The sequence below is a fragment of the Lathyrus oleraceus genome, chromosome 6, assembly GCF_024323335.1.
Source record: "Lathyrus oleraceus cultivar Zhongwan6 chromosome 6, CAAS_Psat_ZW6_1.0, whole genome shotgun sequence".
Classification (NCBI taxonomy): Eukaryota; Viridiplantae; Streptophyta; class Magnoliopsida; order Fabales; family Fabaceae; genus Lathyrus; species Lathyrus oleraceus.
This window is the reverse complement of record NC_066584.1, coordinates 81,172,279-81,316,457: the sequence shown is the minus strand read 5'-3', so window position 1 is coordinate 81,316,457 and position 144,179 is coordinate 81,172,279. Positions and strand designations below refer to the sequence as shown.

Sequence of the window (144,179 nt, the reverse complement as noted above, 5' to 3'; positions counted from 1 at the left end):
AAGAAGGCAATCGATATGAAGTGGATATACAAGGTGAAGTTGAATCCCAAAGGAGAAGTGACTCGATACAAGGCGAGACTTATGGCAAAAGGATTTCTTCAGAAAGAAGCAATCGACTTCGATGAAGTTTTTGCACCTGTTGCTAGGATTGAAACAATCAGGTTGATTGTTGGTCTAGCAAACATGAACAACTGACAGATGTGTCAGATGAATGTGAAATGTGCATTCCTTAATGGTCCCTTAGAAGAAGAAGTTTATGTTGCACAACCAACTAAGTTTGTGAAACATGACGAAGAAAGAAAAGTGTACATGCTGTATAAAGTCCTGTACGGACTTAAAGAAGCTCCAAGAGCTTGGAACAAGAAGATAAATGGTTTTCTAAGGGAGAAGGAATTTGTGAAGTTCAAATCTAAACATGGAGTATATGTAAGAAGAAGCAAGAGTGAATTGCTTATACTATGCCTCTATGTCGATGACTTGTTAATAACAGGTAGCTGCAAGAAGGAGATCAAAGACTTCAAAGGTGATTTCAACAAGGAATTCGAAATGTCAGATCTGGGTGACATTTCATATTTTCTCGGCATCGAATTCTACAAGAGTGGTAGAGGTTTGATGATGCATCAAAGAAGGTTTGTAGGTCGAAGTGTTCAAAAGACTAAGAGCTATGATGAATGTCGATAGCTTAGACACAATGAATTAGGTGGTGTGTTGAATTGTAATTCCTTGTGTCGAAGCAGGTTTCTCGATAGAACAATGAAGTGTCATACCACCTAGTGTGATTGAGTTATGTTAGTGTCGAAGTGTCGAAGCATGTTGCTTCACATAGGATTTCGACTTAGGCCTATTTTAATAGTGTTAGCTATTTTGGACTTTTATAGTTTTGGGTTTTGGCTTGAGGTCCAAGTTAACCTAAATCTATAAATAGAGGGAGTAACCCTTATTTTTGTAAAGAAGTGAATAAAACATTCATAACATTTTCTTTACACTCTTTCTTTCTCCATTGTTCTTCTCTTTTCATTGCTATTGTGTGGGTAATAACAATCTTGTTCATCAAGATTGATTGAAATTCTCCATAGACTTTGAGGGATTTCCAACAAATGAATTAAGGAGTGTATCCAAATTACTTTTATATAAGTTTTTGTAAAATAAAAGTACAAAATAATTCAAGATGGGAAAAGATTAAGACACGGCGACCCTTGTCACCATTATTATTTTTGATCACGACTAAAGACCTAAACATTGTCCTCAATGCTTTCCGTTAACACCTTTATTTTTAAAAGTCATAGAATCGACACAAATCTAGAATTTAGAATCCCACACAAAGATTTTGTGTGAGATGAGTAGGAAAATTATTAGATATTTAAAGATTTTGATTATATTTGAAATGATGTCAGGATTGAAGTTTTAATTTCACAATAGCTTCACAATAGCTTGATGGACAGAGTTAATGTTGTGGATTCATGGAGGGTTCAATGGTGTTAAATTATAAAATAGGTCATACCCTGCTTCTTTGCTTTGGGCTATCAATTAGAAGGTACTCGCTTCTTTGCCTTGGTGTTAAGTTTGAAGGAGTGGTATTATTTAATATTGGATCTTATAGTCTGTTCTAGTTTTTTATTAAACAAGAAAGTGTAGGTCTATGCTATTGGACGGTGAAAAAGGCATACATAAGCATAGAAAAACAATTAAGTTGTAGGAGGAAAATAGAATATACAAGTTTTTTCATTTCACAAATATTTTGAAGGACATATTATACAAAAGAGAGGCAGGTTCTTGATCATGATAAAATATGGGTCAATTTTGGTTTTATTAAGAATTTTACTCGAATTATAAATTGAATTCATCATTTTTCTCTTAGAATTCTTTACAAATATAAGATTGGTGAGAGATTCGAATAGTATCCTTATAGTCATGATTTCTAAAATTTATAATTCTAAAATATTGTCTAATTTTTGGCCGATTCTTTTGATAGAGCATATGTAGAAGGTTTTATCAAATGTATTGGCTATTCGTTCGAATCAGTTATAAATGATGTTATTTTTGAGATTCAGTTTGCTTTTGTGAAGAATCGTCAAATTTTAAACAATATTGTTGTAGAAAATTAATTGGCTAATAATCCTAAGAAATGAAAAAAAAATGAGTGTGTTTAAAATGAATTCTGAGATGTATGATTCTTTTAAATGATGATATTTAGAGGATATTATGAGAAAGATGAGGTTAATTTGGAGCGATGGAATAAATTGATTAAGGAATGTATCCAAGATAGACTCATTTGAATTATAACTTTCGAAGAAATATATTTTAATCACATTAAATCATACAGCTTGAAAAAAAAACCATAAAATTCCTTTAAAAACTTTGCACTATAATACCCGATTTAAATGTGATACATTGAATTTGCTTAGCACGAGTTGAGATATTGTCTCCCATATCTTTTTCTTTTTTCTTTTATTCTGTTTTCCTTTTCTTCCATGTTTCTTTTTGCTGTTTTGATAAATAATAAATTGAAAGATAAGGTGCAATGATATTGATGAAGAATCCGAAAGTCAACCAATAGGAATAACTAATTTATTTATGTGAATATTTTCTAGAAATGGAAAAGTTTGTTGATTTGTTCTCTCTATCTTTTTTGTCGAATAGAAATTAAATATAAAAAATTGAAAAGATAGAAGAAGGTTATGGAAGAAAGAGTGAACATATCCAACACCACGAAATGTGGGTAATGGGACCATTGAACTAAGTGAACTCGTGCACCGACCAGCCCATATTACTACTACTAGATTCAATTATTCATATTGGTTGAACATAAAACAGGACCATTTATCTAGTACGGATGTAGAAGATATACACACATCCAATAGTGTTGATTAACCAATTAGTTGGTAGAATTGTGTACAAAATAAAGTCAAGTCATTTATCTTTCAACTAGCATCTTTGTTTTATTTATTAATCTTTTAATACAATTTCATATTTAACCGCAACAAAATAAATATGAAAAGGAGCACTGATACGAGTGATTACACTTAATTTTACAACAATAATAGTACCAATTGAACTAACATCTTTATATAATATTCTCAATCCAATTAGTGATAGGATGCACGCTTGTATTGTGCTTTTTTTTTTCATAAAAAAATTATATAAGAAATTAAATAATAAATATTAATATTTAATTTAAGTTATTTTATGTATGAAAATAAAATTAACAGTAAGGAGGACCTAGTTAGTCATGTCATTGTCCAAGGCACATCGGGGATTTGGGATTTGTTGACGCATGCGTCATAAACTCAACTACGGCAGCGTGTCATTTCATACACAAGATTTTGTCGAAATGCAAGAATTTCTTAAAATAATTAGTGATGATGAGATTTTTGAGACCTCGAATCCTCAAACACCTATGACGCATCAACATGAGTTAGAGTAGCTATGAAGTGTGGAATTGATGGTCGGTATGACCAGCTCGATCATCCTCATTAGTATTAACTACCCTCATTAGTATTAACTTTATTTTCGTATGTAAAAATAATTTAAATTAAATATTAATATTTATTATTTAATTTTTTATATAAAATATTTTATACAAAAATTCAATATACACTAACGTCAATTAAGTTGGTCTTACTATTTAAATCTTATTAATTGGACTGACGATATTATGTGCAGACGTCAGTCAATCTAATTGTCACTACCATTATAAAATCAAATACAATGACAATTAGTCTAGTACCTTACTCTATTACAATTTATTTTTAATTTTAAAAATGGAAGAGATTGAAAATTTATTTGAAACGTTAATTATTTTGAAAATATTTTTTAAAAATTGGATCATGTGGATGAAAAAAATCGTGATTTGTTCATCAAACTAATAACCAATGTGTTACTCCTTCATTTAGAAAATTAGGTTTCATAGAAATTGATCAAAATCATACCATTTTTAGTCATTGATTTTGAAAGTGACCGTGCTTTTTAGCTTTTAGAAAATAAATTTTTTCTTTGTATTTTAAAAAAAATATTCTAAAACCGTAAAACTGTTTTTTAAAATATTATAAATTTTATATTTTTTTTTAAATTAATAAACTAATTTTAACATCCTATAATATAAATATATATTATTGAAAATTAAAACATGGTCGAAATTATAATTTTTAAAAAATATTGTATCTCAAAATTGATTTTTATGAAATGTTATTTGAAATATCTTCCAAATTAAATCTTATTGAAATCTTGATATTCATAATCTTTTTTAATAAAATCATAAAATATTTAAAATAATATTTTAAAAATATTATTTAAACTAAATTTTTATTAATAAAAAATTGTATTTTTTTTAATATAAAATTATATTATACTATAAAAATCACTTAAAAAAACCAAAATAACGGGCATAAGTGATCTTCGAAGACTAATTTGTATTATTATCATAAATGTATGAGATCTTCTTTTCTAATGAAGAGACTTACAACAACTCAATCAAGCAAAGACCAATTATAATTGACACAATGAAGACGGTCAGGCCAAACATCTCATAAGAGAAATGAAAGCTGTTGGTGGTGCGATTCAAAAATAGGAAATTGTTGCCACCAGATATGTTTACATTCTGACAATGTAACAAGAAAGTTAGATAAAGTAAAAAATACATGTTTCTTTCCATGAAATGAACGAATTGAACATGATAAAGCTATTTGACATATCCAAAGATAGGTTTAGATAGAGGTGTTCTCACTATGTGGTCTTTTTAAAAAAATGTGTGAAGAGTATAGAGAAAATTGCATTCATACTTAAAAAATACACCACGTTCTTAGAGTTCAATAATTTTATATTGAATTGAAATTATTTATTAATAATAATAAGATATTTGTTTGTTATATTTGTTTTTCTAAAATAATAAAGTCATTAAAATAGTTAATGATCACATTAAATCATTGAGACTATTATATGACTAGATTAATGATCACATGTTATAAATTATTGATAAAGAGTATTTAAGTCTTCACATAAATATGATATTATAAGTAATATTTATTCTGGATTGTCTCACCGTGATGTTATGTAAGTGTCATAAGTTATTTTCAAGATGATAGTGATGTATATCACTATTCAATCTGAAATCACTATGGACCTTAGATGTGGAATCGAATACTTTATTTTCAATCAAGTATTGTCCGTAACAGAATGATCATAAAGATGGTTGATAGGTATTTTATAAATCATGTTGAGAGACATGAGTGACATAGATGAATTTTTTCCACCATACGTAATAGGATATATGTTTAGGCCCAATTTTGAAATGGACAAGGGTGACAGAGTCTATGCCTTGTGTTCGATATAGACATGAGAGCAAAATGATGATTATGGACATAAACATTATCACATAAAGATTTTGTCAGATCACATGACATTTTCGTGACTTGGATATAAATTATGTATTGTTAGATATCACTCAGTATTTATTATATTAAATATATGATTTGATATGTTTATTAAGGTCGTGAGAATGTACAAGGTCACAACATAAGTACAAATCAATGAGAGATAAAATAAATAACTGAAGACAATTTAATTATGTGATCTTGTAAAGTACTAATATTGATTAGAGAAATGTCGTACACCGTAAGGTCTGATGACCTAAAGTGAATTACTGCACATTGTATGGTACACTGAATTTTAGTGGAACATGAAACATCGTAAGAAAACTTTAGTACAAAGGTTATAAAGGTTATGTTTATAAAAAATTTCAATCTGCACAAGTAGTTCTATAAATATAACCTTTGAACTAAATTTTTAAGTAGACTTGTTTGTGAAATCCTATCCATATTCTCTCTCTCTCTCTCTCTCTCTCACACACACACACACACACACACACACACACACACACACACACTCAAAATCTTCATTCATAACAGCTAGCACTGAGATTCAATGCATTTTGTTTATGTGGACCGAGTATAGGATTGATTGTTCATCGTTCATGATCATTCATCTGACTCTTCATCAATAGTTAATCGCCACAAGAGGTAACCAATCTATCACTAATCATATTTTTTCATAAGGATCAGCTAAAGGAAACATTTTGTTTCCGCTACATTTTATATCACAATTTCCCTTCAATAAAATACTAAAAGGTTAGCTTTTGGAATAGAAGAAATAAGAGGAATTATATGACTTTTGCGCTATAAATCCTCAAGTGTTGGCATAACATCATCCTAAAAACCCATGGGAGCATAGGATTTGACAACTTGAAATGTATAATTATTGAAAGCCATTATAGGTTCACGAAGAAGAGGGGGAAATGGATGAAAGATAATACAAATCAAAGAGGCATAAGAAAATTCATAGCAAATGAGAAAAGAAATTTGAGGTCATATATGAAGTTTTTAAATGAAAAATCAGACAACTAGTCTCATATTTTCAAAATGTAGGTAATTATGGATTTACACTTAGTAACATATCACTATACAAAAGGATTTACGAATCAACGTGTAATTTACAAATTTTGGTATTTCTATTAAAAGTTATTGAGAAGATCCCAAGTCTCACATTAGTTGGAGATAGAGTTTCAAAAGAGTTTATATAGAGTGACACCCTTTATCTAACAAATCGATTTTGTAAGGATGGGTTAGGCCAAATCAAATATGGTACCAGGGCATATTTATCAAATTTTAGACCACCCACTCTTTAAATCCATGCACCAAACTCAAACGAGTGATAACCGTGAGGGTGTGTGTTAAAAAGATCCCAAATCCCATAGTGGTCGAGATAAAGTCTTGAAAGAGTTTACATAGAGTGACATTTCTCACCTTACAATCCGATTTTGTAAGGATGAATAATGTCAAACTATAATAGAAGGAAGTCACAAAAACCTGGGAGACTTCTATTAATATTAAAATTTAAAATTGTACATTGATAATGAATTTGCAAATATTTTTCTTGTATCAATTTAAAAGAAATTTAAATAAGGCCTATAGATAAGGAATACATATAAAGGTTGGCACTATGCAACGTCCTAAGAGGTTTGATACGATAATAAATCTAAGAAAGGTTAACACATGGAAGAAAAGAGTACTAGCTGAGAATGTTAAAACTTGGACCCATAAGATTGGTGAATAATGGAGAAATTAGAGTGTGGATAGGGAGAGAGGAATAAAGAGAAAGAGATAATTGAGGTGTTAAAGAATGCAATATTTTTGCTACAACTACGTTGTCAAATCTTGGCGTTAAAGAACGCAAGATTTTTGCGACAACATACTGCTCTGTGTTTGTTTCTCCATCTACCTTCACTTGATTCACTAACCGAGTGATTCTCGTTATAAAAATTTTGATCGTCTATTTTCCCTCCATTTGAATCAATTCAAGTTGACGTTTGTGAGCTTGTAACCTCAAAACCTTCGCCTTGTCATCCCATGCGTATGTATTCTCTAAGATTTCTCACGCTTGTTTTGACGATTCACAATCACCAACTTTCTCAAAGTTGTCATCATCCACACATTGATGGATAAAAAACAGCGTCTAGAAATCTTTCTTCTTATCTTCCTTATGTGTTTCTCGTTGTGCATCTGTTACACCTTCGATAAAGGGATTCACCTCATACTTGATCACTCCAAGAACATCTTGGTAACCAAATAACACTTTCATTTGTTTGCATCTTTGTCGTCATTCTTCGGATCAAGCATGTGTAGGTTTGCAAGATTTCTTTCATTGGAGACATGATTCATGCTACATAATAGGTGTTTGTGGATCAAAATCAGGCTCTTGATGCCAAATGTTAGAACTTGGAACCCCAAGATTAGTGAATAATGGAGAAATTAGAGTGTGAAGAGGGAGAGATGAATATAGAGAGATGATTGAGGGTGATAATATTTTTTCATTAACATTGATGAGAATTCCTACAAGACATTTATACAAACATTACATGATGATTGAGATACATATCACATAAGCAAATAACTGAAAAAAAACTGAAAAATCGTACCTGTAATCGGTTACACTAAACCTGTAACCAGTTACAACTGCTACAAGAAATAATTTTCTTTTAGTGGTAACCGGTTATGTGATCATGTTAATCGGTTACATCCATGAAGCTTTCCCTATTTCTTCAATTTAGAAGTGACTTTTACCTTAATGTAACCAATTACATCCTATATTAACTGGTTGCAACACTTGAATTATCAAAAGTACTTTTAAGATACAAAACATCAAACAAAATAAAAAATAGTTTTAAGAGAATATAATTGATAAAAATCCATTAAAGTTTACGAGCAAGAATCAATAACCATGCAATATTAATAATGTCGATTGGTTCCCAACAGATGTTCACAGTTTTTGGCTAATCAATTTCAAAAGCCACTTAATTTAGGAAGAATATTATAATCATGTAAAATAAAACTACTTACTTTATTACAGAAAGACACTTTGTGAAGTTATTCTTTCAATAAATTATTAATATTAGTGATGACTAAGGATTAACCAGAATTCTTTAACGCGATTAATGTAGATGGGTCCATGAAGAATGTCAAAATAACCATTCAACTTTTGTTTGTGAATAGTTTTTCTTAGATCAAAATCTTTGTCTTCCAAATCACCAAAATCAACAAACTTTTCATTGATAACGAACATAAGATTATCATCTAAGGTTGTTGAAGAAATTTTTGAAGAAAAGAAAAGACTTTGAAACTATGTTTGTTTTTTAGAAATAGAAATCACATATTACTTATGTTTTAAACAAATACGAGGGGACAATCAACTTATTATCTCGGTTATTCAAAAACTCCGAGGGGAAAAACGATTCAGGATTTTTTTTTAATTATTATAATTTTTTTGTAAACTAAATTGTATATCATGTCGGTTTCCTTAATAAACAATGGATACGATAAGTATCATTTTATTATAAAAACAGTCGTTAAACAAATTTTATCCTAATCTTAACTTATATGTAGCTGCCCCAAACTCGAACGCATCATTCTTTTGGGATCCATCTCACAAAATGTTGTTGTTGTTGTTATTGTTGTATTTAGAAGCTTGTAAAAGTTCTCTATGATGGATTGCAAGTGAAGAAAAACATTTTTCAATAGTTGGAACAAATAATTCCTTTAGAAGTTTGAAGCATTCAATGGTTGAACCAGATAACTTCTTACACCAAATTTTTGGTTTTGTTGTATTATTGTTTTTCAAAATTTTGTGTAAATAATTAAATTTTAAAAAAAAAATCATGTTCACCCCGATTTTTAACAAAACTGAGGGGATAACTTAGCGTGAAACCTAAACAAATCTTTGTCGTTCATTTCATGATTATCAACGCTCAAGACACTACCATTAATGATCCGTGTGAAACCTAAAAAACTTCCATTATAAAGACTTTCTGATATCTATAATTGATCAAGAAACGTCATGAAGCGCTTGAAACTATCTACATCCTCCACTTTAAATTTTTCCATTAGGAGATGATGGATTGCAACTGCAGAAAATTATTTGGGTTTAAGGTTTGTGTTTCTAAATATTCATTTGAGCAGAAAATAATTTATTTTTGTATCCATTTTTTTCTAACCCTTTTTTATTTTGTTTATACCATAAACAAATACTAGCAAGGTGAATCATTTGACCTTGCCCAAATATCAAGTAGTCGAAGATCCAATATATGATCTTTAGGGATAAATTATTTTTTTTTAATTATTCTGTGTAATCAATATATGATCTTTAGGGATAAATTATTATTTTTTAATTATTCTGTGTAATCAATATAATATCATGGGTAAAATTTTAGTTTGTAAACAAATTATTTTTATTTATTTGTTGTGTAAGCAATCTAACGAATTTCAATTAAAAAAACAATTTATCTTACCTCTCGGTTTTATTGTAAATCGAGATGTATGAAGCGTTATTTGTAAATAATAAAAATGCAGATGCTGGATTCGAATCCATGTGCAAATTAATTTATCCATCAGTGTTTAAATAACTGAGGTGATAACATGTTAATTTTCATGATGCCCTTCATTACCTCGCTACTGTAGCCGAGGTAAAATGCATTTTGCGTTCGACGTTAAAAGCAATTTTTATAGTAGTGACAAATACATTTTGGATCACTTAAAGCCTTTTCCATTTTAACATGTTCGGATTCGACCATAGGTGAAAAATGGACGAAATCACCATCATAATTGACTTTGTTGTAACAACTCACAATCTTGGAGTCTTTGAAACAAACCTCTTTGCCTTGTTGATCTTCTCACAGTCTCTTCAATTAGGGAACCGACAATAGGAGTTTATGTACTTCCCATATATGCAGAATCTTAATTTTCAAAACTGTAACCAGTTACAACTTTTATGTAACCGATTACAGGTTGTTGGAGTGGCTTCATCTCGTCGAAAACAATGTCTCGGCTGATCATAACCCTCATATTTGCTGCATCAAACAACTTGTAACCACCAATAGAGTAATACCCTACAAGTATCATCATCTCCCCCTTATCATCCAACTTCTTTCTAAGCTTCCTGGGAACATGTCGATATGCTACAAAACCAAAAACTCTTAAATGGTTCAGATTCAGTTTGAATCCCGACCATGCTTCATACGGTGTTACCTCCCAAGCTTCTTTATTGGATACCTATTCAGAAAATAGGAAGTTGTGGATACCACCTCTCCTCATAACTCTTTCGACAAGTTCTTCCCATTTAACATGCTTTTAACCATGTTCATGATCAATCGATTATTCCTTTCAGCAACACCATTTTTTTGTGGTGTATAAGGTGTTACAACTTAATGTTCTATCCCTTCTTGATCACAAAACCTCTCAAAGTATTTTGAGACATATTCACCTCCACCATCTGTTTTAAGCACTTTGAGCTTGTGGCCACTTTGCCTCTCAACCATGGACTTGAACTTCTTAAACATTTCAAATACCTCACCATTTCTCTTGATTAGGTATGTTCATTTCTTTTAACTATGATCGTCGATGAATGTGATAAAATATCTATTTCCACCAATGGAATCTACTTACATTGGTCCACACACATCCGAAGACACCACCTCAAGGCGATTCTTGGTTTTGCAACCTCCATCCTTGCTGAATTTACACTTATGTTGCTTCGCTTGCACATATTCTTCACAAATATCAGCTAGTATGTTGATCAATGGCAACCCCGTTACCATTCCATTCTTTTATAAGTCTTTGAGATCTCGAAAATTGAGATGTACAACACAATAGTGCCATATACACTATTCTAGACTTGTTGTTGTAGCAATACATCTATGCTCCATAGCCTTCAGCTCAACCTTGAAAGTTTTATTGACATCCATATAAGCTTTAAGGATCAAAATCTTATTTGCATCCATAACACGCAACCTCTTGTTTTTCATGTAAATCTTGTAACCCTTCTCAAGCAATTAGCCAATACTTAGAAGGTTACATTTAGTTCCAAGAATGTACAATACATCTTTGATCAAGGAATTTCCACCATCCTTTCTCATGATCAAAACATCATTGATCCCATCAACTGCTAGAGAGGTGTCATCCGCAAAATTCACTTTGTTCTTCATGGCACGACTAATTTTAACAAACCAACCTTTCATCTCCGTCATATGCGTACAACATCCCGGATCCACATATTATTCTTCAATGCACTTGAATCCTTCTCTCACATTCACCATGACATTTTATTTTACATGTAATCAGTTAACTCTTTCATGTAACCGATTACAACCTGCTTTTGCAGCATTTCCAAAATTGTTGATGCCGTTATCCCGCAGTTTGTTACCGCTGCATTCGTCTTCTTTGATCATGACCAAAAGTGTATTCTCCTAATCAAACTCATGTATTGCAACTTCGGCTTCATCTCCTTGAGGTTCCTTCTTGTTATCATTGCACTCTCTTGCAAAATGACCGAACTTTTGACACTTAAAACACTACTCCTTGCTTTTGTCAAACCTCTTCTTTTCATCTCTAAAGTTGTCTTGGCCACCATTTTTTTACAACTACTCTCACCCTTTTGGCAAGTCGAATTCTTGAAACTTTAGGACTCTCTTCCACTAAAATTATGAAAATTCTATGTATTCTTCATGGGTCATTTTCCTTTCGACCTCTTGTCCTTCTCGTCCAAACGAGCTTGCAAAGCAATCTCGGCCTTTGTGTTATCATTATTTCTCTCCTTCATTCTTTGCTCATAAGCCTCAAGAGAGATTTATAACTCCTCTTTTCTCATCGTCGCAAGATTTTTCGATTCCTCAATCGCTACAACTACTTGTCAAATCTTGGTGTTAAAGAACACAAGATTTTCGCGACAACATAATGGTTTGTGGCTGTTTCTCCATCTGTCTTCACTTGATTCACTAACCGAGTGATTCTCATTGTGAAATTGTTGATCGTCTCCTTTTCCTCCATTTCAATCAATTCAAGTTGACGTTTGTAAGTTTGTAACCTCACCACCTTCGCCTTGCCAGCCCACGCGTATGCCTTCTCTAAGATTTCCTACGCTTATTTTGACGAGAATGTGTATGTTGCAGAGATTATTTCACCTTTGTATTCATTGGCATTCTTCACATCAAGGATGTGTATGTTGCAGAGATTATTTCATTGGAGACATAATTCATGTTGCACAATAGGTGTTTGTGCATCAGAACCAGACTCTTGATGGCAAATGTTAGAACTTGGAACCACATGATTGGTGAATAATTGACAAATTAGAGTGTGGATAGGGAGAGAGGGATAAAGAGAAATAATTGAGAGTGAGAATATTTTTTTCATTAACATTGATGAGAATGTCTCCAAGACATTTATACAAACATTACACAATGATTGAGATAAAAGTCACATAAGCAAATAATTGGAAAAAACTGAAAAATTGTACCTGTAATCAGTTATACTAAACTTGTAACCGGTTACAACTACTACAAGAAATATTTTTCTTTTAGTGGTAATCGATTGCGTGATTACGTTAATCGGTTACACCTGTAAAACTTTCTCTGTTTTTTCAATTTATAAATGACGTTTATCTTACTGTAACCGATTACACTCGTATTAACCCGTTATAACATTTGAATTACAAAAAGAAAAATACTTTTTAAGAGATAACTCATCAAATTCATGAAACAGAAAAAAAAAATATAGTTTGAAGAAAATATAATTGATAAAAAGTCATTAAAATTTACGAGCAAGAATCAATAACCATGCAATATTAATAATGTCTCTCGGTTGCCTACATATATCCACAGTTCTTGGCTAATCAATTTCAAAATCCACTTAATTTAGGAAAAATATTATAATTATGTAAAATAATACAGCTTAATACAACTTACTTTATTACTATCGAAGGATACTTTGTGAAGGTATTCTTTCAAAAAAGTATTATTTACCTAATACTCACTTCATTTTTTATTATAAATTATTTTTAGTTTTTCACATATCTTAAAAAATTGTAATAATTATCATATGAGAAAGAGAAATTACGAAGGTTTTATAAAATTGTCCTTCATTAATGGTATTGAAAAGATAAATTAACATACTTAAAAGAAAAAAGTTAATAAATATTTAAAAATATAATAAAAAAAAATTAATGAATCATTGAATTATAAAACGACTTATATTGTTGTACAAAATATTTTTTCAAAGCGACTTATAATAAAAAAAAACAAAAATAGTACTATTCAAGAAGTATTTAAATTCAAAAACTAGATGGCTATAGTCTCATATTATTTATTTTTCATATTATGAATAACGACTGATTAAATAAATTAGCAATTTATATTTTTTCTTTAAAATACACCATTAAATAAACTCTTTAATAAAGTAGCAATTTATAAATTTTGTTTTTCTTACGCCACTAAATATTTTTTAACTTATTATTTATATGAAATTAAATGGCCACAAAATAATGAGCCGGACAAAATAAAGGGGTCTACATCTATACTTGAGTTGACTTATCTTCATTATTGATTGACTTTTCTGTGTTACATTATTCAACGAATTAATCAACATATAAACAGTGAATTTCCAATATACTACTGTACTATATATTCTTATAGAGTACTAGAGTAATCTAGGTACACAAACTTGGGTGGATACATGAACAGAAACCTATACTTATGCAGTTGAGATATATACAATGTGCACTTTGGTTATGACTTAGAATTTAGAATAGATAAAAAGTCTTTTGATCAAGTTCTAACCATATAAAAATAAGTAAGTAACTATGATTACTAGTATGTATTTGAGTAAATGTATTAATGTCCATACCATGTATTCTGTTAAAGAAGTGAGGGAATTTGTCAGAAATAGTAGATTTAAACATACAAAAATTGTTGAAGGCATCAATCCAGATAAACTAGAGAGTGAATGGACAGATGAAGAAATTAAGAAAGTCTAATATGATTTGTAGGCATGCAATATTCTTATTTACATATTTAGTGTGAATGAATATTTTAGCAATTTCGCATTGTGAGAGTACCTAACACAAGAGTATGAATTAGTGTTGAATAGTCAAAGAGTAACAATCTAACACAAGAGTATGAATTATTTTGGATAGAGCGAGAGGAAACCATTGTATCTATGGAGATGGGATTTACTCGTTAATAAATTAGAAAATCTTGGTAAAGCAAGCATAAACTAAGATTGTGTTAATAAAATTTTAAGATCTATAAACAAGGACTAATAACATAATGCATTTATGGAGTCTCAAGACTCTAATACTCTAGATGTCACCCAAAATAGAATTATTCTCATTTTGGAAGGCAAGGTGTCCAAATTTAAAAGATGCTATAAAATCTTTAAAAAGTGGGCATGAAACCCTTATAAGTCAGAAATATGAAACTCCTAAGAAGGAAAATAAAAATGATGAGTTTTGTCTTGAAGGAGATTAGATCTCTAAACGGTTAACTAGTACAAGTTTCTAGAGTTCCAATTGTTAAAAACTCTTTTTAAAACCCTATAAAAACTATCTCTATATTAAAGAAAGAAGTAGTAAACTCAATATATCCAATGAGAGATGCCATAAGAAATGTTAAAGTTCCTAAGCAATATATAATAAGAGGGCCTAAACTTATCATGCATGTCACTAACCTCTGAGGCACAATTTAAGTTGGGGATCTAAATTACCTTCTTGGTTGTAATGTTGTCTGAAACCACAGAGAGGAAAAAGGTTACTGGATAATGGTTGTTTAAGACATATGACATGTGTTGCTTCAATACTGATTGATTTTTACAAGAAATAGTTGTGGTTACGTCACCTTGATGATAATAAAAAAGGTATCATACTAGGCGAGTTTGTTGTGGAATACCTCCACAACAACCATTGGCGGAGCTATGCTCGTTAAAAGGCTTAACCACAGTCTCCTTATAATAGGTTAATTATGCGACAAGAAAATGACTACACAATCATTTTTACCATTTTTCGATGTGTAATTGAGCATAATATAGATGATAAAAGAACGTTTAAGGTTATTACGCCGATGTATATATGTTGGATCTTGATGATGTATCAAATAATAGAATCAAATGTCTTGTCTCTAAGAATGAAGTTTCATGACTTTGACCTTGATGTTTGGGTAATGTCAACTTGTATTTGTTGAATAAAGTTGTGTCAACCCAAACTTAAATTTTTTAAAGACAAAAAATGTGTGATCCTTATCAAATGGGAAAGCATATTAGAGTTTCTTTTCAATCTAAAAAAATTGTTTCAATACATTGTTGTATTCCAAATTGTGACCACCTTCTCCTAATCTAGGATTTAAATCACTAACATGTCCAAAGACCATATAAGTCATCTGGCCAAATCCCAATGACCTAAAGAGTCAAAGGAGAACCATTTTGATTTTTTTCCCTAATCCCATTTTGATTAACTGCTGATTTAAGTAGATTAATATTATCAGGTGATTGATTACTTAAATATTGTTTATATAATGATTATTTAACATAAGGTTAATTAGATTAATTAAATATTGATTAATATTAGGGATAAAATTAATTGATTTTTTTCATGTAATTAATAAAATATTGATTAATTTGTGTTATTAAATTAATTAGTTTTTTATTGAATTCTAATTAAGTTATTAGATTAGATTAATAGGTTAATTAGATTATTTTAGTTTATATTATTTAAGCTAATTGAATTTTATTTAAATTAATTGAGTGATTAATTAATTAAATTAATGTTTAATAATAAAAATGGGTTAAGTTGTGTCTATTTGTTTGAAACTGGTCCAGACCCATTCCAATTGGGTCAAGCGAGTAACCCAGGTCCCCAAGTTCTAACTGAGTAAGGTAAGACCCATGTCCATCATCTGAACGGGGTCAAACCCTTGACCTAGGTCCATCCTCAGCAACCCTAGTCCATCCCCTTCTTCCCCAAATCAAACCCTAGTTTGCGCCAAATTTTAAATCAAAGCAAACCAAAAACTTACAATTTTCAATTCAATCCAAACTTTCCATTTACATTCAAATCACGAAATACAAATCAAATCCAGACCAGGTACACCACAATAATCTGTTACATTTAAATCCCTAATTCTAAATCTAAACGAAATCAAAATTATAATCAATCTGGTACAAATCAAATTAAAAACTTCCTAAAACTACAAATCGAATTAAAACCTAAAACCTAAATTAATCTATAAATACATAAAAATCAAATGAACAAAGGACGAAAGAAAAACCCTAAAAAAGATACTTTTGATGCTGCAAATCCAACCCTCTCCAAAGCTCCCATTAAAAATAAATTAGGGTTTCGCATTGAAACCCTAATTCTTTTGAGCTAAGCCACAACACAACTTGTACCTCGCATCAAACAAGGGAAAGAAAAAGAAGAAGTTAAATAAGGAAGAAGAGACAACCGGATCAAAAAGAAGAGAAAAAGAATCGAATTTTACCTTTACCGAAGAACTCCTCTTCTCCGCAGGTTAGACCTCCGTTCCATATGTTATTGATGCACTTAATTATTTGGCTGCTTGCATGATTTGAGTGGGTTAGGGGTAGAACATAGGGATTTTAGGGTTTGTTTTGAATTTTGAATTTGTAGTTTGATTCCGTGTTTTGAATGATTTATTATTGCTTGGAAGGTTTGGATATATAGGTTGTTGCGATTTACATTACGTTTAGGTTTGACTTGAGGGGTTTCTGGGAAAAATGTACGGTTAGGGTTCATCAGATGAACCCTGGGGTTCATCTGGAGGGTTAGGGTTTTTAGTGGGGTTAAGGTTCTTTGTAGGGTTGAAGGATTTCTGGGGATTGTTTGAATTTTTCGGTTGAATATCAATTGGAAATCTGGATAGGGGTGGTGGTTGGCACAGTGGCCTTCATAGGATGGGGTGGCCGGATGGGGGTTTGTTTTAGAGAGAGGTCAGAGAGCAGAGAGAGGTATTAAGAGACAGAGAGAAGTAGAGAGAGAAAGTAAGGGGGAAAATGAAAGTTTGTGAAGGGAATTTGTTTATGTACCCCCTCAGTTGTTCCCTAAATATGTGCCAAGTGGCGCCCCAAAGAAACTCGGATCAGTTGACCACCTTGGTAAATTGAGGATCCCGTGCATGCCCGTCTATCATGGTCCCCTGTTAACCTTAAATCTGAACCCCTTATCTCGCGTAATTTGACCGGTCCACCCGATCAAAGGCTGATATCACGAATTACAAGATCCTTTGGATCTTGATCAAGAGATCCAAGGAGAGTCAGCAGTTGACTCCCCCCTTCCCTGGATTTCCCTCATGCGTGGGCCTCAAGCCTTTGGACTCTCTCTCTCTCTCTCTCTCTCTCTCTCTCTCTCTCTCTCTCTCTCTCTCTCTCTTCTCTCTCTCTCTCTCTCTCTCTCTCTCTCTCTCTCTCTCTCTCTCTCTCTCTCTCTCTCTCTCTCTCTCTCTCTCTCTCTCTCTCTCTCTCTCTCTCTCTCTCTCTCTCTCTCTCTCTCTCTCTCTCTCAATGGTATTCACACCCCCATTTTCAAGTCCATTACTAATTCAATTAAAAATACACCCCCTATTTTTTTTAGTTAATTAATTACTTAATTAACTATTAACTAGGATTTATAAATTTATTTAATATTTAGTATTAATTCAATTAAACTAATAATTAGTTCTTTTGTATAATTCTAATTTATTTATTCATGATAATTTATTTTTATGACTATTTAATTGGGATTTATTTATAAATATTTAGGATTAATTCAATTAAACTAGTAATTAGAGCTTTCTAATTGTAATTTAGTTTGATTTTTATTTTATAATTTATTTATTTGTGGGTTGATTAATTAAATTAGTTTTAATTTGATTCATTAATTATAATATTCATACTTAATTAATTAGAGATTTATATTGTTAAAATTGAGATTAATTAAATCAAGAAACATGGGATAAAATTATGGATGATTTCTAAGATTTTAAGGGATAAAAATTAGGGATAAAATTGGGTTAAGGGATATATCATATTGAGTCTTATTTAATTTATTTTCTTAATCAAAATTAAATTATATATTTGCAATCAAATGGGATAATAATCAATGTGATAAGTATATGGGATAAAACATGGGATAAAATTCCAGGGCTTCAAGAGATAAAATCAGGGATAAGGGTTATATCTGCATTAATTTATTTTCTTAACTATAATCCCTCTACCCTAGTGTATTGAGGCATTTTCTTAAAATCAATCATTTCTTCGCCCCTAATGCGTGAGAAATTTTAAGGGATAAAAATAATCAATAAACAAATTTTTTATACATGAACTACGGTACTCTGATCTCTCACCTAATGCGAAGGTACGTAGGCATGGAGTATAAGAACTGAGAGAAAAGAATTGTGTAAAGAATTCATGCTTTACTCATTAGTTACTGTCATGCATATATACAAACTAAGTAAACCTAAATGGAGTGAGTCAGGCTAATAACTTTCCCACAAACTCTCCACTAACTCGGTGAGTGAATAATGGGTCAATATTAGATTTACAAATCATAATAATTAAAGAAAATCAAATTCTAGTTATTATTATTGATATCCTCCCGCAAGTTGTATGGTCTAAAAGAGAGATGTAACTTGGATAGTAAGTAATCGAATCAAGGACGAAGTAGGGGTTTGGTTAGAATATCAACAAGTTGATAATCGGTAGAAACAAAGGATACATGAAGCTTGCCATGTTGAACATTTTCTCGGAAAAAGTGATAGGCTAAGGCTATATGTTTCATCCCAGAGTGAAATACAAGATAATCACTAAGATGGGTAGCACTGAGATTATCACAATAGATGATTGGATTGGCTGTTGGAGTGTGGCCAAATTTGGTGAGTACGGAAAGGACCCATAACAGCTCACTCGCCGTGTCAGCCAAGGCTTTATATTCTGCTTCTGTGGACGATCGAGAAACAAAATGTTGTTTTTGAGAGCTCCAAGAGATGGGTGTGCTGCCAAGATATAATAGGTAACCAATGGTAGAAATATAATCATCCATGTCGCCCGCCTAGTCCGCATCCGAGTATGCATGGAAATTTAGTGAGGCGGTCGCCGAGATGAAGACGTGTTTGTCACATGAACCCGCCAAGTATCTGAGCACTCTTTTGAGTGCAGTCCAATGCGCCGTTTTGGGGTTCTGCATATTTGGGATAGTTTGTTGGTGCTGAAGGTAATGTTTGGGCGAGTAAGGCTCAAGTATTGGAGGTTGCCAACGAGCGTTCGATGCTCGGTTGGGGAGGGTAGGAGATCGCTTGAATCCTTGAGTAACTTATATGTGGCAGACATTGGAGTGGATGTTTGTTTCGTATCTGCAATGCCTGATTTATGTAGTAGATCAATGATATATTTCCTTTGTGAAAGGAATATACCCGTAGTAGAGGGAATCACTTCGACCCCTAAGAAATAGTTAAGACATCCAAGATCTTTCAAAGAAAAGCGAGTGGCGAGGGTGTCGATGAGTGTGGAGACCTCTGCAGGAGAACAACCAATGATAATGATATCATTAACATATGCTAATAAGTATAGTGTAACTTCTGGTTTGTGGTGGATGAATAAAGATGCATCAACAATGGAGTTGACAAAGCCAAGGGATAGTAGGAATACGCGGAGCTTCGTGTACCAGGCACTGGGTGCTTGCTTTAGCCCATAAAGTTCCTTTTTGAGGCGACATATATGATCAGGGAAGTTTTTTGTTGATAAATCCAGGTGACTGTAACATGAACACTTCCTCCTTGAGCGTCCCTTGGAGGAACATATTTTTGATGTCAAGCTGACGAAGGGACCATCCTTGGTGAACTGCAAGTGTGAGGATAATTCGAATAGTCACCGGTTTAACAACTGGACTGAATATTTCTGTGTAGTCACAACCAGGGCATTGATGAAACCCTTGGCGACTAGCCGTGCCTTGTAACGATCAATGGAGCCATCCAGATTCCGTTTGATTCGAAAAACCCATTTATACCCAACCAAATTCTAAGCAGAAGACCGACTAACAAGATCCCAAGTGTTATTGTTGTGTAAGGCATCAAATTCAGCTTGCATAATTGAGCGCCAATCAGGGTCACGAAGGGCTTGAGTGATATTGCTAGGTTCGATGGTACATAAGGGGTGAACATGAAGGTTAAGCTTTTTGATGGGCTTACCAATGTTGTTTTGAGAATGAGTGATGATCCTACCGCCGTTGGTCGACTGATTTTTGTGTGGGCGAGTAGTGGATGGGGGCGGTGGGGGAGGCTTTGGCGATGTAGTGATGTGGGCGAGTTCATTGGATATTGGGGACGGGGGAAAGGAAATTTGAATGTTTTGAGCGAGCTCATTAGAGTTTGGTGAAGAGGCGAATACGCTTGAGTGGGTTCGGCGAGCTCACTAGAAGTTTGTGAAAAGGGCGACTGTTGTTGAATGGTGCGGGTGAGGTCATTAGGGATTGGTGATGAGGGCGTAGACGGGTGAGTGATATGGGTGATTTCATTTGTGATTGGAGTTGCAGGCTTTTGAATGATTTGGGTGAGCTTGTTTTGGTTTGGTGAAGTGAGCGTCGAGTCTGGAGCAAGTTCCTGTGTTTGAGTGGCAAGGGAGCTAAATGGAAATTCAGATTCAACAAACTTTACATGGCGAGAGGTGTAAATTTTTCCCGTTGAGGATCGAGACACAAGTATGCATGTTGATCTGCCGAGTAACCTACAAAAACACACATAGTAGACTTTGGTGAAAGTTTATGGTTAGCATATGGTTTAATCCAGGGAAAACACAAACATCCAAAATATTTTAATTTATGATAGTCTGGGCTAATGTTGTGAAATTTGAAATAGGGTGAGTGGTACCCAAGAATGGGAGTGGGAAGGCAATTTATGAGGTAGGCTGCAGTAGTCATGGCGTGAGGCCAATAGGTGAGGGGTAGGCCTGAGTGATGGAGAAGGGCGAGACCAGTCTCGACAATGTGGTGATTCTGGAATTCTGAAATCCCATTATGTTCAAGTGTGTGGGGTGGAGTGGTGTGATGACTTATACCATGATTGCTTATAAAAGGACGAAGACCAATGTATTCACCACCATTATCTGTGTACATGATTTTTATTTGTTGTTTATGGAAATTTTCAATAAGTGATTTAAATTTGGGAAATATGACTTGTACATCAGATTTGTGTTTCATTGGATAGAGCCAAATATAACGAGTGAAGTGATCAACAAACATGCAATAGTAGCGGAGACCATCAATAGATAAAGTGGGCAAAGTTCATACATCTGAAAAAATTATTTCTAATGGATAAGACGATATAAGAATGGATTCATGGAAAGGAAGTTTGTGACTTTTACTAAGTTGACATGAGTTACAATCAGATTGTTGGAATTTATGTGTGCCTAAAGAAAAATGCTGGGAAATAAATTTAAAAATAGAGGATAAGGGGTGTCCAAGCCTATGATGCCATGATGTGGGTGAGTCCTTGCGAACAGTGTGAATAAAGGGTGCGGGGGCGGGCCAACGATAGAGTCCATCGACACATGAGCCTTTATGGGTTGTTTGACCAGTCTTTAAGTCAATCACATAAAAAGAATATGGCGAAAAGAGAACAGATGAGTTAGTTTATTTGGTAAGTTGGGAGACAAAAATGATTTGTTGTTTCATAGAGGGAACCCACAGAATATTAGAGAAGGATAAATCATTAATTAAAAGTGTTCCAGAGTGAGAGATGTTTAAACCTGAATCGTTGCCCATAAGTAGTGAGTCAGGACCGGTGTAGGGATGATGGATTGCCATATTTGCAAGGTCATTTGTTATGTGATGTGTTGATCCACTATCAACCAAATAATCAGTTTGTGGGAGAGCAGCAGTAGCAGTGTTGACTTGGTGCAAGTCCCGAGGAGGTGGCGGGATACTAGGATGCTGTTGTCTGAAGGTGCGACACTGGGATAGAACATGTCCTTTGACATTACACCACTGACATTTACCGAGGAAGGGTTTTCAATTTACAGGGCATTAATTTGGTTGTGCGAGGAGCTAGGCACCGTGCACTTTGTTGTTATAGTAATTGGGTCTCACCTGAGCATTCAAGGCGGTGAGTGGGGCATGGGTCTGTTGCTGAACAACAACGATTGAGAGTTCCTGGATGAGAAGCTTATAAAGAAGGTCATCAAAGGTAATTGGGTTATCCCTTGCATTCACTCCATCAATGACAGCGCCATAGCCGTCGTCGAGGTCACGCGGGATATAATCAGTCATATCTTCAATGGAGACAGATGATCCAAGCGAGGCAAGGAGATCACCTATTTGCTTCAGGGAGTGCATATAGGTGGTGATGGATTGAGTACTTTTGGATGTTATCTGAAGACGCTCCTTTAGTTGCTTGAGATGGTTGCGGGAAGCCTTGGCATATGTGTTTTTGAGGAGGGTTCAAAGATCGTATGAGGTCTTTGTCTGGGACACCAGGGAGGCGACCTCATTTGAGAGGGTGGTAAGGAGGGCACCATAGATGAGGCGATCATGACGTCGCCATGTTTGATAGTAGGGATTGGTTGTTGTCACTGGAGTTGTGGCAGTGGTGGTGGTCGTTTTGGGCGGCGCCGGTAACGATCCATCTGGGTATTGGAGGAGATCATAACCATCAAGAAAAGCTTCAACCTGGAGTTTCCAATTAAGGTAATTGGTAGGGAGAAGTTTGGTTACACTGCCAAGGGTGATGCAGGCTAGTGGTTTGGATGGTTCCTAGAGGTTGGTGATTGAGGTATAGTTGTCGCTGGCCATGGTGGCGATGGTGGCAGTTGGATTTACGAACATCGTCCTGATTTAGAGGGGAGGGGGCTGGACCATTTCAGCTCTGATACCATATAAGAACTGAGAGAAAAGAATTGTGTAAAGAATTCATGCTTTACTCATTAGTTATTGTCATGTATATATACAAACTAAGTAAACCTAAATGGAGAGTTTCTGTTCCTACACACTCTCCACTAATTCAGTGAGTGAATAATGGGTCAATATCAGATTTACAAATCATAATAATTAAAATAAATTAAATTCTAATTATTATTATTGATATAGAGTTGTAAACTCTAGCAAGTACGACAATAAAACAATATTTTTGGTCTTCCGTCTATTTTTATTAAAATACTTTCTCTATAAATATAGTAAATAATTAACAATTAATCGATAATCAAACAAATATCTATAAACCCACACTAACCCTAAAATTAGAGTAGGATCCTATTGAGTACAACGGAGGTAAGGGGTGCCTAGTACCTTCCCCTTATCTAACCGACTCCCGAACCTAGCATTTCACCCTTAGTCTAGTTTTATCATTATTTTCCTATTTCTTAGGAACAAATAAAGGATGGTGGCAACTCTGTCCTTTTTCTAGGCGTGACATACACAATTACTAGAACCTCTCCACCTATATCTTCTTGGCCCTTTGAAGACAAAGGACTCGATAGAAAATTATATGGGTTTTTCATTATTGACAACTATACTAGATTTACTTGGACACTATTTTTATCTAACAAATAAAGCCATTATTATTTTTCTCTAAGCTTATCCAAAATCAAGTGAACTTGAAAATGATTTTTTTTATGACACGACCATGGTGGTGATTTCATCAATTGCTACTTTAAATTTTTTTATAATGATAATGGAATATATCACACCTTATATTGTCCAAGAACTCCACAAAATTATGGCGTTTTTTAGAGGAAGTTTTGTTTGTTTTAGAATGATGATAAGAAAGTCAGACCTTCCTAAATATTTTTATACAAACACAATTAATATTGTGTTTCATGTCTTAAGTAGGTTAGAAATTAGACCTATCATAGAGAAGAAACCTTGTGAATTACTTATGTGACCTAACCTAAACACATTTTATTTTCGTGTATTTAGTCGTAAATCTTTTATTTTAATTTGTGGTAAGGAAAAAAATAGATAAATTTGATGTCAAGACTAACAAAGAAATCTTTTTGGGATATTCACCGTCTAGTAAGGTGTATATGATATTAAATAATCAAACTTTTATAGTATATTAATTAGTTCATGTTGCATTTAACGAATCTTACCCTCAAAAGTATGGAAAAAAATAGTTTTGTTTATGATGTTACAAATGTATTGATGGAAGAGATAGTCAACAATGGTGCTCCTAAAGGTGATACTCCTAAAGATGATGATAATACGAATGAAATGAGGAGTACGGACAAGAGAATATTAAATAAGAAACCTCATTAGAGTTTCCTCATGATTTGATGATTACAAAAGACTATATATGGATAACTTATTCATCAACATTAGAAATAAAGTAAGTATTAGGTCATTTTGTATAGTCAACGAAGTTTGGCTCCATACTATGTAACAAGAACTCAAACCATTATATATATATATATATATATATATATATATATATATATATATATATATATATATATATATATATATATATATATATATATATATATATATATATATATATATATATATATATATATATATATATATATATATATTGGATTCAATAATGAAGTTTTTTATCGAGTATTTTCTAGTGTGATGCAAGGGGAGTTTGAGATATCCCTCATGAGGGAACTCAATTTCTTCCAAATAATGCAAATCGAGAAAGGCACCTTCATTAGGAAGACAAGATACTGCTTGGATTTGTTAAAGAAATTCAACATGCAAGACGTTAAGTCCATCTCAATGACAATGGAATCAAACATAATATTTCACATGGATGAACCAAACACCGAAGTTAAGGCAAAAAGTATAGATATATGATCGAGTCATAACTCTATTTGATTGAGTTTTACAAACACCATGTTGAGTGTCTGTATATGTGTTTGGTACCATTCTCCCCTTCAGGGATTCCACTTTAAAACTATAAAACATGTTTTATTATACCTTAATTGTACACTTAAGAACTATTTTTTGTTGCCCAAAGGAAGAACCCGTAGTTTAATGGGATATTCTAACTCTGATTTTATAGGATGCAAGTCAGATAGGAAGATCACTAGTGGTACATTTTATATTTTTGGTAACTTCTTAGTCTCTTGGAATAGAAATAAATAACACATATTTTTGTTATCTATTGGCAAGGCTGACTATATAGCAGTCATTAGTTATTGTGTGCAAATCATTTGGATCAATTAGAAACTAATTGATTTCAACTTAAAGCTCAATTACTTACCAATTAAGCATGATAACACATGTGTGTTGAATCTCACTAGAAAACTCGTGCTTGATTCACACTCTTTCTAGATATCAAACTCCAATTCCTTAAGGATCATTTCGAAAAGCGTGACATATTGTTTGGATACATTTACACTAAAAGTAAGATCATTGGCATTTTTACAAAACCATTATCTTTTTAACTTTTACAAAATACATGAGAGCAAGGTATATATTATTGGATACCACTGGCTTATAATAGTAAAAACCTTCTACGTTAATATTATTTTATCAAGCTAACACTTGTATTTAAAGATTTTAAATAGTCCCTCTTTAAGTTAGTATCTCTTTATTGCTAAGGATTTCTCATCTTAATATATTTGTCTTGTTTGTTGTCATTTAAGTAAGTTGGGTTTAATTAAACAATTTCCATATTTTTTTTAGTTTAGTTACCGTGATCTTAGCTTATTTCTTTTAATATGTCAATATGTGCCATATTCTTTTGTTTATAATTTTTCGCTTTTGGATCATTCATTTGATTTTAAATTCTTTGTGCAATCATTATTGTACTTAACCTTGTTGTTGATGTTTGTGGTGAATTATTGATTTAATTGGTATGTTTTTATCATAGGGTAAATGTTCCATGCATATTTTTATTTATTTGTAATTCAACTTTACTGGTAGTATAATTTTATGGCAAGTGATTGACTTGCAACACAAGTAAAATGTCACAACTTAAAAGTTTAAAAATTCGGTTGGTTAGTTGAATTTTTAAATATATATACTCTCTCTGATCTTTGTAACCATTTTAGATGAACGGAATAAACCCTCTTTTCAATCTAACTTAATTATAACCTTATCTAATTACATTTATCCTTCTATATGTTTGTTGCCTTGTGTTACATAACAATTTGGTATTTCATCCAAGCTTCCATCAATGAATAATAGAAGTATAACCACTAATAAATCCCTTGCAAATATACATATGTTCAAAGGGGGAATATTATGATAGATGATTCACACAGATGAAGACCATATTCATATTTCAAGATGTGCTTGAAATCATGAATGTTGACTTGCCTCCTTTGGAAGTCAATGAAATAGAGGCAAAAAAAGAGGTTCATTGTGAATTAAGCAAGAAAGATGAAAAATGCCTATTCTTGATCCATAAATATATGGATCCAAACATTTTGAAAAGATTATAGAGGAAGAAATAACCAAGGGTATGTGGAATACAACTTTGTATTAAGGTGGTGATAAATCGAAGAAGGTTAAATTAAAATATTTGAGGAAGTAAGAGGAGAACACACAAATGAATGATGTTGAGGAAGTTGTAGATTTATTCTTAAAACTGGTGTTGCTAACTAATAAGATGAAGTTGCATCGTGAGAATATAATTAAATTATAAAATTTTGAGAAAATGTCTCGATAGCCCTAACTGCAAAATTTGACCATATTTTCGTGGAAAATGAAGAATAAAAAGACCCGATTTTGATGAAGTTTGAAGAGTTGTAAGAATCCTTGGAGACTCATGATTTAAGTTTAAAGTCGAGGATTTCTAATAAGGTCACCAAACAAGCTTTACAAGTCAAGTTCTTCAAGAAGATGGGAGAATATTCCTCAAAGACCGAGAAAGGGAAATAAAAGTGGAAGAAGAAAAAGTGGAATAATCAAGGTGCTGAAAGGAACTTAAATATTCAGAGAGAGGCAATAAAGAATTGTGTATATTGTAAGACCCTAATTTTGACCCTAAGTTTCCTCATGTTATCTCATCATATGCATTGACTTTGGGATCACACCCTGACATCCTCCTTACCCCTCATTTATTGGGTTTGAATTAGGAGAGGTCACCAAGCACATTTGATTGTATCATACTTTGTTTTTCATTATTTACTAACAAAAATACCAAAAATATGTCTATGAATAGTTTGTTGCTTTTGTAGGTAGTGTGTGTGCACCCATGCTCCACCAAGCTCATATCTAGGGCTTAAGACCCTCAATGCAAGGAGAACAATCAAGAGATGGTTTACATTGACTCTAGACATCATGTATGGATCCCCGTGATCTTCACTTATCATTTTGATCAAGAATTCATTAAGAGTTTGAAGCTTGTTTGCCTTGGAAGCCCTAATTCATCTGGGTATCTTGTGTGACTTCCTCAACAAGTTTCTTCTAAATTTGATCAAATATTTCAAGAAATAATTCATATTACACACATATGGTCCTTCATAAGTTCCAAAGATCAAGAGAATGTCAAGTTAGCAAGTTGGTTCATGGTGGTTGACCAGAGAAAGTCAACTGGTCAGAACTGGGGTTCCATAGACCCTATCTCTTACAATATTTTGTCATATGAAAATTATTCCAAGAGAAACGTTACTCATAATGACTTTCCAAACAACTTTCTTATTTAAGTCAAGAGTTATTTTTTCTTGGAAAGTCATTTTTTTATGGTGAAATATTATATGTCATTTTGTCCGAACCCCAGTTAGGAGGTCAAGTTCCAAAGACCATAACATGCTAAATCTTTATTAGCTGAAAGCCATTCAAGTTCCATGATCAAATTCAAGATGTCCTCTCTAAGTTTGATGTTTGGAATAAGTTCAAATTCAACTTTCAAATTCATGTTCCAAGAGGAAACATTATATGTTATTTTGGGCCATCACCATTAAACAAGTGATTTTCCTTAACGTCTAAAATGCATAACTCCTTCATGCCAAATCAAAATGAGGCCAAATTAGTGACCAAATTGAAAAGCTTTAAAAGGGATATAACTTTTATGAAGGAACTTTTTCCATTTGAAGTTCATAGCAAAAGTTATTCAAGGTGGAAGAAGTGAGCATTTGAATTGGTACTTAGAAAATTTTCAAATATGTTTGATTTTCCAAACTTCCACCTCAAAATACATCATGATCCAAGCTTCAAATGGAAAATTATTCAACATGATAGTTGTTCGCCTTGATCTCACCTTTCTTAAAAGTCCAAGATCATCTCATTTGGATACAAAATGAGGGGCTTACGCATGATTCCATTGTGGGGTTGGTTTTGGCAAGTTTTGGATTCAAGTGATCATTCTTCTTTGCATGCTTCATTATAATGACTTCAGCATCAATTGCACACAAATTAGAGATGGATTGCATCATTCATTAGGCCCAAATCATAGCCCATGCATCCATGCAAGTTGGTTTCCAATTTTGGCAAAATTTCAAGTGGTGAAAAAATTAATTCCCTCGTCTATTTAAACAAGCTCATGGCTTCAGAAAAGGGATCAACACCTTGCCCAAGCTTTGCCAAGAGAACTCAGACCCTCACACCATAGAATTTTTTAGGATTTCATTGAAATCAAGTTTGAACTTCACCTTCTATTTTGAAGTTCAAACTCCAAGAATTCATCGCCCTTTCCATCTCAAATGATCACTACAAGCAAGAGTAGGAAGAATCAAGAAAATCCAGATCAAGATCAAGCTGAATTGAAGCTACTCGAAGGTGAAATTTCAGAAACTTCATCTCTTTGATTCTCTCTCAATTCTTCACTATTCTTTGTGATTTTTGGTTGGCTGAAGTACTATCAATGTAGGCAACAAGATTGAGTTGCTTTGAGGTCAAATCGAAGCAACTCAGTTCATGATCCTCAAAATTCAAATCCCTGTATCTTTTTATATACTTGGAATTAGAGAAAATTGAGGTCAGATTCGTGATCCTGAGCATTTTCTCTTCAAAATAGTGTCCTTGTTTTTCATTTTTCATGAAGTTTAGGTTGGACAAGTCCAGTGATCATCACCGAAGAAGATGACCGGAGCTAGGGCTCTGGTGGTGAGTTGGCTTCATCTCATCCATCTGATCTTGGTCCAGCGTTCTGATCTTGGCCCTTGGTTTTGATTACCATACGTGTGGCACTTTGACTCAGGTCCACCATGGATAGCGCGCGCGTGGCCATCACATCTACCACTTCAATTAATGAAGGAGATCTAATGGTCCTTGTTTTTTAGTATTTTCTAATTTTTCATTTTATTGCTTAATTTTGTTTAATTCATAAAAATTTCATTTTTAATCCAAAAAATATGGGACCTTCACCAAAAATCTTTAAATATTTTTCTCTTTCGTTTTCTGAATTAAATTTTTTTTTTGGATTACTTTTGATATTTTTCATGAATTAAATATTTTTGTGCATATTTTTAATTGTGTAAAAATACTTCTGACTTTTCAAAAATGATGAAATATTTTGTCTAAGGTCCTGTGACCTTGTTTGACCTAGGATAAATCTCTTAGCCATTTATTATGTGTTTTGAAGAGGTTTTAGGTTTTGACCAAATTAAATTGAATTTTAATGCATTTTTAATTTGATTTTTAATTGATTAATTGTGTGAAAATTATGTTGAGTCATTTTTATGGTCTTGTGATGTTTGGCTATTTGTTTGAGCCTTGGTCAAGGTTGATTTGACTTTTGTTATATTAAAATCATATCATTGGATTTAGGGGATTGATGAAATGTAAATTTCATCTCCCAAAATGAATGAATGATTTTAATTTGATAAAATTCCTCCCATGACCAATTTGTGTTTCTCTCATTCCCCTCCCCCTTCATCTTGATCCCTATTCTTTCTCATTCATTTCATTGATCAATGAAATCTCAAATATCCTAAGGCTAATTGGTTCATCAATGACCTTGTGTTAGAGGAACCAATACAAGTATGGATGAGATAGGTCCATCCCTTTTGATATTTTCTTTTTGTGTGTGGTTAGTTTTAGGAGTTTGGTTAATCATACCAAGTCTCTAACATGCATTAACACCAAAATTTTTATTGCCCGACCTCAGATAGTTGTGACTTATACATAAGTCAAATTACGATCACTTAACATAGAGCTAAACTTGACCCTAAAGGCATAACATTCTAGTAAGTGAGATTGTAAGTCTCCCATATTTCATGGTATTGTGTGGAAACTTGGCTTTTTTTTCTTCCTATGGAAGATGTCTTGGTTCAAGGAACCATGCTTGTGAACAGAGGGTTAAGTGTTCTCCAAAGAATGACTTAATCAATTAAAAAGTAAAACACTACTAACATTCAATTAACTTTGACTAACATTTGACTAACTCTTATTAATATTTCTTTACTTTCAAGTCATTTATCTTATTCAATTTAATTTCTAGTCATTTATCATTCATTTCCATTTACATTTAATTTAACTTGTTTATATTTATGCCATTATCACTTTGCTCATTTGAGCCATATATTGTGATTGTATATATTTTGTTTGTGTATCTTGTTTGTGTTTATGGTCTTAGGATCTTAAAATACTTAATAAACAACAAAAACCCTAAAAAAGTGTTTGGTGGACTGTTGATCTTGATCTGAACTACTGGGCTTAAGATTAGGCAACATTCTCTATGCAAAAAGGACTTGGCCAATGCCAACATTCTGAAATCAAGTTATTATGAACTGGGTCTTCATCTGATGCAAGTCTTGGGATCTATTTGAATTCATCTATTACATTGTCTTGATGCAAATTATTATTTTGATCTTGTGTCTAATGCTTTATTTTGAGTTAATCAAAGAGTATTTCATCTGATACATGGGAAGACAAAGAAGATTGTTAGCTATGGGATTTTCTTGCTTGGATGTGGCTATCTTTATTTAATGCCTTGATCTTCATGGTGTCTGATGTTGCTAATTGCCTGATTGATTATTGCTTGATTCAAAGTCTAAAGGGAAAGTGGATTTTCTATATGACATTCTTGTCTGTTGGATTGCATCCCATTGGTCAGATATTTTCAACTCTTAAGTTTTAATTTTATGCTTAGGATTAGTCTCTTCATCTCGTCCCACTTCTTAAATTTCAAATCTCTCCCCCTTTTCAAAAAATGTTTTCTTTGCTTGTGATTTTAAACTTAGACCTTATTTCAAGTAGAAACTTTGGCCTTATGCCATTGAATTTTGAACTTTCTTTTTTCTTAAATCAAACTTGTAAATAAATCTATCATATTGACTTAAAATTTCAAAAGACATAAAAAACTAACAACTTCATTTAAACTTTTGGGCCTTTCTTATTAACCTTTTATTAAAAGCAACTCACTCATTTTGAAATTGATACCACGAACTACGAGGTTTTGATCCCTCATTTTTATGTTGGTACGTAGGCACAAGTCTGAAGGTCTTGTCAAACACAAAAATATAATCAATGAATTCTTTTCTCATCCCCACACTCTATTTTTCTCAAACATCTTTTATACCAAAAACACATACACACATAAAAAAATGGCTCCCTATGAGTACCTAGGACACTTTGGGTGCTAACACCTTCCCTCTGTGTAACCAACCCCCTTACCTGTAATCTCTGGCATTTTATTAGTTTTGATTTGAAAACTTCTTATCTTTGGGTTTTGTTCGTACTTTTCCCTTTTCCTTTGGAAACAATAAAAGCGCGGTGGCTGTCGCACCTCAAAAAATGATAATGCGATCCCTCGCGATGGAACGCGGAAAAATGTTAGTTCGAAACAGAGTCGCCACCGAACTTTATTCATTCCAATGAAGGAATAGGAAAATATCGAGAAAACCTTTAGAAATAAGAATAATGGTCATCGCAACCATATTCGGGTTCGGGAGTCGATTACGCAAGGGGAAGGTATTAGCACCCCTCACGTCCGTTGTACTCAACGGGAACCTTTTAGTCTGATTTTGCTATTTTATTATTAATTGACTGTTTATCTGCTTGATTCGAGTGATTAGAATTGATGATAGATATGGATGAAGACCTCAGAAGGGGGAAATGGGAGGTTTTTTATTAGTGTGCTCGCGAAGATACAGCAATCTCCTGCCTACGTATCCTTATAGTGCAATAAGGAAATCAGAGCATTCGTAGTTCGGGCTACTACGAATATTTGGTGTGTTTTGTTTTGATGAACGACTGTGTAGGTCGGCGTTCTAACGGCTAAACGCTGGCATGTCTACTCTCGGGGGAGGCTCTAGCACTGGTTTGTTGTGCGCATTAGAAAGGATTGACAGTGTTCTTTTGAAGAGGTTTTGGTCACGCAGGGATGACAAGTTGATTTGATGTGTTTGGGTGTTTTGGTTTGGTTTCGATCGCGCGGGGGCGAGAAGTTAGTTTGATTTGTTTTGAGATGTTTTGAAGAACGACGAAAGGTTGAGCAATGTGGTGTACACCAATCGTCCAATTCTTTTGAGGAATAATAAGGCGAACGCCTTCTACTCCCTTTTCGTTCGAATTATTTTGAAAGTTTGTTTGTGGATGTTGAATATGCACGGTAGTGAGGCGTACGCCTCCTACTTGCTTATTCAAAGAATAATGAGGCGTGCGCCACCTATTCCCTTATCCAAGTTTATTTAGCGTGTTTTAGTCGGAAGTCGATAATTTGTGCAATATGGCGTACGCCAATTATTCAAATAATCGAGAGAGGGTGAGGCGTACGCCTCCCCTCTTTTATCATCCGAAGTTTAAATTGTAAAAAGAAATTCCCTTAGATGTCGTACTTTATTTGTGAAAATAGTTCGTATTTGAATTGGTAGGTTTGATCGAAAGATGATTTGAGCAATGTGGCGTACGCCAATTATTCAAATAATCAAGGAATGGTGAGGCGTACGCCTTCCATTCTCTATCGAAGTTTGAGTGAAAGTTTATTTTGTGAAATTGGATTTGATCTGAAATGTGATTTGAGCTTGTATGATTATTAGGGTTTTATTTGAATGACGAAAATCCGAGCAATATGGCGTACGCCAATTATTCGAATAATCGAGAGATAATGAAGCGGATGCTCACTATTCTCCTTTTCATTCAAAGATTAATAGAGCTTTTAGAATTTTATAATTAATTGGGGGAGTGATTTTAATTTTATGGAGTTTTAGGGTTTTAAATGAATGACGAAAATCCGAGCAATATGGCGTACGCCAATTGTTCGAATAGTCGAGAGATAGTGAAGCGGAAGCTTACTATTCTCCTTTTCATCCCAATGTTTATGTTTAAAAGAGAAAATTCTTTTGAAATTGAATGGTTTGGAAGAGGATTGAATGAAATGAATTTTATTTAGTGTATTATTTCATCTACTCGATTAATCAATAACCAAGTAGGTTTCATTGTAAGAAAGCCCAAGAGTAAGCTATGTGAGGTTGATGGCGATGCTAAGAGCAATCGACTTACAAGGGTGTTTAAAAATGGACTCGATGCTTGAATCGAGAATTGTGGTTTGTGCTTTTTGAAATTGGTTTGAATTCGTGGTGAATTGGGATGAAATAAAATTGAAAGTGATTATGAAATGATGATAACATGAAATAGTTCTTTTTGTTTGAAATAATGTGAAGTTGTGAGAGTGGGAGGAATCAATCAATTTCTTTTTAACAAAATTAATTTATTAAAACTTGGTTAAATCGATTAATTGAATTAATTAAAATTAATTATCAAAATTATTTAATTAAATCAAATAATTAAGTTAATTAAAATTGATTAGTAGAAATTAAACTAATTAAAGTTTTTAATCAATTAATTAAGTCAAAAGAGAAAGAAAATGGGTATCAACATTGATTTAGTCACTAGGTGTTGAGGAAAATGTTCTCGGAACCGGTTTGAGCATAAGGACAATATGATTGATGTCATATGCGAGGTTGTAACGCGGTGAAAATGTACACATTAATATATTAGAACTTGGGTGGCATAACGACATCGAATTACCGAATCCACAGATTTAATTTGACTAAAAATGCAATGAATTTGAACCATAACAAATCGATATTGTTCATGAGTTACACTATTACAAATTATCATATCAACCAAATGCAGGTTACTCATCGCATCATGAAAAGGAAAAAACAACTTGTGGTATATTGGCTTATAATGTCCATTCTGCAAGCCAAACCCAGTTTCAAAGATTCAAAAACAACAGCTCACCAATTATTTCTACAATATCACAGAAAAACAAAGCTAAACAAACAAATTTTCAACCTGCAACAGAATAATATAGCAGCAAACCAAACACCACTGTAATATAAACACATCAAACTGGATTATAACTACGAACAATAACGAATGAAAAACCAAACTCATAATATTTACCCAGCAAACTAGTACGCTGTTAATTAACTCAAAACCCAAACAAATGACAGCAATCCCTTGTACTTTTTTTAAATAATGAACCCAGACAAATTCCCAATAATATTCGTTCCTCACATTGAAATAGTGGTGTACGAGAGGAAAATGTTTCGAAGCGTTACCGTCGTCGTGCTGATGTTGTTTGGAGGACGGCGGATATGATTTTGATCCTCGATTGATTGCTTCAATCTTCTTGGCACCACTCTTCAAATGAGCAACAACTTTGTCTTTTCCGAAAGAACAACAGTAGGCTCATCCGTACCCAGATATGCTCCGGGATCTCTTCTGGGTTCCTGTATGTGATTTATCATGAAATCCATGGTACAAGGATCGTTAACTGCAACGAATTCAACATCTTCCAAGTATTTCAGATCCGTTGATGAGTTGAGAGCCGGTGATTGTTTTGAAGCTGGAGGAGGTTGAGTAAATCGCGGACGGAGGTTTTGGGTTGGAGCGGTGGTGAGTTGTTGTTGTGGTGCGCCGACGGAGAGTTTTGATGGTGACGAGAGATGGTGCGGAAGCTGGAAAGGAAAATGGAGGGTTTGTGCGTTTGTGAGTTGAGCGACGGAAAGGGTTTGTGGTGGTTTCGCACGACGGTTTGGTGATGTTGAAGTCGAAATGGGTCGTTGAGGGTTTGTGAAGGTGAAAGAGGTTGAAGACGGATGGTGTCTGTTGGGGGTTCTGGTGGAGCGCCGAGGGTTTGTTGGTGTTTGTGCGGTTTGGATGAGGAAGGTGGTGGATGTTTTGAAGTGTGACGGTTGAGAGAAACGGCGGTGATTGAAGGATTTAGGTGAAGAAGATGATGGCGTGGCGAGTGTGACGGAAGATGAAGGGTTTATGTGAAGGTTATGGTAAAGAAGAAGAAGGTTTGTGAGGATTTGAGAGTGAGAGAATGAAGGTGAGTTGTCAGCACTGAGAGGGTAGGCATAAGGTATTTGTGAATGAGTGTTGAGAGGGTGAGGTGGTGTCTGGTAGCTGAGTGGAGAAATGTGTGAAGATTTTGTGTGTTTGTACTGAATGGAGAGAGAGGAGAGAATGAGTGGTGCGTGTGGGATTTCCCGAGATTTGAGAGAGAGTGAGGTAGTTATGAGTGATAGATATGGGAGGGACGCGTGGAATGAGAAAAGTGGGAGGGAATCCAATGCACATAAATTTTTTATAATTATTATTTACTTAAAAAGAAAAAGAATCATAAAAACAAATTCTAATTAATATTCTACTTAAATAAATTTTAATTGTTTTAATTAAATAACTAAACCAGAGATTATTGATCAATTAGAAATAGAAACCCAATGTAAATTTGCTCGGAAAATTGAATCGACCATGCTAAAATTGTCAGGACAAAATATACTTATTAAAAAATACAGTCTTTCCTCAAATTTTGAAATAATTTTTTTTGCACCGGTTAAAAGGCTCAGACGGGTCGAAATGCAACCGAAACAGCCGCTGATGATTTTGCCTATTCTTGAGAAATGATTCAATTGATTGGTCTGTATTTTCAATAAATTCCTTCTGACTGACATTTCAGGTATTATTCATGATGGAATGTATGTCATGCTATGCATATGATGCGGAAATAAATATGAATTCAATCCTATGAAAATTAAAATATGCCCGGACAAAATTGGGGTATGACAGTGGCGACTCTGGTTTTATTGACGTCAAGTTTATCCATAGCTTGATGGTCATGAATTTACCACTACATATATCACAATAAGAAATTAAAGAAGAAGGTGGAAATGAAGAAAGTGAAATGCTAATGTTGCAAGTTTTGACATTACGCAAGATTTTTCAACTTCAATAAAGAGTCCAATGTTAGTTACAATGAAGAAACACAGTTTGCACATGCAGGAAATAATGATTTTGATGAGGTCACAATAATGGAAACACACATTTGACACTATATAAAGCCAATGTATGGTATCTTGACACAATTTTCACTAATCACGTGACAAGTAACAAAGTCTGGTTTATCAAGCACGATAAATCACTAAGAATGGACATTAAGTTTGTAGTTAATATTATAGTGATGTATGAGAGTATGGGAAACATTCTTGTGAATAAGAAGGATGGGGGAAAATCAATCATAATTGATGTGTTATATGTTCCTTAAATGACAAGTAACTCTTTGACATATGACTTTACATATAAGAGGGATAGGGAGTGTTATATGTTCATTACTGTTTTCATTTTCAGAGCTCAAAAACATTTTAGATAAAAAGCGTTTGAATATCAGAACTGGAAAATAAATATGCAGAAACTAAAGAGATAAGGGAAAGAGATGACATTGGAAATTATAGAGGTTCAGTCTAAAAGAAGTGACTTAATCCTCTCCCTAGGACTTGATCTTGAGAGTCCAGTAATTCTTATAAGCTTTTAGTAGGTTGAGCTTATGAACCTCCTTATACAAGGAAAATGAAGTTTCAGGTTGACTTCCAAGAAAATAGTGAACAACAGAGAGATTCAGTTAGTCTTCCTTCCAAACACAAACTTGAAAAGGTTATTCCCCAAGTTAAACTTATATTTTCTACGGACTTATCTAGAACCAAAGGTGGAGTTTTGAACATTTTATCCTCTCAAAAGAACCTGGATTTTATACGGGCTAACCTCAAACCAAATTTATATTTTACATTAGGCTAATCTCGAACCAATGTGAAACTTTTACACTGGCTGAGTTGATGAACCAAGTTAAGATTTTACACCAAGCTAATCTTGAACCAAGTGGAGTTTTTACATGGGTTGAGCTCTTGAACTAAACTGGTGACTTAAATACTAAATCCCAAAACAAAGCTTTTTATGGGTTTAGCTTTGAACCTAAACAAACACTCCCTTATGAGAAATTATTCAACAAAGATAAAAATATTTCTTTGTGAATTTACAGTATTACCCTTTTCTAGAATACAAAACCTCACTAAAGGCAAAGATTTTCTCGAAGCGTAATGGCTAAATTATAATGAGAGAAAATGGAAAATATTTTTGGATATATATATATATATATATATATATATATATATATATATATATATATATATATATATATATATATTATATATATATATATATATATATATATATATATATATATATATTAGAGAGAGAGAGAGAGAGAGAGAGAGAGAGAGAGAGAGAGAGAGAGAGAGAGAGAGAGAGAGAGAGAGAGAGAGAGAAATCTCATATTTTTGGATGATGATGTGAAGACTGAGGCATATATATTGGCTAGAGTTTGGCACAAAAAAGGAAAAAAAATCATGTGCCAAATTAATGAGCCAATCAATTGGGATCGTATGCCAATTGATTGGGAACCTTAAATAATCATTTGCAATGGCTCGATTTGTAAAGAACTTATACAAAGACGTTGTCTTTCATTAACATATTGTCATAATCATTTATGGACAAAATTTGTGCTAACCCAATCGTTTGGACAATTTTAAAACTTTTTCTGAAACTATTATGACGTTTCTTGATTCATTTGGCACGATTTCAAAACATTTTAGGTTGTTTTATTGGAGAAATAAAGGTTTTAAAACATGTTTTTTTTGTGTATGTGTGTGCGCGCGTGTGCGTGTGTGTGTATGTGTATGTGTGTGCGTGTGTGATTTATACATATAACTTCACGAGAATGCCTTTGTATTTTTATAAAACACCGTTCACTCAGACAAGACTGGACGAGCTTTCACACTTCCTCTCTTTCATATTCTAAAGCTTCAAGACTTTCTGATTAAACCATTCATATAAGCATTTGTTTGAGTCTTATTGGATATGAAGGTTAAGATATCTTCAAGTTGAATACCATCATCAGAGGATAGAGATCGTCAAAGAACCCTAGTTCATTTGCTTGATTCGGAGGAAGAGCTTTGAACAAAACCGTCTTGTACATATTTGACCATTTCACATAAAAGGTTGCATCTTCACTAGTTGTCATTAACGAAACTAAGACCAAGTTGTCATAATCAAAAGCATATCATAAAAAACAAACCATGATAGTCATCTTTAGCTTTGCTCACCAACAAAACATGGTTCCGCAATAACTAGATAAGCTTGGGCCAATTATTTGAGAATAACCATACCATGAGGTTAAAAGTTAAAGAGTTGAAGGTGTTTGATCAAATTCCAAACTAATTTAGAAGGCACCTCTATCTAACAACATAAACTTAAAAATCATGATCAACATGTTTGACCATCAATGTCTTACATCGACCATAATAGAGGACCAAAATTGGATTTGGCATTAGAGATATGACCATTTGAACTTAAAAAGTATGATCCTAATGCACATGAGGAAAATGTTAGAACAAGATTTTAGTTCTACAATTTATCTCTAAGTTTTGATGATAACAAAGGATGAAATATTTTGGTACCCTAATAAAATTATCTAAGTGTGAAGGACTCTAATGAAAAATGAATCTGATGAAACAATATCTGACATCACAATAATCAAGAACAGTTGACTTAGAGTCAAGGTATTCAATCTGACATCTAAAGACTCTGAAACTCTGCATCTGAAGGATCCCACACATGTATACTCTGATGATCCTTACATCTGAAGAATGCCTGATTACAGATCAGTCAAGAACTTCTGAAGAAAACACACCAGACAACTATCTGAAGAATAAAAGATCTAAGAGAAGAATCTGAATTCCGCACACTCTGATTCATGCCCAATAGATCAAAACAAGACTTAACAATGAAGTATTCTAAATATGGTATGAATCTCTATATGGAGAAAATTTAATACTCCCTTAAACTACTATGGAAAGGACAATATTGTTAATGTCATTTAAGTCCCATTATTAGAAAGATATCAACTTCAATGCTCCATTCAACGACATCATCTCCAAGCACTATAAAAAGACCCAACTATCATCATTCAAAAACACGAAGTTATTGCACAAGAATTTTGCACATCAAAATCAAGTAATACACTAAATTCTTGTCTCACGTTATCACACAGGTTGTTGCTCTAAGTGTGATCTTGATCTTTGTTCTTACTGTGTTCACATTGCTTATCTAGAAGCATTAAACACCTTGTAATTCTAAAATAGTTGTTGTAAATTTCCTCAAGTGACTTGTGAAGTTTGTAGACTTGAGAGGGCTAAGAGATCAGTGAACTCTTAGACGTTTTTTATAATCTTTCTAGATTATTGGATTAAGTCCTTATTAAAGGCGAAATCACCTTGGCTGGGTGAAGTAGAGTAGCTTTGAATTTCAAGTGAACATGGGTAAACTTCTGCGTTGTTTGTTTTGATTTTTGTGTGTGTGGTGTTTCCAAAAGATTTTATTGTTAGTGAAAATAATTCAAACCCACATTTCTTGTTTTTATCTACCTTTAATTGGTATCAGACCTTCGACTTTGTTATTGATTTTTGAATCAAACACTTAATAGTGTAGAGAGATCCAGTGTGATAAAAACATCATGGCCAACATAAATGAATGAGATAGCTACAATGTTAAACCTCTAGTATTCGATGGAGAAAAATTTGATTATTGGAAGGACATAATTGAAAGATTCTTCATAGGCTATGATGCTGACCTATGGGACATCGTTACAAATGGTTATGAACCACCTGTATCTGATGCTGGTATTGTCATTACCAGAAGTAAAATGACCGATGATCAGAAGCGTGACTTCAAGAATCACCACAAACCCAAAACTATTCTGTTAAATGCTATATCCTACAATGAATACGAAAAAATCACCAACAGGGAAACAACAAAATAGATCCTTGATTCCTTAAAGATGACTCACGAAGGCAATAATCAAGTCAAAGAGACTAAGGCTTTGGCCTTAATCCAAAATTAAGAAGCCTTTAGAATGGAGGATGATGAAGCTATAGAGGTAATGTTTTCTAGATTCCAAACTTTAGTTGCAGGACTCAAGGTTCTGGAAAAAGGATACACAACTGCATATCATGTCAAAAAGATAATAAGAAGTTTTCCAAAGAAATGGAGACCTATGGTTATTGCCTTAAAACTATCAAAGGAACTGAATAACATAAGCTTGGAAGAACTAATCAGCTCCTTCAGGAGTCACAAGATAGAGCTAGAGGAAGATGAACCTCAAAATAAAAGTAAATCAGTGGCTCTGAAGTCCAGATCAGAAAGACGAAAGCCAAAAAGGAACAAAATCTTTCAAGCTGAAGAAGAAGACGATGATGATTCTGAAAAGGATGATTCTGATGATGAAGAAGAGTTATCTCTTCTAACCATAAGAGTTAAACAACTCTGGAGAAAAAGGAACAACAACTTCAAAAGACCCAGACAGAAGGGAGATCGTTCAGAGTCAACTTCCAGAAGCAAACCAAATAAAGAGGTAACCTGCTATGAGTGTAAAGAACTAGGACACTACATAAATAAATGCCCAAAGCTCAAGAAATATAGTTCTAGAAAAGAAGGATTCAAGAAAAACTCCTTCAAAACTAAGAAGGGGCTCATGGAAACCTGGGATGACTTTGAATCCGACGCCTCAGAATCAGACTCTGAAGAGGAACGAGAAAATGCTGCATTCATGGCTACCACATCTGGAAGTTCATCCGAAAGAGAATTTGACTCTGAAGGGGTATTTTCTGACCTCTCTCGCTATGATATGGAAGCTTGTTTAATAGAATCTCTAAGCTCTTATCAGAAGCTTCGATAGAAATTCAAGATCCTAAAAAGGGTCCATGAAGAAACCGTTGAAGAGTGTGATAAGCTTGAGAAAGAAGTTTCTGAACTTAAAGGAAACATTTTTGTCCTTGAAAAAGAAAATGAATTTTCAACCAAAAAATGCTTAAAACTTGAAGAAACTCTTTCGAAAGCTCCACACCAACTTTTGACCCCATCATATATAAATATGAAAAAGCTTTTCAGAAATTTATGAAAAATGGGCTTGAAAGAAGTCAAATAGATTTTATGATTTATGGTGTTAGTCACAATAAGAAAAGAGGAATTGGATATGACCCTGATGAAGATAAGCAAATACCTTCTGCAGAGGACAATCCTAAATCTCCTTTTTCTTATCATTACACACATGCATAAACACAAAGATTTAATAATGCTAGAAAACCCAAAGTTTCCAGAAACTCTGGGAAGAACTAGTCGTAAAGGACCTAAAAGATTCTGGGTACCAAAAGATAAAATAGTATATGTTGCAGATATCTTGTGCAGTAGAGTTAAGACACCAATCATGGTACCTGGACTCTGGATGCTCGCGACATATGATGGGAAGAAAGCATATGTTTCAAAGCCTGGAACTTAATGACATTGGCTTCGTAGGCTTTGGAGGAAATCATAAAGGAAGAATCAGAGGATCTGGAACGATTGGTAATGGATGTCTTCCATCTACTTCTGATGTTCTTTATGTAGAAGGATTAATGCATAACTTGTTATCCATAAGTCAATTAAGTGATAATGGTTATGATATAATATTCAATCAAAAAACTTGCAAAGCTATTAATAAGAAAAATGTGACAGTTCTTTTCACTGGTAAGAGGAAGAACAACATTTACAAAATTAATCTTTCAGATCTAAAAGATCAAAATGTAAAATGTTTAATGTCTGTAAAAGAAGAGAAATGAGTGTGGCATAGACGCTTGGGTCACATTAGCCTGAGAAGGATTTCTCAGCTAAATAAACTTGAATTAGTCAGAGGCCTACCTAAGCTGAAGTTTTCTTCAGATGCTCTTTGTGAGGCATGCCAGAAAGGAAAAGTCTCTAAAACAACTTTCAAAAATAAAATTGTTGTTTCTACCTCTAAGCCTCTGGAACTTCTTCACATTGACTTGTTTGGACCTGTTAAGACAGTGTTAGTCAATGGTAAAAAGTATGGACTTGTCATTGTTGATGATTATAGTCGCTGGACATGGGTAAAATTTCTAAGGCACAATAATGAGTCACACTTTGTGTTTACTAGTTTTTGTTCAAAAGTGCAAAATGAATTTGACTCTAAAATCATCAGAGTCAGAAGTGATCATGGTGGTGAATTTGAAAACAAACTTTTTGAAGAGCTTTTTGATTCTAATGGAATATCCCATGATTTCTTCTGTCCTATAACTCCACAACAAAATGGAGTTGTAGAAAGGAAGAATAGGACTCTCCAAGAAATGGCCAGAACCATGATCAATGAAACAAATGTAGCTAAACACTTCTAGGCTAAAGCAGTGAATACAACATGTTATATTCAGAATAGAATCTCTATTAAACCTATTCTGGAGAAGACTCCTTATGAATTGTGTAAGGGAAGAAAACCCAACATTTCCTATTTTTCATCCTTTTGGATGTTCTTGTTTTATCCTAAATACTAAAGATAATCTGAACAAGTTTGATCCTAAAGCACAAAAATGTATTATGTTGGGATACTCAGAACGCTCTAAAGGCTATAGAGTATATAGTACAGAAACATTAATTGTGGAAGAATCAATACATGTCAAATTTGATGATAAGCTTGACTCTGAAAAGTCAAAGCTAGTTGAGAACTTTGCAGATTTTGAGATAACACTTGCAGGTTCTGACGAAAAGACTAAAGAATCTGAAAAAGAAAAAAAGGAAATGTCAGATGCACCTGAAGTCAAAATCAATCAGAAAAGATCAAGAAATAGAAAAAATGTTTCTGAAGAATTGATTCTAGGAAACAAGAACGAACCTGTCAGAACAAGATCAACATTTAAAGTTTCTGAAGAAACACTTTTGGGACTAGTATCTCTGATAGAGCCAGCATCCTATGAAGAAGCACTTCAAGACAAAGAATGGGTTCTGGAAATTAAAGAAGAACTTGATCAATTTGCAAAGAACGACGTATGGGATCTTGTACCAAAACCCAAGGGAACTTATGTGATCGGAACCAAATGGGTGTACAGAAACAAACTCAATGAAAATGGTGAACTGGTCAGAAACAGAGCACGACTGGTGGCACAAGGTTATAGTCAACAAGAAGGTATTGACTACAATGAAACCTTTGCTCCTGTCGCCAGGTTAGAATATATCCGTCTACTTATATCTTTTGTTGTAAACTACTCCATCAAACTATATCAGATGGATGTCAAAAGTGCGCTTCTGAATGGATATATTTCTGAAGAAGTGTATGTTCATCAGCCTCCTGGTTTTGAAAACTCAAAATGTCCAGAACACATTTTTAAAATGAAAAAATCTCTTTATGGTCTAAAACAAGATCCAAGAGCTTGGTATGAAAGACTGAGTTCTTTTCTTCTGGAAAACAATTTTATCAGAGGCAAAGTCAACTCTACACTCTTCTGTAAAAACATCATAAATGACCTTGTGATCTGTCAGATATATGTTGATGACATAATATTAAGATCTGCTAACCCCTTTGTCTATCATGAATTTTTTAAACTAGTGCAGGCCAAATTCGGAATGAGTCTGATGCAAGAGCTAAAGTTATTTCTGGAAATTCAAATCAATCAAACATCAAATGCTACTTATATATATCAAAGAAAATACGTAAAAGACATTCTGAAGAAGTTTGAAATGTCAAAAAGCAAACCAACAAAGACTCATATGCACCCCACTTGCATTCTGGAGAAAGAATAGGTAAGTCAAAAGGTTTGTCAGAAACTCTATCGTGGTATGATAGGTTCTCTTCTCTATCTAACTGCTATACATCCAGATATATTATTTAGCGTCTGTCTCTATGCTAGATTCCAGTCAGATCCAAGGGAATTTCACCTAACCGTTGTTAAGAAAATCATAAGGTATCTGAAAGGAACACCTAACTTGGGCCTGATGTGTAAGAAAACATCAAAGTATATACTTTTGGGGACTGTGATGCAGATTATGCTGGAGACAGATTGGAACGCAAAAGCACATCTAGAAACTATCAGTTTCTGGGAGGAAACCTCATCTCATGGGCTAGCAAAATACAATTAACCATTGCACTCTCAACTGCAGAAGCAGAATACATTTCAACTTCTTTATGCAGCACTCAAATGCTCTGGATGAAGAATCAGCTAGAGGATTTTCAGATATATGAGAGTAACATCCCTATCTTTTGTGACAATACTGCTTCCATATGTTTAAGTAAGAATTCTATTTTGCATTCCAGAGCAAAGCACATAGAAATTAAACATCATTTTATCAAAGACTATGTTCAGAAAGGTGTAATAATTTTAAAATTCATTAATACAGACCATGAATGGGTTTACATCTTCACAAAACCCTTAGCTGAAGATAGTTTCTCTTTCATTCTGAAACATTTAAACATGGCAGATTACCTAGAGTGATTATGAACTTGTGTTTCTTCTCTAACGTGTTAAAATAGGCTCTGACTTAAATCTTTTGTTGACATCTTGTTCTGGTTCTGATACTTCTACCAGTTAGATGTAATCTGAATTAGAAATCCTCTGAATCAAAATCTTTTGGTATTCTTGATGTTAGAAACATCAAGACGTGGCCTCTCTAGCGTCTACCCTTGGATCTTCTAGACAACTGTCTAGCACAGAACTCAAGAGCCAAACTGTTGAGATCTCCTCGAGCAGTGGTCATATTTTTGGGATTAGACATCCATCATTAGCTGCAATTAATTCTCCCCAAGCGAGTCAACTCAGATTTCGGAACCAATTAATTTTGTTGATTCCTATTCTCTATTAACATTGTCGTTCATATTACATGTTGTGTATATATATTTGTCACAATTCTCACTTTCACACTTTTCATTCACAAACCTACAAAAAAAAAACCCTTGTGCTCAAACTCTCTCCAAGTTCTTCAACAATCTTCAAGGTCATTAACTTTCTTCAAATCTTCATCAACATTCAACAACATCTTCATCTTCTCCAAATGGTTTCTCAACAACAACAGGTCTACAACTACTCTCAACAAATGGAAGCAAATGAACATCCTGCTGAAGCTCCACAACAAATCTCTATTGAAACTGCTACAACATCAACCACTGTTTACAAGGAAGTTCTCCTCATATCAACCTTGCAACTCCATTTGAGAAACTGGAAGTTCTATGTGAATCTCTGGTAGATTTTGAAAATATAAAGCGCAATGTAATCGATCTTACTGAAGATCTGCAGAAGCAAGGCTGGGGAAATTATTTTCAGAGGCTCTATGGTCCCATCTACACCTTCCTCGTCAAAGAGTTCTGGAGATTCGCAGATTGCGATGACCATTGCATAGCCTCATATGTTCTGGGAGTTAAGATGGTCATCACTAAGAAGTCAATTGCAAAACTCCTGAATATGGAGAAAACCATGGGAAGAAGAATCTACAACATAAACTCTAGGGCAAGATACATGTCCCAGGAGATTGTTCCAACCATCTTCAAACAGAACTCTGAAGTAAAATCATCCAAGAACAAGGAACTTCACCAAAATCTGAGGGTATGGTTGAAGATCATTTTGGGTACCATCCACCACTGCCCATCCTCAAACTCTTCTGACTACATCAACACAAATCAGAAGTGTATCTTGTATTGCCTCTACAAAGGACTCAAGCTGAATCTACCAGTGTTGCTATTCAAGTATCTGAGGAATTCAGTCAGGGATAAAAGAAACCACATGAAGCCCAGAAACTACATTCCTCTGGGGAGGCTCATCTCTGATGTTCTGATTGAAAGCGGGCTGGTGGACCATTTGATATCCTACAACCTGATGGAAGATGTAACTGTAGATTTTGGCAAGCCTCTGAATGCTAGAAATCAAAAGAGCACGGGGATCATCGAGAGAGTCTTAGTCAAGCCAACTCTGGACACTTCCTAGGAAGCTATGAAGGATCAGAGAAAGACACCTAATAGTCTTTATCTTTTCTCCAAGATAGAACCTCCATAGGTCATTTCCCATTACCTCCAGAACCTGGCATCTCAAGGGTTAGATATCTAAGAGTTCTCAATGGACTAGCTTCAAGAGCAGCCACCTAACTTCATGAAAAGGATGAGAGAGCCTTCTGAGAAGTCCAAGAAGTTGAAGACTCTGAAGATGGGAGAACCGCCAGCAACCAGATCGCCTGCACCTCTGGACTCTTATACTTCAAGTAAGTCATACCCCTCTGAAACTCCTTCTAATTCAAATTTAAAGCAACTATCTTCCTCTCTACCTCACCCATCTTCTACCTATACCCCCTCTGAACCCACCATATCCATTCCATCTACCTCTGAACCTCACAACTCTAACCCTTCCTCACCCCCCCTACAACAAATCAACCTCACTACCACAACACTTCCCATATCTGAAACTTCACCTCTGAATGAACCCCTCTCACCCCTCTCCTCAACTCATTCTTCACCACCATATTACGACATATCCTCTGAATCCGAACAGCCAGAAATCCCCGACCCTTCATCTCCAACATTGGCCCAACTCCAAGCCATAGAACTATCTAAACAACCTCCATCTATCCCAGACACCTCTGTGCCTACTTCTTCTAAACCTCAAATAGAACCACCCTCTGAACCTTAAACAGAACCACCTTCGGAACCCTTATTTGAACCCCAAATTGAACAACCAACTGAACCTCCCATTGAAACCACCCACACTTCATCAGAACCCATTAATCCATCATCTGAACCTGAACTAACCCTCCTTACCCTGGAAGAGTCAGTTGCTTTATTTTCAGAATCCTTAGTTGTGAAGTTTAGAACGCTGTCTGAAGAATCCAGCCTAAGTGATAATCCCTCTGAAGTGAGGAATCACTGGAATGGATTTCTCAAATGGATGACATATGAGGTCTTCAAGCTGAAAGGTCTCTCTAAATAAGTCAGAAATGACTACATCAGAGAAGCTTAGGAGAGCTAGAGCCTCGTTTGGCCAGAGAAGCTGAAGAGAAAGCTTGCCAGGAAGCTGAAGAGAAGGCTAGACTGGAAGCTGAAGAGCAAGCAAGAAAAGAAGCCGAAGAAAAGGCCTCTACTGAGGCTGCTGTTGAAGCTGAAGCCAAAGCAAGGTTGACACTGAAGAAGCAGCACACATTGCTGCGGAGGAAGTTGCTAAGGAAAAGGAAGTTTCTCTGACTTAGGGTGAGACCTCAAACTCTGATCTTGCTCCGCTGGTGCTCAAGACGCTAGAAGAGCTCCAGAAGGAATAACATCTTGTGAGAGCCAGACTAGATCAACAGGACTTTGTTAACTCCAGTATTCAAACTCTCCTAACTCAGCTGCTTCAGAGGATGCCGCCTCCTTCAAACCCTTAGGCACCTTAGGCTTTGTGTTTTGTGTTTTTTTCTTTGTTTTCTATTAAGTGTTTTTGGCTTCTATGGTTCTCTTTCTCTGTAGCTCTTTTCCATTATCTAATGAAATTATGTTTTGCACTATCTATTTTTCTCGGTTGTCTTTTTGAGTCTAACAAAAAGGGGGAGAAATAATTAAACATCCTTCTGATGAAATCAATACCTGAGTCTCATAATACTCTACTTACATTATAAAAATCTAAATATTTTGTGCAGTCTAAGCTTTCTTGCAGGAAGTATCTGAGAAACAAGATAAGCAACATAAGAGGCTCTGGTAAGAAACTCTAAACCTTCTAAGTATCAAATTTAGGGGGAGCTTGCTTATCTCAGGGAGAGTCATAGTACATTTGACTCTAAAATTATCTTCCTTTAATTATTATGAAGTATCATTATTTCATCAATAGTCTGAAGTTTTGTCATCATCAAAAAGGGGGAGATTGTTAGAACAAGATTTTGGTTCTGCAATTTATCTCTAAGTTTTGATGCTAACAAAGGATGAAACATTTTGGCACCCTAATAAAATTCTCTAAGTGTGAAGGACTCTAATGAAAAATGAATCTGATGAAACAACACCTGACATCACAATAATCAAGAACAACTGACTTAGAGTCAAAGGTATTCGATTTGACATCTAAAGACTCTGAAACTCTGCATCTGAAGGATCCCACACATGTATACTCCGATGATCCTTACATCTAAAGAATTTCTGATTAGAGACCAGTCAAGAACTTCTGAAGAAAACACATCAAATAACTATCTTAAGAATATAAGATCTAAGAGAAGAATCTGAATTTCGTGCACTCTGATTGACGCCCAACATATCAGATCAAGACTTAGCAATGAAGTTTTCCAAATATGGTATAAATCTCTATGTGGAGAAAATTGAATACTCCCTTAAACTGCTATGTAAAGGACAATAATGTTAATGTCATTTAAGTCCCATTATTGGCAATATATCAGCTTCAATGCTCCATTCAACGACAAGAATTCAAAAACACGAAGCTATTACACAAGAATTTTGCACATCAAAATCAAGTCATACACTACATTCTTGTCTCACGTTATCACACGAGTTGTTGCTCTAAGTGTGATCTTTATCTTTTTTCTTACTATGTTCACATTTCTTATCTAGAAGCACTAAACACCTTATAGTTCTAATATAGTTGTTGTAAATTTCGTCAAGTGACTTGTGAAGTCAATAGACTTGAGAGGGCTAGCAGATCAATGTACTCTTAGACATTTGTTGTAATATTTATAGATTATTGGATGGACTGGAGTAACTTTGAATTTCAAGCGAACCAGGATAAACTTCTGCGTTGTTTGTTTTGATTTTTGTGTGTGTGGTGTTTCCAAAAGTTTTTATTGTCAGTGAGAGCAATTCAAACCCCCCTTTCTTGTTTTTCTCTACCTTCAGAAAATTGTACACGGACTTCCTCATATAAAAATGCCAAAGCAGTTATGTGAAGAGTGTTGTGAAGCCAAACACACAATGAGTTATTCAAGAATGACTTTCCTATGAAGTCAAAGTAGAAGTTGGAGATTGTACACTCATATGTTTGTGGTCCATTCGAAGTAAAGTTAATGAGAGGTAACCATAATTTCTGACATGCATATATGAATTCACCGAGTACATGCTAATTTACTTGACGTATTCAATCAACTCATGAAGTTTAAGCTGTTAGTTGAAAAACATGATCAATGTCACATCAAGATATTGAAAACTGGTGTATGTCGTGAATAAACTTCAATTTGATTTTGAAAAATTTTGTGAGAAAGAAGGAATTCAGCATGAGATAATAACTTCTTACACACCTCAACACAATGACATTTCAGAAAGGAAGAGCATAAGCATATTGAACATGGCAAGAGGCATGCTCAAGGAAAGACAATTTCTAAAGCATTTCTAGGGAGAGGATGAAGGTAATAAAAATACACAATAAGGGGGATTAAATTGTGTATGTTAATTCTTTTTGCCTTATGAAAATAAAAACTTTAGAATCTGAAAAAGTTTAGAATTTGATCTCAGAGTTGTTAGCAGGGGAATGATAATATTCAGAACCAAGAAGTAAAGAAACACACAGAGTTATATTGGTTCCTCTCTTTAATTGAGAGTAATTCAGTACAATTTTCCAACAAGAGATTTTCACTGTAATTAAATTGATTACACTTTGCTCAAGCAAACTAGCAAGAGACTTTAAATGCTCAATCACACTAGAAATAGACTTCTTCTTAAGCAAACCAGCAAGAGACTTCTTCTCAAGAACATAAGCAAGAGGCTTCAACTAATCAAGCAACTAGCAAGAGACTTCAACTACTCAATCACACTAGAAAGAGACTTTTGATCAAGCAACCCAGCAAGAGACTTCTGCTCATGCACACACGCAAAAGGCTTCCACTGCTCAAGCAAACTAGCAAGATACTTCCACTACTTAAGAAAACCAACTAGAGACTTCTTATACTCCAAATAAATAGTTTAGGAGAATAGGTAATAACTATATTTTATGTAAAATCAGAGGTACATAAGTGATACAACACACACAAGATTGTTAAACACTTAATATTTTCTAAGATATAAAAAGATAAGAAATCTTAAGAACTTGTGTAGTAAACAAATAAAAACTTTAGCTCAAAGTTGTGCTCAATGTTGTTCTTCTTTTGATGGTTTGTTCGTTATTCGTTAGTCGGTTAATTTTCCTCCAAATCTTCAACTCTTTTAATAGAGGCAGAAAAAGAGTCATTGGAAGGTGACTTGCACAAGTGTTCTTAGTTGAGAAGCATTTCTAAGAGAGATGTTGGAAGATGAATCTAATAAATATGTGCATCCATTGTGTAATGACTTAGTCCACTAGGTCTTTTTCATAGTTAGTATCTACCAAGATATTAGGGAAAACTTAAGAGGTCATATCAACTTTCCTTGAGCCTTGCACTAAGAAACTCTAGTTGACTTTTTCAAAAGTCTGGCATTGATAAGATTGGTCTGCTTTGGAGATAGAGTACTGATTAGAAGCTGATAGTCTTTAGCTGAGGTATTCAGAGCCTGAGCTATCACCAGAAGCTGAGATGTCACGTTCAGAGTCATTAGATTTTGATCCTTCTGAATCTGATTGTTTTAACTTCACTACATATGCTTTCATCAGGGTCAGTTCTTAGTTGAATTTTAAGCTTATGATCCTGCATACTTGAACATATGTTAGTATACCAAATAGTTCTTCAAGGAATATGAATAATTTTGTTCCAACAATCTCCTCTTTTTTGCTAATGACAAACAAAGTTATTTAAGAATAATGGTTGGTCAGTTTTACTAACATGATAACATCAAAGTCTGAGGTTTGTAAGCCCCCACTGAGTCTAATAGTTCAAAGGTTGAGTTTTGTAAGCTCCCTATAAGTCATATATAAGTTAATTAAACTTATCTTGATAGCATAAGAAAATAATATTCATATAAAACCAATAATAATATGGGTTTAGGTGTATATAAAAGGATTGAAAATGCTTTTATGCTCTTTAAATACTCCTACGATTTTCTCCCCTTTTTGTCATCAACGAAAATTTAATTAAAACATGATAGCATAGAGAGAGGGAGAGAGAGAGAGAGAGAGAGAGAGGATACTGAAAAAAAGAAAAAAAATTACGGGACAATATAAATTAGATAAGAATAAATAAAAAATCCCAATATGTATAGCTCATTGTTTAAAACACATAAGAAAATAAAACTGAAAGCATAAAATATATAATTTCAAGTAAAAAAGAATTTTATCATCAAATAAAATCAGTTAAGAGGATTGATGAGCCATAGGCATGTCTGTCGGATTATGACTGCAAGCGCACAACCTATCGTGTAGTTTTCAAGATTATCGAACCCACAAGGACTAATGGTCAAACTAATGCTATCGATTGTTGTAGTGCAAAGCTAAGGCTAAAGATTATAAGGGTAGGAACGAAAACGAAAATACTAATTTCTAACCGTTTAAAAGTTATGATAACAAACGAGTCCGGAATATGGATTCCGCGTACCTAAGGGATTAGGTAGAATTGGGCACTAAATATGATTCTATTGCATTATATAGAAAATACCAACTTAAAGATCCAATCTCACACTCTCGCGCTATCGACAAAGATCACACCTCATAACCATATGATTTTTCTCTCGATCTTCCGTTCTAATTAGAAAGTGTATTTTAAAAGTAAATGAGATCCTAAACGATGCCTAAAATGCTCTCGCTGTTTTTAGGATTCATGCCTAGTTTCCACCATCTGGTTTATTCCTCACACTCTTGTGCTATCAGATTGAACCTTAACTTGTCTCACACTCTCGTGCCAAAACAGTAAAACATACAATTGGAAACTAAAGTTATAACATAGTTAAATCATAAATTTGCGCACCTATTATTTCTACTGAGTCCCTTCGGTAACGACGGTCCTTATACGCCAGACTCAGAATAAATTATCAAGACATGATATTATTTGGGAACATCATAACATTCAAAATTAAGAGCAACATGACATACAAGTAATTGAAACAGTAAAACATGCAAATATCAAAAGCAGTAAAAAGAACCTGAAATTACTTAAAATAAAACTAGAATTAACTTGAACTTGAACTTGAATTAACTTGAAAACAAAGTAACGGAAGGCTTGTTCTTTGATCCAAGAGTACAATGAAGATGAAAACAGAGTAAAACTAGAACAGGTGTGACAATCCCTCGATGTGAGTTATTGTCATATTTACAGATAATTTATGATTAATTCTAAAAACTCGACTCGGAAAAGCTTCTGCACAACTTGGATACCTTCCAAAGTCTCCCACAATCCTATTTATAGAGGTTTTGAAACCTGATAACTACCTTGGACCGTGCATGGAGAGTGGAGGGAAAATAGAGGATAAAAAACGGTCCATAACTGGCCACTAGCGCAGTTCTATTACTGCGTGATAATGGCGAACGCCATTAGGGGAATGGCGGATGCCATTCCTTCCATATTTTAAATTACGTGGCAACAAAGTGAATGGCGAACGCCCTCTTCTGGATGGCAAACGCCGTTCAGATAGAATGCATAAAATTGGCTCTTTTGCTCCTTTTTAAGTCCTATTTCGCTCCTTTGTCGCGAGGCATCCAAAACTTCAATGATATTGGATAACAACTGCAAAACAAATAAAATGGAAGTAAAAGACGATAAAATGCATAAAAACATAAACGGATATCATGTGAAATGAGCCTAAAAACACGATACGATTTCTTGTTATCAAATTCCCCCACACTTAGACCGTTGTTTGTCCTCAAGCAATCACCCAAAGCAGATGATAAACAACTTAAACACAATGTCTGAAACATAGGCACGACGATACTCTAAGTAGTACGAGACTGCTAGGCTAATGTTATATAAATAGGTACTAGATACCAAAAATAAGGATATCGTAGTGACACACATCCGCATTTCGCGGACAAAAACTCCCCCTATGCAAAACCAATTCGAATCATGCCATTATAACTCGACCTACATTCTTTGTTCTTTTTTCAACCTCTTTTTTATTCTAGCGTAATCACATTAAGCCCGTTATCCATACACATTCAAGGTAGGTGAACCTGTTAGTGACTATGATCTCGATTTCAATTTTATCGCACTTACTTAGCAAATTTTTGCTTAAGTATCAACTGATTTTTTTTAAGAGTTTGTACCGTTGGGCTAAATGATCGGGTGAGGATCACCTAACCTAGAAGGGCCAAATCCTATCACAGATTTTATTCATTATATTTTTCATTTTTGTGTTTTTGCTTGAGATCATATACTTATTTGCATCGACTTCCTTGCTCATGTGTGTTTTAGGATGGTGTTGACTGCTAATATAAACTACTCAAGGGGTTACTTAAAGAAACTTAGAATTAAGGTCTTAACATAATGGTTATTCAAATCAATATTGCATACTTAGGGAATTTAGGGTGTTAGGATGGTACCGATATTATCGACACTTTCCCAAGTCTATCTACCAAAGCCTAAAAAGTAGAAACAAACTATACTAAAGGTGTGTCATACCATTGAATCAGAACAAAATTTTCATCATTGGGGGTCAAATCTAAGGGAATTTTCAAACAAAAGAAAAAAATTTATCATGCAATAGGACTCGACAACACATGTATGACTCAACCAAAAGCTAAAAATAACTAAGAAGGAAAACAAAACAGTAAATAATAGAAAAGCGGTAAAGCTCCTCCCCCACACTTGAACCAAACATTGTCTTCAATGTTTTAGTGCAAGGCGAAGAAAGGAGTAGTGAAACCTGGTAGAGTGGCTCAATATTGTCGGTCGCGGTCTCTATGTTGTGCAAAACCTCCTCTACCAAAATCAGGGTTGGGCACATGTTGCATGCACTCCCTCATACGTGCCACCTCCATACGCACTTCGTTCATATTCTCGATGAGGTCAGCTTTGTTGAGCTTCATCCGCTCAATAAAGTCAAGCTGAGTCTGTCTGATCTGATCAATGGAGACTCTCATCTCTAACTGTTGCATCCGAATGTTCCTAAGTAGGACATCGCAGTCCACCTCGGCATTCGTCCAGTGTCTAAGCTCACTTAGGACGTCATCAAGAACTGTCCTCATGGCGGTGTAGTCATACTCCTCACGGGGCTGATGTCCGAATGAGGTACCTTCAAAAGAGTTAAGAAAAGCAAGTGCGGTGTGTGTATGAGTGCCAGTGTAGGGAGCATCTTGGTCCATGTGATCAGGCTCGGGGGTGTTAAGATCAAAAGTCCAGTTAACTCTCATTCGCACATTAATACGTGCAACGCAAGGTAAAGTAACTCCCCTAACCTCTCGGTTACTAACATTAAGAAATACCTGCGCATGTTTATTTTTAATGAGGCGCATGCTACAACAGTAATCAAGGTCGACAAACGGAGTCTCTAACGGCTCAAGCGTAGCCAACTCCGTGCCTACGTTTAAAGTAAGGGCTATGGATTTGATTAGCCCTCCGACACAAATAGGACCTCCAGTCCAAACATAGGTGGACTGGAAGTATGCGAGTAGGAATGGTGTCAAGTTAACTTTTGTTCCAAATAATGCACAATAAATAAGAAATAGGTCTTTAGAATTCACGTTGCCGGTATTCTCTCAACCAAAAATAGTACTGCCTAAAATATGGTGCAAATACCAAATGGTCGGGTTTTGAATAGCTGTAGCTTTTAGGCCTTCCCAGTCAGTGGTGGTTTTTCCCGTTAGTTGCTGCCAAAAGTCGAGAGCGTTGGATTCCAAATCGCTCTCTAAAGGGTGTTGGCATGAAAAATCATCCGCATGAGGGACCAAAAGTAAATCGGCCAATTGGTCTTGGTTAATAGCATAAGTTCTGTTGAACATCCTAAAATGTGTAGTGTCGGTGGTTCGGGATCCTCATATAGGAGTGGTGTACCAAAAAGAGCTCAAGAACTCGTAGGTAAGTCGGATAAATGTAGGACTAGTTAAAGTAAGAAAGTGAGACATACCTAAGTTGTTAAGCATCCAATGGACACTATCGAATAAACCCAAATCACGAAGAGAAGCATTGTTGGGGTACCGTGTTGCTAAGAAGTCCCTCTTAAAGAGCTTGTGGTATCTGCTGCTCTTATTTTCTCCATCAATTCCCTCAGCGAAAATAATCCCCATATAGTCCACATCTCCCCTTGGTCAAACAACTCTGGAGGCATTTTTTTAATGAAAAAGGAATGGTAAGAGAAGGTTATGGTATTTGGAGAAGAGAAGAGTGAATGGAAAGGATTGTGAGGTGGTTGTGAATTTATAGTGATTAGGAAGAAGTGGAGTAGTTGTGAGATGAAAAGTTTGAGTTAATAGTGTGTAGAGTAGGAAGTTCAAGGGTTTAAAATTAAAAGGGGTTTGACAAATGCGCGGGAGGGATAAGAAAAGGGAGGAAAACACTCTATTTTCCTGATATGGCGATCGTCATCAGGCTTATGGCGAATGCCATCTGGCTAAAATGATGGGACTTTTAAATTCGAAGTGAATGGCGAACGCCATTGACCTAAAATTCATAGTTTTGGCAGTTTCTAAAGATTAAAGTTGGTAAATCCTATTAAGGCTATAAAGCAGTAAATTAAAATTAATATCTATAATTAAAAAGCATGAAATTTATAATAATGAACATAATAAGCGATTAAATAAAACAATTGACTGAAATGCAAAGTACATTTATTAAACGTAGGTGTAACACAAGTTCATGTCGATATATTGATGGTAAAGTAGGCACAAACTGAAAAATAACAACAGAGGGAAAAATACCGACGACAATTAAAAATACTAAACTAGAAAGTTGCAATTAAAAATAAAAACAAACATAGAATAAATATAAAAATAAAAATAAAAATGAAAACAAATAAAAAGAAAAGATAAAGATTAAGGATCGTGGGTTGCCTTTCACGTAGCACTTCGTTTAGTGTCGGGAGCTCGACTACCGAACTTGTAAATTGGTTAGATCATTAGTTTTCCAAGGCTATTTATCGAGCCATCTTTCATATCCCTCACTTTTCCTTTTCTTTCCATTATAGATAGGTTCGTACCTTAGGTAAGGTGGGGGTGATTTCAACTCTTTTATAGGCATTTGGTGTTCTAGCTTATCATTGGTTTTTCTCTTTGACCCAGGATCCTCAAGTACAAGTGCATTGGTATGGATATTTTCCAATAGCTTCTCATACCTTTCAGATTTGGAGTATACCTTAACTTCCACAGACCTTTGCAGAAAAGGAATCAGTGATTTATAGGTAGGAGGAACAACACATAGTGCTTCCTTCTCTACCTCTTCAACAACCTCCCTTTTGGGTGGTGTCGGTGGATCTTTCTCAATCTCTACTCTTTTCTCACTTGAACCCTCCTCATTATCACTCTCCTTAGGATTTTCGATCGATTTTTCGCTGGTGGTTATTACAACATCCGTATGTTTCTCAGGAAAGGGTCCTAAAGGTGTTGTGCAAGCAGGGAGATTTGAGTCTCCAATGCCTCGCTATGAGTGGCGAGGAACTGGACCACAATGTTCAACTGCCTAAGGGTCTCATTTGTATATAGACTTTGTTTTCTAAACTCTTCATTCTAAAGAGTTTGTGTAGCCACAAAGTGTTCCATCATATATTCTATCCTAGAGCAAGTTTGCGTCGCAATGAAATCCTCCATTAATATTTCGAGGTCAGATTTATGGAAATCTTGCGATTCCTAAAAATACTGGGAGTGGTAATCGTAGAGAAAATTTGGGTGATACATAGTAATAGAAAAGAGAGTGCCTTAGTCTATACGGTGCAACAACGGAGTCACAATATTGACTAAATTAGTCCCCAACAACGGCGCCAAAAACTTGAAGAGCGATGGGTGTGTCTGTCGGATTATAACTGCAAGTGCACAACCTATCATGTAGTTTTAAAAGATTATCGAACCCACATGGACTGATGGTCAAACTAATGCTATCTATTGTTGCAGTGCAAAGCTAAGGCTAAAGATTATAAGGGTAGGAACGGAAACGAAACTACTAATTTCTAACGGTTTAAAAGTTATGATAACAAACGAGTCTGAAATATGGATTCCACATACCTATGGGATTAGGTAGAATTGGGCACTAAATATGATTCTATTGCGTTATGTCGAAAATACCGACTTAAAGAGCCCGTCTTACACTCTCGCACTATCGACAAAGATCACACCTCATAACCATAAAATTTTTCTCTCGCTCGCCCGTTCTAATTAGAAAGCGCATTTTGAAAGTAAAGGAGATCCTAAACAATGCCTAAAGCACTCTCGTTGTTTTTAGGATCGATGCCTAGTTTCCACTATCTGGTTCCTTCCTCACACTCTCGTGCTATCGGATTGAACCTTAACTTATCTCACACTCTCGTGCCAAAACAGTAAAACATACAATTGGAAATTAAAGTCATAATATAGTTAAATCATAAATCCATACCTATTATTTCTACCGAGTCCCGTCGATAACGACTGTCCTCATACGCCTGATTCATAATAAATTACCAAAGCATGATATTATTTGGGAACAACATAATTAAAACATTCAAAATTAAGAGCAACATGGCATACATGTAATTGAAACCGTAAGACATGCAAATATCAAAAGCAGTAAAAAGAACCTGAAATTGCTTAAAATAAAACTGCAATTAACTTGAACTTGAACTTGAATTAACTTAAAAATAAAATAACGGCAGACTTGTTCTTTGATCAAAGATTACAATGAATATGAAAACAGAACAAAACTAGAACAGGTGTGACAATCCCTCGATGTGAGTTATTGTCACTTTTACAGGTAATTTATGCTTAATTCTAAAAACTCGATTTGGTAGAGCTTCCACACAACTTGGATACCTTCCAAACTCTCCCACAATCCTATTTATAGAGGTTTTGAGACCTGATAACTCCCTTGGATCGTGCATGGAGAATGAAGGGAAAATAGAGGATAAAAAACGGTCCATAACTGCCCACTAGCGCAGTTCTGTTACTGCGTGATAATGGTGAACACCATTAGGGGAATGGCGAACGCCATCTTCTGGATGGCGAACGCCGTTCAGACAAAATGCATAAAATTGACTCTTTTGCTCCTTTCTAACTCCTATTTCGCTCCTTTTCCACGAGGCTTCCAAAACTTCAATGATATCGGATAACAACTGCAAAACAAATAAAATGGAAGTAAAAGACGATAAAATGCATAAAAACATAAACGGATATCATGTGAAATGAGCCAAAAAACACGATACGATTTCTCGTTATCAAGGATAAGAAACAAGACAGGTTTTAAATCCTAAGCTTAGGGTTCCTTCAGAAGCTCCAGGATAGACTTTAGATCAGAAACCACTTCCTATTTCTTAACAACCACGGAACTTAGTTGAGCATCCACTAATTCTTGATGAGTTGCAAGGTTGGAAATTTGAGAGCTCATATCTTTAATTTGTTTGCCCGTCTGAACTTGAGAACTAGTAACAGAAGATAATATTACCTCAAGCTGAGTCTTCCTCTGACTAGATGAAGCAACAACTTCTGATGAAAAAATTCTCATATTATGTATGACAGAGTCAACAGAGGATATGAAAGCGTCCCATCTTGCAACATAGGCTACAGAATCCGTGAAGGCATGCCTATTTAGGACAAGATCTCTGACCTTGAAGTAAAATCCATTTCTAAACTCTTATGTTTGGGAAAGGATTGGTATTGGAGTGTTTTGCTTAAGGTTAGAAACAGGTGAAGGTGAGTGAAAATGAGGGGTGGGGAAGGCTGCTAAATGAGAGGGGTATCTCTAGTCCTAGAGAATTGATTTGTTCCAACTTCTGCCACAGTAGCAGTATCTCGGACTGGAGATAAAGGGTGAGGTTCAGACTGGGGTTCAAGTTCAATCTCTAGTTGAGGTTTATCAGATACAACATATTCAGACTCAACAACAGGTTGACTCTGAGTTAGTTGTTCTGAAGGACTATAGGAGGGAAGGGGTCCGCCATGTAAGCTCACAGAGGTGAAACCAACATAGGTGTTTGAGTGGATTGGTCATCGGGTAATTCATTAGATAGATGCTTTATGAGAGTTTTTATCATAGTGAGATGTTTATGAATTTTTTGAAAATGATTTAGGTCAATTAATTCTAGGATGGTTGTGGGTTGAGTGGGGAAAATTGAAGGTTGGTGTGTTATGATAGCTAGGTTATTTGAAGAAAAGGGGAAGGTGTTTGTTCAGAGGATTCCAAGGATTAAGGGGTTGAGGATTTCCTAATTAATGAAGAAGAGTTCGGAGTTGAATTAAACAAAAGGTTAAGAGAGTCACATGAAGTAGCTTCAACAGTTATAGGCTTTTCAGTAGAGAATCCTTCTTCGATAGTATGATCCTTAACAATCAAGTCTCCATCAACACATCCCTTTCTAGCATCAACATTAGTTATACTAGATTCTGGGACCACCTCATAAGCAACAATATTAGAAGACACCTTATTATAAGCTTTAGATGCAAAATCTTGAGCGAGCTTAAAAACTTCATGTGCACTAGTCATTAAAGAAGGGTTTGAGCCCAGCTGCTCCCTCAACACAAAATATGTGTGTTGAGTGACTTCTCCAGCATTTTCCACAGACGCAACTACAAAAATTCGGGCACTGGCTATGACAGCAGATGACATAAAAGTGTCCACATGTTGTCTAGATTTTCTCTTTAGACGCACTTCTTCTTCCTTAACGTCATCTTTTTCAACTTGAAAAATTACTTTCCTTAGCTTCTTCTTTTTTAGAGCAGGTTCAAGAGCTTTTTCATTCATAAAATTTTGACCTAGAAGCTTCTTTTTAGCAGGCTTATGAGTGACAAGTTCTAGTTTTAGTAGGCATAATCTCATTTGAACAAACTAACTCCTCAACTTCCTTCTATAAGGCCTTTTGAGCATCACTTAGAAGCTTCTTCTTAGCAGGCTTCTAAGTGACAAGTTCTTTTTCTGAAGTAGATTGCGTCTTCTTCCCTTTTCTATTGTTAACATCATGAGCTCTATCTGGAATATCTTTCATAGTCAGAGTTATCCTAGTATCTTTCTTGACATTAAAAAAGTATAGTCCGATAAGTTCAGGACTATCTTCTGGAGTAAACATAGGAGTTGTCTGATCGTACCGAATTACACCGTATTTTTTACTCGAATTTCACATGTTTATTAGGACTTTATCTTTATTTTATTTGTATTATGCCCTCTTTTCTCTTGTTTTTAGATATTTAGCACTTTCGGACACTTTTGGAAGAAACGAAGCAAAAAGACCTAAAATTAGGGTTTTTCGGCGAAATTACACACATCGCGGCCGCTATAGGAGAAGCCATGAGTCACCAACCCTCAACCAGGAGGTAACCGCCTCGTTCCCATGATTCAGCCCATTTACACACATGGCGGGCGCCATCTTTGGAAATGACGTTCCCACTAAAGCCCACTAAAGGGAAGTTGGAGGGCACCCTGGTCTTTACAAACTACTGAGAATCTTAATAAATAGCTCATTTCATTTCGTTTTCTAGCATCCAACTTAGTTTTACAACACTAAGCATATAGTTTTCATTTGTAATAATGATAATCCTTCACATCGGGGGGTTATCGCACCATTGTGAGATTGAGTTGGGTCACTTCGAGTTATTGTCGTCTTTAGCTTCAGGAGTCGGAGGTTTATTTTTGTATCAGAATCAAAGCTTCCGTTTGGAGCAGATTCTTATTTATCGCTTTATTTATTTATTTCCCGCATCGCTTTTATTTTATTTACTTTCCTGCATCGCTTTTATTATATTTATTTCCCGCATCGGTTTTACTTTATTTATTTCCCGCATAGCTTTTATTTTATTTATTTCCCGCATCGCTTTTACTTTATTTACTTTCCCGCACTCGCTTTACTTTATTTATTTCCCGCACTTTACTCGCTCTCTACGCCTCACATTCTAACACAAACTTTTCATTATGATTAACACCGTTATGTCTGTTTGCGTTACCATGTCTGGCTAAATATTTTAAAGGTTAGAATGTAAGGATCGCGGTTAAAGTATTGTTTCACATATTGAAATCTGTAGAAATACTTTAAAGGCTGTTTTGATTTTTAACTTAAGTTTTCTAAAACAAACTTGGTTAGTTTTAATTACTCGAGGAGTGCGAAAGCACCCTGGCATAGTAACTAGGAATCTTTATCACTTTAAGGAAAAGCTATTTTTGAAACTGTTTTCGGACGCGTTGATAGGTTTAAAATCAGTAAAATCCTTAGGTAAACTTTCCAAATCAAAATCACTTTTCAACTAAGTCCATGAGTCTCATTTCTTAAAAATAGGTTTACTACTTTAGCGTTCTGCGAACCTTTTATATGTGACAATAAAAGGCCTTAATTTAAGGGTAAACTCGGTTCTGAATACGCGAAAGCGACAATTCCCGTTAAATGGATTCTTTTCAAGAGTAGAAAATTTTGCCTCATAAGTAGTTCTATTTAGACAATAAAAACATCGCTTAACTGATGTGAATTACATTCGACCTGTCTTTACCTGCATTTATTATTTACCGTTATTTTACAAACCAAATATCTCTTTTATACCGCCTTAGATAAACACCGTAACGATAGTATTCGATAGATTGACGATTGGTCTCTGTGGGATTGATATTCTTTTATATTACTTTGACGTTATTCATGCACTTGCGAATCACAGCGATCAAGTTTTTTGCACCGTTACCGGGGACCAACTTCGTCAAATTTCGTACCCTGTTGTTACACCATATAGACTAAGGCATTTTTATCCGGTAAATGCGAGGAACCCGTAGTACCAGAAATTTAGTAGATCCTTTAGCGGAACCCGAACGTTATACTCGTACACGCCTCTTACTCATCGGAATTAAGAAAGTTATGGCCGAGAATCGCGATAGGCAACCTCTTAAGGAATTCTCCCAACCCTCTGATGAGGAACCTAGTTCGAGTATAGTAAACCCCCTTATACTTGCTAACAACTTCGAACTAAAACCGTCTTTGTTGCAATTAGTACAACAAAACCAATACGCGGGTCTCGCTACTGAGAACTCGAATCAACATTTAAAAGTTTTTATCCAACTAGCCAACACCTTTAAATCTAACGGCGCTTCACCTGATGCGATCCGTTTAAGATTATTTCCTTTCTCCCTCAGGGATAGAGCACGTTCATGGCTAGATTCACTTCCAGTTAATTCAATAACTATCTAGGAAGACCTTATGAGAGTATTCCTTGCTAGATTTTCCCCCATAGTAAGACTGCTGTTCTTCGAAACCAAATAACTAGATTTGCTCAAAACCAAGGAGAATCGCTTTTCGAAGCTTGGGAGAGATATAAAGAGCTATTGAGAGTCTGCCCACACCATGGCCTAGAGCAATGGCTGATCATTCACACCTTTTACAATGGACTCCATTATAATACCAAGATGAGCATCGACGCTACCGCAGGTGGCGCGCTGATGAACAAACCTTATCCAGAAGCTTGTGACCTAATTGAGGATATGACCCAAAACCATTATCAATGGGGAACTGAACGAGCATCAATAGAGAAAAAGGATACCCAAGGTGGAATACATGAGGTAAGCTCTCTAGACATGATGCAGGCAAAAATGGGTGCTTTAGCCCTTAGGATCGAACATATGTCTACAAACACTAATACCGTAGCAGTAGTCCACACAGAGTGCGAACTCTGTGGATCTAAAGGATACGAATCGGCGGAGTGTAACCTTTTAAACGAACTGAATACCGACCAAGTGAATTACGCCCAAGGGAACCCATTTTCAAACACTTATAACCCTGGATAGAAGAATCACCCAAATTTCTCTTATAGAAACCAGAACCCTATCCAAAATAATGCACCTCAGAGACCGCAAGGTTATCAAGCCCAAAAACCAAACCAACCTATGCAAGTTGTTCCCCAAGAGTCTAACCTTGAGAAGATCATGGAAAGCTTTATATCGGGCCATACTCAGCAAAATAAAGAATTCCTAAACCAAAACATTCACCTAAACAAACTTATAACGCAATTAGGAACCAAGGTTGATCAGATAATCACTCACAACAAGATGCTTGAAACCCAGATCTCACAGGTAGCACAAAACCAAGCCCCACAAACTACACCTGGAGGCCAATTTCCTGGACAACCTCAACCGAACCCGAGGGCAAGCTAATGCTATCTCATTACGAACTGGAACCGCTTACGAAGGGCCTCAGAACCCAACAATGAGTGAGTCCAAATCTTCTAAAGAGAACGTGCCTACCAACCAAGAAGAGGAACTAGAGGAACCTGAGAAACAAACCAACCAAGAAGGTGAAGCCAAGGAGAAAACTTACAAACCACCGCCCCCGTACAAACCACCAATCCCATATCCACAAAGACTTAAACAAACCAAAGTCAATAACCAATATCAAAAATTTATAAAAGTGATAGAAAAGCTTCATGTAGAGATACCTTTCATAGAAGCTATCACCCAAATTTTGTATTATGCCAAATTTCTCAAAGACATGTTAACCAACAAGCGTAGGATCGACGATCCAAAACCCTTGGAATGCAACTTCATTTCTGAGGATAAACTTGCAAAGAAGGAGAAAGACCCTGGTAGTTTTTCTATACCTTGCAAATTGGGAAACCATATGATCGACAAAGCTTTCCTAGACTTAGGCGCTAGTGTAAGTTTAATGCCCTTAGCTGTATGTAAGAGATTAAACCTAGGAGAATTGCAACCAACTAAGATGTCTCTTCAATTAGCCGATAGGTCTGTTGAGTATCCTGTAGGCATTTTAGAAGACATCCCGGTTAGGATCGGTCAACTTTATATCCCAACAGACTTTATGGTCATGGATATCAAAGAAGACGAAGATATCCCTATTCTTTTAGGTAGACCATTCTTATCAACAGCCGGAGCTATAATAGATGTCAAAAGAGGGGAATTAACCTTCGAAGTAGGGGACGAAAAGATCGAGTTCATTCTTTCGAAATTCCTGATGGCACCAATTATAGAAGACGCATGTTATGCGATCAATATCATAGATGAGTACATAAGAGAATTTGATCAGGGAGAACCTAAGGTCGAACCATTTTCAAACCCGAATGAAAAGGATGACGAGTTTGAGGAAACAGAACCTCTCACTAACGAATGTCTGGATCTTACCCAGACCCTTCACCTAATTCTCAAAAACCAGCCCAAGAACTTAAGGAACTACCCAAGAACCTAAGATATGAGTTCCTGGATGAAGAAATGAACCGACCAGTAATAGTTAGTGCCACCTTAAACCAAGATGAGACGAATCGACTCTTGAACGTTTTAAGAAAATACCCCTCTGCCTTAGGGTACAACATCTCTGATTTAAAAGGTATTAGCCCATCCGTGTGCATGCACCGGATCTCACTAGAGGAGGATTCAAAACCTTCCAGAGAACATCAGAGGCGAATTAACCCTGTGATGAGCGAGGTACTGAAGAAGGAAGTCCTTAAACTACTGGAAGCTGGTATAATCTATCAGATCTCTGATAGTAAATGGGTAAGTCCTGTACATGTGGTACCCAAGAAGGGAGGTATCACAGTTGTGCAAAACGAAAAGGGAGAGCATGTCGCTAAATGCATAGAAGGCGGATGGCGTATGTGCATAGATTATAGGAAGCTCAATAAGGCAACTAGGAAATACCATTTCCCCCTTCCATTCATGGATCAAATGCTGGAGCGTCTTGCCAGACACTCTTACTTTTGTTATCTTGATGGATATTCTGGATTTTTTCAAATACCCATACACCCCGAGGATCAAGAGAAAACAACCTTTACCTATCCCTACGGAACGTTTGCTTACAGACGAATTCCGTTTGGACTGTGTAATGTTCCAGCTACTTTCCAACGTTGTATGATGTCAATCTTCGCAGATTATCTCAACGGAATATGGAAATATTCATGGATGACTTCTCAGTGTGTGGATTAGACTTTGAAGACTGCCTTATTAACCTTGAGAAAATCCTAGAGAGATGCGTAGAAGTCAACCTAGTATTAAACTGGGAGAAGTGCCACTTTATGGTCAAAGAAGGCATAGTGTTAGGACACATAATATCTGAAAGAGGCATTGAGGTCGATAAAGCAAAAATAGAAGTTATAGAAAACCTTAAACCTCCTAAGAGAGTTAGAGAAATCCGTAGTTTCCTTGGACACGCCGGTTTCTACCGACGCTTTATAAAAGACTTCTCTAAAATAACAAAACCCTTGACCGGCCTTCCGATGAAAGACATCGAATTCATTTTCGATGAGAAATGCATCAAAGCCTTTAACCAGTTAAAACAAGCACTAATCTCAGCACCCATTCTACAAACCTCAGATTGGACTAAACCCTTCGAAATAATGGGTGATGCTAGCTATTTCGCTATAGGAGTTGTTTTAGGGAAGAGAAAAGATAAGAAACTACACGCAATATATTACGCTAGTAGAACCCTAGACGCCGCTCAATTAAATTATACAACAACTTAGAAGGAACTTTTAGCTGTAGTCTTTGCAATCGATAAATTTAGGTCTTATCTTGTACGAAATCTAAGATTATAGTCTATACAGACCATGCAGCTATCTGTTACCTTCTGAGCAAAAAGGATGCAAAACCTAGATTACTCAGGTGGATCCTTTTGCTATAAGAATTCGATTTAGACATTAGAGACAAAAAAGGAACAGAAAACGTAGTTGCTGACCATCTTTCCAGATTAGAGCATTTAAAGCCAGATCATTTACCCATAAATGATGACTTCACTTATGACAGACTAGTAGCTAAGATAGATACCACTCCCCTTGAACCTGATAGAGACAACCTTGGGACGATTTTAGAAATTAGCAAAGTACCATGGTACGCTGATTTCGTGAACTATCTAGCCACTGATATCATACCACCTGACCTAAACTATCAACAGAAGAAGAAGTTTTTTAAGGATATAAGACACTTCTATTAGGACGAACCACTCCTTTTCAAAAGAGGGACTGATAACATACTTCGACGTTATGTCCCGGAAGAAGAAGTCAGAAACATCATGGAACATTGTCATTCTTCACCTTATGGTGGACATTCAAGCACATCTAAGACATACGCTAAGATCCTTCAAGCTGGTCTTTATTGGCCGACATTATGGCGTGATGTCCATGCTTATATTGTCCGATGTGACCGGGCCAGCGCGCTTGAAACATCTTAAGACGTGATGAAATGCCTTTGAAGAACATTCAAGAAGTAGAACTATTTGACGTTTGGGGTATAGATTTCATGGGACCTTTTCCATCTTCATTGGGAAACAAGTACATTTTGGTAGCAGTTGACTATGTGTCCAAGTGGATAGAAGTTATAGCCGCACCCACTAACGACACAAGAGTTGTCATCAAGATGTTCAAGAACAATATCTTTCCCAAATTTGGAGTTCCACGACTTGTCATAAGCAATGGTGGATCACATTTTATATCCAGAATATTTAACAAGCTCCTAAGGAAATATGGAGTGAAACACAGAGTAGAAACACCATATCACCCCCAGACTAATGGTCAAGTGGAAGTATCCAACAGAGAGATTAAGTAGATCTTGGAGAAAATTGTATCAATATCTAGAAAAGATTGGTCTGAAAAGCTAACAGAAGCACCGTGGGCTTACAGAACTGCTTACAAGACCCCCATTGGAACTACACCGTACCAGTTGGTCTACGGGAAGTCATTCAACTTACCTTTTGAACTCAAGCACAAGGCATATTGGGCCATCAAGACCCTAAACTTGGATTACTTAGCATCTGGCAAGAAACGAGTCCTTGATATTCACAAATTGAAGGAACTTCGCCAGAATGCTTACGAAAATGCCGTTATATACAAGGAGAGAACCAAAGCTTGGCACGACAAGAGGATCGTGAAAAAGGAATTCAATATCGGAGACTCTGTTCTTCTCTTCAATTCGAGATTACGTCTTTTTCCAGGTAAGCTGCATTCGAGATGGACAGGCCCCTTTGAGGTGTCCAAAATCCTGAAATCTGGAGCAGTCGAAATCTGAAACAACTCATGCAATCCATTCGTGGTAAACGGACAAAGATTGAAGCCATACCAAGGAGGTGACATACCCACAGAATGTCATGACCAGACTCTGACCGACCCTCTAGTTCCTACCTCTAACATATAAAGTTCGAATCATCAAGCTAACGACGTTAAACAAGCACTGCATGAGAGGCAACCCATGACTTCTTTTCCTTTACTTTTTTTTAGTTTATATTTATTTGTTTTATATGTATGTATATCTATGTGGAGAATACTAGTTATAATATTTGTGATTTCAGGTGTCCTCTATTTCTAATCTAACTTTTCAGTAATGGAGAATATTGACACCATGCCAGTAATCTTCCGTGACCCAGTCCAAGAGCAGCATTACAACATGCTTTCACAACATGCGATGATGCCTACTAGATATCCCGACTCGAGTTGCATGGAGGCATTGGGCATTGAGCTTAGTGTCAGGCACTTATGCAATTAGTTACAATGGGACGAATATACAGACGCTATGCACGTGACTTACTGGAACCTGACTTTGGAGTTCCTGACCTCGCTTGTCTACGAGCCTTATGTTGGTCACACCAGCGATGGATGATACATTAACTTCAGATTGTTTGGGGTAGAATATACCTTCAACCACAAGCGTTTCGGCGACTTGCTTGGTTTCTAGACTGCCTATGATGCTTCGTCCGAGCTCCCCATGAGCTACTTTTTGAGCCGAGACGTCGAGATGTTCTGGAGCGATATCATATATGGAAGTAGTTCTGACCCCTCAACCCAGATCTCCAAAATAATTCACAACCCTGCTTTCCGATACTTCTAGATGATCATTGCCCACACCTTCCCGGGGAAGAGTGACCCTGATGCGCATGTGAGTGCCGAAGAGATCTTCTTCATGTACTGCACTACTCAGTCACGCCCTGTAGACTATGGAGCTTTCTTGATCAAGAGCTTACACCTTACTGCTCGCTCTGCTGCGAGCCCCATTCATGTCGGAAGCACTGTGACCCACATAGCCTCAGCCTTGGGACTCGATAGGAGACTGTCTCACCTGACACCTTATTGCAGCTACACCTTGATGGATGTTGATTTTTGCCTGGACCGTGGTCTGATGAGGAGATCCTCTTTCCATCCGGATCAATACAGACTATTAATTAAGGGTGAGACCATTCACTACTTCACTTTACCTGACCCTTAGGTGACTTGTGTCATTGATCAGGCCAATTGGGTCTACGCCATAGAAGGGTAGGGAGAGACTGTAGATGCGCCGAAGATTGCACCGATCAAAATTAAAGTTTGTACCAACAATCCTAATCTCCATACTCCAAGCATGCAATCCGAATTGGTTAGGCTTCGCATGGAGATAGCCGAGCTTCGCCAGGAGTTTGCTGATGTTGCCCTGCAGGTCAAGGTAGCAGTTGCCTCTCACGACACCGAGACTGATATGCTGCATGACGAGATCGCCGATCTCCGACGCCAGATCGCAGAGATTCGAGGCTACGAGGTCGAAGAAACTCCACTATATCCCGAGCGTTGATTCCATCATGGACCGAGAAATACCGTTTGAATTTCCCTATTTCTGTTCTCGTATTTATTATTCATGCCTATTTCTATCATTTCCTATGACATTATGCTTGCTTTATTTCCTAAGATTTTAGGACTCGTGAATTATTATTGACTCTTCTCACACGTGTGTGTGTGTGTGTGTATATATATATATATATATATATATATATATATATATATATATATATATATTATATATATATATATATATATATATATATATATATATATATATATATATATATATATATATATATATATATATATATATATATTATAATTATTATGGTTTTTTATGTCCATTATTTTATTTTGTATTATTTTGTTTTGTTTAATTTAATTTTGTTTTGCTTTATTTTGTTTTATTTTTATTTTTGTTTTATTTTATTTTATTTTATCAAGCTTAAAATAAAAAAATAAAAAAAATAAACAGCATTCGTGGATACCTATATACACCCCCCACTACGAAAATGAAGACGAGAAGGACTAAGGCCCAAGAAGCAAAACAACATAGCCGGCCCAAACCATTTCCGAAGAGATGGCGGGCGCCATGAGCTCCATGGCGGGCGCCATGACGTAACAGTCAGATTTACCTTTTCCACTATTAATACCTTCTTCAACCCTTCAAAACCTATTCTCTTCTTCTCCAAACTCTACCAAATTCATAAGAATTTCCAATTTTCTCACTTTCACTACAAACCAACAATTTTCCATCTTCACTTCTCCAACCCTCCACCAAAAATCGATTAAATTCCATTTTTTCCTTTCTTTTCTATATTTACAAATTTTTCTCAACAACCTTCATTAATGGCCGGAATGGAGTTTAATGACATCACTCTTCGTCAAGGAAAGCGCGGTGAGCGACAAAACAAGATTTTGCAAGGATTGCAAACTCGGAAGATCCTCTCTACCAGGTATGTCGACGAAGACTGTTTATACACTCTAGGCATATATCATAATATATTCCACATGCTAGACAATTTAGGATTACACGATATTTTTGCTAGCAAAGCGACCACCTACGATAGGCTCACTAGGGAATTTTTAAGTTCCCTGATCTACACTGTCCATCCCGGCACTGCTAGCACGGTAGGTACCGTTTATTTTAGGATGTTTAATGTAGAATACGAGTACACTACCGATGCTTTAGCGGGATTGCTCGGAATGCCTTATGGTGATGGTGCTATTTGTGAGACGCCCTTAGATTCCGAATGGGCAATCGAGGCATTTACTTTTTGGAACCGATTATCTAATGTGAATGTCACTTCCTTTGAGGGAATTTTGGCTTCTAACATCCATAACCCGGCCATACGTATTTTTAGATACCTTTTGGCATGTACTATATTTAGCCGGGAAAATTCTAACAAAGTAAATGCCCTAGAATTGCTATTTTTACAGGGGTGCCTTACTAATCGCAGGATCAATCCTGTTCCTTTCATGTTGGCCCATATGTCTGCCATCCTTAAGAAAGGAGGAACCATCTCTTTCAGTGGTTTAATTACCTTCATCGCTAGAGCGTTGAATCTACACATTGAGTTAGCGACCTTGGAACCCATCCCTCACCGCACCATTAACTTGAAGTTTTTGAAAGATATGAAATTATGCAAGGTGCGGCGAGAAGGTGGTTTCTATCTTATGATACATGGTACAGTTGTATCCAGCGTTATCCTACCTTGCTCTCAGCATACGGATGTGCGACATGCGAGGAATTGGACATACGATCTTGATACTCCACCATTTACCGGTCATGTGCCACCTAACGTTCCTATGGACGAAGGGCAAGTAGCCGATGATGAGTATGACCGGCGCGACCAGTCGCCAGCTCATGATATTCTTGATGCATCACCTGCATACACCGCACCTTCTTCCTCTAACCCTTTTGCAGGTACCACTCCCGGTTTCTACATCACCGAGGAGATGTGGCGCGAGCACATGGCTCGTGAGGAAAGGCGTGACACCCTCCTGAACACCATAAACCAACAACTGTCAGACAATATGAGTTTTATGGTAGCTTCCCAGCAGCGTAGTGAGCGAGCACATCGGACTGTCACCGAGTCTTTACTTGCGATCACCAATGAGCAGCAACGTATGCAACAGTCTAATGAGCGTCACTTCGCTCTCATCGAGGCCAACCAAGGAGCTCTCCTAGGTCGCTCTCGCCAGCTGCAGGAAGGACTTAGTACTCGATCCAGACGTCGTCGACCCAGGCATCCTGACCAGGACGGTGACGGTACCGGTGCTCACCCCTAGATCTCTCTCTCTCTCTCTCTCTCTCTCTCTCTCTCTCTCTCTCTCTCTCTCTCTCTCTCTCGTCCAGGTTACTCCTACCCTATCTCACATCGAAACATTGAGGACAATGTTTGGTTTAAGTGTGGGAGGAGATTTTATCGCTTTTCATCTTTCCTTTATTTTTATTGCTTTCCTTTACTTTTATTGCTTTTTATCGCTTTCCTTTACTTTTAGTATGTTTTGTTTATTTTAGTTGCTTGTTTTTTCCCTTTCAATAAAATAACATGTGTCTGACGAGTCATCTGTGTAAGTGTATTCTTATTTCCCCCATTTCTTTAACCTTACCAAAAAAATTTAGCCAAGAAAACAGTACATCTTGAACATTCAGGCTACAGGACAGGTTTCTAATAGGATGTAAAAGACTTGGGAAAACTTTTTCAAAAATCGGTATTGTCTTAACACCTTAGGCTTCATGAGTATAAGAGTCGATCCTGATACCCCAGATGTTATAGCCCTAGTTTTTGTTCCAAATAGGTCCTTAAGTAGTTTATCCTAGCAGTCAGCTCCGGCTTAAGCATGCTCTACGTAAGGGACCGATGAAAATAAGTGAATGATCACAGAAATCCCTACTTTGTTCCCAAACCGCATGAAAATCCGGGCTAGGTGACTCTCACACGGTCATTTAACCCAGCAAAAATAAAAACATATGCGGAACATGCAGGAGAAAAATAAAAAATTAATAATAATAAGCGTATTTGTTTGTTGGTTCAGAGGTATCTGGTACTGAACTTGGTAGGGTGGATCACAATCCAATCCCCCACAACTGCAAATTGGGTCGAATAAAGGGGTTACACCAACTTATGTACCGGAGCCCCATGCTTAGAAAAATAAAATAAAAAACCTATTTGCTTGTCAGTTCATAGGTATCTGGTGCTGAACTTGGTAGGGTGGATTATGATCCAATCCCCCACGACCGCAAATTGGGTTAAATAAGAGGGTTACACCAACTTATGTACCAGAGCCCCATGCTTAAGATCATAATCACTAACCAGTCACTTTAATATGAGTATGTATAGATAACGGGCTTAATGTGATTGCACTTGAATGAAAAGGACCTTAGGAAAACAAAAAGAAGCCTTAGGTATGGTGGGATAATAAGGATTGATTTGTATAGAAACGAAGCCTACAACGCAATTGGGGGAAGTGTCACTACAATACCCTTAGTTCGACACGTTAGTACCTATCGATACATTCCTTTAATGAACTCGTAAGTCTTTTTGCCTCGAATGAACTCTAGTTGATACTGATTTTCTTGCATAAACTATAAAGAGTTTTGCTTGAGGACAAGCAAAGGTTTAAGTGTGGGAGAGTTTATCTTTATTTTATTTTTGACTCGAATTACACCGTATTTTTGACTCGAATTTCACATGTTTATTAGGACTTTATCTTTATTTTATTTGTATTATGCCCTCTTTTCTCTTATTTTCAGATATTTAGCACTTTCTGACACTTTTGGAAGAAAAGAAGCAAAAAGACCTAAAATTAGGGTTTTTCGGCAAAATTACACACATGGCGTTGCACATGGCAGCCGCTATAGGAGAAGCCATGAGTCACCAGCCGTAAACCAGGAGGTAACCGCCATGTTCCCATGATTCACCCCATTTACACACATGGCGGGTGCCATGAAGGGATGGCGGGCGCCATCTTTGGAAATCACGTTCCCACTAAAGCCCACTAAAGGGAAGTTGGAGGGCACCATGGTCTTTACAAACTGCTGAGAATCTCTATAAATAGCTCATTTCATTTCGTTTTCTAGCATCCAACTTAGTTTTACAACACTAAGCATATAATTTTCATTTGTAATAGCGATAATCCGTCACATCGGGGGGTTATCGCACCATTATGAGATTGAGTTGGGTCACTTCGAGTTGCTGTCGTCTTTAGCTTCAGGAGTCGGAGGTTTATTTTTGTATCATAATCAAAGCTTCCGTTTGGAGCAGGTTCTTATTTATCGCTTTATTAATTTATTTCCCGCATCGCTTTTACTTTATTTACTTTCCCGCATCGCTTTTATTTAATTTATTTCTCGCATCGCTTTTACTTTATTTATTTCCCGCATCGCTTTTATTTTATTTATTTCCCGCATCACTTTTACTTTATTTACTTTCCCGCACTCGCTTTACTTTATTTATTTCCCGCACTTTACTCGCTCTCTACGCCTCACATTCTAAAACAAACTTTTCATTATGATTAACACCGTTATGTCTGTTTGCATTACCATGTCTGGCTAAATCTTTTAAAGGTTAGAATGTAAGGATCACGGTTAAAGTAATGTTTCACATATTGAAATCTATAGAAATACTTTAAAGGCTGTTTTGATTTTTAACTTAAGTTTTCTAAAACAAACTTGGTTAGTTTTAATTATTCGAGGAATGCGAAAGCACCCTGACATAGTAACTAGGAATCTTTATCACTTTAAGGAAAAGCTATTTTTGAAACTGTTTTCGGACGCGTTGATAGGTTTAAAATCAGTAAACTCCTTAGGTAAACTTTCCAAATCAAAATCACTTTTCAACTAAGTCTATGAGTCTCATTTCCTAAAAATAGGTTTACTATTTTAGCATTCTGCGCACCTTTTATATGTGACAATAAAAAGCCTTAATTTAAGGGTAAACTCGGTTCTAAATACGCGGAAGCAACAGTTCCCTTTAAATGGATTCTTTTCAAGAGTAGAAAATATTGCCTCATAAGTAGTTCTATTTAGACAATCGAAACATCGCTTAACTGACGTGAATTACATTCGACCTGTCTTTACCTGCATTTATTATTTACCGTTATTTTACAAACCAAATATCTCTTTTATACCGCCTTAGATAAACACTGTAACGATAGTATTCGATAGATTGACGATTGGTCTCTGTGGGATCGATATTCTTTTATATTACTTTGACGCTATTCGTGCACTTACGAATCACAGCGATCATTGTCTATGTATACTCTACTGTCATCTTTTCTTATTTTGATAGGGTTTGGAATCATGTCAACTTTTTTTTTCTTGATGACCTTCATGTTTCCCAGAACAATTGTTGAGAGAATATTACCGTAGAAGACTTCTAGGTCTGGAGTAGCATTTAACTATTCCCAAACATCAATCAGTTTGCACTGATAAAAGAGCTCAGAGAGTAACCTAGCATAAGGAACACTCTTTTTATTGTGCTTCTGAGATACCTGATTGACTTACAAAGATGATGAAAGATGTAAGCAGAGAGATTCAATGGCTGATCATTGATCATAAACCATCGAAAGTGTTTAGTATCCCATAAAATCTGATCAGAACTGCCTTCTCCAGGAACCAAGCTACTTATGATAATCTTGAAGAGGATTCTGAGTTGAAGATGCAGATTCTTCACCTTTTTATAATCATTTTGATTCTTAAAAAGATTTTATTTGATCTCAGAGGAAAACTTTGTTCCATCCATTGAGTTGTGTTTCACAATACCAGTATTCTCAACACCAATTAGCTGGGCAATATTGTCTTGGGTGATTGCAATATCAATACCAATAATTGCATACCTAATTTTAGTGCATTTAAACTCCTTTAAACCTGTTTCAACCCTTGATTTCCCTTTCAGACTCTTGTCATTTAACACAACATTTCTTTCTTCAGCCAACGCAGCAAAATCATCATACACTTCAATGCTAACCCAAAATTCCTTGACAAGAAGAGGATATGTTGGACCATTTAGAATGTCAAACCAGTTCATCTAGCCTTGATTTTCAAAAGGATCATTCAGAGGATACCCATTTGCATAAAAACTCTTGAATCCACTAGTTGCTCAATGATTAGTTTCAGATCTTCTTCTCTAAGTGATAAGATCTAGGTTTGATCTTAATACTTGCACCATAATCATCATTAAGAGGAATTTGACGAGAAGAAGAGGATGCCATGAACAAGTTTAGGATTTTTCAAAGGTTTTTCAAAAAAACAAAAAGTGTAGGAGAGAGTGAAGGTAAATGTGTGAAGAGATAAGTCATGAAGTGATTTAAAGAAAAAGAGTTTAAATGCTGATTACAGTTTTAATAGAAACAAAAAGTAATTAACAACGTTAATGACAAAGAAGTTGATAACACATAATTAAAGAGTTTTTCACATCAATACCCATTACTTAAACAACTACTACACATGCAAGATGATTATCAAACATGTCGAATTTTAAGTGGGACATGTGTCAAAAGAAGACAAAAATGTTTTCCATAAAAATTCTATCTAAAGAAAATAATCCACTCCCGAGTCTCAGAGTGTGAAGTATTTCATAAGCCAGTTTTCAATATAGGCAATTTCCTAGACTCTGGCTGAAGCTACTTCTGATGAACATCTAAATTTGACAATGTATTCAGAATCAGAAGCAAGCACAATTCTATAAAAAAATGAAGTTTTAAATCAATGTGCTTGGTTCTAGAATGTTGAATTGGATTTATTTGTTAAACAAATAGCAGTAATAAAAGAAAATGTTTCCACAAATCTGATAATCTACCAACAAAGCATTAGGTCTATAAGTTGTTTAAATAGATTAAGATCCAGTCATACCTCTATACAACTTCTAAAGGAGTTTTAACTTTTGATTTACCAGCTTCTGGAGAGACTTCAGATATAAAAAAAGTTTTAACTGGATTTTGATATTTTTCTCCAAGCTTTTCTTGAGAAGCTTTTGGTCTATGATAGTTCTTGTGAAATTGCATTATTCCAACAATGCCCTTCTGAAAACCATTAGGATTCTTTTCATACACCATATCAACTTTATAAACTTCAGAGATGGATTAAGAATTTAAAGCGTCAACTTTTGATTGAACATCACCAGTCTTTCAATACCAGTAATCTTGCCTTACTAGTTTCTTCTAGATTCCATATTTATTTCCTAGTTTAGAGTTAGGATTTAGAATATAGGCTTTTTCTTATTGTAAGTTGTAAGCAACCACTATCCTGGAACAAAGATTGTTGCTTTTTTTTCCAGCATATCTGCAATCTCATTCTTTGGTACCCATACTTTTATGGGCCCTCTAGTGTTAGTTATGACGGGCCTTCTATTATTTTGGGCCTTAGCTTTGTAATAAGGCTTTGGATTATTCAAGACTTTATATTTTGAAGTTTGTTGTCTTGAATGACTCATACTCTTTGATTCTGGAGCTTTTAGAACCCTGTAACATGATATCTTAGGTTCTAACTTCTTCAGAACCTTTGATTTTGATGTTTCAGATTCTGATTCTTTTAGAACCTTTCACTTTAGAGTCAATAGTTCTGATTTTATCAAGACCTTTGATCTTGGTATCTCAGGTTCTAATTTTTCAGAACCTCTGATTCTTCAGTTATAGGTTCTATTTGGTTTGAACCCTTTGCTTTACTAGCAGACACAAAATGAGAGTTCAACCCTTTTTTAGTAGAGCTTGAAGAAGAAGGATATGATGGTTTCATCAAGATTTTAGTCTTTGGATTAGAAGGTTTTTAAAGATAACTAATACCCTCTGCTTTGCTTCTACTTACACCATAGATCATGGATGCAAGTTTGGTTCTATTAAAGCCATATATGACAAACTCTTGAAGAGATACTTCGTACTTATCAAGAGGTTTGTCATACATGTCTTTTATTAAAGTAATCAGATCTTTTCAAGTTTTTCAATCTTATCTTTAGAGAAGTTTAGTTCATCTCTTATAAGACCATATTGCTTCTTTATAATGTTCATATGTTTGGCTTTTTGTTGACATTTATCCATAAGATCTTGACATATAGTAATTAAATCAAATTTAGAGAGTTTAGGAAATACCTCTCATGTATCCTCTGAATCTGAGTTAGAACCAACTTCTGATTCTACATCTAAGAATGTTGAAGCAATCAAAGCTAGGTTGGCTTCTTCTTTACTCTTGTCAGCTTCTTCTTTGTTATAAAATTCATCCCATGTTTCCTTGAGACTTTTCTTGAATTTACTTATGAATTTATTCTTCTGGAAGTTTTCCTTTTTGGCTTTTTCCTTCTGAAGATCGGGACAATCATCAATGAAATAATCAGGCTTCTGAAAGTTGAAGCAAACTTTTTGATCGTCCTTGTTTTCTCAAGAGCTTAATCCTTTGAAACCATATCTTTTACCAGATAACCTCCTGTTTTTGTTGGCAAGATACTGAAATCTTTTTATGATGAATGTCGTTTCATCATCATCATAATCTTCATCAAAAGCTTCATCATGAGTGGCTTCTTTGTGCTCCCAAGTCTGAGAATATTTCTTAGACCTCCCAATAGATTTCAAAGCCAAAGACGTTGATTTCTTGATTGGTTCTTCATATCCATTGAGTTATAACTCATGACTTTCAAGACTGATATTGTTCAGGTCTTTTGCTTCCTTAATAGTTGTCCCATTTGGTTTGTATCTGACAGGAAGACTCCTAGGTGGTGTAACATTTATTTAGAATATGAAGCACAAACACAATATTTGAAACCTCAAAAACATGGTTTCAATACTCTCATCATTTTCCATTTTGAACATTTCATATTGTTGAACCAATAGATTTGCCTTAGCTTCTTTGACTTGTTGATTCCCTTTATAAGTGGAACATAAAGATTCAAAGATGGTTTTGGCAGTTTATTTTTCAGTGATCTTTATGTACTCTGAGTGGGATAGAGATTCCACCAAAATACCCCTCACTTTATGATGCTTTCTATAAACCTTTTTTTGAGCAGGTGTGAGATTCTTTCTATAAGTCACCATAACTACTCCATCAACTTCAAAGTTGATTTCATCTTCAAGAATATCCCATAACTCATCATCAAGCCCTATGATATGGGTGTATATTTTGCTTTTCCACCAATCAAACTCAGTAGAGTTACCACTGAATGTTGGTGGTCTAGCAATATAATTGTCTTTATCATATGTACTTTGATCATGGTTATTATTACCACGAGAAGTACCACCATAAGGACTAGTTATTTCAGGATCATTAGACACAATGGAAGATGTATTTTTCCTTGGGACCTTTTATGTACCACTATTAAGTGTTTAACACATACTGTGCTATGATGCCAACTGAAGGTGAGAAAAATACACAAGAAGGGGGTTGAATTATGTATGTTAATTCTTTTTGCCTTATGAAAAAAGAAAATTTAAAATCTGATCTCAAAGTTGTTAGCATCAGAATGAATAATATTCAGAAGAAAGAAGTAAACAGCAAGAAGTAGAAAAGTAAAAAAAATGTTCGATACAATCTTTGATCTCCACTTTCATTATACTTATCTTGAATCTTGAATTAATTTGGATGTTGGAGTGCAAACCATACAGGTCAACTCCGCATCATTGTAAAGGAGACCAGAGCCACCGTTCAAGATCACCAGTTACCCACCATCTCTATTTTTGATTTATGAGCATCTACTTCTGGTTTTTAAACTGATTAGTGACATTGTCTGTGGGAATCGACTTTTGATTCCCACGAGTTCTACAAAAATCATGTTCACTTCACAACACCATCGAACAAACTCAGATGTGTGTATCTGATATGGACTTAACACATCTTTGTGATTTCGATACGACTCAAGTACACTCTATGTCTGATCGTGTATCCGATACATACTTAATGCATTTATGAGATTCTAATGCGGCTTAAAAGCACCTCCTGCATGATTGCATATCTGATACATACTTAACGCATATATGCTATTATGATATAGCTTAAATGCACCACTTTCATGAATGTGTATCCGATACAGGTTTAACGTACTTATGTGATTTTGATATGACTCAAACGCACACCTCATATGACTCCTCATTTGAGGCATATTAAACGCATTTTTGGGTAGATGACGTACCCCCTACCAGATCTATCCAATCCATTGGCATAAGTGGAGGAGGGAGGAGGATCCTACCCTTGTTCGGGGAACGGTCCCCGTGACGTGGAGCATGATACAAAGTACGACTACATGACGATGACTTAGCTGATCCCATACCTCTCCCTAGGGAAGGCATGAAATTCACTAAACGCAACATACAAATCTGTATACTACTACAACGAGCTTTAAATACAACGAACAAATTTAACAACAAAAAATGGAAGCTAACATTTTTCAATGCACCAATTTGAGAAAGTAGGAAAATTCCAGAGGCACATTTGTCATTTATTTACAATCAAGTACATTATTTACTTTGTAAAGCAAATAATTGAGGCTCTTAGGCCTAAAACAGACACTCCATCGTAGCCGATGAATGCTGGCGATCTGACCTAAACTATAAAGTATAAAGATTTCATAGGGTAAATGACCAAGCCCCAGAGTTTCAATAATTTTTAAACAATGATAATGATAAAGAAAAGACAGGTGCAAATCTCTAAAGTGGATAATACTTGAGGTATCAAGGTAAAATATTCCATTAAATATCAAAAATCATTACACTCAAAGGCACAAAAGCATGGGAAGTATTGTAGGAAATAAAAAGGAATATAAGGAAAGAAAAATAAAGTGTATGCTTCTAAATCATACTGGAATAGGTCAAGCGTCTAAGCAAAAATTACAACATCAGCGTAGAACTTCCTCGCCTATTCCACAACTCGCTCGCGGACTCTGAACATATCCCGCATAGTTCGCTAAAGAGAGTCACGAAGCGCTAGCTTCATACTGTCCACCTCATTTATGAGGGCTTTCAAGGCCTCCTCATGGGCCCCTTTCTCTTGAAGGAAGAATTTTTTATGCTCCTCCACCTAACGAGTCTTCTCCTTAACAAAGTCAGAAGCAACCTTATACCACTTCTCCCCATCCTCGAGGGAATTCCCAAGATTGGTCACGCGAGCTGCCAGAACAGAAGGAGAACTATGTATCTTTGCAGCCTCTTCCAAAGAGTTGATAACTTTAGAGATTAAGACACCTCAATTCCAAAGCTTTGGCTTTCCATATCCAAGTATACATTTATTTGGAAGGATTACCCGGGGAAAAGACATCACCTCGTCTTGCAGAGACAAGAGAACAAATGTTACCAGCTTTGAACATGTTGTGAACAAGCTGAGAAGTCAGTGCCATCTTATCCCCCTCATGGAGATTTTGGATGAAGGATAAATCTGACACCAAAACAATAGTAGCAACCTCCTTAGAAGTGCATGGAAGATGGGAAGAGAAGATGTCTAGTATCTTTATTAATGGAGTTACCTCCCCAGAAGCATTGCGCTCAGCGACCCGAGTTCCTTTTAGAGAACCCTCGTCCCGAGGGGATTATTGTTCCTCATCCGAAGCCTTCTTTGTAGAAACCGGAGGTGAGGTTGGTTCCTCCACCATCAAACTGGTTGCAATGTCCAAAAGATGATCCACCTCGCGTACAGAAGCAAAAGCTTCTACAGTCGGTGTAGGATAAGGAGTCGGAGAGGGAGTAGTGGTCGCTAGAGGAGTGGGGGCAGAGGAGGAAATCCCAGTATTCACCATAACCTGAATACCTTGAACATCTACAAGGTCATAGAACATATTCAACTTGCTTATTTTATTCATGCTATCTGCAAAACGCATTCACACGTGTTTAAAAATAGCACGAAGACTCTTCCCTCACAAAAAATCTCCCTCCTCTCCTCTTGGCTATCTACACTTAAGATAACATGAGTATCATTTCACCTTTTTCTCACATTAGTAGAATGCACCCCACAAGGACCAAAATCATTCTCATATCCAAGCCCTTAAAACTAGGATTGCAATTCCTTCTTCATAGTCACCTCATCTAGAGAAAGAGAAACTCGTTTGGTAGAGTAGGAGTAAGCAATCCTGCTAAAATGGAGCCAATAAACATAATGAGTTTAGATTGTGAGGGGCTTCACCAATAAAAAGTGTCATAGGAAGTCGCCTCAGTATAGAGTAAATGGGTCGAACAAATGGTTGACTGGATGAAAGTAAATAAACTCTGATTACGAAAGTTGTCCAAGAAAGTATGCCTCGGATGGAAAAGATAAAAAAAAGCTAAGTGAGGGCTTTCAAGATGTGTGTTTGGCCCATTGTTGGAGGACCGTTATGTATGCCCATGACCCCGGATAAAGCCAGGAAGGAGCAAAATGTAAATGTTTCAGGACGACTACCTCAAATTTAGAAAAAGGCAGTCGAAGTCTTATTATTGTAAACAAGAATTCATGGAATGGACCATGCAACTATCAAAAGAACTTCATATCCTTTCTTCTTCCCTGACACTAGAAGGACCAACCACTCCAAAGGATTGTCGACCATAATGTTAACATCGCTTATGGTTGCCTCAGTGCTTAGAGTCGAAGAAGTTCTCGCCACCTTTGCATCTACATATTTCGACACAATTGGACGACTTCGAAGTAACTATAACCTTGAAAGCTAAAGGGTGCAAAAACTTCCAAATACTCAACTCAATCTATTTATAAGCAACGACAACTAAAATATCAATACCAACTATGGAAAGAAATCATGAGATCAACTGTCTGATTTTAATTCATGGAGACACGCAAACTCGAGTGTATTCAAGTATTTTGTAAATTGCGTTAAACCCTAGTTGATCACGTCACTGCACATGTCAGAAAATGGTGACATAATGTTTCAATGATGAAACCACATTAAATGCGCTTGTTCCACATAACTTTTTCAAAACTAATCTCATACGTTTTAGTTCCATTCTGCATCAGACCACGACATAAATGTCGATCAATGATACTTAAGGCTTCCAATGGCTCCTTCAGTGTCTGACAAAGCCTCGAGGACAATTGTTCTAGACTGGCCAAAGACCCAATTAACCAATGCCCAATGCATCTCAAATTCACTATACTCGGTCCAAAGTATAAAAACAATGCACATGCTAAAAGAAAAGTCCAATCTTTAATCTCGAGTTTCATTATACTCATTTTGAATCTAGAACTGACTTGTGCGTTTTAGTGCTAACCATGTTGCTCCACCTCGTACCATCGTAAAGAATAACAAATTTTTCTATAATTTTTTTTTGCAGATTTTAACTTTAAAGACTAAAACTATAAGGATTTTAACATTCTAAAATTATATATATATATATATATATATATATATATATATATATATATATATATATATATATATATATATATATATATATATATATATATATATATATATATATATATATATATATATATAGGTTTTTAATTCCTGTATTTTTTTATTTTAATTTTACAGGTTAAAATCAAATGAAATTTAATATATAAATATTTTATCTAAAAAAAACAGAGATGAAAAACAAAAACACGCTAACTTATCGAAATCAAAAAATTATTTAAATCTTTTTATTAATATTGTAATTTAGAATTTTAAAAACCGGAAATTGATTAAATTATTTACTGCCTGTATATACTTGCAAGCCAATTCTATTAATTTTTCTTCTGCAACTGATTATAAAAGTTTCTACTTAATTAAATTAATTGTTCGATGATTATATAATATCATAAATAATAGCTTTTAAAGAAAGCCAACCGGATTTAACAAAGATAACTAAATTGACTTGCAATAAGCTAGGAAATGAAAAAAGAAGAAGTTGAAATGAAGTATATATTATAATACTACCTGGTGTCTCGTGTAGTTGCTTTCATGCACCATGATTTATAGATTCGTTTCTTCCATATCTATCTCCTCATTCTCTTTGTTGCGTTTCTTTTCGGTGATTGAAACATGGAATGTATTGCATCCAATCCAATAGCATCAATTAAACTGTCCCTACACACCTTTTTCAATTTATATACTAATTCTTCTGGCCTTTCATTCTAAAGTCTAAACCGACCTTCACTTATTATTCCTAGTGGAAAATTGATTTTGTGATTTGAAGTAGGAGAATAAGACTTGGATTTTAATGATAAAAGGCCTTATTACTTGTATATCTTATCATCAATTATTGATCAGTTATTGCTTAATAGTTTAGTGTGATTTTTACAAATTGTTATAGAATGTCATATTTATTTCTCTTATTGATAGGATCATTCACGCTGGACAACAAGTATAGAGAGTAAGGACGACAAATCTCAAAAAGGTCCCATTGAACCCCGATAAAGAAGAGAATAAAATTTCAAAGATCAAATTCATCGGGATAAGTTAGGATTGCTGATATGTCTGCTAAAAACCTGAGGGCATAAAGATCGAAGGATTGTAGAAAACAACAATTCATAAACACAAGTCACACTCCAGCTAAGTCGCACCTGGCATGGGAATAATTGTTTCGTTGGACTGAGCGTAAAACTTTATCTTATATATATTATCTCAGATTTTTGACATTAGTATTAAATTATGAGAATATTATAAATATCATTTGATAATAGTTTTTTTGTTAGACAAGTCGCAATGGTTAGTGATGACCATGAAGATTTCGACGAAATCGATTTGTGGATAAGGAGTTTTTATTATGGTCGATAAGGAGTTTTTATTATGGTCGAAATTGTGGTTAAACAATGATCGGGAAATTTTGCAACTTAGTGAAATTCAGTGTTTTCAAGATATTATCTACGCAGTCGAATGAGGTGTGAATGGATAAGATCAAACAGTTATTGAAGGACATGTGGAAGCTTGTCGAAGACGAAGGTTGCATGGAGACGAAGACGTGACATGTTTTGTTTAGTCGACTATTGTAGACGATTAACTTAAGATTACTATATAAGTAACATTCATTTTGAGTTTTAAGGGTCCGCAATTGTACGCAAATTCTATAAAACTCAAAGTATCTTTGTGATTGAGAAAAGATTTGAGAATATACGTATGCGTTCCACTTTTTATAAATTAAAGTCTTTATATTCAAGTCACTTTCTGCAATTAAATTACTTTCAGTCATTTTATTTTAAGTTCTTTGCATTTCGAATTCAGTTTAACTTATAGTCATTTCTCAAACTTTGCATTTCGACATTGATGTCAAAATATTGTTTAAAGCTTATGATTCACACAAATATGTCATGAGATCTTTTCGAGTTTAATCCCTTAAGAAAATTGAAACTTATTTTTGTTTACTAAATTTTACGGTAAACAAATTGACACGCTTAGTGGGACCATTTTGTGTGAATTTATACATTCTATTTTTGAAAACTTTGTTTTAAAGTTCTTCATTTAAGAAACTTCTAATATTGTGAGTGTGCATGAGATTCAGAAGTGGTAGGATAACAACAAAAATAAACAAGAAATCCAGTGAGGAGATACGTTAGGAAAATGGTTACTCCCAGAAACAACAATAATGGAGAATAACCAGCCAATAGCACTGGGGAAGGCATAGTCACTACAAGTTCGACTGAACCAGACGCCTCTATTGCGAACATCAATGATGGCAAACCTACATACTAACCCTTCCACATTTGCTGACAATGATGTGAATGCATATTCGCTAATATTGACATCTGGGTCGGCCATAGGTAACCTTGGTCGAACCATACAACCCCAATTATGGATGGGATTTGGTTCCCAAAAAATGTTAACACTTACTATGAATTATGTGATGGCGATGAGACAACAGGTGGACGAGAGTAATCATTATATGGCTAATACACTTACTCAACAAATGGGTACCATATTTAACTCATTGATTCAAAATACGAATCATAGTTACCAACATTTGGCAACTCAAATGAATCTAATCGCTGAATTTTTGGCACTCCGCCAGCGCACGTTTGACCCATTGTACAACCCTAATTGGTCAGGTCAATTGGAAACAAGGGAATAGTCCTTGAGGAAAATACAGTGAATCAGGGGAAATAATTTGTGCCCCAGGTAGTTGAACAAGGGATGCCTAAAGATGCCGAACGACCACCAGTTTTGGTAGTTAATCGAGACCAAGGCGTTGACAAGTGGTTCGTCAAGTTCGACAAGAGAACATGTTAAGAGAAAATAATCTTGCAGCCATAATCGAAAGAATAATCGCGCATAATGGTGTGAATATGGGCCTACAGAGGCCGAATTGTACATCTCCTTTGTTGGAATATGTTTTACAAACAGAACTCGCCAGGTGATAGAAGGTCCCTAAGTTCACCAAATTTGTCGGTGATACTAATGATTTCATATTCGAACATATTGCTCGATATTTGACTGAGGCGGGGGACATAGCGAATAATGAGAACTTAAGGTAGAGATACTTCCCTAGTTCCCTTACAAAGAATTCCCTTACATGGTTTACAACGCTCCTGGCACATTCCATAAATGATAGGATTCGTTTAGAAAGGTTGTTCCATGAACAATTCTATTTGGGGCAATCTAAGATCAGTCTGAAAGAATTGTCGAGTGTCAAGCGAAAAATTCGCTGAGTCAATTGATGACTACTTAAATCGGTTCCGACTATTGAAAAAAAAGGTGCTTCACTCACGTTCTTGAACATGAACTAGTCGAAATAGGCACTGGGGGATTGGATTATTCTATTAGGAAGTAATTAGATACACAATATCATAGGAATATGGCCCAACTAGCGGACAGAGTTCGACAGGTCGAACGACTAAAGGCTGAGAAAACCAGAGTGAACAAAAGTAAGAAGGAACGAGTGGCCTACATCGATATGGAAGACAATGACTTGCTGTCAAATGTCGAAGAAAGTGAGGTTGATGTGGTCGAGTTAAAGTCAGGCCCCCCCATATGTGTGTAAACTTCTTGCACCTGTAAATGGGAAGAACCCTTCTGAATCTGGGAAAAATGATAAGTTCCCTAAGAAAACCTATACCTTTGACGTGACCAAATGTGATAATATTTTTGATTTATTGGTTGTAGATGGGAAAGTACTAGTGCCACTAGACGCGAACGTGTCGCCATTAGAACAAAGAATTGTAAATGTCATAATTTTCTAGGGCATAAACCCTCACAATGTTTTCTTTTTAGGGATATTTTTCATAACGCTTTGAACAAAGAAAGGCTCAAGTTCGCCAAGGTAAAGCTCCTCTAAAGATAGATTCGAACCCACTATAAGTCGGGGAAACCAATTATACTGAGTCGGTGGGAATCAACATGGTCGAGATCATTGATGATTTTAACATGGGGGTCGAGGATAATACTTTCAGAGTCAATGAGAACCAGATTGAGGTTGTCTATCCTAAGGCTGGAGAAGGTTTTTTCGAATTACACCATTGATGCTAATTCAAGGATTCAGTTGTGATGATGTTCCCTAAGTGTAATTTTTTGTTTAAGAAGAGAGCAAAGGTGGAGAGTTCTCATATGCCGAAGAGGAAGGAAAACTGGAGGAGGAGCAAGCATGAGTTCTATTTCGATAAGAGGAGGGGCTCAGAAAAAGGAGAAATTTGCTATCCACCAGAAGGGAAAGCCTCCCACTTATGTGTCATTATCCAATATTGTCCAAGGGAGATGGATGATGCTTGTTGGCAAGGAGCAGTCAGGAAACCAGAAGTGGAGGAATGTTGAAATGGGTCAAGACTCTTCTTTGACCTATCGACACAATTTTGAGGTATCAGAGAGACGCTCATATTGTCCCAGTAACTATAGAGGGAAAACCCGATGTCGAGAACTCAATGGAGAAGATTTAAAAGAAAAAAGAAAGCTGAGAGAGAAGTTGTTGAATCAAGCAACAACAAACAATACCAAAGTCGAGTATGTGATCAATCATATAAACTAGTTGGAAGACAATTGTTTTCCCCTAAGCAAGTCAAGTCGAAGGGAAAAGAGAAGGAGGAAGTACCATCTAAGAAGGATGAATTAGTTACTGATAATTTTGAGTCGGGGTCAGAAGATGATTTAGATGTGATGTGTATTATGGTATATGTGTTCCCAAGGGAATATGATTGTGCCACATCGGTTTCTGAACCAACGAATTGTGAGGGGGAGGAAATGACGAAGCATAAGCCGGTGTGCTATTTTGTCATGAACAATGGTTGCGTTGAGGAAGATAATGCATTTTTTGAGAGATCACATGAAGGAATGAAGAGTCATTTGAAGACCCTTTTTATAAGGGCAAAAGTTAAATACACAACGGTGAATAAAATACTGGTGGATGGAGGGGCTGCAGTTAATCTGATGCCCCACTTTTTGCTGAAGAAAAATGGAAAATATGATACTGATTTGAGACCACATAACATGGTGCTCTCAAATTATGAGGGAAAAATAGGCCAAATAATGGGCATTATCCAAAATGATGTGACGGTTTAGTATATAACTCAACCCATTATTTTCATGGTTATTGCATCCAAGGCTAGCTATAATCTTCTCATTGGTCGGGAGGTGATACATGGTGTGGGGGAAGTACCTTTGTCACTTCATCAGAGGATAACGATATGGAGGAATGACAGAATATTCAAGAATATGGAGGCAGATCAAGGGTATTACATGGTGGAAGTCACTACGAAAAAAAAGGCATAAATTATGGCGGTTTAATTATGTCATTTAACTAAAACCGCCATAATTTATGATCGATTATGGTGGTTTTATAGGTACGTAATGTTCGTAATAAAATGGTGGTTCCAACCGCCATTATTTACTTAATTTTTTTAAATATGCACATCACTATAAATGACACTTTTTTTTCTCTCATCCCTTTTTTTTTACATAAAAAGTGGAGCGTTTTTTTCCTCTTCCTATTTTTTTTAATATTCACATGTTCTTATTTAATTATTAAATAATAAAAACTTATTCAATATTAAATAAAAATATTAATCTTATTCATTATGAATTAAATAGAAAAAGAAAACCTAAAGTTATTTCATGTCTTTGTCTAAAAAAAAACCAAAAACCTTTTCTTCACTCTTTCCATGGTTCATCTTCCTTCACATCATTTCGATTTTAATATCAGTTTTCTCTTTTTCCTTTCAAAATCATTCAAACTTAAGCCCTAAAAATGATTTGAAGTTCAAATCACACCTATTCAACATCAATATCAACATCTAACCCTAAAAATAAACCCTAACGTTTGAAACCTCATTTTCCTTTTTTTGTTGCAAATCTCCAATCCTTGTTCTGTAACTGTTCGTTCTATTGCTCTGTTTTGCTCCACCATAATTCGGAGTTTTGCAATCGGTCGTTCTGTTGCTTGAAAATCTACAGTTTCATAATCGGCATTTCAAGGTAAAGTTATGGTTTCTCTTTTCTATGCTAATATGGAAATTTCTAGACAAACATGGAAAGATTTAGATGAATTAGGTTTTCTAATATCATGCTTTGTGTAGATCAATTTTCATAAAGTTTGTTTGATTTTGTGAATTTTTTACAAAAATAACCCATTTTTTCAAGGAAATTCCCAAAATACCCTTGATTTCAAAAAAATTCTCATACTACCCCACTTTTAGGAGGAGGCGCCAATTCAATTGGCGAGTCCTCTTAAAAATTGAATGGAGGCGCCAATTGGATTGGCTAGGGCACATGCCCTAGCCAATCCAATTGGCGCCCCTGTGTATAACTTCAGAGAAGGCGCCAATTGGATTGGCGCCTTAGTGTAAAATGCAATTTTTTTTTATAAATAGATGTGTTGTGTGAGTCATTGTTCCACATATCATTTAATCATTTGGTAATCATGTTTGATGTTCGTCGCCGATACGGAAAGGTGATTTATGCGAGAGATAAACCTCAGATGCTGATGTTGTTCTGGAACATCACTACGTTCGATCAACTGAAGAGGGAACTGGTTCGTTATTTAGATGGGAAAATACCATAAGGGGAAAAAATTAGAAGTATTGAGAGACTCGACATTATCTTTGGTTGGGTGCGAATGAAGACTGGTAAGGATGCTAGGGAAATGATGTTCGGTCGAGATGACATCAATTTGATTGTTGTAATCAGTTAGAAATATTTCTGTTTGTAGATCGCTTATTTTGTACTAATGTTTGTTATGAACCTCGTTGTATCAAAAACTGAATGATATATAATGGTTGAAGGTTACAGAAATACAATGTTACAAAACGCTTAAGACCTAGATGATGCTCCTCGATTGGGACAATTGTTCTTGTTGTGTCCAGGTTGATGACAGATACTACATAATCTTATCATTTTATCTGTAGGATCCATTTCTGTCTTGATACGTGTGTTGTTTGGCCTTCCTTTTTTTTCTACGCATCTCGTCATTGTGCCAAAATATATCACCTTCATATGGAGGCGAGTATTCCTCCATTGGTAGTACCGAGAAGCTTTGATTATATACATTCATGACAGTGACGGTCTTGTACACATCAGATAAATGGTTGTAAGCGTCTTGACGAGTATAAGCGCATGCTGCAATGACATGGGAGTAAGGAATGCAGAAGGCCTGGAATTTTCCACAATCACACCAACTTCTGTTTAGTCTAATAGCATAGGCTAAATTTGGTCTCCCCTCGTTGTGGTCCATTATTTCCTGGACGCTGAAATTTTTCCTATGATGGTCAAATACTGTTACAACGTGTGTGCTAGCTTTAATGCTCTCCTCTTTCATGATTTTCATGCAACACTCACTGAATACTTTCCCCGACACTAACACCGCACTCCATCTTTCACCTCTGGTTGCGAACATAGAAGCCAACCTATAATAGGTCGATCTTACCAAGGCGGTTATTGGCAGATTTCTAATTCCTTTGAATACCCCGTTCATTAATTCCACAAGATTTGTTGTCATGTGGCCCCATCGACAACCTCTGCCGAATGCCCTTGTCCACTGCTCTACTGGTATGTTATTTAGCCATCTCCATGCGTCTTTATTAGACAGTCTAATTTCATCACGATAATATTGAAATGCTGACAAGTTAGAGCATACCCAGGCTTTCTTGTAAGTACAACTTTTCATGCTCCCATTCATTTTCCTATAAATACATCCACACCATCAACACTTCTTCCACACCATCACTCTCACTACTTCTTCTACAATTTCATCTGCAACAACTTCTTGTAGTTTCATCTGCACCAACCACTTTCTTCCCTGACAAAATGTTTATCCTTACAATGGGCGAAACGAATAGAGGAACGGTTGCAAACACAACAACTTATGTAAGTTTTTTCTTTTGTTATTTGTTTTAATAGAGGTCCCTTTTATTTTAACATACCAACTTAGTCAAGTTTTTTGTTCTTTCTTTTATAGGATGTTTCAAGGTTCCAGACTCGGGTCCACGAACATGTCCATATGGACCTGATGATTCGACCTTATGTTGAACTCGCCGGTTTTGGTCACATAAGCAAGATTTTATCTTGGTCCTTAGATAACAAATTCATTCTTACTTTATGCGAAAGATGGCATCCAGAGACACACACATTTTGGTTCCCAACCGGTGAATGTACCGTGACGTTAGAAGACGTCTATATGCTTTTGGGATTGCCCATTGAAGGTAAGGTGGTTAATGGTAAAACCAACTATGCAAATTCAATTTGCATGGACCTCTTGGCGACTGACTTGTTAGATGATAACGCAAGAGGTCAAGGTATACTACTTTCACGCCTTAAGTCATACTATAATAGTTTATACTTAGATGAGCATTCTACCGAAGATGCTCGAATAATAAAAACTAGGTGTTACATTATGTTGTTAATTGGTTCGTTTTTATTTACCGAAGGTAGTGGTTCTAGCATGGATATTATGTATTTACCTTTACTTAGACATGTAGATAGAATAGGAAGTTACAGTTGGGGATCTACTTGTCTAGCATATCTCTATAGCTCCTTGTGCAAAAACTCACACAAAGACGCATCTACATTTTCTAGATGTGTTGTTTTGCTACAAGCATGGGGTTGGTCAAGACTAGCGTCCCTAGCACCTATCAACAACAATCCTTTCACATTCCCTTATGCACAAAAGTAAGTTGTTTAAATTGCTATATCTTTACTTACTTCTTTAAAGATTATTATCTCTAACTAATATTCCTACCTTTTTGGTGAAGATGGTCTGCACATGGTATAAGTTATAACAGATGTCCTAGACACTGTATTACTCGGTATCTCAATCTGTTGGATCACCTTCGACCGACAGACGTAAGGATAATAACTTAATTTATTTCGTTATGATTTGTTAACTTCTTCTACCTAGATTATAATCCTATCTTCTTTCACATTTCAGTTCATTTGGTGTCCATACCTTAATTCTGATCATGACCATGAGGTCAACGCTGAAGACGCAGCCGTATGGACTGCATGCACACCGATAATACGGTTCACAACTGTGGAGATGCACAACAGTGATCGTGTGAAGTTGTAGTTCGGTATGCCCCAAAACATCCCAGATCCCCCAGCAAGCCTAGGAGAGTGGCATCTGCACAAAGTTAACGACCAATGGAACTTAAATCCATGGCAAAGCTTCGCAAGATCGGAGTGTCGCAAATGGAAGCACCGCCATGACCATGTCTTAACTGGCGCAATCATGTCATATGAAGAAAAACCAAGTCATACTTATATGGCTTGGTACAAATCCGTTGGTTTTCAGTTCATCGCCGAGGATATGTACCTCTACGACCCACGCCAGATGACTTACACACCTGAGACCTGAACAAAAAACCCCCAACAACAGTGTCAGACCAGATACACATAACCCCCTATCCGTCAAACGTTCCATTCAACCAACACACAAACATACAACCAAAACATGTCATACACCCAACCCCAATACCAAGAGCATACCCCATACCACCACCAACAAATTGACCATCAACCTGAGACCCAACATCACTTCGCACCCACCTCATCACCCTACCAAAGTCGCCTTATCCAGAACACCCAACGATCATTCAACACCAACTGCCCTTCCTCCTACCATAGCCAAGAAGCCTAAACCTCACAAAACCAAAACATCCAACAACCCTATCTCTACCAAACACCTCAACAACCTTTCCTCGACGCATCATTCACACCCATGTCTCCCTTCAACCGTCCTGGTCGCCCACCAATGAGTCAACCACAACCCAACTATTATGGCATGGGTCATGAACTCAGCTACGGCGGTACACCCTCGATGCATTTTGAAGACTATGCCGACTTGTCTGACTACCTCAACAGACCATCTCCTGTAGTTGGTAGTGACGCTCCTGGCCCCTCAGATGCTCAAACACCAGTGGTGAATCATCAACGTGAGTTAGGGCCACGGGTTAGGGTAACTAGAGGATGTGGTACCGGAGGTCAGTTAGGTGATCCCGGTCATCACCATTAGGCTTTTTTGTGTAAATGGAAAATTTTATTAATATCAATTGGTCCTATTTCAAATTTATGTATCACGTAGATCATTTACCAAAAAAAATCACATTTTACACTGAGGTGTTAATCCAATTGGCGCCTCCATTCAATTTTTAAGAGGAATCGCCAATTCAATTGGCGACTCCTCCTAAAAGTGGGGTAGTTTGGGAATTTTTTTGAAACCGGGGGTATTTTGGGACTTTCAATGAAAAAGTGGATTATTTTTGTAAAAAATTCTGATTCTGTCATATGTTGAAATTTTTGTTTTGAATTTATGGGTATACTAAATATGTATATTATAAATTTGAGTTTATAATTATATTGGATCATGTTCAACATAAACAGAACATTTGGGATGAATATGTGTTCACTTTCAGTTGCATAACTAGAACACAAAAATGGAGAAACTACAATGGAATATCATGACAAAGTTAACAGGTGTGAAAATATGGGGTTAGTTTAGGTGTTATTGGTTTGATTATTACAGTTCACCAGTTAGATAAAATCAAGATTGAAATAAGTTCAATACAACTCAGTATGTCCTGGTACAATTTAGTATAGATCAATTATTGAAGGTTCAATAAGTTGTTGAGTTCATTCTTGACAAAATGAAAAAGATTTAATGTCTGTTACTAGAAAAAAAACTAGCGAAGCTTTAATCTCCATTAAGTTTTCAGCTTATCCATCTATACTACTCTGTCTAACAAAATGTAAAATAATAAAATAAATAAAAATAGCTTAGATAAGTTTTTTTGGAGTAATTTTTTTAAGATTATAACCATTGTTTATTGAGTGTTTAAGATTTATTAGTTTCTAATTGTGTGATTATAGGGTGTTCAAGTGGAGTTATGCACATAAGATGAGAAGGGACTTCTAGTTCAAGTAATGAGAACCTTTAGAGAAATACTATGGCTATAGAATGCTTAATTTCATTAATTTCTAATGTTGAGGGGTGCAAGGATTACCTGTCAATGGAAATGGATAAGTGCATCCACTAGTAACTTTTAGGTATGGTGTGTTTAAAATTCTTGTGGTTATAATAGAAAAGTTTTAGTATTCTTGTGGTTATAATTCATTTTAATATTTTCAGTATCATTTTTAAATTTATTTTTTACTTTTATAGTATATTTTGAAATATGTGTTTTTAGACTGTTTAATCTTAACCCTACTACTAGGATATTCCAACAATTATGAATATAGAGAATTAAATTACAGACAAACCTAATTGTAAGTTACAACTTTTACCTTAAAGTATATATAGGACTATATGTTACTCTTCGGTATTTAATTTTAAAAACGTTAATTAAAAAAATTCAACCTGCTTACTTAAAGTAATCTGGTTGAAAGAACCTCAGTTGTCTTCTGTTAGAGGTTTTTGCAGAACTTGCTAATCTTCAACATGATGTCGTTCAAGCTAAGGTTTGGACTTATAATGACTGCATTCTTTCTTTGTTCTATGTTAAAGAATGCGATTTTGGAACCACTGTGATTAATTCTTAGAAGAATAAAAAAATTGAAGTTCGTTTAAGTGTTTTGAAGGTAAACAATGACATCAGAACTGCAAAAACTTGTGTCTCAATGTCTCTGATGCATAGTCAAAGAAGGTTGCATCAAATGATGTTCGTTGATCGAGACTACGAGAGGAATCCCATTCTCAAGCTCATTTATGGAGACACTGTAGTGACGGTCCAGAATTGGGAGGAAATGGGGTTATTTAGCTGTGAATTTCAGTGCAAGGATTTCATCAAACTAATATTTGATGTCGTATGCAATTCGACAGACATGGAGTATGTTGTGTTTCACACAACCATCAACACAAATAGTAACCGAACTTACTTGGTAATAGTTACTCATCAACTTCCTTACATGAAATCCAGTATACATGTTTTTCTTAGTTTATGTTCTGAGTTTTGTTTATTATTATTCAAATTTAAAATCATTAATTATTTTAGGAGTTTTATATAAGACACATTGATGGTACCTCAATTAGTTCTGAACCTGAGCGACAATGCGTAATTCAATGTCTAAAAGCTTATGTGAAGAGAAGAGCATTTGAGGTATATGTTTGTCAAATCATTTTTTTTATAATTCTAACCTTTTTTATGGAGTGTTTAATATTTATTAGTTGCTAATTATGCGATTACAGGGTGTTCAACTAGAGTTATGCATAGAAGACAAGAAGGGACTTCTATCTGAAGTGATGAGAACCTTAAGAGAAAATGGAGTTAATGTTACAAGAGAGGATCATGAGAAGGCAAAAAGAGAGGATCAATCCAAAAGTTTAGAAGTTTAGAAGTGAAGGAGTTACCATTGATATATCATGAGAAGGAAAAAAGAGAGGATCAATCAAGTGGAATTGGTGGTCCAGTGTTGTGGTCTATTAGGAGTCTTGTAAGAAATAATCTATATAGTTTGGATTACTTAAATCATGATCTTAAAACATATGCTTGTGTATGCTAATATTGTTTGCTTAAGATTAGGTATGTGTATGTAAAAAGTTAAGAATGATAAAAATTGGTGATAGTTAGTAGTTGTTCTAGTTTGTTGAGAGATGAAAGTAGTACATAATTGGATTATTGGTTGCTGATAGAAGAAATTTAGGTAAAAAATTGGACAGAACAAATATGGTTCATTGTTCATTTAGTACTTGGGTCATGTGTACATATATACTTATTTTATGATTATTAATATATAAATTTAATGGTTAACTTGATTCCAACTTTATATTGAGCTCTCTCTTCCATTCACCTTCCTTCTAGGCTCTAAGATTTGCAATTACTAGATTTTATTGGATCTTTTAAGTTGGTATCATTGAAAGGTTATATAATACAATATCATTAGATTATTAAGTAGTTATCTTGGATATATATATATATATATATATATATATATATATATATATATATATATATATATATATATATATATATATATATATATATATATAAGATTTTATATTAAACTTATTTTAGCATATGTAAAAGATTGTTTTTAATTAAAATGAAAATTGTAGCAGTTTACAATTTATTTTGGCTGAATTACAACGGTAAAAAATTACATAATTAGTAGACAATTACATCGGTTCTAACGAACATAATTTGTAGATATATACTTTTATGCAAAATATATGGCGTTTGAAACCGCCACTATTTTTAATCAGAAAACGCCACATTAAACTATGTATAAAAGGACATTTAGCACGGCGTTTAGATTTAGACCGCCACTATTTTCATACCGGTAACCAAATTGAAGGCGTTTTTGAAAACGTCGGAATTATAAATTGTGGCAGTTGAAACCGCCATAATCGTCTTATATTAAACACCACAATTAACGTGAATTTTTGTAGTGAGTAAATCATGTCTACAAAAGGAATTTCGATAGGAACCTAGCAAATATAGCACCTTGCACCCCTACAAGGTTGGCATACATGCCTTTGGATGAGGAATTTTACTCTCTTAAACTCCATTTAACCCATGGATTCACATGGGACAAAGAGCTTATGGGTGAGAGACATTATGTTACCATCCAGCCAACTGGCTAAGGAGACGAATTCGACGACAATGTCTGAGTTCGATGCATTAAAGCGAATTTCGACTTATGTAGCCAAAAATAGATTAAAGCAGCCTTAGAGACCGAGATACCACACATGGATATTGAAGCCAACTAATTAGATATATTCAACATGGGGTAAAGAATTAACATTGAGCCAAAGTTAATTAGAGATCCGCAATCAGCAAGCATAGAAGATCATATCTTGAAAGGCCAGAGGCTCAATTGCATCTACAATGATGAGCCTTTGGGCTTTGAAAAGGATCTCGTCGTGTCAGCAACAAAGATGCGTCCCCATGATCCGTTAGAGGAAGTCAATTTGGGTGATGGAATAATTAGGAGGCCAACATATATCAGTGCCAACATCGACATGTGTCTAAGGTTAGAGGTAATTAAATTACTTCATGAATTTAAAGATTTCTTTGCTCTGGACTATAAAAAAATGCTAGGTTTGAACAGAGATTTCGTGGAGTTAAAGCTACCAATAAAATCTGGGAAGAAGCCAGTCAAACATATGCCTAGACAGTTTGCGCCAGAGGTTATTGTCATACCCTAATTCTGACCCTGAATCCCCGAATCAATACATATATCATAGCTTTTACATCTCTGTATATCATAACATACATTTCATCCTGCATAATGCCTAAAATATCAGTCGAAATAAATTTTCGGATCTACAGGAAAATCGGTTGAATCAATTTTTAAATGTGTGTCAAATCAGCAGGAAAAAAATTTCAAAATCAAGCTTGCAGACATTGATTTTACTACGTTCCGTATATTTTAACATGATGTGTTTAATTTTTTTTCGACAGCTTTTTCTGTCACTTTTTGATTCGCCTGAGCATTTTAACCAGGCATTTTTTATTTCAGAATTTGAAAAAAACCTGTATGTTTTTCGAGAACTTTATTTCATGTTGATCATTGTGATGTAGCCATTTTAATTTTCTGGGCCATTTTGCACCCAATTTTTATTGATTTTTGATCCGTTTATTTTTGTTTTCCAATCAAAATAATCAGGAAAATATTTAGAATTAATCTTGTTTTTCGTTTTAATTTTGGTTGTGTCATTTATTTTTTATTAATTTTTGAAATTCCACTTATTAATTTAATTTTTTTTAGGAAAAATCAGAAAATAAAATAAAATAAAATAAAATTTCATTCAGCAAATGCCATTTGTCCACCCACCAATGGATCATTAGGTTGAAAGAAAATATCTCATTCCTCCACTACGATGAGGACACGTGCCCCATGTGCAAAAGGGACCACTCACATTTTTTTTTCTCTTTATCCACTCCCACACACGTGACATCCAGAAAGCTCATTTCAACAAAATAAATGTGACTCTCATTGGCCAACCTGTGCGGGACCCACACGTCAGAAGGCCTCTCTCACATTTTTGATTCTGCACCCTCACACTCAGACCCTCCCTTCATGTTTTGGTAAAAATTCACCCTCATGAACTCACAATACTCTATCTCATACATGAATTAAAAATATGAGAAATAAATAAGAAGAGTTTGAGTTTTTCGCGGGTACACCGCTCCTTCAACATCACCATCATCAAACCATAGTTGAACCCTTAACCACCACGACAACACCCTCACGTCCACCATCACCTCTACACCAACAACCACCCTCACCAGAAAACACCTTTGAACACCCCCATATTGTTTCCCTCCTTGTTCTTCATACAAACCTTCTGTGACTTCCTTCTTCCTCCCCCACACTCAACACAACCTCACCGAAACCAACCTTCCACAACAACCTTATCTCACACAAACCTTAATCACTGTGGATTCCACATCAACACTCGCATTGAAGCTCTTCACCGCGATAAACTTTGATTCGCATTTTGATTCTTTATTTGAACATAGTTAGTTTGGGTTTTTATTCTTGTTGTTGAAGAATGAGAAATTTTTTTGAACTTTCCTTTTGATCTGTTTGAAAAATTTGTTTGCTGAAAACGTAGAGAGGGAGATGAACAAGTGTGTGTTTATTATGTTGCTACTGATTTCACGTTCTTGTTACTTTTTGTTTTTTTTTTTCATTTATTTCAGTTTTTTAATTTTATATATTATTTATTTCCTATTGTTCACAGATTAGGGTCATGGGTGGAATGGTTGAGGCTTCGGTCTCCCAAGCCCTATGACCTGGGTTCGAGATCCGTGTGCCCTCATTCTCATTTTTTTATTTTATTTTTTCCCATTATTCTCGTTTGTTTCCTTTGTTGTTATTAGGCGCCATTGTTTGACAAATTAAGGTCATAGTTGAGTTCATTAAGGCTCACATCTCACAACCCTATTACCTGGGTTTAACCCCTGTCTACCACACATTCTTTATTTTTGTGCATTTTTCTATCTTTTTTCTACTTTTTATTTTGTTTTTTTGGAATTTCTTTTAATCGATTAATTTGTCATTTCTTATGGTTTCGTAGCATTTAACTCTTGTTATTTACTCTTTATTTGTAATTTTATTTTTATGTTTACTTTTTTTCATTTTTATTTCGATTATGACCATTGTAATTTCACAATACTAATGATTAATAAAGTCTGATACATGTGGGGTTTATTCTTCGATTTAATAAAGTCGGATTCGAAATTTTCATGTTATTATACCGCCGATTTTTTAGCGATATATTGATTGTATTTTGCAACGTTATGACCTTTGCATACGACATCTCCTTTATTGTCGATACACACAAACCGACTTTGAGCACATTACCTAGGGTTTTGCTTTCACTTCTCGACTTCTTGCTTATTTTATTTATCAATTGTGAGGTTTACCTAATATCGGTTTTGATACCGTTCTCTTTGCATTGTACGAATTAACCTCACCTTATGACTTCATTTGGTTGAGTGTTTGAATTCACTCCCATTCTATTTTTGCAATGATACGGTTTCACGTTAGCATTTCTCTCGATTCATGATAACAAACAACGATTCAACGCCATTATTGTTTAAATCAAATTTGAATTCAATTTCCAGTTGCACCGCACATCCTTGCGTTATGTGACATCCATTTACATCCTTGCATCATGATCTTAATCCACGCATCTTTCATTTTTACTTCTTTCGATTTAAATATTATGAATGTGCTTTGTACATATGATGTTGTGGGATATCTCTGATTCACATGGCTTACTCTTGGGCCTTCTTACAATAAAACCATTTTCTCGTGCACATACACTCATTTACTTGTGTTTGTTAATTGGCTTTCAATTTAATCGTTTCATTATCTCATATCCCCATTAACAAAATATACCCTCACTCCCATGACGTATAATAATTATATCGATTTATTCTTGATTGCTTATTGTTTAGATAGTTTCTAGCAATCCTTTTGAAAAAGAACAAAAATAAAAACTCGATCCAACATCGAGTATTTCTCAAAGACCAAATAATTCATCCATTTCAAACCTTTCGTTTCATTCCACTTTCAATCTCTTCTCACTTTCAAACCATTTCATTCAAACTCTTTTGCAATCGATCATTAAATACTTAATTCAACATCAAGTCATTTTCCCAATGAAAATCAAAGATACTTAATACTTATCAAACACTTTTCAATAAAGATGGAAACGGAACATGGTGGATACTACGAGCTCCTAAAACTAAGATTCGAGATGGATATCTCGTTCATCCTAGCTCTCACAATTATTCAAAACTGTCAATTCAGTTTCTTCAAACCTTTTCTCAATCAAATATCAAAACATCAAAGAGATATCAAACACTTTTGCAAATAAGATGGAAATGGAACATGGTGGGTACCGCAAGCTTCTGAGGCTAGGATTGAGATATATATCCCGCCCATCAAAGTTCTCTCCATTACTCAAAAAACATTCAAACTAATCAAAATCTTTTCTCATTGTCATGCGATTGATCCTCAAACCCTTTTCTCAAATGAAAGTTATTTTGTCTTAAGACGACGCATAAACAATGTTTCGTCCACTTGAACGTGTGAGTAAGCTTGCGACGTTGCCCATAAATGTTGATGTGTAAATCCATTCGACCATGATGCAAATGTTCCCTTCTCGATTCTTTTTGGGTAACCAACAATGTTTCAATCGATTGACACAAAGTAGCTTTCACTAAAATCGACCAAAAAACAAATATTTTCTATCCAGAACTACATAAGCCTTGAATTATATATTGCACCCGGAGATACGTAGGAGCAGGATTTATAAATCTTGTCAGGCACATTAATAAAATATCCAAAAACATTTTCTTTTTTATTTTGAGCCTATTCTTCTTTCCTCTTAATAAATCGATAATCCTAACATTTCTAAGCTAACACTAATGTGCACAACAAACCTAATGGTTCCCGTTGAGTACAAAGGATGTGGGGGGTGCTAATACTTTCCCCTTGTGTAATCGACTCCCGAACCTTGATTTGGTTACGAAAGCCAATATCATTGTCGTTATTTCTTGGGTTTTATCGATATTTTCCCTTTCCTTTTTAGGAATGAATAAAGTTCGATGGCGAATTTGTTTAGTCCATCATGCGAACGTGCGATTGCACTTCTCTAAGTTGTATTCCCATTTTTCGAGGTGCGGAAGTTATGTGTAAAATAAAATAGGAGGTCAAAAGACTCCTTAAAAGACAGTTCATAAGGACAACAAGGTATGTCTAATAGCTTTCAAATATTGTTCCAATGATTAAAAAAACGGAACAATGAGGGTTTGCATCAAATTCAGAGATCTGAATGCAGTAACCCCAAAAGAAAAATATCCATTTTTTGTCGCCAAAATGTTGGTCGACTCAGCAGCGAGTTTCGAATATCTTTGTATACCTGATGGTTATTCTGGTTATAACCAAATTTTTATTACAGATGAAGATGTATCGAAGACTGCGTTTCAATGTCTAGGAGCCTTAGGTACCTATGAATTGGTGGTGATGCTAATTGGCTTGAAGAACACTGGGGAAACTTACTAGAGGGTGATGAATTTGATTTTTCATGATTATATCGAAACATTTATGCAAATATATATTAATGATATAGTCATTAAGTCTGAATTTGGAAATGGTCATCTCAACCACCTTTGATAATCTTTCGAAAGAATGAGGAAGTTCAAACTAAAAATGAATCGTCATAAGTGTTCTTTCTATGTGCAGGATGGAGATTTCCTTGGCTTTGTTGTCCTTAAGAAGGGCATCAAGATTAACTAGAACAAGACTAAGGCCATCATGGAAACTCAACCTCTTTCGACCAAGAAAGAACTCCAATCTTTATTAGGGAAGATTAATTTTTTTAGGAGGTTTATCTCAAACCTTAGTGGCAAGATTCGACCATTCTCGCCGCTACATCACCTAAAAAAGGAAGTGTTCAAATGGAAGCCAAAGCATCAAAGGGTTTTCGACGACATAAAAGAGTACTTGATAAATCCTATGATTTTTTCCCCTCCTATTAGAAATAAATGCATGAGGTTGTACATTTCTACTTCAGACCCGAGTATAGGAAGTATGTTAGCATAAAAGGATGATAATGGTGACGAAATGGTCATATTATTACCTCTGTCGGGTCTTAAACGATACAAAAACTAGGTAAAATATTATAGAAAAGATGTGACTTTGTTTGTATTTCTCATGTATGAAATTAAAATATTATATAAAAACCAGTTGATATGTATGTGTCTTTCCATTTCGACATTATTAAACACATGTTATCTAAACCAATTTTACATAGTCGAATTGGAAAACAGAATCTCGCCATGAAAGAGTATTCCCTAACATATGTGCCTTTAAAGGCAGTGAAGGGGAAGGTGGTCTCCGACTTTATTTGATCATGCGATAGTTGAGGCACCTCAAATTTATTTAGAGCCCTAACCTTGGAAGCTTTACTTCGATGCCTCCAGTCATAAAATTGGAACTTGCATTGGAATTTTAATAATTGCACCTAATAAGGTTTCAACGAAGTTCAAATATATAATTAATGACTCTTGCTCAAATAATGAGGCTGAGTATGAAGCATTAATAACTGGTCTCGAAGTCTTGTTAGATTTGGGGGCAAAAAGAGTCGAAGTTAGAGGAGATTATGAATTAGTTGTTAAGTAGATAATGAAGGAGTACATATTTATTAAGGAGAACTTAATCATGTACTTTGTTATAGAAAACCGACTAATCAAGTGTTTCGATTTTGTGGACATTCAACAAGTTCCTCGACTTGAAAATCACAAGGAAAATGAGTTGGCACAAATTGCCTCAGGGTACAAAGTGTCTAAAGGAAAGTTAGAAGATTTGTCTAGGTACGAGGAAGAGTAAAATCGACAAGGTTGTTTCCTTCAGATCTAGTAATGACGAAGTTAAGGTTAGCAAATCCTAAAAATTTTAAAGTCTTTGCCATTGAAAATTTGACTGATACTGACTGGAGAAGACGAATAGTCGAATACTTAAAGAATATGACTGGACCAAATTATGAGTTATGTTATCATAGAGAACAAATTGTTCAAAAAGACGTCTAAGGGTATATTTCTCAAATTCCTTGGTGAGAATGAGGTGTGTCTAGCTATATCGAATGTTCACAGTGGGGCATGTGGTTTCCATCAAGTGGGGAACAAAATGAGATGGTTGTTGTGTCGACAAGGCATTTATTGGCCTACCATGCTAAAATATTGTATTGAGTTCGCTAAGGTTGTCAAGAATGTCAAGTGCATGTGGGCTTTCAACATGTCCCTACAAGCGAATTACATGAAATTGTGAAACCATGGCCATTCAAAGGATGGGAATTGGATTTGATTGGTGAAATTCAACCAACATCATCTAAAAGTCAGACATATGTTTTGGTGGTTATTGAATATTTTACTAAGTGGATAAAAGTGATTCCTTTAGTCAATGTTGAATAAGAAGCAATGATAAAGTTCATTCAGAAACATATTATTTATATATTCAGAATTTCCGACACCAATAAAACTGATCAATGATCGATATTCACTGGTCGAGAGATGCATGAATTCTCCTTTGAGATGGGGATTAAGTTATTAACGTCTACGCCTTATTATACCCAAGCTAATGGTCAGGTTGAGGCAGCCAATAAAGTCATTATTGGTTTGATTAAGAAGCATGTGGGGAAAAAGCTAAAGAATTATCATAAAACCCTGGGCCAAGTCTTATGGGTATGTAGATCATCTCTTAAATAGGCGACGAATACAACTCCCTTTCGTTTGACTAATGGACACGAGGTTGTCTTACCTGTCGAGATATATTTCTAGTCGACTCAAGTTCATAGGCAATATGAAATTCCATCCGACCATTATTGAATATGATGTTAGATGAGATGGTTGATTTGGATGAAGAAAGGTTAGTAGCGTTGGATGTCTGGATAAGGCAAAAAGTGTGGGTGGTTAAGGCCTACAATAAAAAGGTTAAGGTAAAGACCTTTTCAGTCGAAGACTATGTGTGGAAATTCATTCTACCTATTGATCGAAGAGATAGGAATTTGGGTAATGCTTATGAAATCAAAGAGTTAGCATCTGATCATTGAAACTTGAGAGTAAATGGGAAATACTTAAAAAGGTATAAACCTATGTTACACGAAATTAGAATTGCAATAGAATAATGTACATAGAAGCGAAAGCGCCAAAATGGTATTTATAAAAGTGCCAAGATGACAAAGTCATTACAAGATATTAAAAGCAAGAAAAATCAAAGTACAAGTTAAACATGGAATTTGGATTTGAATTCCTAGAGCTTGGTTTTCAAAAAGTTGAGCCTTGCAATCAAACGATCATGGGTCTCTTCTAGAGAGTTGATTTCAAGTCCCAGGTTGAGAGAAACTTCAGAATGTTCAAAACCTTTGGTGGCATCCCGATTAATTATTTCTCTGATAGGAAGTGATTTCTCCTAGGCAAGCTCAACTTTTTGCCTTTTCAGGTTGTCGATCTCTTTGGTCAATTCAAGAATTTTGGCACGACATTATGCAATATGTTCATCGAGTGAAGCTTTCATGTCCATGTACTCTTGGAGTTTAGTTTTAAGCTTGTCAACTTCCTTCTCAGAAGCATCACTCAAGTCCCAGACTACAACCATAACCTCTTCTGTTTGTTGGAGTTAAGTGATGTTGGTTATTTTAGGTCACTGTCCCGACAGACCTGGTAGAAATAAGCTTCAAAGTCGAACAAGAATTGGACCATGGAATCAGAGACTTGGTGTTTGTTGAGCTCGACCAATAATGTTCAAAAATAAGTACCAAGTCGAGCACTTTGATGGCATTGAGGAGATCAACTTCAAAGACATTTGTTTTTAGTTGTTGGATCAAGAGGTTCACTGAGTCGTCACCTGTGCCAGGCAACAAAGTATCTGAGGAGTGGAAAGATCTAGAGCCAGTTGAAACCTTGTGGAGTTTTTGAAGTCTATTTAGAGCCTCTGTTGGGTTCTTCCTTTAAAGGGCAAGAATTTCTTCTTGGCTCAGAGAAATGTTGGATGATGAGTGATGAACAACAGGTTGGGCTTGTTTTTCCGTGACAGTAGCAGGTTGACCTTCCTTTTCTGTCGGAACCGTTTTGACATTCGGGATAGTTTGCTCCTGTTTCATTGCTTCAGATCTTTTATTGTTAGTTTGTCGAAAGACGAGTTATCATGAACAGAAGCTATGGTGTCAACCAAATTTTATTTTCTTTGGGGGGACAATTATTTCATTAGCCTCCTCCTCAATATTTGGTTCGGTAGAGATACTTGTACCTTCACCAAGTGCTTTGTTCTCTAGATGAACAAAGGAGAGGATAAAGTCAATAAAGTTTAACCAATGAATATGATAAAATGTTTCAGAAGGAATCAAATGGGGGATACCTGTTGATTCGTCCACCACGTTCTCGTCCAGCTTCGACGGTTCCTAAAAATGGAAAAAATGGTTAGTTTTGGAGATAAAAATTGAGAAGTAAATTTGTGTATTGTATGAAGCAATACCTTAGGATCATTTTCTTTGACTGGAATATCTTTTGGCTCATCCTGCACTTGCTCATTAGTAGAAAAGTGTTATTTTCCCTTGCCTTTATGGGAGGGACCAACAGTCTAGGTCGTTGTTTCTTTTTGAGGAATGATTTTGGGGGCAGCGCCTTTTTTGCTAATAGTTGAATTGAAAGGAGTCTTCGGCTTAGTCCTTGAGAAAATAAGTCTTTTCACTATCCTCTGATTTTTCAACTTCAGCCATAACTTCTGTGGGTTTTGGAGTATCCTGTTGGGAAAAGATTGTTTTATTTTGCTGTCATCGAAGCCATTAAAGGAGAAATCAAATACATACTTGTGTTGAGGTAATCTTTTTGGATTTATGTTTCTTCTTGGTTTTGGTAGTTGCAGGGGAGTCGAGATCGCGTTTTCGATTCTGAAGAGAAAGAAAAGTTAGAATAATTTAGAGGATTGGCTAAATGTGAAAAATAAAAACTTGCCTTTTTCTGTTGAAGTTCTTCTTTTGTCTTATCTTCTCCAGTATTTGAAGGGCCTTCAACATTCGTGTCACCCTTTGCTGCAATTTCATCTACAACGAAAATATGTCAGAAATAAAAGGTATTAAGAAAAAGAATTTAAATGATTAAATATATATATATGTTTTCTTCTCTGGATTCTCTCATAAGCTAGATAAGGCAGTCGTCATCCTCTTTCGGAAATTTTGTTAAGAATAATGGCCTTGAAAGTAGCTTGTCCATCCGTTATCGAATTCCACTGTTAGAAAGAAAGATGGTTGAAAATGGAAAGTAGGCAATTAGAGAACTTAAGGAGGAGCAAACGCCATGCAGTCTCTATATTCCATCATAGTAAATTTCCTTTGTGACCAGCAAATATCATTCTCCCAAGAGTAGAGCGAACTTGACAACATTTGGCTAAAACCAAACTGTCTAGCCACTAGATTGGGTTGATAGCCAATAAAGCCAAAACCAATCGTTCTAGTTTAAATTCAAGTGGAAAGGAGCTTCAGAGTAAAAAAGGATGCCTAGATAGAGTTCGACATTGCAGTGGCTGAATGGGTTACACCAGGGAACCTATTTGAAAATCAAGATGGACCAAAACACATGTCCACAAAAGGAGCCCTGGTCGAAACAAAAGTTTTCGACTCAAGGAAAAGGTTTATGTATTTCATAAAGCTTATTTCTGAAGGGTTTTCATAGGGAGTATCTAAGGAAAGTCGGATGGATTTGATACTTCTGTAATTAGTTTCTTCCAACAAAGCTTTCAACTCAATTTTATGAAACTTAGGTTCAAAGGTAATATTTTTAACCAGGGTTGCAAGAGCCATAAAGGTCTGGAGATGAGATATGGTTTGTTGATTTAGGGAAGGTGTTTCAACTTGTAAGGAGCATTTCCAAGTGATTAATATAAATTGGCTAAAAGCAGTTTTGCTACAGATATGTTTCGACCCTCACGAAATTGGATTGCTAGAATAACGTTTTTTCGCTATCTATAAAGATCCTGAATAGAAAAAATAGTAAGAAAGCCAAAGGGTCAAGAAGGATATGTGCTCTTGGTCAGAGACCTCGTCAGTTTTCTTGTCAAGTTGGTAGATAATTAAGTTTTTGAAGTTGAAGCATTCGAAAATAAATTCATTGTCAGTTTTTATGGTAGGGGTGAATGTTTCGCCAAGAGGGTTCAATCTCGTGATGACTGCTACGTCGAACAAGGTTGGCGTATGCATTCCACAAGGGAACTAAAAAGTGTTAGTCGAACCCTTCCAAAAGAAGATTGACACAAGAAGCATGATTGAGTTATACCTAGGGTCAGTTCTAGAGATTTAAATCATGTCGAAGATGCCTAGGTCTTCCCATTATTTTTGTCTTTTAATTTCAACTTTATTGAGCCACGCAAGGTACTCTTTGCTTTGGGTAGGAGGCGCACATCGAAAGACACACGCAAGTGTTTCCATGAAGGATGGGTCGAGTGAGAATTTTTCTAATGTTGAGGGCATGGTTACAAGATAACACGGGAAAAAGTTCTTTACTTTCTAAGGTTGAGACTTAGTTGTTGGGTATGGTCCTAAGAACGCTAGCAGCTCACCAGAAAGTGTAAATGGAATGAGTGCCTGTTTTTGCCAAATGGAGATTTTATCTTTAGCCATTGGTGGTTCAAGGAAGAAATCCCTTCCTTCCTCAGTTTCTGATGGCAAAATTGTGTAAGCCCTTAGATTCTTCCCAGCATCAAATCTGTTGGTTGAAGTGTTAGTTGTCATTGTTAAAGTTTGAATAGCTTGTTGTGAAGAAAAATGGTTTTTCTGTATGCGAAAGGTTGAGAGAGAAAGTGAAGAAGATGAGCAGAGAGTATTATGGAGTTATTTATAGAGTTTATTTCCTTCCTAGTATAAGACACTTGGCGGACGTGCGTGAATTTGAGGTTTTCGTGTTTCAAGAAGTGAAAAAATTTATGCGAGTGGAGTAGTTAATGAGATGTGCAAAAGCATGACCTCTTTGAAAATAGTAGCAATAATGGGATTCTTAGAGGTTTTTCTGGATAATGACAATGCATAGTAAAGTGGTAATGATGATGATGATGTTAGTGAGGGAGTTGGAACAATGTCAAAAATACATTAAAAAATGTCACATTTCTCTATTTTTATCTGAAATCGAAACATGACATTTAGCGGGGAAATTTGTTATCTCAGATTTTCGACATCAATATTAAATTACGAGAAAATCATAAATATCATGTGATAATGGTTTTTTGTTAGACAAGTTGAAATGGTTAGTGATTGCCATGAAGATTTCGACGAATTCGATTTGTCGGCAAGGAGTTTTTGTTATGGTCAGACAAAGATCAGGAAATTTTGGGGCTTAGTGAAATTCAAAGTTTTCAAGTTATTCTCTATGCATTTGAATGAGGTGTGAATGTATAAGATCAAACAATTATTGAATGACAAGTGGAAGTTTGTCGAAGACGAAGGCTGCATGGAGGCGAAGACGTGGCATATTTTGCTTAATTGGCAATTATAGACGGTTAACTTTGGATTAGTATATAAGTAGAATTCACTTTGAGTTTTAAGAGTCCTCAATTGTAGGCAAGTTCTACAAAACTCAAAGTATTTATGTGATTGAGAAAAGAGTTGAGAATGACATATGCGTTCCACTTTTTACAAATTGAAGTCTTAATATTCAACTCATTTTTTTGCAATTAAGTTACTTTTAGTCATTTTATTTCAAGTTCTTTTCATTTCGATTTCAATTTAAATTCTAGCCATTTCTCAAACTTTGCATTTTGGCATTGATGTCAAAAAATTGTTTAAACCTTATGATTTACACAAACATGTCCTAAAATCTTTTCGAGTTTAATCCCTTAAAAAATTTGAAACTTATTTTTGTTTACTAAATTTCACGGTAAATAATACCCCTACCATTATCCCTATATTCTAACATTTATTAAAATATTTCAATTGTATTATTTTTATTTATTATTAAATTTTCGAAATTAAATTTGTTTCCCCTTACATTTGTTTATCTGAATACTTCGCAAAAGAATTTTGGTAACTAATTTTTTTTAATGTATTGGAACATTTGCCAAAAGAGTCCTGGTAAGCAAATTTTTAATTTTTAATGTATTGGAACACTTGGTAAAAGAGTTTTGATAGTCAATTTTTTAGTTTTTTATGTACCAGATAATCTTATTAAAGTGTTCAGATAGTTTTTGAATTGTTCACCGGATAACTTAATTAAAGTGTTTTAATTACTTTCAAATTGCTTACCAGACAACTTGATTAAAGTGTTCCTGTGGTTTAATATTTTTTTCAAAAATTTTGACTTTAGACGACGGTTTCAAACCGTGACTAAAAGTGGTGTAGTTTGTAAAATCCATTTTAGGCCACAAATTTCTTCGGTTGCCTAAACTCGTTTTGTTTTATGCTCCAGGGGACTTAATTAAAATTTTACAATGCAAATTGTTTACTTTAGACAATAGTTTAAAAGCTTTGCTAAAAGGGGTGTAGTTCGCACAGTGGATCACTTTACACCACGTTTTTCTTATGTTGCATAAATTCTTTTTGTTTTAGACTTCGGGATAAATTATCAAAATTTATCTGAAATGTAATTTTTTTTTTCAAACATAAACTATTTATTTAAGGGTATATTAGTCAAATTTAATGAGTTGTATGGATAGAGGGATAGTTTTCGAGGTATGGGGTAAAATTTTCATATTTTACGATCTAAAAAAGTAGTTAGCCCATAACAAATAAAGCATATTCATTTACTATCAATGACTGTCTAGTGTAGGCCAAGATTATCATTGTAACATCAAGCTAACGATATTATACTAAAGATGTCATTCCTCTAGTTTTGGGAAAATTTTTTTAAAATATCCAGAATTTTTAAAAAAATTTCAAAAATATCCATTTTTTCCAAAAAATTACCAAAATGGGCAATTTTTGCCCTAGTTTCCTACATGGGCGCCACCCTAGTTGGCGCCTACCCTTAAAGGGTAGGGCAAGTCGCCACTAGGAGTGGCGCCTACCCTTAAAAATTTTTTTTTTTTTTTTTTTTTTAAATATGTTTTTTTTTTTTTTTTTAATTTTTTTTAATTTATGAATTTATATTTTTTCTAAATTATATTAATTTATATTAACACATATATATAAATAAAATTATTTACAAGATATATATATATATATATATATATATATATATATATTAATTTATATATATACTAATTTAATTTATAAGTAATTATTATTATTTAAAATTTTTTGGAAGAATTAGGGTTAATCATGTTAAGGTTAATTTATCAATTATAATTAGGGTTTATTGATCGGTTATAATTAGAGTTTGGTAGTTATGACCTAATTGAAACCCTAATTCCGTATAAGATTAAGTAATCAAGTGCGACACTAATTAGGGTTAGGTAGACTGGTGTACAACCCAGATCTTTTCCTATAAATAAAGTGTTATTTCCTTGCATTTTCTTCACCACTGTTTCCTATCACTTTCTGTATCAAGTTGAGTTCATGGCATCCCCAAGACCTTCGTCATGGCAGCGAACATCATCAAGGCGCCCGGATCCTGAACCAGTAATCTTAAAAAGGGATGGGCATGTTATTTTCTCGCCTTTGAAACCTCCAATGGAGATGAAATTTTGGAACATCCGTTCGTTGGACCAACTAAAAAGGTCCTTGATGTCTTGGTTAGAGGGAGATTACCAACCTGGTGAAGTCATCAGAAGGATTCAGAGGCTTAGAACAAGGTTCTCATTTGAAACTGGAGAAACGATACGTTGGTGGGTTGAAGTTGAAAGCGACATTGATTGCATCCAAATGATGCATGGATCAGACGACATAGTGTTAACTGTTGTAATTTCTTAGATTTTAATGGTTGTTTGTCATGTTGTTGTTGTATTTGTTATTGTTCTAGTACTTGTTCTTGTTTTAGTACTTGTTTTTGTTCCAGTATTTGTTTTTGTTTTAGTAATTGGTGTTGTAATGTTAGATGTTTGTGTTTGTTGTTCAAGTGTCATCTTCTATTTGGAATAAAAAGTAAACTTTAATTTAAAATGATTTTGGTACACAGATTTATGAAAGTGAAAACTAAGTTGTGGAACTAGATCCACGATATGGACATTTGTTCTTATTATGCCCTAGTTGTCTACATATGCTACACTTCCTCTGCATTTTCTCTGCGACGTCCATTTCAGTTCTAATGCGCCTGCTATTTGGGCGACCACTTTTATTCCGCCGCATCGATTCGTTGTGCCAAACAATTTCCCCGTCATACTCTGGCCAATACGCCTCCAATGCTACCACCGGAAAGGGATTGTCGTATACATTGAGCAATGTTGCAACTTTGTAGATTGGAGACACTAGCGATAATGCATCGAAGTGGCTGTGTGAACACGCTGCAATGACATGGGAACAAGGCATACGATAGGCCTGAAATTGACCACAGTCGCACCAACGGTCTGGTATTAGGACCCTATACTCTTGTCTGGGCAGCCCTTGGTTGTGGTCAATTGTTTCCTTGACACTAAAAGTGTGGCCATGGCGGTCGAATTCCGTAACCCGATGGCTGCTGGCTTTGGCAGATTCCTGCCTCATAAACTTCATGCAGGCATCACTATATACTTGACTCGTCTGCAACACTTCATTCCAGCGCCTGCCTCTTGTTACGAACAACGTTGCCATCCGAAAATAGGTCGCAGTCACCAATGCGGTTACCGGGAGGTTACGTATGCCCTTAAACACGCCGTTCATTGATTCCACAAGATTTGTTGTCATGTGGCCCCACCTCACCCCATCGTCGTATGATCTAGTCCACTTCGCTCTGTCGATATTATCGATCCACCTCCCTGCATCAGAATTTGCCAACACTATTTCCCGGCGATAGTATTGGAATCCAGGTTGGTTTAATGCATACCCCGCGTTTATCAAATGTTGCTTCAAGAAGTTATCCTTGAACTCCCGCATAAAATTTTGAGCAATATGCCTGATGCAGTAGACATGGGTAGACGGGGGGTCATGCCAACCATTTGCTGGATTATTGTATGCACTGTCTATTGAAGCGTGCCTGTCAGAAATCACGCAGATGCCAGCTTGTGGAGTCACGTGCGTTCGAAGATTCTTAAGGAAGAAACTCCAAGCAGCAGCCGTTTCTCCTTCCACCAATGCAAAGGCTATTGGGAAAATATTTGAATTGCCATCTTGTGCGACCGCCATCAGTAACGATCCTTTGTATTTCCCATACAGCCAAGTTCCATCGACTTGAACAAGTGGTTTGCAGAATGTGAACCCGATGATGCAGGGACGGAATGCCCAGAAAAGTCTATGGAAAATTCCATTACCTTCTAGACGAGTTCCGTCAGGGGATTGTGCAGGCAAGGTCTCCATTATAGTAACCGTCCCAGGTGAATACAATCGTAGTGCAGCCAGGTAGCGTGGTAGTTGTTTGTATGATTCCTCCCAGTTACCGTACACCAGTTCAATTGCCTTGGTTTTCGCTAACCAAGCCTTTCTGTATGACGGTGTATATTTGAAAACAGCCACACAATGGGAGATAATTGTTTTGACCTTCAGTGACGGGTCAGCCTCAACTAGAGGTAATATGGAATGGCAGATCATGTCACGGCTAAGTTTGCGATGATCCTGTGCCATGTTGGTGTTGACGCAAATGTGAGCTTGAGATATGGACCCTATCACCCACGCATTATGCTTCTTCTTGTACGATGCCATCAACCTATATCCACACTCCGGATTTTTGCATACAATAACGTATCTTTCCGGATTTGATTTGATAACATCGTAGTCAACACAATTTTTCAAGTGCCAGTTCTTTATTGCTAACAGACACTCTTCCTTGGTCCGAAATTGGTCACCCTTCTTTAAGTCCTCATCAGACCTCATATATGGGTTGTAGAACATATCTGATGAGGGCTCATCCTCGCCCAAGTTAAGTGTTGTGAAGTGCGCAGGAGGTGAGTAGCGTTGCGCTATAGGTATTTGAGCTTGGTCTTCGTCTTCAGAATGACGGTTCACCAAGTCATCAACCACGTCTTCAGCATCATCAACCACATCGTCTTCAACGTGGTGCTCAGCATCTTGTTCGTCATCAATCATAGGATCAATAACCTGTGATTGAATATTCTGAGTTGGTTGAGGTTGTTCCAACACAATGTACAACACTATGTATTCGTAACCAGAGTACTCATGGTTACGAAGCATGTATTGTGTCTCCATGTCATTTTGAATCAATGACTTATAAAACTTGACAGAGTTGTTTTCTGAAAAAAAAGGTTGTTGATAAAAAATTTGGGACACGGGTTGTCTTAGTTTGGACTCAATCTTCCTCTTCAGATAAGAGAAGTCAGCTCCTCTATTTAGACAAAAACGAGTGCATTCGGTGTTTCTAAATAGGAAGCCAGACATATCACATTCATAAGTCTCACCATTGACGTGAGCTTTGATTTTGTATTGTGATGAAGATGCCATGTTTTGTGAAGACATTGTGAAGGTTTTGTGAAGGTTTTGTGAAGGTTTTGTGAAGGTTTTGTGAAGATATTGTCAAGGTTTTGTGAAGATTGCTGTGAAGATATTGTGAATACCTTTGCGAAAATGTGTGTGAATATTTATACTGCAAGAATCTTACTGCCTATCCATCAAGTCTTCACCACCAAGTCTGAACTTAGTCTCAGAGATTCCCATGCATGCCTGTTCCCCATCAAGTCTTCACCACCAAGTCTGGCAGATTCCCACGCATGCCTTACACGTGTCACACCCTTGAATGCAATACTCCCACCTAGTCTGTACTAATGCATGCCAACCTATCCACCTAGCCTGAACTTAGTCTCAGAGATTCCCATGCATGCCTGTTCCCCATCAAGTCTTCACCACCAAGTCTGGCAGATTCCCACGCATGCCTTACACGTGTCACACCCTTGAATGCAACACTCCCACCTAGTCTGTACTAATGCATGCCAACCTATCCACCTAGCCTGAACTTAGTCTCAGAGATTCCCATGCATGCCTGTTCCCCATCAAGTCTTCACCACCAAGTCTGGCAGATTCCCACGCATGCCTTACACGTGTCACACCCTTGAATGCAACACTCCCACCTAGTCTGTACTAATGCATGCCAACCTATCCACCTAGCCTGAACTTAGTCTCAGAGATTCCCATGCATGCCTGTTCCCCATCAAGTCTTCACCACCAAGTCTGGCAGATTCCCATGCATGCCTTACACGTGTCACACCCTTGAATGCAACACTCCCACCTAGTCTGTACTAATGCATGCCAACCTATCCACCTAGCCTGAACTTAGGTGGATTCCAGTCCTAATCAAACCCAAAAACCACATGTTGTATTCGTACCATTTCCAGCACAGGGTCATGTGAATCCTTCCATGCAGTTAGCCAAACTCTTCCGTTGCAACGGTTTCCACATAACCTTTGTCAACACCGAGTTCAACCACAAACGTTTGATTAAATCTCTTGGAGAAGAGTTTGTGAAAGGTCTCCCAGATTTTCAATTCGAGACCATACCTGATGGTTTACCAGAATCAGATAAGGATGCAACACAGGATATTCCAACGTTGTGTGATTCAACTAGGAAAAACTGTTATGGTCCATTCAAAGAGCTTGTGATGAAGCTCAACACTTCATCACCATATCCAGTTACATGCATATGCATCATAGTAACAAATTATGCTAATGTAAATGTGTTCGAGAAATATATTTAGACACCAAAATATTGATATCAGTTATTGTTTTATTTTATTTTTTTTATTCCAATCAAATAAACTTTTGGTGAATTTTAAGATCGATTACCCATAACCATCTCAATAAATCACGTGAAAGATTCCCATCTAGTCTGCACCAATGCATGCCAACACTACCACCTAGTCTGCACCAATGCATGCCAACACTACCACCTAGTCTGCACCTATTCTGCAAGATTCCCATGCATGCCTTCCACGTGTCACACCTTTGCATCATCAGATTCCACCAAGTCTTCCCCAAGACAAGACAACTCCCATTGATGCCAAATTCATTTTGGCTCTGTGTGAACGTTGGAGACCTGAGACACACACTTTTCACCTACCAACTGGTGAATGTACCGTCACATTAGAGGACGTGTACATGCTTTTAGGTCTTAGAATAGATGGTAAGCCTGTGACCGGAAATGTTCAACAGCCTAACCAAATATGTGTTCAAATGTTGGGGGTAGATCTGGTCGAGGGTGAGGGGTCTGCCAAAGCAAGGGGTCAGGGTATTAAATTATCTAGCCTACAATTGTACCACGACTCCATAACTTTGACTGAGGAATCCTCCGAACAAGAAAAAGTCATAAAAACCCGGGTTTACATTATGCTATTGTTTGGGAACTTGCTATTTCCCGAAGGGACGGGAAATAGCATAAATTTTATGTACTTGAGTTTGCTCGGGGACATTGATAGAATAAGCACATATAGTTGGGGTTCTGCAGTATTAGCATTCCTATATAGCTCTTTGTGTAAAAATGCACAAAATGAGCACTGTACATTTTCTGGATGTGCTTTTTTGCTCCAAACATGGGGGTGGTGGAGATTGCCGAGGCTAGCCCCAGAAAATCCTAATGACTACTCCTTCCCCTACGCAACTAGGTAAATTTATGAACTTATTTCATTTTGTATATTTATTCTATAAATATTTGTAACTAATATTATTTATCTTTTTTTGTTTAGGTTCATTACAACCGGACTGGATTACAGTCTTACCCCCAAAAATAAAATTATATTTTATCGTCAACTGTTGGATCGTCTCCGAGCACAGGATGTATTACCACTAAATCACTCAGCTTCTAACTGATTTATTAATATCATGCATTCTCGATAAATAACATATTTACTTTTTTCTTTGCAGTTTATTTGGAGGCCATATTTGGGATTGGAACATCAACCCAACCCCGAAGATGCAGCTGTTTGGACAGCAAAAACGGCCATAATGCGGTTCACCACTGTGGAGATGCACCAAAGTGACCGTGTCAAGCTTCAATTCGGAATGCATCAAGAAATCCCAGGCCCCCCAATGTCTATGGAACCTTGGCATCTAAAAAAAGTCAGCCACCAGTGGTATGCCCAAAACTGGAAGGAATTTGCTAAGGAGTTTCGTAAAATGTGGAAAGACCGTGCCCACTATGTTCTACAATTTCCGGTGGCGCCCAACGAAATGAAGCCGACAAGGGAATATGTGGATTGGTATAGAGCAAATACCAATCCAGAAATGATTGTGTCTGACCCGTTCTATTTGGACGATCCCCGGATGCAACAACCATATTTCCAACAACAACAACCACCACAGTATTCCCAACAACAACAACCACCACCTTATTACCAACAACAACCACCACAACCATTTTACCAACAACAACCACCACCACCATATTACCAACAACAACCACCACAACACATGTCCACCCCCCAACCAAATCAACAATACATACCACAAACTCAATCCCAATACCATGAAGACTACCAACAACAAACTCAACATTCCCACCACCATCAACAGTCCCAACACCTACCACAATATCAATCCCCCTACTTCCACCAATCCCAACACTTCCAACACGACAATTTCCCAAGCTCTTCCAGTCCTCCACCTAGCCCCGACACGGGTATACAAGAGGACTACCAACAGGACTACTACACACCACAACAAACATTGCACTTTGGCCAACCCGATTCAACCCTAAACTACCAAAGACCACAATTCGAGGGCGCACCCAGCAGTAGTCAGTTTGTCCCACCGAGACAAAGCTTCGAGGGCGCAGAGGGGACCCGTCTTTCCTACAGCACTGAAGGGACTTCGACCCAACCACAACGGCAAGCGGCAAGGGGGCGTGTTAGGGCAAGGGGTGGTAATAGGGAAGCACCACCACCACGTGAACCGTCTAGGCGAGTAACTAGACCTCCCCCGTGCGGATCGTACCAGGGACCGCATCATATGTGATTAATCATATCTTTGTAATATTTGTCTTGTCTATTATTTAAATAAAAATATTTTCTGTTTATTATCTTTATATCTTTATCTTTATCTTTAAAAATATTGTCTATCATATCTTTATACGTATATAAATTAATTTTTTTTCCAAAAATTTACAAATAATATTAATTACTTTATATAAATATATATATATATATATATATATATATATATATATATATATATATAAATATTATAATATATATATATAATATAATATATATATATATATATATATATATATATATATATATATATATATATATATATATATATATATCTTGTAAAAAAATTTATTTATATATATGTCTTAACATAAATTAATATAATTAATAAAAAATATAAATTTATAAATAAAAAAAAAAAAACAAAAAAAAAAACATTTAAAAAAAAAAAAAAAAATAGGAATGAGCATAGGCGCCACTCCTAGTGGCGACTTGCCCTACCCATTAAGGGTAGGCGCCAACTAGGATGGCGCCTAAGTGTAAAAAATGGCCAAAATTGGCCATTTGTGTAATTATTTTGAAAAATTGTATATTTTTGAAATTTTTTTAAAATTTTTGGATATTTTAAAAAAAAGTTCTAGTTTTGGATCCGAAGAAGATTATAGGACCCCGGGAACAAGTATGGTTTTGCCATGGGATAACACCTAATCTAGAAAAATAATTAAAGGAGAACCATTAGATGACATAATGAATAATGACACATGTCTCTTTGAATAACTATTTTGTACAAGAAGGTTATAGGTCCTCAAATACTTAGAGCTTAACTATAAAAGGAAAGACACTGTGTCAAATCAAAGTACATGTTATTTTAAAGAATAATATATTTATCTTTGATAATTACTAACTTGTGTATCAGAGTACATGTGCCTGGAGTTTATTGGTACTTATGTAAGTGACTCTTCCGAAAAAGGATTGTCTTGTTTAATACATCATTCTCCTTGTATATATTTTATTGATCAATAGAAAATAGCTTTAAAATTTATTAAATGCACATTCTACTAGACCTAACTACGAAGAAAAGAAAACCCTTTGCATTACTTTTCCTAAAATAAAATAAAAAAGTTATACTTTTCCGTTCTACGTAAGTGAACTATTTAAAATAAATTCTAAAATAAATTATTTAATTCAATATACCATAAAATATTAATTATTTTTTAATTATACCCTTTAATTAATAAACTTTTATCACTCTCAGTATTTAATAATACATATTTTGATAACAATATTTCTCTTTCTCTCTTTTATTTATATACTTTTTTCAATATGCATAAAATGAGCAACTAAATCACTCATATTATGAGACTGAAAGGGTAAGAAAAAGGCCTCCAATAAGAAATGTATTGTTTTAGTCAAGGAAAATATTGGATGTTGTTGGGATAAACTATGTTGATCAAACAAGAAATAATTCAATTCACGAGAAGAGAGAGAGAGAGAAGAATAAAGACAAACATAATTAGTTATAACGATTTTTCTATTCACTTTCTCAATTAGGGTTAAAAGATTACAAGTGAATAACAATCAACCTCTTTCTTACCAAGTGAAAGAGCAACATATTTATAAACTACTAGCATATGTGTGTTATGTATGATGACAACACTCATACATGACATACATAGCTATTACATAAAATAATACATAAACTACTTCGACTACTGCATACTTGAACTGGCTTTGATTACAACATGCATAAACTTCCTAGACGAATGCTGAAGCTACCCCTGTCGAGACTAGAGTTCGATCCAATTCTATAAATATCCATCTAGGAACAAACTCTAAAACATCAAGGGAACAAACTACATATCATCATGTAGCTTTATTAGCTGCATACGGTGAAAGAACTTGTGTAAGACCCCAATTTTGACCCTAACATCCCTCATGCAATTTCATCATATGCACTAGCATTGGGATCATACCTTGGCATCCTCCTCACCTCTCTCTCATTAGATTTATTTTGGGAGAGATCACCAAGCACCATGTGATTGTATCATACTTGTATATTATCATTTTACTAACTAAAATACCAAAAATATGTCTTTGCATTTTCCTAACTCTTTTGTAGGTAGGGCATGATCACATTGATTTATCAAGTTCATATCTAGGGTTTGAGGCCCTCATGACAAAGAGCATAACTATGAATTTGATCCAAGAATGGTTATAAGCATCATATATGAGTTCCATTTATTCCTACATGTTATATTGATCAAGTTTTCTTCAAGAGTTTGGAGGTGATTTGCCTTGGAAACCCTAGTTTGACTGGGTATCTTGAGTAACTTCTCCAACAAGCTATCTCACCAATTGATCAAGTTTCTCAAGGGACACTTCAAAATTCATCATCTTATGCATATATGATCTACCATAAGCCAATAAAGTCAAGATACTTGAAGGTTAGCAAGTTGGTTGATGGTGGATGGCCAGATGAATTCATCTGATCAAAACTGGATCTCCCTAGGCCCTATCTCCTACAATTTTTACCATATGAAAATGATTCCAAGAGAAATGTTACTCTAAATGACATTCCAAACAAATTTCATGTTGAGACCTAGAGCTAGTTTTTCCTTGAAAATCATTTTCTATGTTGAAACATTATAGGTCATTTTGTCTAAACCCTAATTTGAAAGTCAACTTCCCAAGGCCATAACTTGCTCAACTTTTATGATATGAAATATTTACAAGTTTCACAATCCAATTCAAGATGTCTAATTCAACTTTTTTGTTTGGAGTGAGAGCTAATTCAACTTTTATGAGCATGTGATATGAGGGTACATTATAGATAATTTTTTACCTATACCATTGAACAAGTGATTTTTCCAAACTTCAAAAATACATAACTCTATCATTCTAAATCTAAACGACATGAAATTGGTGACCATTTTGAATTTGTTTGAAATAGCTACAACTTTGATGAAGACACTTTTCTCATTTGAAGCTCACATAAAAAGTTAAGCAAGATGGAATATTGAGATATATGGCTTGACACTTAGAAAAAATTTCAACATGTTGAAATTTCCAAACTTCCACCTTAAAATTCACCATGATCCAAGCTCCAAATGAAAAAGTGTTCAACATAAAACTTGTTCCCCTTGATCCAAGCTTGCCAAATAACCCAAGTTCATGCATTTTGGATGAAGTTCGCTAGGTCTGTGCAGGGCTTTAACAGAGCTTCACCATTGGAGGAAATCAAATGTCCAAAACTCCATTTCACATTGCCTTGCCAATCAAGCATCATTTGAACTTCAGTACAGTTGCAATTGGATCAAAATGGATTGCTTCATGGGCATGTACACGCCCATGCAAGCTTGTGCATCACATTGCCAAATTTAGCAAATTTTCAAGTGTGCAATTATTAATCCCAATTACTCTAAATACATGGCCTCTGAGCTCGTTTGAAGCACACCTTGCGTGCCAGCTTTGCCCCCTATTGAAACCCCCTCATTCTAAAGGAAAACCTGATAATTTTCAATCTGAAAATTGAGTTTGAATCTCAATTGTTTGGAGATTCAAGAACTCCAGGATCCAAAGCCTTGCACCATTGTTAACCACTCCCTGCAAGCTTCTCAAGTGTGATCAGATCGTGTTTGAAGAAAGCAACCTCAAGTTCTGCACAACATTGAAGGTAATTTTCAGAAAATATCATCTCTTCGATTCTCACTCAATTCTCATTAATTCTCTTGGATCTTTGGTTGTCTGAAGTCCTACCAATGTAGGCAAGAAGATTGAGTTGCTTAGAGGTCAAATTAAAGCAACTCAGTTGACACACCTCAAAATTTAACTCCTCATATATTTCAATATATGTTGAGTTAGTTAAAATTGAGGTCTGACTCGTGTTCTACGCCATTTTTTCTTTCAGATCATGTCCTCCTTTTTTATTTTGGTGATGGTTGAGGATGGACCAGTCCGGTGAGGTCCACCGGAGAAGAAGACCGGAGCTCTGGCTCCGGCGGCGCGTTGTCATGTCTCCCAGCCACATGATCCATTCAAATTGTTTTAATCTAAAGCGTTGGTTTTGATTACCACGCGTGTGGCGCGCTGACTAGGTTCCATCATGGAACGCGTGTTTGTGTCCACTTGATCTGCCACCTCAATTAATGAGGGAGATCAAGTGGTCCACGTTATTTTTATTTTCTGATTTTAATTTTTATTCTTTTGATTTTCATTAATTCATATTGATTTTAATATTGGTCCAAAAAATACGAGAGTTTCACCAAATAATTTCAAATAATTTCCTCTTTAATATTTTGAATTAAAATTATTGTTTGGATCATTATTAATATTTTGCATGATTTAATTGATTTTGTGAGTATTTTTAATTATTTAAAAATACTTTTAAGTCTTTAAAAATTCTGAAAATTTTTCTCCAAGGTCCTGTGACCTTGTTTGACCTATGATAAATCTCATGGCTATTTCTTTGGTGTTTTGATGAGGTTTTAGGAATTCGACAAACCATATTTAATTTAAATGCCTTATTTTAGTATTTTTAATTTGAATAAATGCCAAATAATTATGTTGACCTATTGTGATGATTTGTGTAAGTTTGACTCATGTTGTTGGGCCTTGGTCAAGGTTGATTTAACTTTGTTAAGTTAATATCATTGGATTTAGGGGATTGATGGAATGTACATTCCATCTCCCAAAATGAATGAATGATATTAATTTGGTAAAAGTCCTCCTTTGACCAATTTGAGTTTTGATCTATTCCCTTCCCTCTTCATCTCATTCCCCTTCTTTATGCATTCATCTCATTTGGCCTATGATATCTCTAAGTTCTAAGGCTAGTTGATTGCAAAATCAACATAAGTATGGATAAGATTAGGCCACCTCTTTTGCATATTCTTTTTGTGTGTGGTATGTTTCATGAGCATAGTCCATTATACTATGTCTCTAACATGCACTAACACCAAAATTCTATTGTCCCGCCTCAAATAGTTGTGACTTCTACATAAGTCTAATTACGATTGCTTAACATAGCGCTAAATTTTTGACACAAAAGGCATAACATTCTAGTTAGTGAGATTGTAAGTCTCCCCTCTTTCATGGTATTGTGTGGAAACTTGGCCTTTTTCCTTCCTTTAGAAGATGTCTTGGCTCAAGAATCCATGCTTGTGATAAGTGGGTTGAGTGTTCTCCAAAGAATGACTTAAAATGAAAAGCAAAAGCAAAACAATACTAACTTCTAACTCATTAACAACTAACATTTAATTTCAAGTCATTTATTTTAATGCACTTTAATTTTTAAGTTCTATTCATTTGCCATTATTCATACCATTCTAATTGTTTACGTTAATGTCATTTTCCCTTTGTCCATTTGGACCATATTGTGTGATATATCTTGCTTGTGTATATTTTGTTTGTTTGTGTGGTCTTGGACCATTAATGTACATAATAAGAACAAAAACCCTAAAAACTTTTGTGTGGACTATTGACTTGATCTTGGACAAATTGGACTTAGGATTTAGGCAACCTCCCTATGCTAAAGGACTTGGCCAATGCCAATTTTTGTGAAACTAAGTGTTTGAAATTTGAAACTTCATCTGATACATCATTCAAGATCCCTTTGAGTTCATCTGCAACATGATCATTGTGAAGGTGTTCTGTTGAACCTGTGACTTGTGGAATTCATCTATTACATGGGCTAATTTAAGGAAGATCATGGAGTGGCTAAAGCTTGGATGTGGCTATCTTTATTTGATGCCTTGCTCTTCAAGTTAACATTGTATGCATTGTTTATTGCTTGATTCTAATATCCAAGGGAAGTTGGGGTTCTATATGGCATTCTTGCCTATTGGATTGCTACCCATCGATCAGATCCTTTCAACTCTTAACTTTTAATTTTTTGCATAGGATTAGTCTCTTCATCTCCTCTCCATTTCTTTAATTTCAAAATATCTTCCTCCTTTCAAAAAACTTCTTTGTTTGAACTTGTTATTTTCTAAATTTTGACCACTTTGCAAACTAGAAACTTTGGCCTTATGCCATTGCATTTTCAAACTTATTTTCTTAATCAAACTTGTAAATAGACTTAACTATACTTGACCTAAACTTTCTAAAGCCAAAAAAGAACTAACTCATTCAAACCATTTTCAAGCCTTTGTGCCTTTCAAACTTAATTTTGTTAAAAGAAATGCATCCATTTTGAAATTTGTATCACAAACTACGGGGTTTTGATCCCTCATCTTTATGTTGGTATGTAGGCACAAGTCCGAAGGTCTTGTCAAACACAAAAATATAATTAATGTCCACTTCTATTTGCTTGTAAACACCACTTTGTCCAAAATACATATGCATACAAAAAGGGCTCCATAGGAGTACCTAGGACACTTTGGGTGCTAACACCTTCCCTCTGTGTAACCAACCCCCTTACCTGGAATCTCTGACATTTTATTAGTTTTAATTTGAAAACTTCTTACTTTTGGGTTTTGTTCATACTTTTTCCCTTTTCCCTTGGAAACAATAAAAGCGTGGTGGTGACTCTTGTAATTTGATGTCTAGCTTATCCATAGCTTAATGATCATGAATTTACCATTATAACTTGCTGTTAGGCAATGACTTGGTGATCATATCAGCATCATTATCTTCACTCGAAACCTTTATCACTTTCGCTTCTCCTTTCTCGATTTTCTCCTTGAGAAAATGAAACCTAATATTAATGTGTTTGGTTCTCTTATGATAAGCTGAATTATTCGATAAATGTATGAAAGTTTGACTACCACATTTAACAATGATAACTTGACCTTGAAGTTTCAGTTCCTTAGTAAACCTTTCAAGCCGCAATGCTTGTTTCATAGCTTCATTGAGGGAAATGTATTCGGATTCAGTGGTTGATAAGGCTACAACCTTCTGAAGTGTTTCTTTCCAACTAATTTTTGTGTCAAACATAGTGAAAACATATCCAAAATAATTTTTTTTTGGCATCCATACATCCCACATAGTCAGAGTTGATAAATCCTCTAATCTCAAATTTACCATCGCTCGTGGCTCCACCATAAACCAAGACCCTACTCAGGGATCCTTTTATGTATCTCAGAATCCACTTCAAAGCTTGCCAGTGTACTTAGCTTGAATGGAGTATTTTTTAGTGTTACAACATGCTTTAAATTTGACATACCAAATTTATCGAGAATCTTCCTTAGGTATGTCTCTTGAGATAAGCATAATCTCGAATGTGTTCTATCTCTCCCAATGGCAATCCCAAGAATTATGATGGTAGCTCTCAAATCCTTCATTTTGAACTCCTTGTTAAGTTCAAACTTCACCCTTATTACATCTTCGGAGATATTGCTTTCTATGAGGATATCATCCATATAAAGCAACAAAATAACAAGTGAACTTCCAGGTCAAAATCTTTAGTATGCACAATGATCGAACTGGCTCTTAGTGAAACCTATGTGCGTCGTGTACTTACCAAATATCCTATTCCATTGTCGAGAAGATTTTTTCGAGCCATATAATGATTGATTAAGCTTGCACATATAATCCTCCTTGTCTCTTTCTGCATACCCTTCAGGTTGCCTCATCAGGATTGTTTCATTTATATCACCATATAGGAAAGTGGTCTTCACATCCATCTGTTCAAGTTTAGATCAAACTTTGTCACCATGGTTAATAACATTCTAATGGATATATGCTTTATAACATGTGAGAACACATCATTAAAGTTAACTCCTTCTTTCTGAGTAGACCCCTTAGCAACTAACCTTGCCTTAAGTCACCTCAACATCACTCCTTTGATTCCTTCCTTAACCTTGAAAATACACTTGCAACTAACTAACCTAGCCTCTGCAGGTTTCTTGATCAACTCCAAAATGTTGTTATCATGAAGAGATTTAATCTCATCATCCATGGCTTTCAGCCACAGTCTTATTTCGACTCCACATAGCTTTCTTATATTCTCTAGGTTCTTCATCAATAACCTCACTTGCAAAGATAAAGGCAAATGTTATAAGATCTGCATAACAAAGTCCCTGAGGTGGCTTGATGACTCTCATTGCTCTGTATCTAGCCAACATGTAGTCATTATCAGTCTCCTCATCTTCATCAGCACCTTGTGCTCCTTCTCCGACTTCATATGCGTTATGCAATTCAACATCAATATGCTCCACATCAACATGAAAATTTTCATCTTCTTTCTCTTCTTTAGATATCTTTTCATTTCGAACATCATCATTAATTTTCTTGAATGCCATTTCTATTTCATTGAAAACCAGATCACGACTTGTGATACACCTTTTGTGACCTGGTTCTAGGCACCACAACCTATAGGATTTAAATCCTTTAGGATACCTAAGGAAGATGCATCTAAGAGCTCTAGGTTCGACCTTGTCTTGCCTAATATGATCATAGGTTACACATCCAAATACTCTAAGTTTGTTGAGATATGGTGGATGACTCGACCAAACTTCTTCAAGTGTCTTCATCCCCAAGGCAGTCGAGGAACACCTATTTATCAGGTATGCTACAATCAAAGTAGCCTCAACCCAAAACACCTTTTTCAATCCTACATTAACCAACATGCATTTAACCCTTTTCCAAGATTGTACGATTGAACCTATCAGTCAGGCCATTTTGCTAAGGAGTACATGTTGTTGTCTTGTGCCTTGCTATACCAAACATAACACAATAGTTGTCAAAATCTTCATTGTAGAACTCAAGGCCATTGTCGGTCCTCAACCTCTTGACCTTCATGTCAGTCTGATTTTAGACCAGAGTCTTCCAACTATTAAAATTTTCAAGAGTTTCATCTTAGTCTTCTGAGTGAATATCCAAAAATTTCTGGAATAATCATCAATTATGGATACAAAACACCTTACACTTGAGTTTGAAGGATTTCTTGCAGGCCCCCAAAGATCAACATGAATGTAATCAAGGGATCAATGTGTTATTTGTTTGCCTTTGTTGAACTTCACTCTACAGGCTTTACCAAACACATAAAGTTCACAGAACTCCATCTTTTTTACCTTGTCACCACCTAGCAGATTTTGTTTCCCCGGTTCGACCAGGCCTTTTTCACTGTCATATACCCATCTCATGTGCCATAGCTCTATCTTCGACACAGGCTTTGTGGGTGCAAGATCTGTTGACCCAATTACAACCTCATCCTCAAGGTTGTACAAGCCTTGCTACATCTCGAGTCTCTAGACTTACTTCGACCCCTTTATGACTCTTAGGATATCTTGTTCTCCCTTGAAAACATATCCTTTCTATTCAAATTCACCAAGAGAGATCAAATATCTCTTAAGATCAGGTACATACTAGACACCGGTTAACAACTTTATTGACTCATCATGGAGCTTCAATCTAATAGATTCAATACTAATTTTAAAGGCTTTGTTGTTTCCCACCAACATCGATCCACCATCTTGAGCACATAATTCCTAAAACATATATTTATTTGGAGTCATGTTCCAAGTGCAACCTAAATCCATAATCCATTCCTTGCTAGAACTGTTGCATGAAACCACTAGGACATCAGATGATTTATAATCATCTTAAACAGTTTGCATTACCATTATCCTTGTTATTGCCATAAATCTTAAACCTATCATGACACACTTTTCTTGTATGATCTTCCTTCTTACAATGGTGACACCTTACAGCGAGAGCATTACCACCATAAGATTTATGTAGAACTTTTCCCTTTTTCTTCTCAAATTTACCATCTTTCTTCGATAAATTTCCTTTAACGAACAATCATTTACCAACATAGGATGGCTTGTGCACCTTTCTTTAGTTCAAGTCGTTTGAGTACAAGGTTGATTAAATTTCTTCAAATGGCAGGGACTCTTTTCCATACATGAGAGTTTCTTTAAAATGAGCATGAGATCTTGGTAAAACACAAAACAATAGCAACGCTTGATCTCCATCATCGATCTTGACATCAATATTGTCCAGATCAAGAATCAACTTGTTGAACATATCCAACTGCTCATCCAAGACTTTGTCTTCTCCTTATCTACTAGGGAAACATCCGTTCTTTCAGATTCCTTCAATGTTTCTAACAAACCCTGGTGAACAAGAAGAGCTTGCATCTTCAAGCGCCATAATCTGGAATGATTCACTCCGGTGAATTTCTCAACCTCATACTTCTTTGACAACATCTTGATACACACCTACCACACCGGTTTGTTGGGATAATCGATGTCAACAAAAATATGATAAAAAGAGAGTTATTGATCAAACAAGAAACGATTCAATTCATAAACATATATATCAAAATACCCTTCTAAAATACCCCAATAATTTAATTAAATATCAAAATACAACATCAGAGTAATTATGCAGTTAAGGGTGTCACATAATCACTTCACACCATTTTGCAAAATATCCTGTCATGCTCTTTATTTAATCAAATAAACATTTGCATAAATCGCAGCGGATATAAATCAAATCAATCAAAACATGTAACACATTACATGTAAAATGGTTCATAACCAACAATAAAACATTTAAAACAAGTTAAAACATCCCATCCCGATGTTACATCTATCAGAGCACGACCCACTAAGGAGACTACACTAGACTCCAAGCATTAGCTTCTACTCAACTCATTGCTCGTTACCTGAAAAATAGTTGTAAGGGTGAGTTCCTCAATCGATATAATAAGCATTATAAAACATTATGTAATGCTAAGTAATTTAACACATTAATCACCCTAATCACATCATACGTTCAGTAACGGCACATCACATCAAATATCATATTCAACACAAATGCAACTCATGCTCGTACTCGACATCAACACAAACACACGTATAATATTGGAATACATCCATTCATATTATACGCCATACACATATTATGCAATGAGACTCCATGCATGCGGTACCGACTATTTGTGAACATATAGCTCAACCTCACCGTCCAAATCCAGGCACGGCTACCAAGCTCACTAGTCCCACTCATTTGAGACATAGTGACTCACTCACTAATTCCTCACCATGGGAATTAGCTACCACCCCAAATGGACCATGCTATGCACGTTAATCACCTAGCATGCAAACATCAACAACAATCAAAATGATTTACTCACTAATTCCTCACCATGGGAATTAGCTACCACCCCAAATGGGCCACAATATGCATGCTAATCACCTAGCAATGCAACAACAACAACCATTCAAGACTAGACATCTGCTCACACTCTAAGCCATAAAACAGTCTATTCACCAACGCATACATAACTGATACACTCACAGCATCATGCATACCATCACACATCATTAACACATTTTATCACAAAAGCATATCATATCATGCCGCATAATCAACACAGTATTAGCACACTCTACTAATACCTATACTACTCAAAACAACGGGAAATAATCCCTACTACGTCATACATCAGCTAAGTTACATCACTCAGCCTAAACAACCAAAAACTGCACAACCACAGTTCAGAAAAACCACAAGTCTGCCCATACGCGTATTGCCTACGCCCATACGCGTATTGCCCATTCCTGACCAAGTCCATACGCGTATTGCCCACGCCCATACGCGTATGCTACGCGTACCACATTCTCATACGCGTACCAACAGAGACAATTTCACGTTCAAAACCTCATCTTTTTCACTCATACGCGTAAGGCCTCATCCATACGCGTACCAACCATCTCATACGCGTATTGCCTAGTGCCATACGCGTATGACCAGAATTTCCAGATCTGCAATGGCTTTCTCTGCTACGAGATCTATCCAATTCAACCTTCCACAGTCCAAATTTTACACACAATTCATTCATCTCATCTAACACGAATCATACACTTTCGATTTCACAAATTGCTAACCTTTCTACCTCTAATTCCTACGGATTTCTTCCATTTTAACTCAAATTCCGTTCATCACAAAAGTTCACAAATTCATCATACATCATTCAATCAGAGGCAATTCAATGGTTTCTCACTACCCATCACATATTATCCCATAATACCCATTAATCGATGATAAACCCCCCTTACCTGAGTTAATCCGGCAATCTCTGAGCTCCAAGCTTTTCCTTCCTTCGACCTTCGTTCTCTGGCTTTTTGCCCTTTTTCCTTTTCTGCCTCTTTTCCCTTTTCACGTGAAAATAACGTTTTTACCAAAAATGGGATTTTTTCTAAATTCCAACTTATATATTTTCCAATAATTATTATTCCAAAAATAATAATAATAATAATAATAATCCAATTATCTAATTAAATTAATAAATATATCATTAACTTAATTTAAATAATTATCATATTATTATCGGGGTGTTACAACTCTCCCCCACTAAAAGAGTTTTCGTCCTCGAAAACATACCTCAAGTGAACAACTCGGGGTAAGACTCCTTCATCTTACTCTCAAGTTCCCAAGTCACATTGCCACCTGCTGGTCCTCCCCAAGCCACCTTTACCAAAGCAATCTCTTTACCCCGCAACTGCTTCAACTCTCGATCCTCAATCCTCATAGGTGATGTTTCAACAGTCAGGTTATTTCTCACCTGTACATCATCTACTTGGACTACATGCGACGGATCATGAATGTACCTCCTCAACTGAGACACATGAAAAACTTCATGCAAATTCGCAAGCGACGGCGGTAAAGCGATACGATAGGCTACTTCCCCTATCCTCTCCAAAATCTGATAAGGACCAATAAATCGAGGTGTCAACTTCCTCGACTTCAAAGCTCGACCAACCCCAGTTATCGGAGTAACACGAAGAAACACATGATCTCCCTCTTGGAACTCAAGTGACTTCCTCCTCTTGTCGTGATAACTCTTCTGACGACTCTGAGCAATCCTCATCTTCTCCTGAATCATCTTAATCTTTTTCGTAGTCTGTTGAACAATCTCTGGTCCAACCACAACACTCTCACCGGACTCATACCAACATAAAGGTGTCCGACATCTCCTACCATACAAAGCTTCAAACGGTGCCATACCAATGCTCGAATGAAAACTATTGTTGTAGGTGAACTCAATCAAAGGTAAATAATTATCCCAAGAGCCTCCCTTTTCCAAAACACAAGCTCTCAAAAGATCCTCTAGTGACTGAATCGTCCTCTCCGTCTGACCATCAGTCTGCGGATGATATGCAGAACTCAATCTCAGCTTAGTTCCCAAAGCCCTCTGCAAACCTTCCCAGAATTTCGATGTAAATCTAGGATCTCTGTCCGAAACAATACTAGACGGAATACCATGCAAACTTACAATCTTCTCAATATACAACTCGGCCAATCTCTCTAACGGATAATCCCTTCTAATCGGAATGAAATGAGCCGATTTCGTCAATCTGTCAACAATCACCCAAATAGCTTCAAAATTCTTATTTGTCCTCGGCAAACCAGACACAAAATCCATACTGATACTATCCCACTTCCACTCTGGAATAGCCAACGGTTGCATTAGCCCAGACGGCTTCTGATGCTCAATCTTTGACTTCTGACAAGTCAAACAAGAATAAACAAAACTCGCAATTTCTCTTTTCATTCCCGGCCACCAAAATAACTTTTTCAAATCATGATACATCTTCGTAGCTCCAGGATGAATACTCAGGCCACTACGATGTCCTTCCTCCAGGATACTCTTCTTAAGTTCGGTAACATCCGGAATACACACCCGATTACCAAATTTCAAAACACCATTCTCATCAATTCTGAATTCACCACCTTGACCTTGATTCACTAAAGTCAACTTATCAACCAAAAGCATATCGGATTTCTGACCCTCTCTAATCTCATCCAAAATATTACTCGTTAACTTCAACATTCCCAATTTAACACTATTGTGAGTACTCTCACACACCAAACTCAAGTCTCTAAACTGCTCAATTAAATCCAATTCTTTAACCATTAACATAGACATATGCAATGATTTCCGACTCAACGCATCAGCCACTACGTTTGCTTTACCCGGATGGTAATTCAAACCAAAGTCATAATCCTTCAGAAATTCTAACCATCTCCTCTGTCTCATATTCAGCTCTTTCTGATCAAACAAATACTTTAAACTTTTATGATCACTGAAAACCTCAAATCTGGACCCGTACAAATAATGCCTCCATAACTTCAGAACAAATACCACAGCTGCCAATTCTAAATCGTGCGTCGGATAGTTCCTCTCATGAACTCTCAGTTGTCTCGAAGCATAAGCTATAACCTGCTTATTCTGCATCAACACTCCACCCAAACCCAACAATGAAGCATCACAGTAAACCTCAAATAATTCCGACGAACTCGGTAATATCAGAATAGGAGCAGTAGTCAACATTCTCTTTAACTCTTGGAAACCTTCTTCACATTTTGAGTCCCAAACAAACGCTTGCCCCTTTCTAGTCAACATCGTCAACGGTAACGCCAACTTAGAAAATCCCTCAATGAACTTCCTATAATAACCTGCAAGTCCAAGAAAACTTCTTATCTCAGAAACTGACTTCGGAGCTTCCCACTTAGATACCGCTTCTATCTTAGAAGGATCAACAGCAACACCACCTCTTAAAATCACATGACCAAGAAAACTAACCTCTTCTAACCAAAATTCACACTTAGACAGTTTAGCAAATAACTTCTTTTCTCGTAGAACTCTTAAAACCATTCTCAAATGCTCAGCATGCTCTTCTTCAGATTTCGAATACACTAAAATATCGTCAATAAACACCACAACAAACTGGTCTAGGTACGGATGGAAAATCCTATTCATATACTCCATAAATACTCCAGGTGCATTAGTCACACCAAAAGGCATTACGGAATACTCATAATGTCCATACCTTGTTCTGAAAGCAGTCTTCTGAATATCCTCAGTTTTCACACGTATCTGATGATACCCAGATCTCAAATCTATTTTGCTGAACACACTCGTACCAACCAACTGATCCATCAAATCATCAATCCTCGGCAAAGGATACCGATTCTTGATAGTCACTTTATTCAATTGCCTGTAGTCCACACACAACCTCATAGTACCTTCTTTCTTCTTAACCAATAACACTGGTGCACCCCACGGTGACACACTCGGACGAATAAATTTCTTATCCAACAGATCCTCTAACTGACTCTTCAATTCAGTTAACTCCACAGCAGACATACGGTACGGAGCCATCGATATCGGCCTAGTACCAGGTACCAAATCGATCGAGAACTCAACTTCACGCTCTGGCGGTAATTCATTCACTTCTTCAGGAAACACATCAGGAAAATCACATACCACGGCTAGATTACCAATCACCAGTTTATCTTTAGCCTCCAAAGTCGCTAACAGCATAAACAACTCTGCCCCATCTGCTACTGCCTCATTCACCTGCCTTGCAGATAGAAATAAACTCTTCCCTTCCTCAGTCTTAGGAAAAATCACAGTCTTATCAAAACAGTTGATATAGACTCGGTTAAACACCAACCAGTTCATACCCAGGATAACATCAACCTGCACTAGTGGAAGACACACAAGGTCCATCCCAAAGTCTCTACCAAAAATACTCAAAGGACAATCCAAACAAACCGAAGTAGTAGTCACTGAACCCTTCGCAGGAGTATCAATCACCATACTACCACGCATCTCAGATATCTCTAACTTAAGTTTCACAGCACAATCCAAGGATATAAAGGAATGAGTAGCACCGGTGTCAATAATAGCTACAAGAGGAAAGCCATTAATATAACACGTACCTCGGATCAAACGATCATCTGCAGAAGTCTCAGAACCCGATAAAACAAAGACCTTGCCTCCCGACTGGTTCTCTTTCTTCGGCTTAGGACACTGTGGACTGATATGACCCAACTCTCCACAGTTGAAACAAGTCACAGTCTTCAACCGGCAGTCTGCAGCCAAGTGACCACCTTTTCCACACTTGAAACACTTCTTCTCAGCACTGGTACACTCATGGATACGATGTCCAGCCTGACCACATCTGTGACACTTAGCAGGAGCACTAGAGTCTCCCCCACTAGGCCTCTTCATCCCACTCTGTCTCTGAAAACCTTTGCCAGCTGCATACGGTTTTCCACGATCATTCTGATTCTTGCCTTTCCTATCAACCCTCTGCTGATAGCTCTCTGCTCTAGCCTTGGAATCCTGTTCAAAAATCCTGCAACAGTCAACCAAGTCAGAAAACACTCTGATCCGCTGATACCCAATAGCCTGTTTGATCTCGGGACGCAGCCCGTTCTCAAACTTCACACATTTCGAAAATTCTCCAGCAGCCTCATTATAGGGAGTATAATACTTTGACAGCTCTGTGAACTTAGCAGCATACTCAGTAACAGACTTGTTACCCTGCTTCAATTCCAAGAATTCTATCTCTTTCTTTCCTCTGACATCCTCTGGAAAATACTTCCTCAGAAATCTCTCTCTGAACACAACCCAAGTGATCTCAGCATTTCCAACAGATTCCAACTCAGTGCGGGTAGCAACCCACCAATCATCAGCTTCCTCTGACAGCATATGCGTACCGAACCTGACCTTCTGGTTATCGGCACACTCAGTCACTCGGAAGATCCTCTCTATCTCCTTCAACCACTTCTGAGCACCATCTGGATCGTATGCTCCCTTGAACATTGGAGGATTGTTCTTCTGGAACTCACTCAGTTGACGAGCAGCTCCCATTCCCACAACATTCAGATTTCCTCCAAGTACTCCAGCTAGCATACCCAGAGCCTCAGCAATCGCAGCATCATCTCTACCTCTTCCAGCCATCTCTATTCTGAAAACCCAACAAACTAAAACAATAAGTACTGATAGGGTTACTCAACACCTATCCCGTACAGGGGAACAGAATAATTACGACTCGACTCGACCGACAATGCTCTGATACCACTAATGTAACACCCTTCTAAAATACCCCAATAATTTAATTAAATATCAAAATACAACATCAGAGTAATTATGCAGTTAAGGGTGTCACATAATCACTTCACACCATTTTGCAAAATATCCTGTCATGCTCTTTATTTAATCAAATAAACATTTGCATAAATCGCAGCGGATATAAATCAAATCAATCAAAACATGTAACACATTACATGTAAAATGGTTCATAACCAACAATAAAACATTTAAAACAAGTTAAAACATCCCATCCCGATGTTACATCTATCAGAGCACGACCCACTAAGGAGACTACACTAGACTCCAAGCATTAGCTTCTACTCAACTCATTGCTCGTTACCTGAAAAATAGTTGTAAGGGTGAGTTCCTCAATCGATATAATAAGCATTATAAAACATTATGTAATGCTAAGTAATTTAACACATTAATCACCCTAATCACATCATACGTTCAGTAACGGCACATCACATCAAATATCATATTCAACACAAATGCAACTCATGCTCGTACTCGACATCAACACAAACACACGTATAATATTGGAATACATCCATTCATATTATACGCCATACACATATTATGCAATGAGACTCCATGCATGCGGTACCGACTATTTGTGAACATATAGTTCAACCTCACCGTCCAAATCCAGGTACGGCTACCAAGCTCACTAGTCCCACTCATTTGAGACATAGTGACTCACTCACTAATTCCTCACCATGGGAATTAGCTACCACCCCAAATGGACCATGCTATGCACGCTAATCACCTAGCATGCAAACATCAACAACAATCAAAATGATTTACTCACTAATTCCTCACCATGGGAATTAGCTACCACCCCAAATGGGCCACAATATGCATGCTAATCACCTAGCAATGCAACAACAACAACCATTCAAGACTAGACATCTGCTCACACTCTAAGCCATAAAACAGTCTATTCACCAACGCATACATAACTGATACACTCACAGCATCATGCATACCATCACACATCATTAACACATTTTATCACAAAAGCATATCATATCATGCCGCATAATCAACACAGTATTAGCACACTCTACTAATACCTATACTACTCAAAACAACGGGAAATAATCCCTACTACGTCATACATCAGCTAAGTTACATCACTCAGCCTAAACAACCAAAAACTGCACAACCACAGTTCAGAAAAACCACAAGTCTGCCCATACGCGTATTGCCTACGCCCATACGCGTATTGCCCATTCCTGACCAAGTCCATACGCGTATTGCCCACGCCCATACGCGTATGCTACACGTACCACATTCTCATACGCGTACCAACAGAGACAATTTCACGTTCAAAACCTCATCTTTTTCACTCATACGCGTAAGGCCTCATCCATACGCGTACCAGCCATCTCATACGCGTATTGCCTAGTGCCATACGCGTATGACCAGAATTTCCAGATCTGCAATGGCTTTCTCTGCTACGAGATCTATCCAATTCAACCTTCCACAGTCCAAATTTTACACACAATTCATTCATCTCATCTAACACGAATCATACACTTTCGATTTCACAAATTGCTAACCTTTCTACCTCTAATTCCTACGGATTTCTTCCATTTTAACTCAAATTCCGTTCATCACAAAAGTTCACAAATTCATCATACATCATTCAATCAGAGGCAATTCAATGGTTTCTCACTACCCATCACATATTATCCCATAATACCCATTAATCGATGATAAACCCCCCTTACCTGAGTTAATCCGGCAATCTCTGAGCTCCAAGCTTTTCCTTCCTTCGACCTTCGTTCTCTGGCTTTTTGCCCTTTTTCCTTTTCTGCCTCTTTTCCCTTTTCACGTGAAAATAACTTTTTTACCAAAAATGGGATTTTTTCTAAATTCCAACTTATATATTTTCCAATAATTATTATTCCAAAAATAATAATAATAATAATAATCCAATTATCTAATTAAATTAATAAATATATCATTAACTTAATTTAAATAATTATCATATTATTATCGGGGTGTTACACTTGAACTGACTTCGACTACAACATGTGTAAACTACCCAGTCTGATCCTAAAGCTACCCTTTTCAAAACTAGAGTTCGATCAATACTACAGTTGTAGGTACTGTCTATTATACCATAATTTTGTCCAGGAATTTCAAACTTTCATGCATCTAACTTTATATTGCTTTTCTTAGAATAAAATTTCAGTTTTACATACAGAGAGGTTGAAGAAATTTCTTAATCGTGCATAAACTTAGTGAACGGTTTCTTTTTAGGTTTTAACATGTAACTGTCTATTTTATTGATTTACGTTACACGTAGTTTAACCTGATGAGCTCAGTTTATTTTTCGCGCCTTCGGGCGGTGGCATCTTGGTTTGTCTGAGCCTTTTCAACCGAGAACTTTTTACTGAGAAATTTGATATTTATCTGTCTATTTTATGGAAGTATATTTCGTGTATATTATTTCAATGCATTCATTTTACTTTTTAGTGCATTCTCGCGCCCGATTTTTATCTATTTTAATTACTTTTTTTTATTCTTGTGTTAAAATATCGAGAAAAAATAAATAAAGACAAATAAACAATTATTTGATTTTTATGTGTTTTTATTAAAAATATTTGAATCTTATTTCATTTTATTCTTTTAAAATTCATTTTTAGCCATTTAAAAATATCCAAGGGTTGTTTGACAATGCATTTAATTGTGAAAACTTTACTTTACTTAGTATTTTGTGTTAACTCTCTTGGCCATTGGATCAAAATCATCAACTACTCACAATTCTTCCCATCATTTTCACTTGGATCACTATCCATGTTTCTCTCCCATAACCTAATCACAATCTCATTTCAATAAAATTAACTTCAACAAATACACTTAAATGCAATCCTAACCCTTGATTAAACATGTTTTCACATGGATAACTAATTGGTGCAATCCTAACTATTCTTCATTTTCATTTTTCACATTCTAATACCCTTCAAAACTCACCCTCACATTTCACACAAAATTGAATTCATTCACATTCATCTTAGTCTATTTAAACAACACCATATCACCACAATGAAAGAAGGGAAAAAGAGTAAAAAGGATAATAATTCACTACTTGAATTTTGCTAAAAAATGGAAAATAATTGACGAATTTGAAAGAGAAGAAGGATGGGATTAAAGAGTAATTCAGATCGCATTGATTGGTACCGGTTAGGAGCTTCATCGGAGGGTGACCGAAATTTTCAAACTCGCTGGACAACCCATCGGTGTCTTCACGCTCTTGCGGCTTTTCGCGTGGGTAAGCTTTGATTCTTATTTTTTACTTGATTTATTTACATAAACTTATTGCTACACTTAGTATGTTTCATATCCTTTAATTATTTGTGCAAAATAACTTGAAATGTGAATTTCGAGAAAATTGGTGTTCTTGAGCATCCCACAATAAACGATTAGTTTTCAAATATTTTAGTTGTTGATTTTTTATTTTTGAGCATGTTATTGTGTTCATGAGATCCAGTAGATAAATTTTCAATATTCATTTATGCGATTTTGTGGGGGGAAAATGAGATAGTTACATGTGAATTAAATAAAATAGTAGTATGTTATTGCAATGTTCACTTACTACTTTTACCATTTCCTACTACTCTTTTGTTGTTGGAGAATTTCCATCCAAGGCGCAGCGGAATTTAAAAATTTCTCCATTTAGTGATCCTTACGAATGGGCATGATCAGTGATAGAATCGTTACCTCTTGTGGCGATTCAAACCTTTGGTGCAGATCTCTGATAATGATCAAAACCTTTGATACAGATCCACGGGGCGATCACGAACGTTGAACGATGACAACGTCTCTACTCAGTCCACACGAACGGATTCCTTCAATCACAGTGCTAGCTGTTATGAATGAAGGCTTTGAGTGAGAGAAAGAGGGAAACAAAATTCCAAGTCTCTACTTGAATTTCTGTCTGAGTGGAGTGACAATGCTTTTACCCAAGGGGTTCTATTTATAGAACCACTTGTGTGGGCTTCAAGCCAAAAGGCCCACTTAAGTGTATTTTGCCCATATCTCATAATATGCCAAAATCACTTAAGTATTTGGTACCTTACCATATTTCGTTTCCACTTAAGTGCACCGTACCTTACGATGTTCCTTAATTATTCTATCTCTCATCAATCTGTCCTTTGTGTGTGACCCTATAGGTTTTCGCGGCGTTGGCAATTATATTAAATCACACATTTAACATAATAAACAGTGAGCGGTATCTAGCAACACATCACTGCTACCCAAGTCACGAAAATGTCATGTGATCTGACAAAACCTCCTGTGATAATAATTATGTGTATAATTACCCCTTTGCCCTTATGTCTATATTGAACACAAGGTATAGACCGTGTCACCCTTGTCCAGTTCAATATTGGGCCCATAGACATTTATCCTATTACGCAGGATTGGCAAATTCCATCTAGGACACTCATGTCCCTCAGCATGCTTTGTGGAGTACTCATCAACTGTCTTTATGGTCATCCAGTTACGGATAATGTTGGATCAGTAATAAGGCACTCAACTCTACATCTAGGATCCATAGTGGTTTCAGGTCGAAGAGTGGTATACACTATTATCACCATGAGAATAACTTATGACACTTTGCATAACTTTCTATATAGTATTCTCATAGCGGGTCAATCCGGTACAAATATTACTCCTAATATTCATACCTATGTTTAAGACTTGATAACTCTTTATCCATGATCCATGAGATGTGATCATCAGCCTACAAACATAATAGTCTTAATGCTTTAACGTTATCCCACTTCAGATTAAAGCTCGACTACGGATACTTTAAGAATAGTGTCCTTATGTTTAATGGGTTCTCATGATTAAGTCACACTTAATACATTAAACAGACTATCTATTCTAGGGACTTTATTAATCAACCATAATAAAGAAAATGCCTTTAAATAATTCGATACAAATACCAAAAATATTGGCCTCTAGGGCTTACACCAACATTTGTAACATTCGCAATGCGGCAGAAGAAGGGTGCGTGGGGCACACGCCCAACACCTTTTTCCTTTTTAAATTTTAAAAAAAAATTATTTTATTACTTTTTCTTTATTTCCATTTTGTTTTTTATAATTAATTGATTAATTTGGTTTTAATTAATTAATATTGTTACTTAATTTTTCAATTAACTTGATTATTTGATTAACTTTATTTTAATTGATTAATTTTATTAATTAATTTTTAATTAACTTGATAAATTGATAAATTTCATTTTAATTGATTAGTTTTGTTACATGATTTTTAATTAACTTGATTAATTGATTAAATTTATTTTAATTAATTAACTTTGTTAGCTGGTTTTTAATTAACTTGATTAATTGATTAATTTCATTTTAATAGATTAATTTTGTTACTTGATTTTTAATTAACTTGATTAATTGATTAATTTCATTTTAATTTGATTAATTGGTTAATTAAATAACTTGATCACATAAAATCAACCTTTCAAAAATCAAATTAAATATTTGATCAACATTAAGTAGTTTTCGAAAATATTTCATTACTTCACCATCAATTCCAAACTTTTCCACTACTAAAATCAAATTGTTTTTTCAAAACTAACGCGAATTCATTACTTGATCAACATCAAGTCCTATTCAAATTGCAAACCAAACACCTGATCAACATCAAGTCGTTTTTTGTACTCAATTGAATATTTTTTGCAAAATGCAAATAAACTCCTTGGTCAACACAAAGTATCTTTTCAAAATATTTTTGAAAATAAAATCGGTTGAAAAAGGGAATTGGGGATGTACATCCTTCAACTCCTCGAATACGTGAGTGATTGGTGCATGCCATATTGCTCGAACTTTTGTCTTTAGAATAAAATTCCCCAATCAAACATGGATGAAAAAGGAATGGGAGGTGCACGCCTCACTGCTCCTCGAGTAAGCATGTGGAAGGTCCATGCCTCACTGATGCAGATACTCGTCTTCTGCTAATAATTTTCAAAATCTCAATCTTGGACTAAAAATGAATGGGGGTGCACATCCTTCTACTCCTCGAATAAGTGAGTGGGTGGCGCACACCACATTGCTCGAACTTTCATCGTCCACCTAAAAATGAATTCAACCAATCAAACTTATCTTTTCTCGGCCCCGCACGATCAAAAATATTTTCATAGAAGAATTTTTTTTATCCATTCTACCACGATACAAACAAATTCTTAAGCCTCCCATTGCGAGCACAAGCAACATTTAACTGCTAGAATGTGACCTAAAAATTTGTTTGATAAAATCAACCAACCAATATGTAGTTTTCTACTAAAAACTAAGTAGCTTTAAGTTCCCCGTCGCACCTAGGGATATGTAGGAGTGAGATTCAACGCCTCGTCAAGCACTATAACAAAAAACCAAAAAATATCTTTTGTCTTGCGCAAAACTACGTCGCTTAGAATTCCTTATCACACCTGAGGATACGTAAGACTCGCAATCTTGTCAAGCACCCTAATAATTTTTTTTACAACCCCTTCTTATATTTTTGCACTATTAATCATTCGAAGAAAACAATTAACATAAGCTAACATTCAATCGTAAATCTAACTAAAAGATTCCTGTTGAGTACAACGGACATGAGGGGTGCTAATACATTCCCCTTGCATAATCGAATTCAGAACCCGAATATGGTTGTGACGACCATCTTCTTTTTCTTTTAAGGGTTTTATCGATATTTTCCCTTTCCTTCTTTGGAATAAATAAATTTCGGCGGCGACTCTGTTCAATCATTTCCGCGAGCGTGCGAACGGCCCACGAAGGATCTTATTTTTTGAGATGCGATAGTTGGTGACTATGTTGGGGATTATTGCTCCTGCAAGAGAGAGTCTATCCTAATTTATATCAATTTACGATGAATGTTAATATTGTTTATTTTCTTTCTTCAATCTTTTTCTATTTATATTATTGTGTTATCTATGGTATCTTTCATGTGGTTCTTTGATACCGTGATATGTGCTCTATATGCTTGATACATTATGTGAGATAAGCTTTATACCCGAGTTTTGAGTAAAACCTTAGAATCAGAAGTTGTGTAGTATTTAATTGTGGGGTCTACACCTTGTTGGAACTATATGAAGACTCCATCTAGAGTAGATATGTTCTAAATTTTCTTCACGATGTGGCTAGCCCATTATTGTGTTGGAAGTTTTGATTAAGATTCGTGACTCTAAGAACCTCTTGAACCAAAAAAACCTGTTATTAGGGTCGGTGATTATGTAGTATTGGATCGAGGGGTCTTCACCTTGTTGGAACATTATGAAGATCCCACTTAGAGTAAATCTATTTGGATTTTCATCATGATATGGAAAGCCCATTATTACTTTGAAAGTTAGAATAAGGTATGTGACTCTCAGAATCTTTAAACCTTAGAATCACCTTGATAAATATGTGGAAAGCAATCTTGAGAAACTATACACAGTTTTCTTGAAACCATATCATACATTTCTTCATCCATTGATAGCATGACATTGCATTTCATAAAAAATGAATCAACATACATAACCATTTTCCTAAATCAAGAAACTCATTCCATTCCTTCTGTCCTTAGAAATCTAATATGGCAAGTTGTTTCCCCGACATTCTTATGGAACTCGCACCAATTCGAAAAGAAGGATAGTGAAATTGGAAAGAGGTAAAGAACTCATGAGAGAGGAGATTGATTCGCTCAAAGGTATAATAGGTAAAATCTTAGAGACTTTGCTAGTGTTAATGAACAAAGAATATCAGCCATAGTTGAATGTGCATATTGATGATGGCACTCCATCAAGTCTCTCTGTAGGACCACAACCAGTGCAAGGAGAGAATATTTAGTTTCCAATTTACAATTTACCTCTGGGTTATACTCCTCCATTTGTAAATGCCACCAATGAATGGCCATTTGTTTAGCAGCCCATATTGGTACCTACAGCCGCTGAAGTACATCCCACTGAATTTTCAAAACACAAAAGTCCCTTTGAGGATCCTCCTCTTATATTCCATGTTGTTGGTCCCTAAGATACCCATTCTGAGGTAATAGTCGAGAATAATAAAGCTGAAGGAAAATATCAGATCTTGGAAAAAATCTTTAAACTCATCGAAGGGCATGACGTATTCAGGCTAGAGGCTATAAATATGTGCTTGGTCCCTGATGTAACCCTTCCTCTAAAATTCAAAGTCCCAGACTTTGAAAAATATAAAGGGCTCAGCTTCCCAAAGCGTCACCTGATAATGTAGTGCAGGAAGATGGCATCATAATCTCGCAAAAATAAGCTAATTATCCATTATTTCTAAGATAGTTTGACTGGGGCATCTCTCAAATGGTACATGAATCTAGATAGAGGTTAGATCCAATCATGGGGGGAATTAACAAAGGCCTTCATGAAGAAGTATAACTATAATGCAAATATGGCTCTAGACATGAGACAACTTTAGAACATGACCAAGAAAGATAGAGAATCTTTCAAGGAGTATGCTCAACGCTGGAGAGAGCTAGTTGCTCAAGTCGAACCACCTTTAGCTGAACAAAATCTTATTGATCTGTTTATGGATACCTTATAACCTCATTTCTTATAGAAAAATTTGGCAGCACATCATCTGGATTCTTTGGCCTGGTAACTATTGGAGAAAGAATTGAACAAGGGTTGAAAAGTGGAAAGATTCTTGATGTTGTTGGGCATAGAATGGTGTGAGGAAGTTCTCTAGGAACTTCGAGAAGAAGAAATAATAGGAAACCAATGTTGTTATGGTAGAGAGCGGAAGACCCCTCTATGCAGAAGAGTGTGTGCTCTCCAACCCCAACCAATGCTTGCTAATCCCCATTATCATTACCAAAATCAGCAACCTAATCAATACAGACCTTTGGGAAACCAACTGAAAGAGACTCACCATATTTATCCGATTCCAATGATGTACACTCAATTGTATCCTCTTCTTGGTCAAAACTCGTTGCTAGCTCATAGGCCACCTCAACCTATGGAATTTCCATTTGCTCCTGGGTAAAACCCAAATGTCAAATGCGACTTCCATAGTGGAGTAACGGGACACTCCATCGAGAATTACAGAGTTCTCCAAGATAAGGTTCAACATATTATTGACAACAAGATGCTGACATTCAAAGGTGTTAGTCCTAATATGGTCACCAATCTCATGCCCTGATGAGTTCTAAGACTCTAGGAAACACTCCTAAAGCCAGTGGATCAGACGAGAAAGCTCATCCTTGATGCTGATAGTCACTAGGCCCTTTTATCATTTCATTTTGTAATTTATTTGTTTGTAAAAATGCTATTTTGCATTTGAACTTGTTGTTATTGAATAATAATCTTAATGAAATGAGACTTGCATCTTTTAAATCAATCGTATTATGTTCACTCGTTTTTTTCTTTATTTTTTTTATAAAAGCAAAAACTAATATTAATACTTCTCCACTGCACATTCCTTTATCAACTTTTTGTTTAAGCAAAGATTGGAAGGAGAATGACGAAAATGAAATACCCAAATTGCAAACAATATGCTTTCAAATAAAAACTTACTGACGATGTAAGGCTTTGTTTTAACTCCCAAACACCAAAGATATAAGGAGTTAATCCCTAGTCAACCTCGTTGAGCCTAGATGTTCGTGTTTCTTTCTATACGAAAAAAACACTTTAATTTTAACACGGGGCAGGGTATTCTTTAGTCAATTTAACAGGTGCATCCAAATTTCAAGAGAGTCAGTCCATCTGTACACCTTCCAATAAGAGGTTCAACCACATGCTCTTTTTCGCATACATTAATAAGTGTCAAAGAAATATTGAAAAAAATATAAAAGTTATAGTGGTTGTTTCTCAATAACCAATAACGTGGCAGTCACTAGTCTTCCAAACCAAAAGAACAAGCTCCATAAGAATTATTCCAAAAAATAAATAAATAACAAAAAAAAAGATCCCGCTAAGTTGAACACCATAAAATGCGACTTAGGCAAAAATTAGTGCATCCTGATGGACCGAAAGCTTCAAAGAAGCGGTCTAGGCCAAAATTAGGGATCAAAGGAAAAAGAACAAAATAGGTCGTGTAGCAAAAAAACAAAATCAGGTGACCACCCTATCAAAAATCAAAGAGTTACCAAAATCCATAAAAAAAACAAGGTGACTGCCACCTCGAGCAAAGAAAAAACCTCATTGGTCCTTAAACCATCACATTTCCATCTTCAAAATTCTCTTGGAAGTTGAAAGTATGTGTTGAATTAACTGAACGTATGACTTGAGATTATCAAGGAGAATGGGTTAGGTTAAAATCAAATTTTGAGCCTTATATCCCTTTGTTTCAAAAACCATGAACCATGTCACGTTACAACATTCAAAAGACCTAAATGCAACAAGGTTGATTATGAACGCATACCACAATAAGGTTACGTTAACAATTCCAAAGAAGTGATCACACTTATGGGAAAATTTCCTAAAGACTCAGTTGAGAAAGGACAAGTCACCTAAAGAACTAGTCTATATGGGGAGAATCTCTTCAAGACTCTGTAGACCGTTCCAAAGATCGGTTAATCGGGGGAAATCAGTTCCAAAGTTCCCAAACACTAGGGTACCCCATCTCGAAATCATCAGTTTGCTTCCAAACTCCTGGCAAGGAAAAACTCTTCAAAGACCCAACAAGTTGGGGAAAGATAAGCGGCATGACGAAGGCTAAGTCCTCTTCATACCTTCAAGTTGCTTAAACAAACCTTATTTTACATCTGTAACTACTAAGTTTGAAACGGGTGTCGAGAAATCACACTTGCACAATATCCTACCAAAGGAACTTTTCCCTTGACAAAAAACTTTGTTGCAAAAGAACCTTTCTTAGTTTTAACTGTCCATGGCATACCACAAGGACAATGGTTGAAACATCCAAATCTTTATCCTCAACCACATTTGCATATGTCATGCATTACTCATCATTTGCATCAACCATGTTTGCATTTCCTTAGCATTAAACCTAGCATATCATCTCATTCATGGGGTGTATTCCCATAACATCTACAAATAAAATACCAACTTCGCTCAGCCATTTTCCAAAGAAAACCAAGTGTTGTCTGACATATTTACCCAAAAGTCCAACATTCATTGGCATACATCCAATAACTTATTACATGTATTGATCAGTCGTTACATTTATTATATCATTACATATTTATTCTATTCGTAAATATAGTGCACTATGTTCAAAAACCAAAGGCATCTCACGCATCAGCAATTATATTTACACAAAGCATGCATGCATAAGCCAAGATTCAGTGACCACTCATTGAAATATGTAACAATCCCCAACAAAGAAAT

At 35.8% G+C, this 144,179-nt stretch overlaps 1 protein-coding gene, 1 non-coding gene and 1 pseudogene across 2 annotated transcripts; 2 read left to right on the top strand and 1 right to left on the bottom strand.

Annotated features, from left to right (window-relative positions):
- Nucleotides 1-46,493: 46,493 nt before the first annotated feature.
- Nucleotides 46,494-47,566, top strand: LOC127094124 (eukaryotic translation initiation factor 4 gamma-like). Its single transcript, XM_051032989.1, has 2 exons — nucleotides 46,494-46,970; nucleotides 47,336-47,566. The coding sequence occupies exons 1-2, from the start codon at nucleotides 46,494-46,496 to the stop codon at nucleotides 47,564-47,566; spliced, it is 708 nt and encodes a 235-aa protein (XP_050888946.1).
- A 14,948-nt stretch (nucleotides 47,567-62,514) lies between these two features.
- On the bottom strand, nucleotides 62,515-62,621 carry LOC127099871 (small nucleolar RNA R71). The gene has a single exon (XR_007794336.1). It is a non-coding gene; the product is annotated as a small nucleolar RNA R71 (small nucleolar RNA).
- Nucleotides 62,622-86,509: 23,888 nt separating this feature from the next.
- Nucleotides 86,510-94,582, top strand: LOC127094123 (ACT domain-containing protein ACR8-like; annotated as a pseudogene).
- The last annotated feature ends 49,597 nt before the right edge of the window (nucleotides 94,583-144,179 follow it).

What these genes read in the sequence shown, in the direction of transcription:
- LOC127094124 (XM_051032989.1), top strand. Translation starts at nt 46,494, where the DNA reads ATGAGAGAGCCTTCTGAGAAGTCCAAGAAGTTGAAGACTCTGAAGATG. An exon ending in CATCTATCCCAGACACCTCT is followed by an intron (nt 46,971 to 47,335) that starts GTGCCTACTTCT and finishes TGACTACATCAG; the next exon opens with AGAAGCTTAGGAGAGCTAGA.